Here is a 144,179-nt window from a genome sequence, read left to right on the forward strand (position 1 = left end):
AATGCTATACAAAGGCCTCGAACACTATGTTTGTAAACAGTCTGAATTGTGTGAAGCCTTCCATTAGCACAACAAACACATTTAGATAAACGTGTGTGGATAAGCAGGCGGCTAAATCGCAGACAAAGATCAAGATGTTCCCAATAAGGTCGTTGACTCGTTGCTTTGAACGTTATGCAATATAGGGCGTTCGACATGGGGGTGATTTGCACACAACGATCGTTAACTGCACTCAATCCAAAACCATAGATGGAAGTAACGTATGGGATATAGCTCGAGAAAATGTCAAAAATGACTACAGGAATCAACCAGTACAAGGCAGTTTATTTCAAAACCACACAAGCAAAAGCAATCAACTAGCTGTAAAGTTAAATATTTGTTAAGGCTGATTCCCACTGGCTAACGATAGGACAACGATTGGGAAATACACACGCCGTGCCCGATTTCGCATAGGACACTGCAAAACCGTGTGTACACAGAAATACAAAAATATTTGATAAAGTTCCAAGCACACAATCAATGCCAACACTTTAGAAATTCGTACAGTTTGTTAAAACAATTCCAAACATGCTGCTGTAATGTTCACTATTATTACTGTATCCTATAATATAATGTTTCTGTTGCTGCCAGGCATATAACGTCGCGTGATGTCACAAGCGGTCATGGATTTCAGAACATTTAAATTTTTGCCCGCCAAAAAGGCTGGTTGGCAATCGTGGCCTCCGGTCGCCATCGCAAGCGACAGCAACCAGGTGATAGTGGGTAGGTGAGATACGCCCGTCTTATCGCAGACAAGATGCCTGCAGGGTTCGTTCAACAACACGTGCCTTTGTTACAAAATTCTGGACCAGTCCGAAAAGTTCTTAGTAACCTGCGCGAAAATATTTTTCGCCTTAGATCTTTTAAATTACCTTTTCATGCATCGTAACAGAAGTCATCAGTATTTATATTTGCACGACTGTGGTTGACCTTGTTTTTACAAAAAATTGTCAAAGTTAACAGTCTTCAGATGAATCATCGATTCGAAGATTCCAAATTATGTTAATTCAAGTTTGACCATTTCGAATTAAAAGAACGTGCAGTAAGACGCTGTTTTTGACAAAAATACTTTACCACATACGTTACAGTTGAAGGTCTGTGCTACAATTTAAATATTTTTCACAAATTTTGCATTTAAATCGTTTCTCCAGTGTGAGTTCGAACGTGTGGCGTTAGATGGCTTGATTGACTGAAAGCTCGTTCACAAATCCTGCATTTAAATGGTTTCTTTCCAGTGTGAATTCGTTGATGGATTTTCAATTCTGAACAAGTTTTGAAACATTTTTCGCATACATTGCATCTGAAAGGTTTTTCTCCAGTGTGAAATCGAACGTGTGTCGTTAGATTGCTAGATTGATTGAAAGCTTTATCACAAATTTTACAATTAAACGGTTTCTCTCCTGTGTGAATTCGTTGATGGACTTTCAATTTTGATCCAGTTTTAAAACATTTTTCGCATACATCGCATCTGAAAGGTTTTTCTCCAGTGTGAATTCGAACGTGTGTCGCTAGATGGCTAGATTGATTGAAAGCTTTATCACATATGTTACATTTAAATGGTTTCTCTCCAGTATGAATTCGAAAGTGCTTCGTTCAAGAGCTTGATGTACTGAAAGCTTTATCACATATGTTACATTTAAATGGTTTCTCTCCAGTGTGAGTTCGTATGTGTCTTGTTCGTTGATCTGTATCAATGAAAGTCTTATCGCAGATGTTACAGTTGTAAGGTTTCTCTCCAGTATCAATTCGTTCGTGTACCATTCGATGACTTGATGTTCTGAAAGCCTTATCGCAAATCCTACACGCATATGGTTTCTCTCCAGTGTGATTCGTTGATGGATTTTGAATTCTGAGCAAGTTTATCACAAATGTTGCACTTGAACGGTTTCTCTCCAGTGTGAATTCGTAGATGTGGCTTTAGATAAGATTTCGGAGTGAAAACCTTAGAACATAACGTGCACTTGTAGGGATTCATTCTGTAAACTTTTTCAGAGCAATATTTCAGAACATTTCCCTCTTTAATTCTTCTTATATCTCAGATGTTGTTTGATTCGAAAAAGTTCTTCCACTGTGAAGCAACAGAATTGCCACTAACCATAATTGAAGGTATTAACACGATAAACAATTCTTCTACTTGATATAGCAATAAATATTCATGTGCGCAGAACAAAAATCTTGTAGTTAAATATACATTAATTGATTAACCACAACTCGTTGCTGTAATGTTGATTGACATCAGTGAAAATAATAAGTTTTGGTATTCATAGTTCCAAATCCAAGTATCGAATTATCAAAGGCTTGTTTCGAATTACCAAACCGACCACGTTTAAAGATGACTGTTTTCTGTCAATCTCCTGTTATAATTTCATATACCTCCACATGTTTATCACTTACTCTGCTAATGTTACTAGTCGTTCGTTCACACAGTTCCCTGCGCAATTTTCACATAGTTTCGTGTCTTGTTTGTCACGAACGCTGCAGCTTTGCTGGACAGGAAGTTATTGACACTTTACACTCATTTAGCACCACGGTTTGCATACAGTTGTCTTTGTGTTTTGTAGTAATAAATCAACCACACGTGTTGCACGGACAGCAATGTTGCACCGCTATAATTTGTACACATTTTATGTCAGTTGTTAGCAAACGTGCAAATTTATCATAATTATTTGTTATATATTTGTGTATATTGATGCATATAATTGGGTTCTCGTCACGTGTGTTTACAGCAAAAATATTTGTAACCTTTTTGAATTATTTGAAACACGGTTTTGAACGGCACAAACATATAGTAAGTTATATGGTATAATGGGAAACACTTGTAAGCACAACATATCACAGGAGTAATATTGACCAATTTTGATTTAATGCAGTAATTACCCAGAATCAAGTTTGATCGAATTATTGATGTTAACACTCAACACTCCGTTTAGAATGTATAACTGTGTTTATCAAAATCATCTCTACATCAATGTAGAAACAATTCCGTATAACTTAGTTGAAAATCATTCATGCATGTCAAGATAAATGAAGTCAAACTTAAAGTGTTTCCATGGCAAGCATTCTATAAGATTTTGTTCACAGCTTAATTGATACACACTGGAGATACAACATTACCCTGCAGTTTTCGCAGCTAAGTTTTAGTCATGATAGCAAATCCTTCTACACGATAACGGAAACATCCGGCCTGGAACGAAATGCACGCTTTATCCGTTCCAGTGCACATTCTAACAAGGCACATTCTAACTCATAATGTTGAGAAACCATTCAAGTGCGCAATTTGTTAAAACTTTCCTTTTCTTAACAAATTGCACAGTTGAACTGTTTCCCTCCAGTGTGAGTCAAAATGTGACTTGTTCGATCACTGGAACGGATAAAGCGTGCATTTCGTTCCAGGCCGGATGTTTCCGTTATCGTGTAGAAGGATTTCCTATCAAGACTAAAACTTAGCTGCGAGAACTGCAGAGTAAATTTGTACCAATCTGTTTTCGAAAGTTCTTAGGAAGTATCGTAAAAAATACTTTTAGTTTGGCTTCGTTTATCTTTCCATGCATTTTAATAAGCCTTACAAAAACGCGTTTAAATACATCGGAAACTATTGCAAACATATATTGCACGGATATTGAATTGGATGTTAGCATTTAGCTCTATCAGTTACCAAGCAGTTTCGTTTGGCCATAGTGCGCCTCACGCTGGTTCGTCTCGGTGGTTTTGTAGTATAGGGTAACCAGCTGATCAACGTGTACCGAAAGGTACCACAAAGCGGAAATCAGTGTGCACGCAATAGTAAAATCTAGCACAGTGCCAACAACTACACTGATGAGACCTTACAGGTCTGACCACTGCTGTCCTGGAGCATACTGATGAACGTGGTATAAGTTAAAATACCAAAATTATTTCGCCGAAATGACAGTCGCGTCGAAACAGTGCATGTATACCCTGTCTGCAGATCTCATAGATTACAAACATTTCTCTGTAAACAAACGTGAAAAGAATCCAATGATATGCATGAATAAGCACAAATATACGTCAGTTGGATTATGAGAAATTTGCCACGTGTGTTAACAACTGACATAAAATGTGCCAAATTGAAATTGTGCAACAATGTTGCGTTAGCAAAAAACAACACATTTGAATGTTGAACAATCACCCCATGCTTTTATATAATCCGCACAACACATGTGACTGATCTATTATTACAGAACACAAAGACAAATCTATGCAAGTCGTGGTGCTAAATGAGTGTAAAGTAATAATAACTTCCTGTCCAGCAAAGCTGTAGCGTTTGTGACCGACAAGCCACGAAACTATGTGATAATCGCGCAGGGAAGTAAAGTTTGCAGTTCAGATATGAAAGGCTTTGATAATTCGATGCCTAGAATTTGAAACCATTCAGTACCAAAACTAACAATTTTAACTGATGTAAATCAACAAATTATTGCATTATCTGACTTTGTAACTACCACGATGCACTGAGTTAACGTTTAAATTGGTCACACTAATGCATATGTTGACTGCAAGATTTTTTTCCAGTAAACAAGTATGTTTATTGGTATAACAAGTAGAAGCAAAGTTTATCGTGGTAATACAATCAATTGTGGTTCGTTGCAATTCTGTTGCTTCACAGCAGAAAGAACATTATCCGAATCATAAAACAAGAAATAAAGAGGGAAATGCAAACAAAACAATAAAGCTGTTCTGGCACAAGTCATCGAATGTTACACGAACGAATTCATACTGGGGAGAAACCTTACAAATACAACATTTGTGATAAAGCTTTCAGTACATCAAGCTCCCGAGCGATACACTTTGGAAATCATACCAGAGAGAAACCTTTCAGATACGATGTTTGCGAAAAATGTTCCAAAACTCGTCAACAATTGATGATCCATCATCGATTTCACACTGGAAAAAAACTTTTCGATGTAATATTTGTGAAAAGGTTTTTAAAACTTTTGGAGGATTGCGAAAACACCGACGAATTCATACTGGAGAGAAACGATTCTAGTGCAAGATTTGTGATAAGGCTTTCAGCCAATCGAGCCATTTAAAGAAACACGTTCGAACTTACATTGGAAAGACTAAAAAAGCAGTAGCTTTTTATACAGGATCAGCCTGGCTTATAAATCAGGAATATATATTTCGCCCCATGGGCATCTTCAGTTCCTTCAGTAAACACATTAAATGATATAAAAACGTCTGAAAAACAGCAACATTAGAGAAAGGGCTAGTGATAAAAAACAACAACAACTTCGACCTCTTGCAATGCTACTATGCGAAGGCAAAACACTGAGTTACCCGCCTTGCATTAGAAGGTAAGAGATTTGCGTACACTGTGGAGAAACCGCATCAGACGCGGGTGGAGATAAGGAACGCGGCGATAAGTCGAACGGCGTAAAACCACCTTAAAAACACACACGAAAAACACGAAAAAACATGTAGCCATTAAAACGATTAAAAGCAATGAAAACGAGAGAACGATTTTTAAGAAAACACATCAACGCACCCTAGGCAATATCATTTTTTGTATGTTAATGGTGGCACCTGTAAGGTGAAGCCACTTTGCCTCGCACATGTCTAAATCCCGAAAATGTGGTTGTTCCACAAAAATTACATAAAAACAATCCGCCATGTTCGGTTGATTTGCAAAAGTGGACTTGTGCTGGGTTGCGTAGTGCTTTAGCAGAGCTGGGTTGCGTATGTGTTTACTGAAGGAACTGAAGATGCCCATGGGGCGAAATATATATTCCTGATTTATAAGCCAGGCTGATCCTGTATAAAAAGCTACTGCTTTTTTAGTATTATAAAATAAGTTGCAGTGATCGCTAGGCCTGCATCTGCAGTTTTGGGTAGATCCCAATATTTCAATTTTTGAAGTACATTGGAAAGACCATTTAAATACAACATTTGTTAAGAATATTTCAAATATCTACATCAGAGTGACATCACATTGTAACACAAGGAGTGGAACTGTTTTAGATGTTCTATGGGACTGCAAAATATTTGTAAATTGAAATAGAGTATATTTTTGTGCTTTTCGGGAGAGGTATATCGTACGGAGAATGAAGTCCGCCTTTGTCTCATTGCCAGTTTTGACGGTGAACAAATTTCTAGTCGTTTGCAATAGCATTTATACTTTTGAAAGCTTGTCAGTCCACTTGTTGGCTACGTTTGCTCAGCCATTATATATCACAGAGTTCAATACAGTTCCGAGACAGCGCCACAATTTTCACAATATAATTTTTTTTTCACTAGTTGGTGATGGATGTCTGTAGCTGGTTTAAAACTCTCCTATAATGTTTGGAAGGCCAAAGTGAACACATTGTGCAGAAATTTCATGCACTTTTTAACAATTTTTACTTAAAGTGCATGTGAAATGGAAAAGTAAATTACAAAATAATTAAACTATGAAATGGTCATTGCTTTTATTCATTTTTGGCGGAAAAAAGTAGCTTGATACGGCAACAGGTTTCTGAGATACAGCTGATTAATGTTGCGTTTTTGCCGTTTCTATCGCAATCGTGCGAAATCGAGAATATTGTTGCGTGACGTCATACAAGGCGCTTCAGTCGTAAGGGAGCTGCCAGCGAGGCTTATGCGTTGGAATGACCAGCGAAGCTTATGCGTTGGAATGACCAGCGAGGCTTATACAGGAGCACAACTAGTGAACAAGTGCAACAAAGGGATTTTTATTGTTTATTTAAAATGCAAACGGAGGGCGGTTGTTTTGACCTATTAGGTCTTGTTTAGTTTCGTTGTAATGAAAACTGTTGCTGGGACAAGGTGCTTTTGTGGTCAAACCTTATGTGTTGTCATATATTTTAAGTCATAAAATCAAGGCATTGATGATTGCTAACATCAGACATAAACTTCTCAAAAACGATAATTAGTACTTATTGAAGCATTTTCGTTTTGTCCACTCCCGGCAGAAGATAAGTAATTTAATATTGGAGCTGGCAAACATCGCCGTGAAAAACAGAACAAACCTACTGAAACAATATGGTGCTTAATTAGTTGTAGTTTAAGTACAATATTGGTATAAAATCCGCTACAATCAACTACTAGTGTACAAATTTTAAAGATTTCAAATATTATGAAATCATCCGCTGAGATTAAAGTAATGACATGACACATCAGAGTAACATATTTTTGTATCATGTCACAGCTTGGCCTTTGTGGTACCCTTATTTATTGGTCGCCTTAAGTTTGAAACTATTCGATATCAACAACATAAGACTTTCTTCCTATGCAAACAATGCATTTTTTACATTGACGTAGAACCGAAATACTTTGAAAGTATGTTTATTGTGGATGTAACTTTAGTTTTACGCAAAGTTGCCATGGCCAAATACACGACCAAGGAAACATCCGGCCTAGAACGCAATGCATGCTTTATCCGTTCTGGTGATCAAACAAGGCTCATTCGGACTCCATTCAACTGCGCAATTTGTTCAAAAATACTTCTCTTTTTACTGCCAGGCATAGTAATTAATGGCAATTGCTCTTCTGGCACTCAAGTTTCTAAAGTGTTTATTTGTAACCGACGTTTCGTCTACCATCCGGCGAGACTTCCTCAGGGTTATGTCAACAATAATCCACCAAGCGCACAAACACTAAAAACGCAAGAAAAACACAAGAAAAAAAGCGAATGGATAACACTAGCGACGCTTGTATCGTCACGTGACCAAGTGTGTAGCTGGGCGTATCACTTACAACAAGTTGTTGTAAACCGCTGGAAAGTACACACATTGCTTCTTGTCATTCACGCAATGGTTGTTTTTTGGATATTGAGTGTTTCCAGGAATAGACGTTTTGTGTGGTACTTGGCAATAGCGGATGATGAGTGTATGGTCTCCTTTGGCGTGGTGTCTCTTTTCACCAATGTGCCAATATCAGCAGCTGTTACTACTTTCATGGCACGCTTAGAGGTTGACAGTAACCTTGAGCAGTGCACGTTGCTATCCTGTGAGGATATCGCAGAAGGGATGAAATTATGTTTAAACGCCACAGATTTTTCCTTTCGCGGTGTGTTTTACCAACAGGTGTTTGGTACGGCGATGGGTTCTCTTATCTCTGTGGTAGTGACAAATGTAGTAATGGAAACAATCGAGGATAAAGCACTCGCCACTTTTGCGCATTCTTCCCTTTACTGGAAGCGTTATGTCGACGACACCTTCGCCATCGTTGATGATGCACAGCTCCAGTTGTTCCTTACCCACATTAACCGTGTGGAAGATTCCATCAAATTTACTTTAGAAAGGGAAAGGGGTGGTACACTACCATTTTTGGATACAAAGGTTATCCGTGATGAGAATGGGTTGATTAGCACTCGTGTGTATCGCAAGCCGACGCACACCAATCGGTACCTATCGTTTAAGTCGGCACATCCGATATAGTACAAGACAGCGGTAGTGCGGTCGCTGATGGATAGAGACGAGGCTCTGGTTTCCAGAGAAGAAGACCGTGAAAAAGAGGTGAAGTTCATCAAGAATGCACTGCGGAAGAATATGTATCTGTCATGGATGTTTAGAAGAAAGCCCGCGGTCAATCCACAAGAAACAGCCTTATAATTTCAACAAACAAAGATCTCTCCATATTTTCTCTACAGACTGCAAGCAACAACATCGGCCAAGCTGTACGCACTTTTCGTTTTCTGTTGTTTGGCAACGTCAGTCAAACGCACTTTGCGTTTTCTTCAATGCCTGATATCAATTGCATGATAACTTTTTCAGTTGTTTTAGCAACGTCAGCCAAACGGCCGATCCATATATGAAGAAAAAACCTTATTGGGATTCGTGACTAGGATAACATATGTTGGGATTCCGTTGCGGACAAAAAATAAAAATATAACAAAAAAAGATTCAATTGTATACAAACAAATTCCAATGTGATAAATGGCCAAGAAGAATTTCTACTTAGGCATCACTGTTTGAATAGTTTGTTTATTCTGGTTAAGTTTATTTTTTATTCCAAATATATACCCTCGAATTTAAGTTTATGTGAGACATAAGTACTAAAATTCAGAAAAAATGATTTTCAGTCATGAAGTTTTTAATGTAGTTCCTAAGCCTGGAAAGGATTCGAAACTAACCTTCTCATTGATCAAACACTCCTTTAGCGATGCGAAATGACAAAAGTTGTTCGTTATCTTTTGTCAAAAGAAGGTGATTGCTTATCCCACGTATTAAGTCTACAGTTAATGCTATGCAAAGGCCTCGAACACTATGTTTGTGAACAGTCTGAATTGTGTGAAGCCTTCTATTAGCACAACTAAAACACATTTAGATAAACGTGTGTGGATAAGCAGGCGGCTAAGTCGCAGATAAAGATCAAGACGTTCCCAATAAGGTCGTTGATTCGTTGCTTTGAACGTGATGCAATATAGGGCGTTCGACATGTAGGTGATTTGCACACAACGATCGTTAACTGCACTCAATCCAAAACCATAGATGGAAGTAACGTATGGGATATAGCTAGAAAAAATGTCAAAAATGACTACAGGAATCAACCTGTACAGGTCGGTTTATTTCAAAACCACACAAGCAAAAGCAATCAACTAGCTTTAAAGTTAAATATTTGTTAGGGCTGATTCCCACTGGCTAACGATAGGAAAACGATTGGGAAATACCCACGCCGTGCCCGATTTCGCATAGGACACTGCAAAAGCGTATGTACACAGAAATATAAAAATATTTGATAAAGTTCCAAGCACACAATCAATGCCAACGCTTTAGAAATTCGTACAGTTTGTTACACAATCCCAAAAATGCTGCTGTAATGTTCACTATTATTACTGTATCCTATAATATAGTGTTTCTGTTGCTGCCAGACATACAACATCACGTGCTGTCACAAGCAGTCATGGATTTCAAAACATTTAATTTTTTTCCGGCTAAAACGGCTGGTGGCTACCGTGGCCTCCGGTCGCCATCGGAAGCGACAGCAACCAGGTGATAGTGGATAAGTGAGATACGCCCGTCTTATCGCAGACAAGATGCCTGCAGGGTTCGTTCAAACCGCATCGAATTGGGGTTCGAGGACATGCATTCAAGCAACAGATAATCTCTCCTCTGTCTGAAAAAGAGAAGAAAGCCAGGAACAAAATCCTCCGTCGCAAAAACACCAGAGAGCTGACTACCTAAAGGGAGCAGATGGGTAGCAAGTACAGTGGTTATATTCCGGCCGACAAAAAATCTGAGACGCATTAGAGGTAATTTTTCGAATTTGTCTCAATGCTGCAACCAAGCATGAAGTCCAACCACCTGTTTTTTTTTTCAATTTAGATCTTTACGTAATGTGCTGACATAAACGCAATGTTTCCTGCCTTTCCATCTAATAATTTATCAGTGTTTTAAAACTATATGGGGTTACTGCTATTTGATTCGTTGTACAAATCCAGTTGTTGTTATTGAGTGTAATTGGAAAAATAAAGCTTATGTCAACAACACATGCCTTTGTTACAAAATTCTGGATCAGTCCGAAAAGTTCTCAGTAACCTGAGAGAAAACATTTTTCACATTACATCTGTTAAATTAGCTTTTCATGCATCGTAACAGAAGTCATCAGTATTTATATTTCCAAGACTGTGTTCGACCTTGTTTTTGCAACAAAAAAAACTTCAAAGTTAACAGTCTTCAGATGAATCATCGACTCGAAGATTCCAAATTATGTTAATTCAAGTTCGTCCATTGTGAATTAAAAGAACGTGCAGTAAGATGTCGCATATGACAAAAATGCTTTACCACATACGTTACAGTTGAAGCTCTGTTCTATACAATTGAAATATTTTTCAGAATTTTTGCATTTAAATGTTTTCTCCAGTGTGAGTTCGTTGATGGATTTTCAATTTTGAGCGAGTCTTATAACATTTTTCGCATACATCGCATCTGAAAGGTTTTTCCCCAGTGTGAATTCGAATGTGTGTCGTTAGATGGCCTGATTGATTGAAAGCTTTATCACAAACCTTACACTTAAATGGTTTCTCTCCAGTATGAATTCGAAAGTGCTTCGTTCGAGAGCTTGATGTACTGAAACCTTTATCACAAATGTTGCATTTGTATGGTTTCTCTCCAGTGTGAGTTCGAACGTGCATTGATCGTTTATTTGCATCAATAAAGGGCTTATCACAGATGTTGCACTTGTAAGGTTTCTCTCCAGTATGAATTCGTTCGTGTACCATTCGATTACTTGATGTTCTGAAAGCCTTGTGACAAATCCTGCACTCAAACGGCTTCACTCCAGTGTGAATTCGTAGATGGATTTTCAATTCCGAGCGAGTTTTAAAACATTTTTCGCAAATATCGCATCTGAAAGGTTTCTTTCCAGAGTGAATTCGAAGATGTCTGTTTAGATAGGTTTTCTTAGTGAACACTTTAGAACATAACGTGCACTTGCAGGGCTTCATTCTGTAAACTTTATCAGAGTAACTATTCAGATTACTTGTATCCTAAATGTAAGTATGGTTTGTTACATATGCTAGAAAAGTCTTATTGTTTTGTTTGCATTTCCATCTTTATTTCTTGCCATCCCTCAGATGTAGTTTGACTCGTATAAAGTTCTTCTACTGTGAAGCAACAGAACTGCCACGAACTATGATGAAAGGTTTATATTGATAAACTTTGCTTCTGCTTGTTATAGCAATAAATTTACATGTACGCAGGACAAAAATCTTCTGGTCAAATAAACATTAAAATATTGACACCAACTCGCTGTTTTATTGTTGATTTATATCAGTTAAAATGGTCAGTATGGTATTTCATAGTTCCAAATACTAGGTATCGAATTATGAAAGGTTTGTTTCGAATCACCAAACCGACCACGTTTAAAGATGACTGTTTTCTGTCAATCTCCTGTTGTAATTTCATATACCTCTACATGCTTCCCACTTACTCTGCTACTCTTACTAGTCGTTCGTTCACACAGTTCCCTGTGCGATTTTCACATAGTTTCGTGTCTTGTTGGTCACAAACGCTGCAGCTTTGCTGGACAGGAAGTTATTATTTCTTTACACTCATTTAGCACCACGGCTTGCATACAGTTGGTATTGTGTTCTGTAGTAATAGATCAACCACATGTGTTGCAAGGACATCTAGGTTACACCGCTGTAATTTGTACACATTTTATATCAGTTGCTAACACACGTGGCAAATTTCTCATAATTTAACTGTTGTATATTTGTGTTCATTCATGCATATCATTGGATTGTCTTCACGTGTGTTAACAGTGAAATGTAATCTTTTTGCAATTGTTTGTTACACGTTTTTGAAAGGCCCAAGAAAATAGTAAGTTATATGGTATAATGGGGAAACACTTATAAGTCTAACATATCACAGGAGTAATATAGGCCAATTGTGATTTAATGCAGTAATCACTCAGAATCATGTTTGACCGAATTAATAATTTTAACAATCAATTTTTCGGTTCAGAATCTAGAATTGTGGTTATCAAAATCATATGCACATCAGTGTAGAAATAACTCCGTGTAACGCAATTCAAAATCATTCATGGATAACTAGATAAATAAAGTCAAATTTAATGTGTTTTATGGAAAGTTTTCTACAATTTTTTGTTCACAGCTTAATTGAGGACCTATACACACTAGAGATATACATAACCCTGCTGTTTTCACGACTAAGTTTTAGTTATGATGGGAAATTCAAATACACGATCACGCAAACTTCACGCTCAAAACGCAATGCACGCTTTATCCGTTCTGGTGATCGAACAAAGCACATTCGGAATCATACTGGAGAGCAACAATTCAAGTGCACAATTTGTTAAAAAAGGGGCCAAACTGGCAATCTAAATATACACGTCCTATTTCATATTTAGAGAGTTGCCATTCCGATGCGAAATTTATAAATAACTATTCCGACCCTCGTCGCAAGTCAAAATCCGCAGACAAAATCATACTGGGAAAAACCACTCAAGTGCAACACATGTAATAAAGCTTTAGAGCGAATCAAGACATCAAACAAATCATGTAATAACTCACACTGGAAAAAAAACATTAAGATGAAAACCTTGCGAAAATATTTGAGAAACGTCAAAAAGTTGTGTTGGAACATTTCTTCAGTATAACTAGACGTCGTCTTTTTTCAACTGCCTCGATTTAGCGATCTAGAAGTGTTCCACTCCATGTGTTCTTATGTGACTTGTGTAAGGCCCTGAATTGCAGAAAGCTTTATGACATGGGATACACATACAAGGTTTTTTTTACGCTCTGAGTTCGTTCGATTGCTTAAGGATGAAAACCTTATCACAAATATTGTACTGATATGTTTTTTCCCCTGTATGAATTCCATGTATTTTAGATTTTCAATTCTTGGTCAAGTTTCAATTCTTCTCAAAACGTACCTATTTAGATTGCCACTTTTTTAACAAATTGCGCAGTTGAATGTTTTCTCTCCACTATGATTCAGAATGTACCTTGTTCGATCACTGGAACGTCAACAACGTGCATTGCGTTCTAGACCTGATGTTTCCGTGATCGTGTATTTGGATTTCCTATCTAGATTAAAAGTTAGTTGCGAGAACTGCAGAGTAAAGTTGTATGAACCTGTTTTGGAAAGTTTATAGAAAGCATCGCAAAAAATACTTCTAGTTTGGCTTCATTCATCTTGCCATGCATTTTAATAAGCCTTTTGAAAACGCGTGTCTAAACATTGAAAACTATTGCAAACATATATTGCATATACATTGAATTAGGTTCTAGCCTTTAGCACTATCGGTTACCAAGCAGATCCGTTTGGCCAGAGTGCGCTGGTTCGTCTCTGTTGTTCGGTACTCAGTAGAGGGTACCCAACGGATCGACGTCTACTGAAAGGTACCACAAAGTGGTAATTAGTGTTCCCGCTAGTGTAAAATCTAGGACAGTGCCACAGTCAACAGTTGCACTGGTGAAAACAAAACACAAGATAATCAGCATTTTAGCTCTGGTTTTCCTTTTTAGGCCTGTCAACTCGAGATATTTCGCACCCAAAAACACAATTATATACACAGATTAGAACACAATGACTATCCAAATATATCAAATGTAAATTTAGCACCCCTATGCTATCATTCCTGACTATTTTTGTTCATACAAGGTACACGTTAAGGCAAAATAACTTGTATATTTCGATGCGATCATACATCAAGCTGATAGTGGTGTAGTCGCTTGATATAGGCGAACAATTCAAACCTTTCCGGTCCAGACGATTTGTTTAATTTTGCACGGAGCTTGCCTGCAACACACTGATGAAAGTGGTGTAAGTTAAAATACCAAAATTATTTCGCTAAAATGACAGTAGTGTCGTAACAGTGCGTGTACAACCTGTCAGCAGCTCTCGTAGACTATAAATACTTCTCGGTAAATACACGTGACGAGAATCTAATGATATGTATGAATGGACACAAATATACGACAGTTGAATATGAGAAATTTGCCACTGGAACGGATAAAGCGTGCATTTCGTTCCAGGCCGGATGTTTCCGCTATCGTGTATTTGATTTCCTATCATGTCTAAAACTTAGCTGCGAGAACTGCAGAGTAAATTTGTACCAATCTGTTTTCGAAAGTTCATGGGAAGTATCGTAAAAAATACTTCTAGTTTGGCTTCATTTGTCTTTCCATGCATTTTAACAAGCCTTAAAAAAACGCGTTTATATACATTGAAAACTATCGCAAACATATATTGCACTGATATTGAATTGGGTGTTAACATTTAGCTCTATCAGTTACCAAGCAGTTCCGTTTGGCCATAGTGCGCCTCACGCTGGTTCGTCTCTGTTGTTTGGTAGTATGGGGTAAACAGCGGATCAATGTGTACCGAAAGGTACCACAAAGCGGAAATCAGTGTGCACACAAGAGTAAAATCTAGCACAGTGCCAACAACTGCACTGATGGGACCTTACAGGTCTGACCACTGTTGTCCCGGAGCATGCTGATGAACGTGGTATAAGTTAAAGTACCAAAATTATTTCGCCGAAATGACAGTCGCGTCGAAACAATGCATGTATGCCCTGTCTGCAGATCTCATGGATTACAAACGTTTCTCTGTAAACACACGTGACAAGAACCCAATGATATGCATGAATGGACACAAGTATAGGCAGTTAGATTATGAGAAATTTGCCACATGTGTTAACCAACTGTGTAACAATGTTGTGTTGGCAAAAAAACGACACATTTGAATGTTGAACAATCAACCCATGCTTTTATATAATCCGCACAACACATGTGGCTGATCTATTACTACAGAACACAAAGACAAATCTATGCAAGCCGTGGTGTTAAATGAGTGTAAATAATAATAAATTCCAGTCCAGCAAAGCTGCAGCGTTTGTGATCGACAAGCCACGAAACTAAGTGATAATCGCGCAGGGAATTAAAATTTGCAGTTCAGATATGAAAGGCTTTGATAATTCGATGCCTAGAATTTGAAACCATTCAGTACCAAAACTAACAATTTTGACTGATGAAAATCAACAAATTATTGCATTACCTGACGTTGTAACTACCACGATGCAATGAGTTGATGTTTAAATTGGTCACACTAATGTATATGTTGACTACAAGATTTTTGTCCTGTAAACAAGTATGTTTATTGGTATAACAAGTAGAAGCAAAGTTTATCGTGGTAATACCATCAATTGTGGTTCGTGGTAATTCTGTTGCATCACATTAGAAAAAACATTATCCGAATCATAAAACAAGAAATAATGAGGGAAATGCAAACAAAACAATAAAGCTGTTCTGGCAAAAATCATCGAATGTTACACGAACGAATTCATACTGGGGAGAAACCTTGCAAATACAACATTTGTGATAAAGCTTTCAGTACATCAAGCTCCCGAACGATACACTTTCGAAATCATACCAGAGAGAAACCTTTCAGATACAATGTTTGCGAAAAAGTGTTCTAAAACTCGTTAACAATTGATAATCCATCAACGATTTCACACTGGAAAAAAAAACTTTTTTATGTAATATTTGTGAAAAGGTTTTTGAAACTTTCGAGGATTGAGAAAAGATTTGTCATAAAGCTTTCAGCTAATCAAGCCATTTAAAAAAACACATTCGAATTTACGTTGGAGAGACCATTTAAATACAACATTTGTTAAAAATATTTTAAATTTCTCCATCCATTAAAATTCAACCATAGAACGCATACAGGTAATAAACCACATTATTGTAAGATTTGTTATGAAACTCTCACTGAAATCAAACAATCAAGAGTACAAATTAACTCATATTGGAGAAAAAACATTCAAATGTAACGTATGTGATAAAGCTTTCTGCAGTTTTTTCTCTTACCAAAATCTTGTTGGAACCCAAGGAGTGGAACTGTTTTAGATGTTCTATGGGAATGCAAAATATTTGTAAATTGAAAAACAGTATATTTTTCATCATTTCGGGAGAAGTATATCGTACGTAGAATGAAGTCCGCCTTTGTCTCATTGCAAGTTTTGATGGTGAACGAATTTCTAGTCGTTTGCAATAGCATTTATACTTTTGAAAGCTTGTCAGTCCTTTTGTTGGCTACGTTTGCTCGGCCATTATATATCACAGAGTTTAATACAGTTCCGAGACAACGTTACAATTTTCACAATATAATGTTGTCACTAGTGGGCGTTGGATGTCTGGAGCTGGATTGAAAAACAACCTATCATGTTTGGAAGGCCAGAGTGAACACATTTCTCTACAAATTTGATGTACATTTTTACAATTTTTCCTTAAGGTGCATGTAAAAAAAATTAAATTAAAAAATAATTATACTATGAAATGGTCATTGCTTTATTCATTTTTGGCGGAAAAAGGTAGCTTGATACGACAACAGGTTTTTGAGATACAGCTGATCAATGTTGCGTTTTTGGCCGTTTCTATCGTAATCGTGCGAAATCGAGAATATTGTTGCGTGACGTCATACAAGGCGCTTCAGTCGTAAGGGAGCTGCCAGAGAGGCTTATACAGGACCACAACTAGTGAAGAAGTGCAACAAACGGATTTTGATTGTTTTTTTAAAATGCAAACGGAGGGCGGCTGGTTTGACCTATTAGGTCTTGTTTAGTTTCGTTGTAATGAAAACTGTTGCTGGGACAAGGTGCTTTTGTGGTCAAACCTTATGTGATGTCATATTTTTTGAGTCTTAAATTCAAGGCATTGATGATTGCTAACATCAGACATAGACTTTTCAAAAACGTCAATTAGTACTTATTGAAGCATTTTCATTTTGTCCACTCCCGGCAGAAGATAAGTAATTTAATATTGGGGCTGGCAAACATCGCCTTGAAAAACAGACCAAACCTACTGAAACGATATGGAGCTTAATTAGTTGTAGTTTAAGTACAATATTGGTATAAAATCCGCTACAATCAACTACTAGTTTACAAATTTTAGAGATAACAAATATTATGAAATCATGAAAAAGTAATGACATGACACATCAGAGTGACACATTTTTGTATCATGTTTGACATTTGTGGTACCCTTATTTAACAGTCGCCCTAAGTTTGAAACTATTCGATATCAACAATATAAGACGGTTTTCCTATGCAAACAAGGTATTTTTTTACTTTGACGGAGAACCGAAATACTTTGAAAATATATATATTGTGGATGTAACTTTAGTATTACGCAAAGTTGCCATGGCCAAATAGACGACCAAGCAAACATCCGGCCTAGAACGCAATGATTTTATCCGTTCTGGTGATCAAACAAGGCTCATTCGGACTCACACTGGAGAGAAACCATACAACTGCGCAATATGTTCAAAAATGCTTTTCTTTTTACTGCCAGGCATAGTAACTAATGAGGAATTGCTCTTCTGGTACTTAAGTTTCTAAAGTGTTTATTTGAAACCGACGTTTCGTCTTCCATCCGGCGAGACTTCCTCAGGGTTTTGTCAACATTAATCCACCAAGCGCACAAACACTAAAAACGCAAGAAAAACACAAGAAAAAAGGGAATGGATAACACTGGCGCCGCTTGTATCGTCACGTGACCAAGTGTGTAGCTGGGCGTATCACTTACAACAAGTTGTTGTAAACCGCTGGAAAGTACACACATTGCTCCTTATCATTCACGCAATGGTTGTTTTTTGGATGTTGAGTGTTTCCAGGAATATACGTTTTGTGTGGTCCTTGGCAATAGCGGATGATGAGTGTATGGTGTCCTTTGACGTGGTGTCTCTTTTCACCAATGTGCCAATATGGGTAGCTGTTACTAATGTCGTGGCACGCTTAGAGGTTGACAGTAATCTTGAGCAGTGCATGTTGCTATCCTGTGAGGATATCGCAGAAGGGAAGAAATTATGTTTAAACGCCCCTATTTTTCCTTTCGCGGTGTGTTTTACCAACAGGTGTTTGGTACGGCGATGGGATCTCTTATCTCTGTGGTAGTGGCGAATGTAGTAATGGAAACAATCGAGGATAAGGCACTCGCCACTTTTGCGCATCCTCCCTGTTACTGGAAGCGTTATGTCGACGACACCTTCGCCATCGTTGATGAAGCACAGCTCTAGTTGATCCTTAACCACATTAACCGTGTGGAAGATTCCATCAAATTTACTTCAAAAAGGGAAAGGGGTGGTACACTACCATTTTTAGATACGGAGGTTATCCGTGATGAGAATGGTTTGATCAGCACTCGTGTGTATCGCAAGCCGACGCACACCAATCGGTACCTATCGTTTAAGTCGGCACATCCGATATAGCACAAAACAGCGGTAGTGCGGTCGCTGATGGATAGAGACGAGGCTCAGGTTTGCAGAGAAGAAGACCGTGAAAAAGAGGTGAAGTTCATCAAGAATGCACTGCGGAAGAATCTGCATCTGTTATGGGTGTTTAGAAGAAAGCCCGCGGTCGAGCCACAAGAAACAGCGCCAACTACCGGTACGATCGTTTTGCCACACGTTCTTCTTGTAAAAACCTTATAATTTCAACAAAAAAAGATCTCTCCATACTTTCTCTACAGAGTGCAAGCAACAACATCGGCCAAGCTGTAGCACTTTGCGTTTTCTTCAAAGCCTGATATCAATTGCATGATAACTTTATCAGTTGTTTTAGCAAAGTCAGTCAAACACCCGATCCATATATCAAGAAAAAACCTTATTGGAATTTGTGAGTAGGGTAACCTGGGTTCGGATTCCGTTGCGGACAAAAAAATCAAAAAATATAATAAAAAAGTTGCAATTCTATACAAACAAATTCCAATGTGATAAATGGCCAAGAAGAATTTCTACTTAGGCATCACTGTTTGAATAGTTTTTTTTATCTAGTGAAGTTTATTTTTAATTTCCAATATATACACTCGAATTTAAATTTATGTGAGACATAAGTACTAAAATTCAGAAAAAACGATTTTCAGTCATGAAGTTTTTAATATAGTTCCTAAGCCTGGAAAGGATTCGAAACTAACCTTCTCATTGATTAAACACTCCTTTAGTGATTCGAAAGGACAAAAGTTGTTCGTTATCTTTTGTCAAAAGAAGGTAATTGCTTATCCCACGTATTAAGTCTACAGTTAATGCTATGCAAAGGCCTCGAACACTATGTTTGTAAACAGTCTGAATTGTGTGAAGCCTTCTATTAGCACAACTAAAACACATTTAGATAAACGTGTGTGGATAAGCAGGCGGCTAAGTCGCAGATAAAGATCAAGACGTTCCCAATAAGGTCGTTGATTCGTTGCTTTGAACGTGATGCAATATAGGGCGTTCGACATGAAGGTGATTTGCACACAACGATCGTTAACTGCACTCAATCCAAAACCATAGATGGAAGTAACGTATGGGATATAGCTCGAGAAAATGTCAAAAATGACTACAGGAATCAACCTGTACAGGTCGGTTTATTTCAAAACCACACAAGCAAAAGCAATCAACTAGCTGTAAAGTTAAATATTTTTTAGGGCTGATTCCCACTGGCCAACGATAGGACAACGATTGGGAAATACCCACGCCGTGCCCGATTTCACATAGGACACTGCAAAAGCGTATGTACACAGAAATACAATATTTGATAAAGTTCCAAGCACACAATCAATGCCAACACTTTAGAAATTCGTCCAGTTTGTTAAAACAATTCCAAAAGTGCTGCTGTAATGTTCACTATTATTACTGTATCCTATAATATAATGTTACTGTTGCGGCCAGGCATATAACATCACGTGATGTCACAAGCAGTCATGGATTTCAGAACATTTAATTTTTTGCCCGCTAAAAAGGCTGGTTGGCAACCGTGGCCTTCGGTCGCCATCGCAAGCGATAGCAACCAGGTGATAGTGGGTAGGTGAGATACGCCCGTCTTATCGCGGACAAGATGCCTGCAGGGTTCGTTCAAACCGCATTGAACTGGGGTTCGAGGACATGCATTCAAGCAAGAGATAAGCTCTCTGTCTGAAAAATTGAAGGAAGCCAGGAACAAAATCCTCCGTCGCAAAAACACCAGAGAACCGACTACCTATAGGGAGCAGATGGGTAGCAGGTACAGTGGTTTTAACCCCGGCCGACAACTTGGTTCGGATAATTGGTCGCGTATCAGAATCAGAGCCCTGTGTGGAGCCATAGCACACTCGGGTATGCAACACCTATTTAGTTTCAAAAATCTGAGACGCATTAGACGTAATGTTTCGAATTTTCTCTCAATGCTGCAACCAAGCATGAAGTCCAACCACCTGTTTTTGTTTAAGTTTATATCTTTACGTAATGTGCTGACATAAACACAATGTTTCCTTTCCATCTAATAATTTAACAGTGTTTTAAAACTATATGGGGTTACTGCTATTTGATTCGTTGTAGAAATTCAGTTGTTGTTAATTGGCGAAATTGGGAAAATAAAGCTTATGTCAACAACACATGCCTTTGTTACAAAATTTTGAATCAGTCCGAAAAGTTCTCAGTAACCTGCACGAAAATATTTTTCAACTTACATCTGTTAAATTTGCTTTTCATGCATCGTAACAGAAATCATCAGTATTTATATTTGCATGACTGTGATTGACCTTGTTTTTTACAAAAATAATTTCAAAACAGTCTTCAGATAAATCATCCACACGAAGATTCCAAATTGTGTTAATTCAAGTTTGTCCATTTCGAAATATCAGAACGTGCAGAAAGATGTCGCCTTTGACAAAAAAGATTTGTCACATAAGTTACAGTTGAGTTTTTTTACTAAAAATTAAAATATTTTTCACAAAATTTGCATTTAAATGGTCTGTCCAGTGTGAGTTCGAACGTGTGTCCTCAAATGGCTTGATTGACTGAAAGCTTTATCACAAATCCTGCATTTAAATGGTTTCTCTCCAGTGTGAATTCGCTGATGAATCTGCAATTGTTGACGAGTTTTGAAACATTTTTCGCAAATATCACATCTGAAAGGTTGTTCTCCTGTATGAATTCGAACGTGTGCCGTTCGAGAACTTGATTGATAAAAAGCTTTATCACAAATCTTACATTTAAATGGTTTCTCTCCGGTATGAATTCGAAAGTGCTTCGTTTGAGAGCTTGATGTAGTGAAAGCTTTATCACATATGTTACATTTAAATGGTTTCTCTCCAGTGTGAATTCGTTCGTGTACCATTCGATGACTTGATGTACTGAAAGCCTTATCGCAAATCCTACACTCAAATGGTTTCTCTCCAGTGTGAATTCGTCCGTGTACCATTCGATCACTTGATGTACTGAATGCTTTATCACAAATGTTGCACTTGAACGGTTTCTCTCCAGTGTGAATTCGTAGATGTGTCTTTAGATAAGATTTCTTAGTGAACAGTTTAAAACATAACGTGCACTTATAGGGCATCATTCTATAAACTTATTCAGAGCAATATTTCAGAACATTTCCCTCTTTAATTCTTCTTATATCTCAGATGTTGTTTGATTCGTAAAAAGTTCTTCCACTGTGAAGCAACAGAATTGCCACTAACCCTAATTGAAGGTTTAAATCGATAAACTTTGCTTCTACTTGCTATAGCAATAAATATTTATGCAGAACAAAATCCTGTAGTTAAATATACATTAATTAATTAATTAACAACAACTGGCTGCTTTATTGTTGATTTTCATCAGTTAAAATAATTAGTTTTGGTATTCATAGTTCCAAATACTAGGTATCGAATTATCTGTTTTCTGTCAATCTACTGCTATAATTTCATATACCTCCACATGCTTCCCACTTACTCTGCTAATCTTACTAGTCGTTCGTTCACACAGTTCCCTGTGCGATTTTCACATAGTTTCGTGTCTTATTTGTCACGAACGCTGCAGCTTTGCTCGACAGGAAGTTATTAACACTTTACACTCATTTAGCACCACGGCTTGCATAGAGTTGTCTTTGTGTTCTGTAGTAATAAATCAACCACACGTGTTGCACGGACAGCAATGTTGCACCGCTATAATTTGTACACATTTTGTACCAGTTGTTAACACACGTGCAAATTTATCATAAATTATCTGTTGTATATTTGTGTCCATTCATGCATATAATTGGATTCTCGTCACGTGTGTTTACAGTAAAATATTTGTAATCTTTTTTAATTATTTGAAACACGTTTTTAAACGGAACAAATATACCGAATTATTAATGTTAACACTCAACACTCCGTTTAGAATGTATAACTGTGGTTATCAAAATCATCTTTACATCAATGTAGAAACAATTCCGTATAACTTAGTTGAAAATCATTCAGGCATGCCAAGATAAATGAAGTTAAAGTGTTTCCATGGCAAGCTTTCTATAAGATTTTGTTCACAGCTTAATTGATATACACTGGAGATACAACATTACCCTGCAGTTCTCACAGCTAAGTTTTAGTCATGATAGGAAATCCTTCTACACGATAACGGAAATATCAGGCCTGGAACGAAATGCACGCTTTATCCGTTCCAGTGATGGAACAAGGCACATTCTGACTCACAATGATGAGAAACCATTCAAGTGCGCAATTTGTTAAAACTTTCCTTTTTTAACAAATTGCACAGTTGTGTTAAATGAGTGTAAATAATAATAACTTCCTGTCCAGCAAAGCTGCAGCGTTTGTGACCGGCAAGACACGAAACTATGTGAAAATCGCGCTGGGAAGTAAAGTTTGCAGTTCAGATATGAAAGGCTTTGATAATTCGATGCCTACAATTTGAAACCATTCAGTACCAAAACTAACAATTTTAACTGATGTAAATCAACAAATTATTGCATTACCTGACGTTGTAACTGCCACGATGAAATGAGTTTATGTTTAAATTGGTCACATTAATGTATATGTTGACTACAAGATTTTTGTCCTGAAAAGAAGTATGTTTATTGGTATAAAAAGTAGAAGCAAAGTTTATCGTGGTAATACCATCAATTTTGGTTCGTAGCAATTCTGTTGCTTCACAGTAGAAAGAACATTATCCGAATCATAAAACAAGAAATAAAGAGGGAAATGCAAACAAAACATGTAAAGCTGTTCTAGCACATGTCATCGAATGTTACACGAACGTATTCTTACTGGGGAGAAACCCTACAAATACAACATTTTTCATAAAGCTTTCAGTACATCAAGCTCCCGAACGATACACTTTCGAAATCATACCAGAGAAAAACCTTTCTGATACAATGTTTGCGAAAAATGTTCTAAAACTCGTCAACAATTGATAATCCATCAACGATTTCCCACTGAAAAAAAAAACTTTTGGGTGTGATATTTGTGAAAAGGTTTTTAAAACTTTTCGAGGATTGAGAAATGATTTGTGATAAAGCTTTCAGCCAATCAAGCTATTCAAAAAAAACACATTCGAATTTACGTTGGAGAGACCATTTAAATACAACATTTGTTAAAAATATTTTTAATATCTCCATCCATTAAAATTCCACAATCGAACGCATACAGGTAATAAACCATATTATTGTAAGATTTGTTATGAAACTCTCACTGAAATCAAACAATCAAGAGTACAAATTAACTCATATTGGAGAAAAAACAGATTTCTGAGATACAGCTGATCAAAGTTGCGTTTTTGCCGTTTTTATCGTAATCTGCGAAATCGAAAATATTGTTGCGTGACGTCATACAATGAGCTCCAGTCGTAAGGGAGCTGCCAACGAGGCTTATGCGTAGGAATGACCAGCGAGGTCAATGCCTGATTTCAATTGCATGATAACTTTATCAGTTGTTTTGGCAACGTCAGTCAAACGGCCGATATATATAACAAGAAAAAACCTTATTGGGATTCGTGACTACGGTAACCTGGGTTCGGATTCCGTTGCGGACAAAAAAAAAATAAGAAAAAATGGTGCCATTCTATACAAACAAATTCCTATGTGATAAATGGCTAAGAAGAATTTCTACTTAGGCATCACTGTTTGAATAGTTTTTTTTATCTAGTGAAGTTTATTTTTAATTTCAAATATATACACTCGAATTTAAATTTATGTGAGACATAAGTACTAAAATTCAGAAAAATATGATTTTCAGTCATGAAGTTTTTGATATAGTTCCTAAGGCCTGGAAAGGATTCGAAACTAACCTTCTCATTGATCAAACACTCCTTTAGCGATGCGAAATGACAAAAGTTGTTCGTTATCTTTTGTCAAAAGAAGGTGATTGCTTATCCCACGTATTAAGTTTACAGTTAATGCTATGCAAAGGCCTCGAACACTATGTTTGTGAACAGTCTGAATTGTGTGAAGCCTTCTATTAGCACTACTAAAACACATTCAGATAAACGTGTGTGGATAAGCAGGCGGCTAAGTCGCAGATAAAGATCAAGACGTTCCCAATAAGGTCGTTGATTCGTTGCTTTGAACGTGATGCAATATAGGGCGTTCGACATGAAGGTGATTTGCACACAGCGATCATTAACTGCACTCAATCCAAAACCATACATGGAAGTAACGTATGGGATATAGCTCGAGAAAATGTCAAAAATGACTACAGGAATCAACCTGTACAGGTCGGTTTATTTCAAAACCACACAAGCAAAAGCAATCAACTAGCTGTAAAGTTAAATATTTGTTAGGGCAGATTCCCACTGGTTAACGACTGGTTAACAAGCAACATTCTGACTCATACTGATGAGAAGGCTGTATGTTTCCGCTATCGTGTATTTGATTTCCTATCATGACTAAAAATTAGCTGCGAGAACTGCAGAGTACATTTGTACCATTCTGTTTTCGAAATTTCATGGGAAGTATCGTAAAAAATACTTCTAGTTTGGCTTCGTTTATCTTTCCATGCATTTTAATAAGCCTTACAAAAATGCGTTTATATACATTGAAAACTATTGCAAACATATAGTGCACTGATATTGAATTGGGAGTTAACATTTAGCTCTATCAGTTACCAAGCTGTTTCGTTTGGTCATAGTGCGCCTCACGGTGGTTCGTCTCTGTTGTTTGGTAGTATAGGGTAACCAGCTGATCAGCGTGTACCGAAAGGTACCACAGAGCGGAAATCAGTGTGCACACAAGAGTAAAATCTAGCACAGTGCCAACAACTGCACTGATGAGACCCTACAGGTCTGACCACTGTTGTCCTGGAGCATGCTGATCAACGAGGTATAAGTTAAAGTACCAAAATTATTTCGCCGAAATGACAGTCGCGTCGAAATGACAGTCGCGTGTGTTAACCAACTGTGTAACAATGTTGTGTTGGCAAAAAAACGACACATTTGAATGTTGAACAATCAACCCATGCTTTTATATAATCCGCACAACACATGTCGCTGATCTATTACTACAGAACACAAAGACAAATCTATGCAAGCCGTGGTGTTAAATGAGTGTAAATAATAATAACTTCCTGTCCAGCAAAGCTGCAGCGTTTGTGACCGACAAGCCACGAAACTAAGTGATAAACGCGCAGGGAGGTAAAGTTTGCAGTTCAGATATGAAAGGCTTTGATAATTCGATGCCTAGAATTTGAAACCATTCAGTACCAAAACTAACAATTTTAACTGATGTAAATCAACAAATTATTGCATTACCTGACGTGGTAACTACCACGATGCATTGAGTTGATGTTTAAATTAGTCACACTAATGTATATGTTGACTACAAGATTTTTGTCCTGTAAACAAGTATGTTTATTGGTATAACAAGTAGAAGCAAAGTTTATCGTGGTAGAACATTTTTCGCAAACATTGTTGGAACACAAGGTGTGGAACTGTTTTAGATGTTCTATGGGAATGCAAAATATTTGTAAATTGAAAAAGAGTATATTTTTCTGCATTTCGGGAGAAGTATATCGTACGGAGAATGAAGTCCGCCTTTGTCTCATTGCAAGTTTTGATGGTGAACGAATTTCTAGTCGTTTGCAATAGCATTAATACTTTCAAAAGCTTGCCAGTCCATTTGTTGGCTACGTTTGCTCAGCCATTATATATCACAGAGTTCAATACAGTTCCGAGACAGCGCTACAAGTTTCACAATATAATTTTTTTGACACTAGTTGGCGTTGGATGTCTGGAGCTGGTTTAAAACATTCCTATCATGGTTGGAACGCCAAAGTGTAAACATTTCTGAACAAATTTTATGTGCATTTTAAAATAAAAAATAATCAAACTATGAAATGGTCATTGCTTTTGAAAACTTTGGGCGAAAAAATGTAGCTTGATTCGGCAACAGGTTTCTGAGATACAGTTGATCAAAGTTGCATTTTTGCCGTTTCTATCGTAATCATGCGAAATCGAGAATATTGTTGCGTGACGTCATACAAGGAGCTTCAGTCGTAAGGGAGCTGCCAACGAGGCTTATGCATAGGAATGACCAGCGAGGTCAATGCCTGATATCAATTGCATGATAACTTTATCAGTTGTTTTGGCAAGGTCAGTCAAACGGCCGATCCATACCTCAAGAAAAAACCTTATTGGGATTCGTGACTAGGGTAACCTGGGTTCGGATTCCGTTGCGGACAAAAAAATAAAAAAATAAGAAAAAATGGTGCAATTCTATACAAACAAATTCCTATGTGATAAATGGCTAAGAAGAATTTCTACTTAGGCATCACTCTTTGAATAGTTTTTTTTATCTAGAGAAGTTTATTTTTAATTTCAAATGTATGCACTCGAATTTAAATTTATGTGAGACATAAGTACTAAAATTCAGAAAAAAATGATTTTCAGTCATGAAGTTTTTAATGTAGTTCCAAAGGCCTGGAAAGGATTCGAAACTAACCTTCTCATTGATCAAACACTCTTTTAGCGATGCGAAATGACAAAAGTTGTTCGTTATCTTTTGTCAAAAGAAGGTGATTGCTTATCCCACGTATTAAGTTTACAGTTAATGCTATGCAAAGGCCTCGAACACTATGTTTGTGAACAGTCTGAATTGTGTGAAGCCTTCTATTAGCACTACTAAAACACATTTAGATAAACGTGTGTGGATAAGCAGGCGGCTAAGTCGCAGATAAAGATCAAGACGTTCCCAATAAGGTCGTTGATTCGTTGCTTTGAACGTGATGCAATATAGGTCGTTCGACATGAAGGTGATTTGCACACAGCGATCATTAACTGCACTCAATCCAAAACCATACATGGAAGTAACGTATGGGATATAGCTCGAGAAAATGTCAAAAATGACTACAGGAATCAACCTGTACAGGTCGGTTTATTTCAAAACCACACAAGCAAAAGCAATCAACTAGCTGTAAAGTTAAATATTGTTTGACCTTGTTTTTACAAAAAAAATTTCAAAGTTAACAGTCTTCAGATGATCATCGACTCGAAGATTCCAAATTCTGTTAATTCAAGTTCGTCCATTTCGAATTAACAAAACGTGCAGTAAGATGTCGCATATGACAGAAAAGCTTTATCACATAAGTTAAAGTTTTATCATATAAGTTACAATTTTTTTGCTAAAAATTAGAATATTTTTCACAAAATTTGCATTTAAATTTTCTGTCCAGTGTGAGTTCGAACGTGTGTCCTCAGATTGCTTGATTGATTGAAAGCTTTATTACAAATCCTGCGTTTAAATGGTTTCTCTCCAGTGTGAATTCGTTGATTGATTTTTATTTCTGAACAAGTTTTGAAACATTTTTCGCAAATATCGCACCTGAAAGGTTTTTCTCCTGTATGAATTCGAACGTGTGTCGTTCGAGAGCTTGATTGACTGAAAGCTTTATTACAAATCCTGCATTTAAATGGTTTCTCTCCAGTGTGAATTCGTTGATGGATTTTTAATTTTGATCCAGTTTTAAAACATTTTTCGCATACATCGCATCTGAAAGGTTTTTCTCCAGTGTGCATTCGAACGTGTGTCGCTAGATGGCCAGATTGATTGAAAGCTTTTTCACAAATCTTACATTTAAATGGTTTCTCTCCAGTGTGAGATCGTATGTGTATTGTTCGAGAGCTTGATGTAGTGAAAGCTTTATCACAAATGTTACATTTAAATGGTTTCTCTCCAGTATGAATTCGAAAGTGCTTCTTTCGAGAGCTTGTTGTAGTGAAAGCTTTATCACAAATGTTACATTTAAATGGTTTCTCTCCAGTGTGAGATCGTATGTGCTTTGTTCGTTTATCTGTATCAATAAAAGTCTTATCGCACATGTTGCACTTGTAAGGTTTCTCTCCAGTATGAATTCGTTCGTGTACCATTCGATGACTTGATGTACTGAAAGCCTTATCGCAAATCCTACACTCAAATGGTTTCTCTCCAGTGTGAATTCGTTCGTGTACCATTCGATAACTTGATGTACTGAAAGCCTTATAGCAAACACTACACTTAAATGGCTTCTCTCCAGTGTGAATTCGTTGATGGATTTTCAATTCTGAGCGATTGTTGAAACATTTTTCGCAAACATCGCATCTGAAAGGTTTTTGTCCAGTATGAGTTTGAAAGTGCCTCGTCCGAGAGCTTGATGTACTGAATGCTTTATCACAAATATTGCACTTGAACGGTTTCTGTCCAGTGTGAATTCGTAGATGTGTCTTTAGATAAGACTTCTGAGTGAAAACCTTAGAACATAACGTGCACTTATAGGGATTCATTCTGTAAACTTTTTCAGAGCAATATTTTAGAACATTTCCCTCTTTAATTCTCCTTACGTCTCAGATGTTGTTTGATTCGTAAAAAGTTCTTCCACTGTGAGAAACAGAATTGCCACTAACCATAATTGAAGGTTTAAATCGATAAAATTTGCTTCTACTTGCTATAGCAATAAATATTCATGTGCGCAGAACAAAATCTTGTAGTTAAATATACATTAATTAATTAACAGCAACTCGCTGCTTTGTTGTTGATTTCCATCAGTTAAAATAAATAGTTTTGGTATTCATAGTTCCAAATACTAGGTATCGAATTATCAAAGGCTTGTTTCGAATTACCAAACCGACCACGTTTAAAGATGACTGTTTTCTGTCAATCTCCTGTTATAATTTCATATACCTCCACATGCTTCCCACTTACTCTGCTAATCTTACTAGTCGTTGGTTCACACAGTTCCCTGTGCGATTTTCACATAGTTTCGTGTCTTGTTTGTCACGAACGCTGCAGCTTTGCTGGACAGGAAGTTATTGACACTTTACACTCATTTAGCACCACGGCAGCATACAGTTGTCTTTGTGTTCTGTAGTAATAAATCAACCACACGTTTTGCACGGACAGCAATGTTGCACCGCTATAATTTGTACACATTTTATATCAGTTGTTAACACACGTGCAAATTTATCATAATTTATCTGTTGTATATTTGTGTCTATTCATGCATATAATTGGGTTCTCGTCACGTGTGTTTACAATAAAATATTTGTAATCTTTTTGAATTATTTGATACACGTTTCTAAACGGCACAAATATATATATATTAAATTATATGGTATAATGGAAAACACTTGTAAGCACAACATATCACAGGAGTAATATAGACCAATTGTGATTTAATGCAGTAATTACCCAGAATCATGTTTGACCGAATTATTAATGTTAACACTCAACACTCCGTTTAGAATGTATAACTGTGGTTATCAAAATCCTCTTTACATCAATGTAGAAACAATTCCGTATAACTTCGTTGAAAATTATTCATGCATGTCAAGATAAATGAAGTCAAACTTAAAGTGTTTCCATGGCAAGCTTTATATAAGAATTTTTTATACACTGGAGGTACAACATTACCCTGCAGTTCTCGCAGCTAAGTTTTAGTCATGATAGGAAACCCTTCTACACGATAACGGAAACATCCGGCCTGGAACGTAATGCAAGCTTTATCCGTTCCAGTGATCGAACAAGGCACATTCTGACTCATACTGATGAGAATCCATTCAAGTGCGCAATTTGTTAAAACTTTCCTTTTTTTAACAAATTGCACAGTTGAATTGTTTCCCTCCAGTGTGTGTCAGAATGTGACTTGTTCGATCACTGGAACGGATAAAGCTTGCATTACGTTCCAGGCCGGATGTTTCCGCTATCGTGTATTTGATTTCCTATCATGACTAAAAACTAAGCTGCGAGAACTGCAGAGTAAATTTGTACCAATCTGTTTTCGAAAGTTCCATGCATTTTAACAAGCCTTACAAAAACGCGTTTATATACATTGAAAACTATTGCAAATATATATTGCACTGGTATTGAATTGGGTGTTAACATTTAGCTCTATCAGTTACCAAACAGTTTCGTTTGGCCATAGTGCGCCTTACGGTGGTTCGTGTCTGTTGTTTGCTAGTATAGGGTAACCAGCTGATCAACGTGTACCGAAAGGTACCACAAAGCGGAAATCAGTGTGCACACAAGAGTAAAATCTAGCACAGTGCCAACAACTGCACTGATGAGACCCTACAGGTCTGACCACTGTTGTCCTGGAGCATGCTGATGATCGTGGTATAAGTTAAAATACCAAAATTATTTTGCCGAAATGACAGTCGCGTCGAAACAGTGCATGTATACCCTGTCTGCAGATCTCATAGACTACAAACATTTCACTGTAAACACACGTGACAAGAACCCAATGACATGCATGAATGAACACAAATATAGGCAGTTAGATTATGAGAAATTTGCCACGTGTGCTAACATCTGACATAAAATGTGCCAAATTAAAATTGTGTAACAATGTTGTGTTGGCAAAAAAACGACTCATTTGAATGTTGAACAATCACCCCATGCTTTTATATAATCCGCACAACACATGTGGCTGATCTATTACTACAGAACACAAAGACGCTATGCAAGCCGTGGTGATAAATGAGTGTAAAGTAATTATAACTTCCTGTCCAGCTAAGCTGCAGCGTTTGTGACCGGCATGACACGAAACTATGTGAAAATCGCGCAGCAAAATTATGTGAAAATCGCGCAGGGAAGTAAAGTTTACAGTTAAGATATGAAAGGCTTTGATAATTCGATGCCTAGAACTTGGAACCATTAGGTACCAAAACTAACAATTTAACTGATGTAAATCAACAAATTATTGCATACCTGACGTTGTTCCTACCATGAAGCAATGAGTTGATGTTTGAATTGGTCGGAATAATGTTTATTTTGACTACAAGATTTTTGTCCTTTGAACGTATATACTTATTGGTATAACAAGTAGATGCAAGTTTATCGTGGTAATACCTTCAATTGTGTTTCATGGTAATTCTGTTGCATCACAGTAGAAAAAACATTATCCGAATCATAAAACAAGAAATAATGAAGGAAATGCAAACAAAACATGTAAAGCTGTTCTGGCACAAGTCATCGAATGTTACACGAACGAATTCATACTGGGGAGAAACCTTACAAATACAACATTTGTGATAAAGCTTTCAGTACATCAAGCTCTCGAACGATACACTTTCGAAATCATACTAGAGAGAAACCTTTTAGATACGATGTTTGCGAAAAATATTCCAAAACTCGTCAACAATTGATGGTCCATCAACGATTTCACACTGGAAAAAAACTTTTCGATGTAATATTTGTGAAAAGGTTTTTAAAACTTTTGGAGGATTGCGAAAAGACGAATTCATACTGGAGAGAAACCATTCAAGTGCAAGATTTATGATAAAGCTTTCAGCCAATCGAGCCATTTAAAAAAACACGTTCGAACTTACATTGGAAAGACCATTTAAATACAACATTTGTTAAAAATATTTTAATTATCTCCATCCATTAAAATTCCACCACCGAATGCATACAGGTAATAAACCATATTATTGTAAGATTTGTTATGAAACTCTCACTGAAATCAAACAATCAAAGAATACACGAGCAAATTAACTCATATGGGAGAAAAAAACTTGAACTGTAGCGCATGTGATAAAGCTTTCTGCAGTTTAGTCTCTTACCCAAATCACATTGTAACACAAGGAGTGGAACTGTTTAAGATGTTCTGTGGGACTGCAAAATATTTGTATATTACAAAAGAGTATATTTTTCTGCATTTCGGGAGAGGTATAGGTATGTATAAGTTTTGACGGTGTACGAATTTCTAGTCGTTTGCAAAAGAATTTATACTTTTAAAAGGTTGCCAGTCCATTCGTTGGCTGCGTTTGCTCAGCAATTATATATCACAGAGTTCAATACAGTTCCGAGACAGCGCTACAAATTTCACAATATAATTTTGTCACTAGTTGGCGATGGATGTCTGGAGCTGGTTTAAAACTCTCCTATCATGTTTGGAAGGCCAAAGTGAACACATTTGTGCAGAAATTTCATGTAAATTTTTGACAATTTTTCCTTAAAGTGCATGTGAAATGGAAAATTTTATTAAAAAATAATTAAACTATGAAATGGTCATTGCTTTCAACAACTTTTGGCGGAAAAAGGTAGCTTTATACGGCAACAGGTTTCTGAGATACAGCTGAACAAAGTTGCATTTTTGCAGTTTCTATCGTAATCGTGCGAAATCTTCAGTCGTAAGGGAGCTGCCAGCGAGGCTTATACAGGTGCACAACTAGTGAACAAGTGCAACATACGGATTTTGATTGTTTATTTAAAATGCAAACAAAGGGCGGTTGTTTTGACCTATTAGGTCTTGTTTAGTTTCTTTGTAATGAAAACTGTTGCTGGGACAAGGTGCTTTTGTGGTCAAACCATATGTGATGTCATCTTTTTTAAGTCTTAAAATCAAGGCATTGATGATTGCTAATATCAGACATAAACTTTTCAAAAACGTCAATTAGTACTCATTGAAGCATTTTCGTTTTGTCCACTCCCGGCAGAAAATAAGTAATTTAATATTGGAGCTGGCAAACATCGCCGTGAAAAACAGAACAAACGTACTGAAACTATATGGTGCTTAATTAGTTGTAGTTTAAGTACAATATTGGTATAAAATCCGCTACAATCAACTACTAGTGTACAAATTTTAGAGATTACAAATATTATGAAATCATCCACTGAGGTTAAAGTAATGACATGACACATCAGAGTAACATATTTTTGTATCATGACACAGCTTGACCTTTGTGGTACCCTTATTTGAAGGTCGCCCTATGTTTGAAACTATTCGATATCAACAATATAAGACGATTTTCCTATGCAAACAATGCATTTTTTACATTGACGAAGAACCGAAATACTTTGAAAATATGTTTATTGTGGATGTAACTTTAGTTTTACGCAAAATTGCCATGGCCAAATACACCACCAAGGAAACATCCGGCCTAGAACGCAATGCATGCTTTATCCGTTCTGGTGATCAAACAAGGCTCATTCGGATGGAGACACAATGGAGAGAAACCATACAACTGCGCAATTTGTTCAAAAATACTTCTCTTTTTACTGCCAGGCATAGTAATTAATGGGAATTGGTCTTCTGGCACTTAAGTTTCTAAAGTGTTTATTTGAAACCGACTTTTCGTCTACCATTCGTCGAGATTTCTTCAGGGTTATGTCAACAATAATCCACCAAGCCCACAAACACCAAAAACGCAAGAACTACGTTAAAAAAACACAAGAAAAAGGGGGAATGGAAAACAGTGGCGCCGCTTGTATCGTCACGTGACCAAGTGTGTAGCTGGGCGTATCACTTACAACAAGTTGTTATAAACCCCTGGAAAGTACACACATTGCTCCTTGTCATTCACGCAATGGTTGTTCTTTGGATGTTGAGTGTTTCCAGGAATAGACGTTTTGTGTGGTCCTTGGCAATAGCGGATGATGAGTGTATGGTGTCCTTTGACGTGGTGTCTCTTTTCACCAATGTGCCAATATCGGTAGCTGTTACTAATGTCATGGCACGCTTAGAGGTTGACAATAACCTTGAGCAGTGCATGTTGCTATCCTGTGAGGATATCGCAGAAGGGAAGAAATTATGTTTAAATGCCACCTATTTTTCCTTTCACGGTGTGTTTTACCAACAGGTGTTTGGTACGGCAATGGGTTCTCTTATCTCTGTGGTAGTGGCGAATGTAGTAATGGAAACAATCGAGGATAAGGCACAGTTGTTCCTTACCCACATTAACCGTGTGGAAGATTCCATGAAATTTACTTTAGAAAAGGAAAGGGGTGGTACACTACCATTTATGGATGCAGAGGTTATCCGTGATAAGAATAGGTTGATTAGCACTCGAGTGTATCGCAAGCCGACGCACACCAATCAGTACCAGTCGTTTAAGTCGGCACATCCGATATAGCATAAGACAGCGGTAGTGCGGTCGCTGATAGAAGGAGACGAGGCTCTGGTTTCCAGATAAGAAGACCATGAAAAAGAGGTGAAGTTCATCAAGAATGCACTGCGGAAGAATCTGCATCTGTCATGGATGTTTGGAAGAAAGCCCGCGGTCTAGCCACAAGAAACAGCGCCAACTACCGGTACGATCGTTTTGCCATACGTTCTTATTTTAACCACCTGATAATTTCAACACAAAAAGATCTCTCCATACTTTCTCTAGAGCAACTACATCGGCCAAGTTGTAGCACTTTGCGTTTTCTTCAATGCCTGATATCAATTGCATGATAACTTTATCAGTTGTTTTGGCAACGTCAGTCAAACCGCCTATCCATATATCAAGAAAAAACCTTATTGAAATTCGTGACTAGTGTAACCTGGGTTCAGGTTCCGTTGCGGACAACAAAATAAAAATATAAGAAAAAAAGGTGCAATTCTATACAAACAAATTCCAATGTGATAAATGGCTAAAAAGAATTTCTACTTAGGCATCACTGTTTGAAAAGTTTTTTTTATTCTAGATAAGTTTATTTTTAATTCCAAATATATACCCTCGAATTTAAATTTATGTGGGACATAAGTACTAAAATTCAGAAAAAAATGATTTTCAGTCATGAAGTTTTTAATATAGTTCCTAAGCCTGGAAAGGATTCGAAACTAACCATTTCATTGATTAAACACTCCTTTAGCGATGCGAAAGGACAAAAGTTGTTCGTTATCTTTTGTCAAAAGAAGGTAATTGCTTATCCCTCGAATTAAGTCTACAGTTAATGCTACACAAAGGCCTCGAACACTATGTTTGTAAACAGTCTGAATTGTGTGAAGCCTTCCATTTGCACAACTAAAACACATGCAGATAAACGTGTGTCGATAAGCAGGCGGCTAAGTCGCAGATAAAGATCAAGACGTTCCCAATAAGGTCGTTGAAAAATAGAAAGAAGCCAGGAACAAAATCCTCTGTCGAAAAACACCAGAGACCCCACTACCTAAAGGGAGCAGATGGGTAGCAGGTACAGTGCTTATAATTCCGGTCGACAACTTGGTTCGGATAATTAGTCGCGTATCAGAATCAGAGCCCGGTGTGGAGTCATAGCATACTCGGGTATGCAACACCTATTTAGTTTAAAAAATCTGAGACGCATTAGACGTAATGTTTCCAATTTTGTCTCAATGCTGCAACCAAGCATGAAGTCTAACCACCTGTTTTTTTTTCAATTTAGATCTTTGCGTTATGTGCTGACATAAACGCAATGTTTCCTGCCTTTCCATCTAATAATTTATCAGTGTTTTGAAACTATATGGGGTTACTGATATTTGATTCGTTGTACAAATTCAGTTGTTGTTATTGAGTGAAATTGGAAAAATAAAGCTTATGTCAACAACACATGCCTTTTTCACAAAATTTTGGATCAGTCCTAAAAGTTCTCAGTAACCTGCGCGAAAATATTTTTCACCTTACGTCTGTTAAATTAGCTGTTCATGCAAATAAAAAAGAGGTCGCACAAAGCCTGACAAAACTCCAATTAATAGTTTAATTATTTTTCAATTTAATTTCCATGTCACGTGCACTTTAAGGGAAATTTCCAATGATTTATGTAGTAAAATGTACATGAAAACTAATGACAAAAAATTATATTGTGCAAATTGTAACGCTGTTGTGATGGAAACGAATACTTTTAGAATTTTTCCTGAATACGACATGTGGCTTTGAATATCGGCTTGGTGAGGTGATACATTGAACTCTGTGATATATAAGCAAGCGTAGCCAACAAGTGGCCTGGCAATTATTTAAAAGGATTAATTCCATTGCAACGGCTAGAAATTCGTTCACCAGCAAAACGTGCTTTGCGACAAAGGCGGATTTGGTCAATCATTCTATATACGTTATAACTCTCCCAAAAATGCAGAATAATATCCTTTTTCAGAATACAAACATTTAGCAGTCCCCTAGAACATCTAAAACAGTTCCACTTCTTGTGTTCCAACGTGATTTGTGTAAGAGACTAAACTGCAGAAAGCTTTATCACATAGGTTACAGTTGAAGGTTTTTATCTCCAATATGAGTTTGTTCGCCTTTTCTTTAATTGCTTAAATTCAGTGGAAGCTTTTTTACAAACCTTACAATCATATGGTTTGATACCTGCATGCGTTGATGGTGGAATTTCAATAGATGGAGATTTTTGAGATACATTTGACAAATGTTGCATTTAAATGGTCTTTCCAGTGTGAGTTTGATAGTGCTTCGTTAAATGGCTTGATTGACTGAAAGCTTTATGGTAAATATGATTCGTTACATATGCTAGCAAGCTTTAGAACAGTTTTGTTGCATTTGCCTCTGTATTTTTCTTGTTTGTGATTCAGATAAAGTTTTTTCTTCTGTGAAGCAATATAATTGTAAAGAACCCTAATTGAAGGTATTACCACGATAAACTTTCCTTCTACTTGTTATACTAATAATTATACTTGGGCACAGGACAAAAATCTTGTAGTAATTTCATATATCACCACATGCTTGTTACTCTTCTAGTCGTGCGTTCACACAGTTCCCTGCGCGATTTTCACATAGTTTCGCGCCTTGTCGGTCACAAACGCTGCAGCTTTGCTGGAAAGGAAGTTATTATTACTGCACACAGATATAGCACCACGGCTTGCATAGAGTTGTGTTTGTGTTCTATAGTAAAAGATCAGCTACATGTGTTGCACGGATTATCTGAATGCATGGGTTGATTGTTCAATATACAAATGTGTCGCTTTTTTGCCAACACACCAATGTTGCACAATTGTAATTTTACACATTTTATGTCAGTTGTTAACATACGTGGCAAATTTATCATATTCTAACTGTCGTATATTTGTGTCCATTCATACATATCATTAGGTTCTCGTCACGTGTGTTTACCGAGAAGTATTTGTAATCTATGAGAGCTGCAGACAGGTTGTACACGCACTGTTTCGACACTACTGTCATTTCTGCGAAAAAATTTTGGTATTTTAACTTATAACGCGTTCATCAGCATGCTCCAGGCAAGCTCTGTGCAAAATTAAAAAAATCGTCTGGATCGGAAAGGTTTGAAATGTTCGCCTGTATCAAGCGACTACACCACTATCAGCTTGATGTATGATCGCATCCAAATTTACAAGTTATGTTGTCTTAACGTGTACCTTGTATGAACAAAAATAGTCAGGAATGATAGCATAGAGATGATAAATTTACATTTGATATTTTTGGATAGTCATTGTGTTCTAATTTGTGTATATAACTGTGTTTTTGGGTGCGAAATATCTTTGAGTTGACAAGTTGTTGATTGCTAATTATCTTGTGTTTTGTTTCTGATAAATCCCTTGAAGTTGTGTAGAGTCTTGCGTGAAATATATTTAGTCAAAAAATATTATTTCGCCTAAATGACAGGAGTGTTACGACCTGCAAGGTCTCATCAGTGCAGCTGTTGACTGTGGCACTGTGCTAAATTTTACACTAGCGGGCACACATATTTTCACTGTGTGGTACCTGTCCGGTCAACGTCGATCTGTTGGGTACCCTATACTGAGTACCAAACAACAGAGACGAACCAACGCACTATGGCCAAACGGATCTGCTTGGTAACCGATAGTGCTAAAGGCTATAACCTAATTCAATATATGTGCAATATATGTTTGCAATAGTTTTCAATGTTTAGACACGCGTTTTTAAAAGGCTTATTAAAATGCATGGCAAGATAAATTAAGCCAAATTAGAAGTATTTTTTAAGATACTTTCTATAAACTTTCCAAAACAGATTCATACAACTTTGCTCTGCAGTTGTCGCAGCTAAGTTTTAGTCATGATAGGAAATCCAAATACACGATAACGGAACATCCGGCATGGAACGCAATGCACGCTTTAACCGTTCTGGTGATCGAACAAGGCACATTCTGACTCATACTGGAGAGAAACCATTCAACTGAGCAATTTATTGAAAAAGTGGCAATCCAAATAGATACGTTTGAGAAGAATTGAAACTTGGCCAAGAATTAAAAATCTAAAATACATGTAATTGATACAGGGGAAAAACCATATCAGTACAAGATTTGTGATAAGGTTTCCATCCTTAAGCAATCGAACGAAACACGAACGAACTCACAGCGTAAAAAACTCTTGTATGTGTATCCCATGTCATAAAGCTTTCTGCAATTCAGGGCCTTACACAAGTCACACAAGAACACATGGCATAAGAACACAACACTTCTAGATCGCTAAATCGAGGCAGTCGAAAAAAGACGACGTCTAGTTATACTGAAGAAATGTTCCAACACAACTTTTTGACGTTTCTCAAATATTTTCGCAAGGTTTTCATCTTAATGGTATTTTTCCAGTGTGAGTTATTACATGATTTGTTTGATTTCTTGATTCGCTTGAAGCTTTATTACATGTGTTGCACTTAAATGGTTTTTCCCAATATAATTTTGTCTGCAGATTTTGAATTACGACGAGGGTCGGAATAGATATTTATAAATTTCGCATCGGCATGGCAACTGTCTATTATGAAATCGGACGTATCTATTTAGATTGCCACTTTGGCTTTGTTTTAACAAATTGCGCGCTTGAATTGTTGCTCTCCAGTATCAGTTCGAATGAGCTTTGTTCGATCACCAGAACGGATAAAGCGTGCATTGCGTTTTGAGCCTGATGTTTCCGTGATCGTGTATTTGAATTTCCCATCATAAATAAAACTTAGCCGTGAGAACTGCAGGGTTATGTTATATCTCCAGTGTGTATATGCCCTCAATTAAGCGGTGAACAACAATTTGTAGAAAACTTTCCATAAAACACCTGAAGTTTGACTTAATTTATTTAGTCATGCATGAATGATTTTTGACTACGTTACACGGAATTATTTCTACATTGATGTGGAGATGATTTTGATAACAACAATTGTACATTCTGAACAGAATGTTGATTGTTAACATTAATAATTCGGTCTAACATGATTCTTAGTGATTACTGCAATAAATTACAATTGGCCTATATTACTCCTGTGATATGTTAGACTTACAAGTGTTTCCCACTGTACCACATAACTTAATATTTTTTTGGGCCTTTCAAAAACGTGTAAAAAATTATGACAAAAAGATTACAAACATTTCACTGTTAACACACGTGACGACAATCCAATGATATGCATGAATGAACACCAATATACAACAGTTAAATTATGAGAAATTTGCACGTGTGCTTACAACTGATATAAAATGTGTACAAATTATAGCGGTGCAACATTGCTGTCCGTGAAACACGTGTGATATATTACTACAGAACACAATACCAACTGTATGCAAGCCGTGGTGCTAAATGAGTGTAAAGTAATAATAACTTCCTGTCCAGCAAAGCTGCAGCCTTTGTGACCGGCAACACACGAAACTACGTGAAAATCGCACAGGGAACTGTGTGAACGAACGACCAGTAAGATTAGCAGAGTAAGTGGGAAGCATGTGGAGGTATATGAAATTATAACATGAGATTGACAGAAAACAGACATCTTTAAACACGATTGGCGTGGTAATTAGAAACAAGCCTTTGATAATTCGATACCTAGTATTTGGAACTATGAATACCTTAACTAATTATTTTAACTGATATTAATCAACAATAAAGCAGCGAGTTGCGGTTAATTAATTAATGCGTATTTAACTGCAAGATTTTTGTTCTGCGCACATGAATATTTATTGCTATATCAAGTAGAAGCATTGTTTATCGTGTTAATACCTTCAATTATGGTTAGTGGCAATTCTGTTGCTTCACAGTGGAAGAACGTTTTACGAATCAAACAACATCTGAGACGTAAGAAGAATTAAAGAGGGAAATGTTCTGAAATATTGCTCTGAAAAAGTTTACAGAATGAATCCCTATAAGTGCACGTTATGTTCTAAAGTGTTCACTCAGAAGTCTTATCTAAAGACACATCTACGAATTCACACTGGAGAGAAACCGTTCAAGTGCAACATTTGTGATAAAGCATTCAGTACATCAAGCTCTCGAACGAGGCACCTTCAAACTCATACTGGACAAAAACCTTTCAGATGCGATGTTTGCGAAAAAAGTTTTAAATCTTGCTCAGAATTGAAACTCCATCAACGAATTCACACTGGAGAGAAGCCGTTTAATTGTAAAATTTGTGATAAAGCTTTCAATCAATCTAGCAATCTAACGACACACGTTCGAATTCACACTGGAGAAAAACCTTTCAGATGCAATGTATGCGAAAAATGTTTCAAAACTTGTTCAGAATTGAAAATCCATCAACGAATTCATACCGGAGAGATGCCGTTTAATTGTAAAATTTGTGATAAAGCTTTCAATCAATCTGGCAATCTAACGACACACGTTCGAATTCACACTGGAGAAAAACCTTTCAGATGCAATGTATGTGAAAAATGTTTCAAAACTTGTTCAGAATTGAAAATCCATCAACGAATTCACACTGGAGAGAAACCATTTAAATGCAGGATTTGTGATCGAGCTTTCAGTCAATCAAGCCATCTAAGGCTACACGGTCGAACTCACACTAGAGAAACCATTTAAATGCAAAATGTGTGATAACTATTTAAATTGTAGAACAGACCTTCAACTGTAACGTATGTGGTAAAGTATTTTTGTCAATGGCAGCGTCTTACCGCACGTTCTTTTGATTCGAAATGGACAAACATGAATTAACAGAATTTGGAATCTTCGAGTCGATGATTCATCTGAAGACTGTTAACTTTGACAATTTTTTGTGAAAACAAGGTCAATCACAGTCGTGCAATATAAATACTGATGACTTCTGTTACGATGCATGAACAGCTAATTTAACAGATGTAAGTTGAAAAATATTTCCAGGCAGGTTACTGAGAACTTTTCGGACTGATCCAGAGTTTAGTAACAATGGCATGTGTTGTTGACATAGGCTTTATTTTCCCAATTTCACTCATTAACAACAACTGAATTTGTACAACGAATCAAATAGCAGTAACCCCATATAGTTTTAAAACACTGATAAATTATTAGATGGAAAGACAGGAAACATTGCGTTTATGTCAGCACTTTATGTCAGCACATTACGCAAAGATCCAAATTGAAAAAAAAACAGGTGGTTAGACTTCATGCTTGGTTGCAGCATTGAGACAAAATTCGAAACATTACGTCTAATGCGTCTCATATTTTTGAAACTAAATAGGTGTTGCATACCTTATATGCTATGGCTCCACACCGGGTTCTGATTCTGATACGCGACCAATTATCCGAACCAAGTTGTCGGCCGGAATTATAACCACTGTACTTGCTACCCATCTGCTCCCTTTAGGTAGTCGGGTCTCTGGTGTTTTTTGACGGAGGATTTTGTTCCTGGCTTCCTTCTATTTTTCAGACAGAGGAGAGCTTATCTCTTGCTTGAATGCATGTCCTCGAACCCTAGTCCGATGCGGTTTGAACGAACCCTGCAGGCATCTTGTCTGCGATAAGACGGGCGTATCTCACTTATCCACTATCACCTGGTTGCTGTCGCTTGCGATGGCGACCGGAGGCCACGGTTGCCAACCAGCCTTTTTGGCGGGCAAAAAATTAATTGTTCTGAAATCCATGACTGCTTGTGACATCACGTAATGTTATATGCCTGGCAGCAACAGAAAAATTATATTATATATTATGTATATATATTGATTGTGTGCTTCGAACTTTATCAAATATTTTTGTATTTCTGTGTACATAGGCTTTTGCAGTGTCCTATGCGAACTCGGGCACGGCGTGGGTATTTCCCAATCGTTGTCCTATCGTTAGCCAGTGGGAATCAGCCCTAACAAATATTTAACTTTACAGCTAGTTGATTGCTTTTGCTTGTGTGGTTTTGAAATAAACCGACCTGTACAGGTTGATTCCTGTAGTCATTTTTGACATTTCCTCGAGCTATATCCCATACGTTACTTTCATCTACGGATTTGGGTTGAGTGCTAACGATCGCTGTGTGCAAATCACCTTCATGTCGAACGCCCCTATATTGCAGAACGTCCAAAGCAACGAGTCAACGACCTTATTGGGAACGTCTTGATCTTTATCTGCGACTTAGCCGCCTGCTCATCCACATACGTTTATCTAAATGTGTTTTAGTTGTGCTAATGGCAGGCTTCACACAATTCAGACTGTTTACAAACATAGTGTTCGAGGCCTTTGTATAGCATTAACTGTAGACTTAATACGAGGGATAAGCAATTACCTTCTTTTGACAAAAAATAACGAACAACTTTTGTCCTTTCGCATCGCTAAAGGATTGTTTAATCAATGAGAAGGTTAGTTTCGAATCCTTTCCAGGCTTAGGAGCTATATTAAAAACTTCATGACTGAAAATCATTTTTTCTGAATTTTAGTACTTATGTCTCACATAAATTTATATTCGAAGGTATATATTTAGAATTAAAAATAAACTTATCTAGAATAAAAAAACTATTCAAACAGTGATGCCTAAGTAGAAATTCTTCTTAGCCATTTATCACATTGGAATTTGTTTGTATAGAATTGCACCTTTTTTCTTACATTTTTACTTTTTTGTCCGCAACGGAATCCGAACGCAGGTTACCCTAGTCACGAATCCCATTAAGGTTTTTTTCTTGATATATGGATAGGCCGTTTGACTGACGTTGCCAAAACAACTGATAAAGTTATCATGCAATTGATATCAGGCATTGAAGAAAACGCAAAGTGCTACTGCTTGGCCGATGTTGTTGCCTGCACTCTGTAGAGAAAGTATGGAGAGATCTTTTTTTTGTTAAAATTATAAGGTTGTTAAAACAAGAACGTATGGCAAAAATATCGTACCGGTAGCTGGCGCTGTTTCTTGTGGCTTCACCGCGGGCTTTCTTCTAAACATCCATGACATATACAGATTCTTCCACAGTGCATTCTTGATGAACTTCACCTCTTTTTTACGGTCTTCTTCTCTGGAAACCAGAGCCTCGTCTCCATCCATCAGCGACCGCACTACCGCTGTCTTATGCTGTATCGGATGTGCCGACTTAAACGATAAGTACCGATTGGTGTGCGTCGGCTTGCGATACACACGAGTGCTAATCAACCCATTCTCATCACGGATAACCTCCGTATCCATACGTGGAAGTGTACCACCCCTTTCCTTTTCTAAAGTAAATTTTATGGAATTTTCCACATGGTTAATGTGGGTAAGAAACAACTGGAGCTGTGCTTCATCAACGATGGCGAAGGTGTCGTCGACATAACGCTTCCAGTAACGTGGAGAATGCGCAAAAGTGGCGAGTGCCTTATCCTCGATTGTTTCATCACTACATTCGCTACCACAGAGATAAGAGAACCCATCGCCGTACCAAAAACCTGTTGGTAAAACACTGCTCAAGGTTACTGTCAACCTCTAAGCGTGCCATGACATTAGTAACAGCTACCGATATTGGCACATTGGTGAAAAGAGACACCACTTCAAAGGACACCATACACTCATCATCTGCTATTGCCAAGGACCACGCAAAATGTCTACTCTTGGGAACACTCAACATCCAAAAAACAACCATTGCGTGAATGACAAGGAGCAATGTGTGTACTTTCCAGCGGTTTACAACAACTTGTTGTAAGTGATACGCCCAGCTACACACTTGGTCACGTGACGATACAAGCGGCGCCAGTGTTATCCATTCCCTTTTTTTCTTGTGTTTTTCTTTTTTTTTTTTTCTTGTGCGTTTTTGCTGTTTGTGCGCTTGGTGGATTATTGTTGACAAAACCCTGAGGAAGTCTCACCGAATTGTAGACGAAACGTCGGTTTCAAATAAACACTTTAGTAACTTATGTGCCAGAAGAGCAATTTTCATTAATTACTATGCCTGGCAGTAAAAAGAGAAGTATTTTTGAACAAATTGCGCAGTTGAATGGTTTCTCGCCAGTGTGAGTCCGAATGAGCCTTGTTTGATCACCAGAACGGATAAAGCATGCATTGCGTTCTAGGCCGGATGTTTCCTTGGTCGTGTATTTGGCCATGGCAACTTTGCGTAAAACTAAAGTTACATCCACAATAAACATATTTTCAAAGTATTTCGGTTCTTCGTCAATGTAAAAAAATGCATTGTTTGCATTGGAAAACCGTCTTATATTGTTGATATCGTATAGTTTCAATCTTAGGGCGACCTTTAAATAAGGGTACCACAAAGTTCAAACATGACACAAAAATATGTCACTCTGATGTGTCATGTCATTACTTTAACCTCAGTGGATGATTTCATAATATTTGTAATCTCTAAAATTTGTACACTAGTAGTTGATTGTAGCAGATTTTATACCAATATTATACGTAAAACACAACTAATTAAGCTCCATATCGTTTCAGTAGGTTTGGTCTGTTTTTCACGGCGATGTTTGCCAGCTCCAATATTAAATTACTTATTTTCTGCCGGGAGTGGACAAAACGAAAATGCTTCAATAAGTACTAATTAACGTTTTTGAAAAGTTTATGTCTGATGTTAGCAATCATCAATGCCTTGATTTTAAGACTTAAAAAAGATGACATCACATATGGTTTGACCACAAAAGCACCCTGTCCCAGCAACAGTTTTCATTACAACGAAACTAAACAAGACCTAATAGGTCAAAACAACCGCCATCCGTTTGCATTTTAAATAAACAATCAAAATCCGTTTGTTGCACTTGTTCACTAGTTGTACTCCTGTATAAGCCTCGCTGGCCATTCCTACGCATAAGCCTCGCTGGCAGCTCCCATACGACTGAAGCGCCTTGTATGACGTCACGCAACAATATTCTCGATTTCGCACGATTACGATAGAAACGGCAAAAACGATCAGCTGTATCTCAGAAACCTGTTGCCGTATCAAGCTACCTTTTTCCGCCAAAAGTTGTTAAAAGCAATGACCATTTCATATTTTGATTATTTTTTAATTTAATTGTCCATATCACATGCACTTTAAGAAAAAAAATTAAAATGTACAGCAAATTTGTGGAGAAATGTGTTCACTCTGACCTTCCAAACATGATAGGTTGTTTTTCAATCCAGCTCCAGACATCCAACGCCCACTAGTGACAACATTATATCGTGAAATTTGTAACGTTGTCTCGGAACTGTATTAAACTCTGTGATATATAATGGCTGAGCAAACGTAGCCAGCAAATGGACTGGCAAGCTTTTTAAAGTATAAATGCTATTGCAAACGACTAGAAATTCGTTCACCGTCAAAACTTGCTATGGGACAAAGGCGGACTTGATCTATCATTCTGCTTACGATATACCTCTCCCTAAATGCAGAAAAAATATACTCTTTTCCAATTTACAAACATTTTGCATTCCCATAGAACATCTACTTCTTGTGTTCCAATTTGATTTGTGTAAGAGACCAAACTACAGAAAGCTTTATCAAAGGTTTTTTCTCCAATATGAGTTAATTTGTTCGTGTTTTCTTTGATTGTTTGATTTCAGTGAGAGTTTCGTAACAAATCTTGCAATAATACAATAACCTGTATGCGTTCGATGGTGGAATTTTAATGGTTGGAGATAATTAAAATACTTTTAACAAATGTTGTATTTAAATGGTCTCTCCAACGTAAATTCGAATGTGTTTTTTTTGAATGGCTTGTTTGACAAAAAGCTTTATCACAAATCTTGCACTTGAAAGTATGAACTCGTCGGTGTTTTCTCAATCCTCCGAAAGTTTTGAAAACCTTTTCACAAATAGCAAATCCAAAGTTTTTTTTCCAGTGTGAAATCGTTGATGGATCTTCAATTGTTGACGAATTTTGGAACATTTTTCGCAAACATCGTTTCTGAAAGGTTTCTCTCTATTATGATTCGAATGTGTATCGTTCGAGAGCTTGATGTAGTGATAGCGTTTTGCAAATATTGCATTTGTAAGTTTTCTCTCCGGTGTGAGTTCGAACGTGTCTTGGTCGATTATATGCATAAATAAAAGGCTTATCACAAATGTTCTATTTGTAAGGTTTCTCCCCAGTATGAATTCGTTCGTGTAACATTCGATGACTTGTGCCAGAACAGCTTTACATGTTTTGTTTGCATTTCCTTTTTATTTCTTGTTTATGATTCGGATAAAGTTCTTTCTACTGTGAAGCAACAGGATTGCCACGAACCGCAATTGTATGTATTACCACGAAACTTTGCATCTACTTGTTATAAAAACTTTGCATCTACTTGTTATACCAATAAACATACTTGTTCACAGGACAAAAATCTTGTAGTCAAAATATACATTATTCTGACCAATTTAAACATCAACTCATTGCTTTATGGTAGTTACAACGTCAGGTAATGCAATAAATTGTTGATTTACATCAGTTAAAATCGTTAGTTTGGGTATTTAAAGGTTTCAAATTCTAGGCATCGAATTATCAAAGCCTTTCATATCTTAACTGTAAACTTTACTTCCCTGCGCGATTTTCACATTATTTTGCTGCGCGACTTTTACATAGTTTCGTGTCTTGCCGGTTACAAACGCTGCAGCTTTGCTGGACCGGAAGTTATTATTACTGTACACTCATTTAGCACCACGGCTTGCATAGAGTCTTTGTGTTCTGTAGTAATAGATCAGCTACATGTGTTGTACAGATTATATAAAAGCATGGGTTGATCATTCAACATACTTGAATTTACAGAATTTGAAATCTTCACGTGGTTGATTCATCTGAAGACTGTTAACTTTGACAATTTTTTTGCTAAAACAAGGTCATTCACAGTCATGCAAATGCAAATACTGATGACTTCTGTTACAATGCATGAACAGTTAATTTAGCAGATTTAAGTTGAAAAATTGTGTACTTTCGGTTTGTGTCATTTTAGATATTTTCGCGCAGTTTGCTTAGAATTTTCGGGACTGATCCAGAATTTAGAACAGATGCATGTGTTGTAAGCTTTATTTTCCCAATTTCTCTCATTAACAACAACTGAATTTGAACAACGTATGAAATATCGGTAACCTCATTTAGTTTTAAAACACTAATAGATTATTAGTTCGAACGGCAGGAAACATTGCGTTTCAGCCAGCACATAGCGTAAAGATATGAATTGATAAAACCAGGTTGTGAAATTTCACGCTAGGTGGCAGCATTTAGACAAAAATCGAAACATTAAAACTTCACGCCAGGTGGCAGCATTTAGACGAAATTCGAAACGTCTAATACGTCTCAGATTTTTGAAACTAAATAGGTGTTGATACCCGAGTATGCTATGGATCCGCACCGGGCTCTGATTCTGATACGCGACCAATTATCCGAACCAAGATGTCGACCGGTATTATAACCACTGTACCTGTTCCTTATCTGCTCTCTTCAGTTAGTCGACTCTTTGATGTCTTTGTCACGGTGGGTTTTAGAAGTGGCTTCCTTCTATTTTTCAGCCAGTAAAGAGAGCTTATTTCTTGCTCGACTGCATGTCCTTGAACCCTTTTCTAATAAAATTCTTGAGCAATGGAAATCTCCATGTTTCGCACGATTTCAACAAACGTGTCAATTACCCATTTTGCTCAAAACACAAGTGGTTGGAATATGAAAAACGTCTACAAAAATAAAAACGAATTAAAGTTAAATATAATTAAAGTTATCATATTTGGTTCTTTACTACATTCAGGCAAGCAGTGTTACATCGCAACCGGCCATGTTTGTAGGATAATTTAAAACCCAAGAACAGGATAACCAACAAGTTGTAAAATAAATGTACGTCAAAACACGAAATAAAAGCAGAAAGTAGTTCTGCAATAAATGTAAGTGGTTCTCGCCTTTATGCCAGGATTGTTCGCACTCGTAAAATTCTGTACAACAGTTGCCTCCTAATGTTTATATTTCAAAGAATTTAGGAACTTAAACTAAAAACTATTGTGCAAAATTCGTCACTCCGAGATATACATTTGTCAGAAATGCTCCCCCGTCTTGTAGTTAATGCTTTTCACTACCTTTTGGTAATATTCGAATTTGTGTAAACTGCATACACATGACCACTATTTCGAGCAATAAGGTCTCATCAGTGCAGGTTTGTTGGGCACCAAACAAGGTGAAACCTTAAGGGGAAAACACTGCGGAAACACTGTAGCCAAGCAAAGCTCAACCAACAGTGTCGTCAGGCCCGTGTCACTACAATCATATGATAAAGTAGAAGTCTTTGCTTGGGTGTTTGGTCGGCAAAGTCGTTTGATAGTCACACCAGCTGCAGCTTACGCAATTCATATTATAGGCTCCACTTTGCTTGTCAAATACATTGTTTAGGAAAATGTAGCATATATCAACCAATCTCACCAGATTAATAAACGACAAAAAATTAAATGGGATTACAATTTGTAGATGGTTTCTATCAGCACATTTTACGAGAAATCCCTAAAATCGACGCAAATAACTTTACTAAAAAGAGTAAACGCAAATAAATGAGATACTTGCCCTGTTTAGATGGATGTATCAAGCGGGTTCGTGATATCTCTCAATTATGTCCTGAATGGAAAAAGTGAAACTGATTATAAACGAAATTGTGAATTTTGCAATACAATTGGCGTCTGTCAAACACTCCAAACACACCCATGGAATACGAGGTCAAGTTCTTATCAAACCAGCTTCCAGTTAAGGGTTTTCCCACATGCAGCTTCTTTATGCAATTGCGAGTTTATTTTCATTCCCTTCATACTAACATGAAAGACGGCTTGCATGACATGACCGCAATTCAAACGAACATATGTAAAATTGTTTATAACAGTTTGTTTTACAAGTATGCGGAGATTTGAGAGATTATTTAATGATTGACTTCGGTACGATCTTCGTTGTTGCGAGCAAACACTATTTTATGTTAAGTCTACAGTTAAAACCATACAAAGGTCTTAAATACTATGCTGGCAAACGTCTTGTTCCTTGTCTGAATTGTTAAAATCTTCCATTGCCAGAATAAACATCTTTAGACAAACGTGTGTGGATAAGCAGGAGACCTAAGTCGCAGACAAGGAACAAGACGTTCCCAATAAGGCCGTTCACTCGTTGATTTGAACGTAATGCAATGTGGAGACTTCGACATAAAAATACATGTGGCAGGACATTTTCGAGGAGCCAGCATGTCACTGCAGCGCAGCGGATCTTGATACTGCAGAGCAAATTTCTTTCATCGCCTTTTTTCTGCTTTACGCGTCACTTGTCATTTGTTTCACTTCATTACTTTTGTGTTGTTGTTTCTTCATTTTTTCATTTTTAAGGACAACGTCTGTACATATAATGTTTCTGTTGCTGCCAGGCATATTGTAATTCAATAGTCTGATCTTCTAGCACTGCGGAGTGTTGTATCTTTTTGTGTGACGGCCGATCTTCGACGAGATAATCAATAGGGATAAGAGTTTTTCCTCAGCGCGTTTCGGATGATGTCAATCTCTTCGTCAAGATCTTCCACAGCATCAGCTCTTTCCACTAGGGATCTGGCAACCGCCTTTTTGTGTTCTAATGGATGCGCCGACCGGAAGGAAAGGTAGCGGTTGGTGTGGGTCGGCCTGCGGTAAACACGAGTATCGATTTTGCCGTAAATGTTCAGGTATACTTCCACGTCCAAGAATGGTAGTTTTTTACCATATTCTTCCTCTAGAGTAAACTTTATGGAATCCTCAATGCCGTTCAGATGGGCAAGGAAGGACTGGAGGACCGAAACATCGATAAGGCAAAACGTATCATCAACGTAACGTCTCCAAAAACGTCGAGGATATGAAAATGTCCCTCGTGGATATCACGTCGAAGATCGGCCGTCACACAAAAAAACCCGACGCCAACCTGCGACACGTTGGTTCTACCCTATATCCCCACACTCACCGAGACTTTACAACGGATGCTGACCGACTATGGGATTAAGGTCTACATTAGACCCCATACAACACTCCGCAGTTTGGTATCGCACCCAATTGTCATGGAGATAACGGAACCAAATGGAGTGGTTTTTTTAATTCCATGTGGAGTGTGCGAGGGTGTCTACTTCATGGAAACCGTAAGAGCCCTGAAAACCAGAATTAAGGAGCACCTCCGCGACGTTGCATCATAAGACGCAAGTAAGACATCGTTTGCCAAGCATGCTGCCTTAAAAGGTCATCGGATTGCCTTTAACAATGCTAAGGATTTGGAAAAGGAGGTGGATCACACAAAGCGCCTTTTCCTAGAAGCGCTACATATCCATAAGAACAATCGCTGTGTCAATGATAGGGAACAGTGCGTGTATTTCCCGGTGCTTTATAATAACTTGCTGTAACTGTTGTTTTCCGCCCTTTTGATAACATCACGTGATTTCACACGCGGTGTTAGCGTTATATTTTTTCGTGGTGCAAGTTTTGTTGGGTGACAGACGAAACGTCGGCAATAAAGTTTACGTTTTTATTGTGCCAGAAGATGAGCTAGTGTAAAAGCTAGCACAGTGCCACTGCAACAGCTGCACTGATGATACCTCACAGGTCGAAACAGTGCGTGTACACACCCTGTCTGCAGCTTACCAATATTATTAAGGCTTTTTTTGCACATAGATTATGGCATTGCTGATTCAGTACTTGAGGTCATAATTGAAACCTCGATATTTCCCAAGGGATGCAAAAAACGCATTGCCAGACGTTAAAGGGCAACTTGGAAACAAATTTGTTTCCAAAACGAAATTCGTTTCAAAAGTCATTGCCATCCGCTAGACGGCAACTTGGAAACAAATTTTGCTTCGAAAGGCATTGCCAGCCGCTAGACTGCAACTTGGAAACAAAATTTGGTTCAGAAACGAATCGGAAACAAATTTTGTTTCCAAGTTGCCGTTTAACGCCAGGCAAAGTGTTTTAAACGAAATGCGTTTCGAAACGAAATTCGTCTCCAAGTTGCCGTCTAGCGGATGGCAATGCCTGTCGAAAAGAAATTCATTTTTTCACCTCTGGCAATGCGTTTCGAAACAAAATTCGTTTCGGAAACAAATTTGTTTTCAAATTGCCGTCAAGCGGATGGCAATACCTTTCGAAACAAAATTTGTTTCCAAGTCGCGGCCTAGCGGATGGCAATGCGTTTCGAATGAAATTCGTTTCGGAAACAAATTTTGTCTCCAAGTTGCCCATTAACGCCTGGCAATTCGTTTCGAAACCTAATTCGTTTCGGAAACAACTTTTGTTTCCAAGATGCCCTTTAACGCCTGGCAATGCGTTTCGGAAACAACTTTGGTTTCCAAGTTGTCCATTAACGCCTAGCAATGCGTTTCGAAACGAAATTCGTTTCGGAAACGAATTTTGTCTTCAAGTTGCCCTTAAACGTCTGGCAATGCGTTTCGAAACGAAATTCGTTTCGTACAAAAAATTTGTTTCCAAATTGCGGTCTAGCGGCTGGCAATACCTTTCGAAACAAAATTTGTTTCCAAGTCGCGGCCTAGCGGATGGCAATGCGTTTCGAAACGAAATTCCTTTCGGAGACAAATTTTGTTTCCAAATTGCCCTTTTACGCCTGGCAATGCGTTTCGAAACAAAATTTTTTTCTGAAACAAGTTTGGATTCCAAATTGCCCTCTTACACCTGGCAATGCTTTTCGAAACGAAATTCGTTTTTTCACGCCTGGCGATGCGTTTCGAAGCGAAATTCGTTTCGGAAACCAATTTTGTTTCCAAGTTGCCGTTTAACGCCTGGCAAAGTGTTTTTAACGAAATGCGTTTCGAAACGAATTTCGTTTCCAAGTTGCCGTCTAGCGGATAGCATTGTCTTTCGAAAAGAAATTCGTTTTTTTTCCTCTGGCAATGCGTTTCGAAACGAAGTTCGTTTCGGAAACAAATTTTGTCTCCAAGTTGCCCTTTAACGTATGGAAATGCGTTTCGAGAGAAAATTCGCTTCGGAAACAAATTTGTTTCCAAATTGTCGTCTAGCGGATGGCAATGCGTTTCGAATGAAATTCGTTTCGGAAACAAATTTTGTCTCCAAGTTGCCCATTAACGACTGACAATGCGCTTCGAAATGAAATTCGTTTCGGAAACAAATTTTGTCTTCAAGTTGCCCTTTAACGTATGGAAATGCGTTTCGAGAGAAAATTCGCTTCGGAAACAAATTTGTTTCCAAATTGTCGTCTAGCGGATGGCAATGCGTTTCGAATGAAATTCGTTTCGGAAACAAATTTTGTCTCCAAGTTGCCCATTAACGCCTGACAATGCGCTTCGAAATGAAATTCGCTTCGGAAACAAATTTTGTCTTCAAGTTGCCCTTTAACGTATGGAAATGCGTTTCGAGAGAAAATTCGCTTCGGAAACAAATTTGTTTCCAAATTGTCGTCTAGCGGATGGCAATGCGTTTCGAATGAAATTCGTTTCAGAAACAAATTTTGTCTCCAAGTTGCCCATTAACGCCTGGCAATGCGTTTCGAAACCTAATTCGTTTCGGAAACAAATTTTGTCTCCAAGTTGCCCTTTAACGCCTAGCAATGCGTTTCGAAACCTAATTCGTTTCGGAAACAAATTTTGTCTCGAAGTTGCCCATTAACGCCTAGCAATGCGTTTCGAAACGAAATTTGTTTCGGAAACAAATTTTGTCTCCAAGTTGCCCTTTAACGCCTAGCAATGCGTTTCGAAACCTAATTCGTTTCGGAAACAAATTTTGTCTCGAAGTTGCCCATTAACGCCTAGCAATGCGTTTCGAAACGAAATTTGTTTCGGAAACAAATTTTGTCTTCAAGTTGCCCTTTAACGTCTGGCAATGCGTTTCGAAAGAAAATTCGTTTCGGAAAAAAAATTGTTTCCAAATTGCCGTCTAGCGGATGGCAATGCGTTTCGAATGAAATTCGTTTCGGAAACAAATTTTGTCTTCAAGTTGCCCTTTAACGTCTGGCAATGCGTTTCGAAAGAAAATTCGTTTCGGAAGGAAATTTTCTCTCCAAGTTGCCCATTAACGCCTGGCAATGCGTTTCGAAACCTAATTCGTTTCGGAAGGAAATTTTCTCTCCAAGTTGCCCTTTAAAGCCTGGCAATGCGTTTCGAAACCTAATTCGTTTCGGAAACAAATTTTCTCTCCAAGTTGCCCATTAACGCCTGGCAATGCGTTTCGAAACCTAATTCGTTTCGGAAGGAAATTTTCTCTCCAAGTTGCCCTTTAAAGCCTGGCAATGCGTTTCGAAACCTAATTCGTTTCGGAAACAAATTTTGTCTCCAAGTTGCCCATTAACGCCTGGCAATGCGTTTCGAAACCTAATTCGTTTCGGAAGGAAATTTTCTCTCCAAGTTGCCCTTTAAAGCCTGGCAATGCGTTTCGAAACCTAATTCGTTTCGGAAGGAAATTTTCTCTCCAAGTTGCCCTTTAAAGCCTGGCAATGCGTTTCGAAACCTAATTCGTTTCGGAAGGAAATTTTCTCTCCAAGTTGCCCTTTAAAGCCTGGCAATGCGTTTCGAAACCTAATTCGTTTCGGAAGGAAATTTTCTCTCCAAGTTGCCCTTTAAGGCCTGGCAATGCGTTTCGAAACCTAATTCGTTTCGGAAGGAAATTTTCTCTCCAAGTTGCCCTTTAAAGCCTGGCAATGCGTTTCGAAACCTAATTCGTTTCGGAAGGAAATTTTCTCTCCAAGTTGCCCATTAACGCCTGGCAATGCGTTTCGAAACCTAATTCGTTTCGGAAGGAAATTTTCTCTCCAAGTTGCCCTTTATAGCCTGGCAATGCGTTTCGAAACCTAATTCGTTTCGGAAACAAATTTTGTCTCCAAGTTGCCCATTAACGCCTGGCAATGCGTTTCGAAACCTAATTCGTTTCGGAAGGAAATTTTCTCTCCAAGTTGCCCTTTAAAGCCTGGCAATGCGTTTCGAAACCTAATTCGTTTCGGAAGGAAATTTTCTCTCCAAGTTGCCCTTTAAAGCCTGGCAATGCGTTTCGAAACCTAATTCGTTTCGGAAGGAAATTTTCTCTCCAAGTTGCCCTTTAAAGCCTGGCAATGCGTTTCGAAACCTAATTCGTTTCGGAAGGAAATTTTCTCTCCAAGTTGCCCATCAACGCCTGGCAATGCGTTTCGAAACCTAATTCGTTTCGGAAACAAATTTTGTCTCCAAGTTGCCCATTAACGCCTGGCAATGCGTTTCGAAACCTAATTCGTTTCGGAAACAAATTTTGTCTCCAAGTTGCCCATTAACGCCTGGCAATGCGTTTCGAAACCTAATTCGTTTCGGAAACAAATTTTGTCTCCAAGTTGCCCTTTAAAGCCTGGCAATGCGTTTCGACACCTAATTCGTTTCGGAAACAAATTTTGTCTCCAAGTTGCCCATTAACGCCTGGCAATGCGTTTCGAAACCTAATTCGTTTCGGAAACAAATTTTGTCTCCAAGTTGCCCTTTAAAGCCTGGCAATGCGTTTCGACACCTAATTCGTTTCGGAAACAAATTTTGTCTCCAAGTTGCCCTTTAAAGCCTGGCAATGCGTTTCGACACCTAATTCGTTTCGGAAACAAATTTTGTCTCCAAGTTGCCCATTAACGCCTGGCAATGCGTTTCGAAACCTAATTCGTTTCGGAAACAAATTTTGTCTCCAAGTTGCCCTTTAAAGCCTGGCAATGCGTTTCGACACCTAATTCGTTTCGGAAACAAATTTTGTCTCCAAGTTGCCCATTAACGCCTGGCAATGCGTTTCGAAACCTAATTCGTTTCGGAAACAAATTTTGTCTCCAAGTTGTCCTTTAAAGCCTGGCAATGCGTTTCGAAACCTAATTCGTTTCGGAAACAAATTTTCTCTCCAAGTTGCCCATTAACGCCTGGCAATGCGTTTCGAAACCTAATTCGTTTCGGAAGAAAATTTTCTCTCCAAGTTGCCCTTTAAAGCCTGGCAATGCGTTTCGAAACCTAATTCGTTTCGGAAGGAAATTTTCTCTCCAAGTTGCCCTTTAAAGCCTGGCAATGCGTTTCGAAACCTAATTCGTTTCGGAAGGAAATTTTCTCTCCAAGTTGCCCTTTAAAGCCTGGCAATGCGTTTCGAAACCTAATTCGTTTCGGAAGGAAATTTTCTCTCCAAGTTGCCCTTTAAAGCCTGGCAATGCGTTTCGAAACCTAATTCGTTTCGGAAGGAAATTTTCTCTCCAAGTTGCCCTTTAAAGCCTGGCAATGCGTTTCGAAACCTAATTCGTTTCGGAAGGAAATTTTCTCTCCAAGTTGCCCTTTAAAGCCTGGCAATGCGTTTCGAAACCTAATTCGTTTCGGAAACAAATTTTGTCTCCAAGTTGCCCATTAACGCCTGGCAATGCGTTTCGAAACCTAATTCGTTTCGGAAGGAAATTTTCTCTCCAAGTTGCCCTTTAAAGCCTGGCAATGCGTTTCGAAACCTAATTCGTTTCGGAAGGAAATTTTCTCTCCAAGTTGCCCTTTAAAGCCTGGCAATGCGTTTCGAAACCTAATTCGTTTCGGAAGGAAATTTTCTCTCCAAGTTGCCCTTTAAAGCCTGGCAATGCGTTTCGAAACCTAATTCGTTTCGGAAGGAAATTTTCTCTCCAAGTTGCCCTTTAAAGCCTGGCAATGCGTTTCGAAACCTAATTCGTTTCGGAAGGAAATTTTCTCTCCAAGTTGCCCTTTAAAGCCTGGCAATGCGTTTCGAAACCTAATTCGTTTCGGAAGGAAATTTTCTCTCCAAGTTGCCCTTTAAAGCCTGGCAATGCGTTTCGAAACCTAATTCGTTTCGGAAGGAAATTTTCTCTCCAAGTTGCCCTTTAAAGCCTGGCAATGCGTTTCGAAACCTAATTCGTTTCGGAAACAAATTTTGTCTCCAAGTTGCCCATTAACGCCTGGCAATGCGTTTCGAAACCTAATTCGTTTCGGAAGGAAATTTTCTCTCCAAGTTGCCCTTTAAAGCCTGGCAATGCGTTTCGAAACCTAATTCGTTTCGGAAGGAAATTTTCTCTCCAAGTTGCCCTTTAAAGCCTGGCAATGCGTTTCGAACCCTAATTCGTTTCGGAAGGAAATTTTCTCTCCAAGTTGCCCTTTAAAGCCTGGCAATGCGTTTCGACACCTAATTCGTTTCGGAAACAAATTTTGTCTCCAAGTTGCCCTTTAAAGCCTGGCAATGCGTTTCGAAACCTAATTCGTTTCGGAAGGAAATTTTGTCTCCAAGTTGCCCATTAAAGCCTGGCAATGCGTTTCGAAACCTAATTCGTTTCGGAAGGAAATTTTCTCTCCAAGTTGCCCTTTAACGCCTGGCAATGCGTTTCGAAACCTAATTCGTTTGAGAAACAAATTTTGTCTCCAAGTTGCCCTTTAACGCCTGGCAATGCGTTTCGAAACCTAATTCGTTTGAGAAACAAATTTTATCTCCAAGTTGCCCTTTAAAGCCTGGCAATGCGTTTCGAAACCTAATTCGTTTGAGAAACAAATTTTGTCTCCAAGTTGCCCTTTAAAGCCTGGCAATGCGTTTCGAAACCTAATTCGTTTCGGAAGGAAATTTTCTCTCCAAGTTGCCCTTTAAAGCCTGGCAATGCGTTTCGACACCTAATTCGTTTCGGAAACAAATTTTGTCTCCAAGTTGCCCTTTAAAGCCTGGCAATGCGTTTCGAAACCTAATTCGTTTCGGAAGGAAATTTTGTCTCCAAGTTGCCCATTAAAGCCTGGCAATGCGTTTCGAAACCTAATTCGTTTCGGAAGGAAATTTTCTCTCCAAGTTGCCCTTTAACGCCTGGCAATGCGTTTCGAAACCTAATTCGTTTCGGAAACAAATTTTGTCTCCAAGTTGCCCTTTAAAGCCTGGCAATGCGTTTCGAAACCTAATTCGTTTCGGAAGGAAATTTTGTCTCCAAGTTGCCCATTAAAGCCTGGCAATGCGTTTCGAAACCTAATTCGTTTCGGAAGGAAATTTTCTCTCCAAGTTGCCCTTTAACGCCTGGCAATGCGTTTCGAAACCTAATTCGTTTGAGAAACAAATTTTGTCTCCAAGTTGCCCTTTAAAGCCTGGCAATGCGTTTCGACACCTAATTCGTTTCGGAAACAAATTTTGTCTCCAAGTTGCCCATTAACGCCTGGCAATGCGTTTCGAAACCTAATTCGTTTCGGAAACAAATTTTGTCTCCAAGTTGCCCTTTAAAGCCTGGCAATGCGTTTCGACACCTAATTCGTTTCGGAAACAAATTTTGTCTCCAAGTTGCCCATTAACGCCTGGCAATGCGTTTCGAAACCTAATTCGTTTCGGAAACAAATTTTGTCTCCAAGTTGCCCTTTAAAGCCTGGCAATGCGTTTCGAAACCTAATTCGTTTCGGAAACAAATTTTCTCTCCAAGTTGCCCTTCAAAGCCTGGCAATGCGTTTCGACACCTAACTCGTTTCGGAAACAAATTTTGTCTCCAAGTTGCCCATTAACGCCTGGCAATGCGTTTCGAAACCTAATTCGTTTCGGAAGGAAATTTTCTCTCCAAGTTGCCCTTTAAAGCCTGGCAATGCGTTTCGAAACCTAATTCGTTTCGGAAGGAAATTTTCTCTCCAAGTTGCCCTTTAAAGCCTGGCAATGCGTTTCGAAACCTAATTCGTTTCGGAAGGAAATTTTCTCTCCAAGTTGCCCTTTAAAGCCTGGCAATGCGTTTCGAAACCTAATTCGTTTCGGAAACAAATTTTGTCTCCAAGTTGCCCATTAACGCCTGGCAATGCGTTTCGAAACCTAATTCGTTTCGGAAGGAAATTTTCTCTCCAAGTTGCCCTTTAAAGCCTGGCAATGCGTTTCGAAACCTAATTCGTTTCGGAAGGAAATTTTCTCTCCAAGTTGCCCTTTAAAGCCTGGCAATGCGTTTCGAAACCTAATTCGTTTCGGAAGGAAATTTTCTCTCCAAGTTGCCCTTTAAAGCCTGGCAATGCGTTTCGAAACCTAATTCGTTTCGGAAGGAAATTTTCTCTCCAAGTTGCCCTTTAAACCCTGGCAATGCGTTTCGAAACCTAATTCGTTTCGGAAGGAAATTTTCTCTCCAAGTTGCCCTTTAAAGCCTGGCAATGCGTTTCGAAACCTAATTCGTTTCGGAAAGAAATTTTCTCTCCAAGTTGCCCTTTAAAGCCTGGCAATGCGTTTCGAAACCTAATTCGTTTCGGAAACAAATTTTGTCTCCAAGTTGCCCATTAACGCCTGGCAATGCGTTTCGAAACCTAATTCGTTTCGGAAGGAAATTTTCTCTCCAAGTTGCCCTTTAAAGCCTGGCAATGCGTTTCGAAACCTAATTCGTTTCGGAAGGAAATTTTCTCTCCAAGTTGCCCTTTAAAGCCTGGCAATGCGTTTCGAAACCTAATTCGTTTCGGAAGGAAATTTTCTCTCCAAGTTGCCCTTTAAAGCCTGGCAATGCGTTTCGACACCTAATTCGTTTCGGAAACAAATTTTGTCTCCAAGTTGCCCTTTAAAGCCTGGCAATGCGTTTCGAAACCTAATTCGTTTCGGAAGGAAATTTTGTCTCCAAGTTGCCCATTAAAGCCTGGCAATGCGTTTCGAAACCTAATTCGTTTCGGAAGGAAATTTTCTCTCCAAGTTGCCCTTTAACGCCTGGCAATGCGTTTCGAAACCTAATTCGTTTGAGAAACAAATTTTGTCTCCAAGTTGCCCTTTAACGCCTGGCAATGCGTTTCGAAACCTAATTCGTTTGAGAAACAAATTTTGTCTCCAAGTTGCCCTTTAAAGCCTGGCAATGCGTTTCGAAACCTAATTCGTTTGAGAAACAAATTTTGTCTCCAAGTTGCCCTTTAAAGCCTGGCAATGCGTTTCGAAACCTAATTCGTTTCGGAAGGAAATTTTCTCTCCAAGTTGCCCTTTAAAGCCTGGCAATGCGTTTCGACACCTAATTCGTTTCGGAAACAAATTTTGTCTCCAAGTTGCCCTTTAAAGCCTGGCAATGCGTTTCGAAACCTAATTCGTTTCGGAAGGAAATTTTGTCTCCAAGTTGCCCATTAAAGCCTGGCAATGCGTTTCGAAACCTAATTCGTTTCGGAAGGAAATTTTCTCTCCAAGTTGCCCTTTAACGCCTGGCAATGCGTTTCGAAACCTAATTCGTTTGAGAAACAAATTTTGTCTCCAAGTTGCCCTTTAAAGCCTGGCAATGCGTTTCGAAACCTAATTCGTTTCGGAAGGAAATTTTCTCTCCAAGTTGCCCTTTAACGCCTGGCAATGCGTTTCGAAACCTAATTCGTTTGAGAAACAAATTTTGTCTCCAAGTTGCCCTTTAAAGCCTGGCAATGCGTTTCGAAACCTAATTCGTTTCGGAAGGAAATTTTCTCTCCAAGTTGCCCTTTAAAGCCTGGCAATGCGTTTCGAAACCTAACTCGTTTCGGAAGGAAATTTTCTCTCCAAGTTGCCCTTTAAAGCCTGGCAATGCGTTTCGAAACCTAATTCGTTTCGGAAGGAAATTTTCTCTCCAAGTTGCCCATTAACGCCTGGCAATGCGTTTCGAAACCTAATTCGTTTCGGAAACAAATTTTGTCTCCAAGTTGCCCTTTAAAGCCTGGCAATGCGTTTCGACACCTAATTCGTTTCGGAAACAAATTTTGTCTCCAAGTTGCCCATTAACGCCTGGCAATGCGTTTCGACACCTAATTCGTTTTGGAAACAAATTTTGTCTCCAAGTTGCCCTTTAAAGCCTGGCAATGCGTTTCGAAACCTAATTCGTTTCGGAAACAAATTTTGTCTCCAAGTTGCCCTTTAAAGCCTGGCAATGCGTTTCGACACCTAATTCGTTTCGGAAACAAATTTTGTCTCCAAGTTGCCCATTAACGCCTGGCAATGCGTTTCGACACCTAATTCGTTTTGGAAACAAATTTTGTCTCCAAGTTGCCCTTTAAAGCCTGGCAATGCGTTTCGAAACCTAATTCGTTTCGGAAGGAAATTTTGTCTCCAAGTTGCCCTTTAAAGCCTGGCAATGCGTTTCGACACCTAATTCGTTTCGGAAACAAATTTTGTCTCCAAGTTGCTCTTTAAAGCCTGGCAATGCGTTTCGACACCTAATTCGTTTCGGAAACAAATTTTGTCTCCAAGTTGCCCTTTAAAGCCTGGCAATGCGTTTCGAAACCTAATTCGTTTCGGAAGGAAATTTTCTCTCCAAGTTGCCCTTTAAAGCCTGGCAATGCGTTTCGAAACCTAATTCGTTTCGGAAACAAATTTTGTCTCCAAGTTGCCCATTAACGCCTGGCAATGCGTTTCGAAACCTAATTCGTTTCGGAAGGAAATTTTCTCTCCAAGTTGCCCTTTAAAGCCTGGCAATGCGTTTCGAAACCTAATTCGTTTCGGAAGGAAATTTTCTCTCCAAGTTGCCCATTAACGCCTGGCAATGCGTTTCGAAACCTAATTCGTTTCGGAAACAAATTTTGTCTCCAAGTTGCCCTTTAACGCCTGGCAATGCGTTTCGAAACCTAATTCGTTTCGGAAACAAATTTTCTCTCCAAGTTGCCCTTTAAAGCCTGGCAATGCGTTTCGAAACCTAACTCGTTTCGGAAGGAAATTTTGTCTCCAAGTTGCCCTTTAAAGCCTGGCAATGCGTTTCGAAACCTAACTCGTTTCGGAAGGAAATTTTCTCTCCAAGTTTCCCATTAACGCCTGGCAATGCGTTTCGAAACCTAACTCGTTTCGGAAGGAAATTTTCTCTCCAAGTTGTCCTTTAAAGCCTGGCAATGCGTTTCGAAACCTAATTCGTTTCGGAAACAAATTTTGTCCCGAAGTTGCCCTTTAACGCCTGGCAATGCGTTTCGAAACCTAATTCGTTTCGGAAACAAATTTTGTTTCCAAGTTGCCCTTTTGACGCCTGGCAATGCGTTTCGACACCTAATTCGTTTCGGAAACAAATTTTGTCTCCAAGTTGCCCATTAATGCCTGGCAATGCGTTTCGAAACCTAATTCGTTTCGGAAACAAATTTTGTCCCGAAGTTGCCCTTTAACGCCTGGCAATGCGTTTCGAAACCTAATTCGTTTCGGAAACAAATTTTGTTTCCAAGTTGCCCTTTTGACGCCTGGCAATGCGTTTCGACACCTAATTCGTTTCGGAAACAAATTTTGTCTCCAAGTTGCCCATTAATGCCTGGCAATGCGTTTCGAAACCTAATTCGTTTCGGAAACAAATTTTGTCCCGAAGTTGCCCTTTAACGCCTGGCAATGCGTTTCGAAACCTAATTCGTTTCGGAAACAAATTTTGTTTCCAAGTTGCCCTTTTGACGCCTGGCAATGCGTTTCGACACCTAATTCGTTTCGGAAACAAATTTTGTCTCCAAGTTGCCCATTAATGCCTGGCAATGCGTTTCGAAACCTAATTCGTTTCGGAAACAAATTTTGTCCCGAAGTTGCCCTTTAACGCCTGGCAATGCGTTTCGAAACCTAATTCGTTTCGGAAACAAATTTTGTCTTCAAGTTGCCCTTCAACGTCTGGCAATGCGTTTCGAAACGAAATTCGTTTCGGAGACAAATTTTGTTTCCAATTTGCCCTTTTACGCCTAGCAATGCGTTTCGAAACAAAATTCGTTTCGGAAAGAAATTTGGATTCCGAATTGCCCTCTTACACCTGGCAATGCGTTTCGAAACGAAATTCGTTTTGGGGACAAATTTTGTTTCCAAGTTGCCCTTTTACGCCTGGCAAAGCGTTTCGAAACAAAATTCGTTTCTGAAACAAGTTTGCATTCCAAGTTGCCCACTTACACCTGGCAATGCGTTTCGAAACGAAGTTCGTTTCGGGGACAAAAACATATATAACAACATATTAGCTTTGTATAATATACACACAAATAATGAAACAATGTTGCAGTTTCACCGTCGGATTAAATATGAGAAACGCGACTTCACACACAATTGGTGATGTAGTGTTATATTTGCACTTTGCTTCGTAGTTTAAAGTGTTGTGGCCAAGTGTGTGATGTCCACTTAATGATGATGTATTTTCGGTGGAAAAAGTTGGCCGTTGCGAAAAAAAAGGTTCTTTTTTGGTTTAATTGGAACTTGATAATAAAAGTTTTCATAGAAATTACCAACTCCCATTAAACCAAAAAATGGATGGGTTTTCCTGCTTGACCAAACAGTGTCCCCTCCGCGCATCTACAATGAAATGATTAACGTACAAAGTTCTCAAGGTAAAAACAAACTCAATACGTGTAAGTTGTCTCGTAGTTGTAGTTGTAGTGGTCTACCCTTATGCAGTCAAACGAAGGGTCAATAGATTGGGTACCAATCAGCAAAAAAAGACGGTGTCAGCTAAAATATTTATTTTAATTAGTGATTCCCCAAGTTATTAAACTTAACAAAAGCATCAGACTTCCATGCCATGGGGGTCATATAATCCACTTCCATCATTGAATATACGATATGGATCACTTCCGTACGCATAAAAATAAAAATCCGAAATTGTGTTCGTTATTTCCGTTGCTCTTAAAGCAAGTTGGTCCCACATCGAATTTATGTTTGGATATGGAAATACAAATTGAGAAAGAAATAATAAGAATTATTTAAACAATATAATGAAACGTTACAAGCCAAACACCGAACACCAAACACTAGAAACAAAGAAAACAAAATGTTATTCACATTACTATCAGGTTAGTTTCAGAAAAAAAATAGGGCAGAAAAAAATGGTGTAAATATAAAACGTTATTAAACCAAAGCCTACCATCCACAGTGGTCAAAGGATAATCGTTGTTGAATATTTCATGAAGATTTCCTCCGTATTTGGTCATAAATCCACATTCAGTTTGATATTGTAGAAAAGTAAGATTTCCACTGACATCAAGAGGTATGTGATTGGGAACATGACGTATCATGACGTCATCTTCCTGATGTGGATTTTTGTTAAAAAGTAACAAAAATCTTTTCGATAGTTACTGACAACAACAACCATAGTCCAGCCATATCTGAAGTTAAATGTAGGCTTTGCTTTTGTGATCCCAACTTGTGCAAGTTTCTACCTTTGCGCTTGTGCACCAGTGTAAATTGGTTACTGCATTTGCTCCAACTCCTGCAGCCCAGTAGTAACACCACGAGAAAAGCATACATAGGTTTATGTTTTAATATATAGAGTATATATATACATAATTCAGTGCAAAAAAAGTAGATCAAAATAATGTAAAATATTTCGTAGACTAAAAGAAGGTCAATTCGACACGAGGTTTGTACATTTATTGGGTACCTTGAAATATTGTCTCATTCCCTTCTGTATCCAAAAACCAGTTGTTGTCAAACTTTGCACCGTAATCTAAAGTATTTCGGTTATTAGTTGCAGACAATCTATCCATCCCCTGCCGCCGTCATATCACAATAGACCTGATATGTACAAAATTGTTTGGAAACATTGAATCGAAACAAATACAATGCAATAAAAAAGGAAGCTGATTTTGCAAAATTTGTGTGATGATAACTGGCGGGATTTTTACCTCAATTGGTTGAATTATGTATGTTCCATCAGAATATCCAGTATCCACGAGTTTTATACAAGATTTTGCAGGATTAAGAAAAGTTCCTAATTGTGGATTATTTCCATCAAAGCTTGCGTTTGCCGTAATACCAATCGCCATGGTTATTAACATGTTTACTATCAGAATTAACGTTATTTGCATTTATAGTTATTAGGTCCAAGAACATCAGAAAAATCCAAGGTTTTGTCGACAACTTGCCCGTTGTGTTGTAGTTGGAGGTTGCCATAACAGCATATGTTTTATCGGTTATAGTTCGGTCTTCTGTCGCCAATGTTGTGGATTCGAGTGACGAAGTTGTCGTTAGGGTTGGATTACTTAGGAACACATTTAGTGTTACAAAATGTAAATAATGATAACAGCTGCTATTGAAATTACTTGCCTCTTCCGTTTTCTTCATTCTAAAACGAAAAAGGAAAAATCAACAACTGGTAAATGGCATAGATGCTACGAAAATACAAATTAATGGTACCTGTTCAAGTTTGGGAATTCCCAGATAAATGCACAAACCAATCAACACCATATGTAACGGACAGAACTGAGTATGATTTCTGTGGGTGCACTCATGCGCGGAAACTTATTTTGTGTTTGGGTTGTGCGCGTGCTTGTAATGTTGAGTTAGTGTATCCATTGCAATCTAGTTATTTCTACGTTATTTTAATGCCTTCTTGGCTGTGATAAGTTGCATTCTATTTGAATAAGGTGGAGCCGTGTAGGCATTTAGTTTTAAATCGTGTTTATTCTAGTTTTATTTATCTGTTTGCTGTGAAACTGCAAATTGGAATAAAAGGTTGAGAATTGCACGCATATAAAAAAGTACACGGCAATTAAGGATCTGTATCCTACATTGAATTTAAAACTGAAGTCAAAACTGCATTGTTTTGAGTTACGTCTGTGATCTGTTCACATTGTGACGTAATACGCAACGTGCATAGTTGATTGGAATGGATGAAGCAGGCGAGGAGCCCAATGTTTCTAAGGAACTGTTTAAAATACTGGACGTTGTGCGCTCGGGAAATGGTTCTGTAGGGAGATCAAACGCTTCAACAAACTGTGGTTCCTTTGGAAAAAGTTTGCGTTCCAACAGCTCGCGTGCACGTAGACTTGTTGATGAAAAATCACTGGCACTAAAGTATGCTCAGGAACAAGTTGCCATTGAGGAAGAAAAACTGCTTGTTGAAGCTGAACAACGTCGTTTAACGTTGGAAGATGAACAACGTCGTTTAACGTTGGAAGATGAACAACGTCGTTTAACTATGGAATCTATGCGTCGACGTATAGAACTTGAAGGTAAAATAAAGAGCTTTGAATTGAAAAAGCAAATGGCTAAAGCCAGGGAAGAGGTAGCACAGGCCACACTGGCTGCTGAACATGTCAGTGAGAGTTGCTCTTCATCAGAATCTTTGTCTGATATTGCGTTAGATGGTACACCAGCAAAAAGGTTGCCAATGAAACGTTTGACGTGCTTGACCAAGGCTTTCGATGAGCGGCGTGACGGAAAAGTTTCGGTTCATGATGTTTCGCCAACATCACCTTTTCTACTAGGAAGACCACATGTTAATGCTGCATCTATAAATGTTCGTGCTGATCACGAATCACCACTTGTTGCATCAAACTCGTTGGGTCCACTGTTAGAATTGGACGAGGCGCATAAAGATTTGCCACCGTCTCGGAGGGAAACTGGTATTTTGCCTCCAACCGATACTGATATTCCAGGCAAAGGAAGAAACGCTGACGTGGAATATGGGACTCTTGATCAAAGCCCTATGAACCAACCTCTTGGACCTGCAGTATCAGGTACTAGACCGACTTCAGATATGGTGTTTTTGCTGAAATGATCAAACAAAGTTTTAATTTGCCACGCTTGACCATAGAGAAGTTTGATGGTGACCCGTACAACTATCACAAATTCCTGAATGACTTTGATCGTCAGATCAATCAAACGAACCTAAGTAACTCTGAAAAACTTAGTTACCTTTGTGAATTTTGCACTGGACGTGCAAGGTCTAACATTGTGGAATGCAAAAGTTTGCCATCTGATATGGGCTATTCTGAAGCATTGAAAATACTACACCATCGTCATGGACGAATTGAATTGGTGGTTCGGGCACATATGGACAAACTGATTGGAAGGAACCAGCTGCGAGAAAATGACTTTCGAGGTTTGCAAATGTTTCGTGCACAGGCAGCCGAAAGTTACAAATTGTTTGGAAGATGGAGTTGCCGCTACACGCTGGACTTGCCACAGAATTTGGAGGCTGTGGCTCAGAGAATGCCACCGGATTATATTGCACAGTTTATTACAAAGTGTTCGAAACTTAGACTCAAAGGAATATCTCCAACGTTCCAGACTTTGCTTAATTTCTTGGAAGTTAAGTGTGAAGACATTCTGTCGCCGATGATGAAATACCTTGTGCGGGACACTCAAAAGACAAAGGTTAGGAACCAGTTTGGTAAACAATCTCAAAGTGTGTTTAATACGGTTGTAGCGAACACGGAGTCTGATGGACATCATTGTAAAGTGTTGGTGGAATGTCGAGATTGCGGTGGACGACATAGCTTAAAGGATTGCAAGTCATTTATAGGACGGTCCCTCAAGGAGAAATACCAGTTGGCCCGTCGTTGCAGACTGTGCTTTAAGTGCCTTGGGGCTGGACACTACATTGATGCATGTCCATCTGAAGAGACATGCCAAGTAAAAGGTTGTAGCAAGTCGCATCATACACTGCTACATTGGAGCAAGATTAACAATGCATTGGGACAGTCACAGAAGGGGCGAAGCTCCATTGACCCAGATACGGTAAATGGGGTCGGTGTTGTTGCTTCAACGTCTACTGCTCGATCATTTAATGTGCGATTGAAAGTTGTGCCCGTCAAGGTACGTACTGTTACATCGGATAAATGTGTACTTACATATGCATTTTTGGATAATGGTGCGAATACGACCCTGTGCTCTTCTCGCCTAATGGATAAGCTTGGGCTTAGTGGCAGGTTGAATCCTTTGTCTATTGAAACTATAGCAGGGACGCATAAGATTGATAGTTGTTGTGTGACTCTTTCTGTTCATGGTGTGGGACAACACGCTGATGTCGCCTATGACCTAACTGATGTTAGGGTTGTTCCGAAATTACCCAGCTTGGCTGGGAGCATTCCTGTTGGCGAAGACAGTTTAAGATACCCACATATTAGCCATTTAGACTTACCTGTGGTTCGAGATGGTGGGGTTGATTTATTGCTGGCAGCTGATCTGCCTGAAGTTCATGAATATACAGAGATTATCCATGGAGGTCATGGAGAACCTGATGCATTACATACACCACTGGGATGGTGTCTGTTTGGTACAGAACGCACCAGGGGAAAGCCTCAAGCATCAGTAAATTTTGTACAGACTAGCTGTAATCAGTGTGGTCAACTTGATGAAATATTTGGACGAGACTTCATGGATCAGGGAGGTCATAAGCCCACATACTCATTGGAGGACAAGCGGGCTCTTGCTGTGATGGAAAGCACGGCCACTTTGGTGGATGGACATTACCAAATGAGCCTGCCCTGGAAGTCTGATAACCTAAAGCTGCCGTACAATAGAAATATGGCAGAGAGGAGACTAAAGAACCTTATGCGTCGCTTACAGAATGACGAGAAGCTTTGTGAGCAATATAAGAAGAAGATTGCCAATTACATTGAAAACGGATTTGCTCGTCGGATTCCGGATGAATGTCTGAAGCGTACTGATAAAACGTGGTATATTCCTCATCATGCCACTGGGAAGAAGTTTCGCATTGTATTTGACTGTGCAGCAACGTTCAAAGGAACATCTCTTAATGACAATCTGTTTCACGGCCCTGATTTGACCAACTCTCTTGTTGGTGTGCTTTTACGCTTTCGCCAAGACCCTGTGGCAATTATAGCGGATATTAAAGCCATGTTTCATCAGGTTAGAGTCCTGCCTGTGGATTGTGACTCTTTGCGGTTTCTTTGGTGGCCTGCAGGTGATTTCACAAAGCCACCAGTTGATTATCAAATGATGGTCCACCTGTTTGGGGCAACAAGTTCTCCCAGCTGTGCAAGTTTTGCATTGAAAAAGACCGTGTCGGATAACAGCCATCTTGTTGGTGAAGATGCTGCAAAGAGTGTTTCAAACAATTTTTATGTGGATGATTGGCTGGTGTCAGTCACTTCTACGAAGCAAGCAATTACCTTGGTAAGGGACGTTACCACAATATTGGATATGGGGGGTTTTCATTTGACTAAATTTGTGAGCAATTCTTCAGAGGTTCTTGAGTCACTTCCTGGCTCAAACCACAATATTTCCTTCCTTGATTTAGACTTTGAACACCAGTTAGTTGGTCGTACACTGGGTGTCCGATGGGACATAGTTAAGGATTCTTTTGGGTTTAGAGTAAACATATCACCCAAGCCATATACCCGTAGGGGGGTTTTGTCAATGATGAGTCAAGTGTACGACCCCTTAGGTTTCATTCAGCCTTTTCTTCTGCCCATGCGGTGCCTTCTGCAGGGTCTTTGTAACTTAAGTTTAGGATGGGATGACCCCCTTCCTTCAGATGCATTAGTGCACTGGGAAGAGTGGCTTAGACAATTGCCTCTGTTGGAGCACCTGCACATTCCTCGTTGTTTAAGGCCACCTTTAGGGTTTACTTCTGTACAATTACATTGCTTTGGGGATGCTAGTAATTTAGGATATGGTGCAGTGTGCTACCTTCGATTTGTTGACTCGGTTGGTCATGTCAGTATTTCATTAGTTTGCGGCAAAAACCGAGTCACTCCCTTAAAGCCCGTTACCGTTCCGCGGCTTGAGTTGGTAGCCGCTGTTATTACGGCGAAGCTCGGTGCTATGGTGGTGCGCGAGTTGGATTACGTCATCGACAACGTGATGTTTTGGACCGATTCGTTGACCGTGTTGCACTATATCCACAACACTTCAACAAGGTTTCAGACATTTGTCGCCAACCGTCTTGCTGTGATTCATGAGTTGACGAAGCCTTCACAGTGGCATCACGTTGGTACCAAGGATAACCCGGCGGATATTGCTTCGCGTGGTGTAATGCCGAAAGAATACAGTAATGTACGGACGTGGTTTGAAGGACCGGAGTTCTTGCAGAAGGAGGCGAAATTTTGACCAAGCCGGCCGAATTTGGAAATTGGTTTATTGCAGGACGATTTGGAGATAAAGAGGCAGCGGCGTGTGTATGTCACGATTGCGTCTCCCGATGTGCTGCATCTTTTGCTGCTTCGCTATTCGTGTTTCAAAAGGCTACAGAGGGCGGTCGCGTGGTTGCTGCGTTTTAAACGGTGGATAATTTGGAAATTCTCTCGCCGAGAGGATAGAAGACCAACATTTGAAGTTGAGGGACTTACAACCCACGAGATAACAAATGCGACACTGAGCATTGTTCGACTTGTGCAACGAAAGTCATTTCCGGAGGATGTAAGATGTTTGTTGAACTATGAGAGTTTTGCAGAAGCTTTGCACCATACTACTACACCCAATTACAAATCTAATTTGTGTCCTCTCAACCCGTGTCGCGTTAAGGATGTACTGTATGTTGGAGGACGATTGCAACGAGCGAATTTGGACCAAGAACGTATGCATCAAATCATCATGCCGTATCGGCACCATGTCACCGAATTGCTAGTCATGGACTGCCACATTAGAGAAGGACATTGTGGGGTGCTACATGTTCTTGCTTCTCTAAGACTCAAGTACTGGATAATTAAAGGACATTCCGCGGTGAGAAGTGTTTTGCGGAAATGCCTTTTGTGCAAATTAAGGAGCGCCAAACCCGGGACGCAGATATTGGGGCAGGTGCCTCTGGAGCGAGTTACAATTGGAAAACCTCCGTTTTCAAGTACTGGTGTAGATTATATGGGGCCTCTCTTTGTGAAGCTTGGAAGAAGTCAAGTTAAACGCTACGTTTGTGTTTTTACGTGTTTATGCACAAGGGCAGTGCATTTGGAAGTGTCTCCGTTACTGGATACCTCGGCGTTTATTAACGCATATCGTCGTTTCACTTGTCGCCGTGGTGTCCCGACTGATATGTTTAGCGACAATGGAACAAATTTTGTCGGCGCAGAGCAGGAGCTTCGGGAAAGAATCAGTCAATGGAATCAACATCATGTCCATTCAAGTTTGCTGCAAGTTGGGACGAATTGGCATTTTAACCCACCAGCGGCCAGTCATCAGGGAGGAATATGGGAGAGAATCATCCGGTCAGTTCGACGGATTCTGTGCGCTTTGCTTGGGAGCACTTCTTTGACCGATGATACCTTAACGACCTTAATAAGTGAGGTAGAACGTATACTGAACAATCGTCCGCTAACATCAGTTAGTGACGATGCCAAGGATTTGAAGGCTCTCACACCAAATGGGTTGTTGATCAATTCGCTTCATCCTTCCCTCTCTCCTGGAGTTTTTTGCAAGGCAGATGGGTATCGTCGATCCTGGCGCATGGCGCAGATGTTGGCTGATCGGTTTTGGGAGCGCTGGATGCGCGAATATATGCCTTTGCTCCAGGTGCGTCAGAAGTGGATGCATCCTTCGCGAAACCTTGCTGTTGGAGATTTAGTTTTAATTGCTGATAACCAGACACCACGCGGTGATTGGCCAAAAGGAATGATTGAAGAGGTCTTCCCCGACAAGGAAGGATCTGTTCGCAGAGTGTGTGTTCGTACTGCGCGTGCTGTATTCAAACGCGATGTACGTAAGATTTGTCTCCTGGAGGTAGCATGACTTGTGTGTGGTGTTGTTTAGTGTTTGTTCTGCCGTTTTATTGATAAATAATTATGTGGTCATTATTTAGGGGTCGGAATGTAACGGACAGAACTGAGTATGATTTCTGTGGGTGCACTCATGCGCGGAAACTTATTTTGTGTTTGGGTTGTGCGCGTGCTTGTAATGTTGAGTTAGTGTATCCATTGCAATCTAGTTATTTCTACGTTATTTTAATGCCTTCTTGGCTGTGATAAGTTGCATTCTATTTGAATAAGGTGGAGCCGTGTAGGCATTTAGTTTTAAATCGTGTTTATTCTAGTTTTATTTATCTGTTTGCTGTGAAACTGCAAATTGGAACAAAAGGTTGAGAATTGCACGCATATAAAAAAGTACACGGCAATTAAGGATCTGTATCCTACACCATAACTGAGAGCACAAGAAGGGCAATTATAAGGAATAGAAGTGGATGCCAAACACTACGAGATGTTTTTTTTTTCTGACACTATTGTAAACACTTTGAATAAATTAAACCATTATGTTTTACATTATTACCACAAGGAATATGATTGGAGGTATTTCAAAGATTGTATCACAGCGCAGGTAGTTATTCAATTTTTAAAAATCAACTCGAAGCCGTTTAAATAAACATTAGAAATACCTGGTTTGACTTTGTTGGAAATTATTTGTTTCCATTTTTGCTTGGTGCAAATTTCCAACGATTCGTAAACTGCTGATTCGTCTTCGTGCATCACGGACGAATTATCTTCTTCTTTCTCATCAATAATCAAACCCATTTGTTGTTTCTGCTTTGCAACAGATTGTTCTGGCAAACTACATGTAAAGCCTGTACATAGATTTTGCAAAAGAGTTTTTTTTCTTGGAGGGAGAAAGGCAGGATGCTGTTAACCACATGTAGTGAAATTGCGAGTGGTAATATATTTTATGACTGGATTTTGATCTTCGTTCAGCTTGAAAGTCTTTGGTAAATACTCTAAAGAATTATAAGAGCTGATCGACTTTCACTTTAGGTGTGTCAACACTTTTCTTCTGCAGAGTTATTTTAAGTATCACTGTGGTTAATACGGCCCGAAAACCATAAAACTTTTACTGAATTTCTGTGTTGCCAACAAGATCAAAGCATTGAGTTGTTTGTCCAAGTTCTTCAAATATTATGTCTGATGAAACAATTCTGGGATTGCATAACGAATTGCGAAATATTTCTGAATGCATGAATGGAACAAATTATCCCATAGAATCTTTTCTTGCAAACCAAAAACATTTGTTTTTTACTCATAGTTATGTCTATTAGCCATGCTTTGGGTAATACTGTGATGTTTTATAACAGCTGGTGATATTTCACATCAAATGTGTCAGTTTTAACTGGTGGTACTTGTAACAGTTGTAATTTGCAACGTAAAATCCACACAGTCTGGGACGAGCCAACTGCCACATTAGATATTACCCAGAGGACAGTCAAGTCGTAAATGCCCAACACGACCACAGCCGTAGCATTTACGGCTCCTGGGATCGAATGGATGATCTAGGCGGCGCAGCTACGCGCGTTTTAGTTCGTTGAATTCGGCCTGTATTGCCGCGATTGTGGCTTCGGAATGTTGTTTGGTTCGCATCTAAATTTTTTCAATTGATGTAATACCGCCCCCATTCCAGGTTTTCGCGATGACCTCGAAAGCGGCTGGGCTATGCAAGTCTAAGACGACTTTAACGGCTGCAACACACCTTCGCTCGTACTCGATTGATGCCTGAATGGTATCGGCCAAACGTCGGGCCTATAGCTCTCATATTAGCGTGATAATACTTCATTTGTTAGGACAGCCTACTAATTGCTGCTGTTCGCAATATTACCGAGTTCTAGAAGGCGTAAACGAATGAGCTTCCAGTTTTTCTAGGCCTTTGCACGTGATTTATAAGTCTTAGGCGCTGTCATTCTGAGCATCCGAAACTGGTCTCATGGCGCAAGGCACGTTTCTATGTAGTCGATTTTATAGAAGTTTGCCCCCCCTTCCGATATTTCCCATTTCATACCGTCGTTAATGACTGCGGGATTGGGCGGCGACCCCTTACCACCAAACACAACCTTAGACATCAAAAATATCTTCCCCCTAACGCTTTCCCCCTAATGCGGAAAAGGCCCCCACCCTGCATAATGACTCACCACTGAAGCCAAAATACTTTACACTTGTTTCACTAAATGAGCATCTTGCTTTAATAAAACGCAAGAAAAACAAATCCCAAAACATACAAAACAAAACGCCTTCATGTACGTCAAGGGAAATCAGCAAAAACCGATCAAATGATCAACGACATTCAACTTGACATGTTCGCCAACATGTTGGGAGTGATGTTATGTTTGTTGGTTGTTGCTTATCACTATGTGGCGGTAAACAATGAGAAGCTTAAATCGGAATGACATTTTCTTTATATATTTTGATAATATAGATGAAGCTTTTCCATAAAAAAATTTTTGCAACTACAAGACTATCGAAAAATGCCTTTTTGAAATGATTACAAGTTGTGGGATAAATCCACGATGACCAGTCTTGTGCAATAATATTGCCTCGAGAAAATCATAAAAACACTAAATTTAATGTACCTTCTGCGAGGCACATGGGAGGTGTTTGGGAAAGGCAAATTCGGACAGTCAGAAGTGTTCTTGGGCCTACGTTAATGCTATTTTGAGATTAGAAAAACAAGAAGTGGAAAATATAGTCAATTCCCGACCACTGGAAGTTAAATTTGTCAGTGAAGCTGGGGTACTCGAACCTATTATTCCGAATCATATACGTGCTATAAAATAGAAGTAGCTACCACCACACCCATGTGTTTTTCAAAAACTGATCAGTCCTTTAAGCGACGCTGGAGAGTTCAGTTTATGCTCAACCAGTTCTGGTCTCGGTGGCGGAGAGAGTACATCCAGACTCTTCAAGTTCGTCCAAAGTGGCAACAGACAACTCCCAACTTGTGAATGCAGCGCACCGGATCTTGAGGCTGCAGTGCGACTTATTTTTTTCGCCATTTTTCTGTTTTACGCATCACTTGTTATTTGTTTCGCTTCATTACTTTCTTATTATTTCTTTGGTTTTCATTTTCAAGGGCAACATCTGTGCATATAAACGCGACCTTTTCCTCTTTATTTCGTTTCGTAAACGTTTGAAGGATATTGCTTCTGTATTTTTGTTATCAACTGCAGGTGACGTGTGTTTATTTTCTAATAATATCGTAAAGATATTTCATGTGTTTTATTTTCATTATTCAGTCACTTCATCTCTCAATAATAATACAAACAGTTTGGTGAAGAGATTTGTGCTTTAAGAAGCAGACTGCCGTTGATTGAAAGCAGTGATTTTTTATTCATCTCCTGTGGCAGGCTGCCTTTCGGTTGTGCTGCGCTGTTGCCATATAGACTTATGCATCTGCGCGAAATAGCCCGCTTCTTGCCAAACACTGTGGCATTCGAAATGCATTAATTTGGGTATGAAGTCCCCCAACATTGACATGCTCCTATGTTGTCGATTTGAAGTGTAAAACACATGCACTTTACACAAATGATTTTTGTAAGAAAACATTCCTGTCACTCGGTTGGCCAAAAAAGTAAACACCACGTACTTTCCATATAATCAGTCAAATTAAATTAGATTAACATCAATTTCCCATAATCGCACTTCAACAAAATAACAACCCGTAATTAATGCCATGTTCACCACTGGTAATTAAGTGTTAACTTCTGACAAATTAGCGATAGAAAATCATAATGGTTGAGTTGAGATCCCTCAAAGAATGGGCGAAATCAAGGGGAGATGTTTCGTCCAGAATAGTTCCAGGCAATCCATTCCAATCTACGTAAAATTTCATGTCACTGTTTTGTCTTTTGTAGAGTAGCAAAGCATTAAATGCTAACGACATGAACACGAAAGACGCCATATCACCCCGCAAGCAACGGGGTAGATAAACGCACCAACCGCAATTACGTCCAACGCGACAATAAACAATGGGACGAAGCGCTGTCGGCAGTTGTGGCTTCGTGCAACGCGAGCCGACATGAAAGCACGGGGGTATCCCCTCACTTGCTACTTACAGGACACGAACTGCGCCCACCCGCCGAACACAATAGACGACGGAATGTTAACGAAATCAAGGAAGGTGACATCGTTCTGTTGGAGAAACCGGTAGTTCCGCCAGGTGAGTGCCAAAAGTTCATAAGACCGAACAAAGGTTCTTTCAAAGTTATTAACCAACACGACTTGGTGAATTACCTTATCGAAGGCGAAAACGAAAACAGCGGGCACAGGCAAACCTGTCTTTTCATGAAACAGAACGCCGAAGCTCGGGCTGCACGACACAACTTTGTTATATAAACACCGCAAAGTGACACTTCCTGACGGTTTACTCGCAGTCGGTAAGCAATGTTAAAATTTAACTGAGGATACGATGGCGCAGAAACCTTTAAAAATTTTGAAATCAATTAAATCTATTACTTTTTATAACAATGACGAACCATCGTGTGAGATATGTTGTCAGATTTAAATCACTCAATGTCAAAAGTAATTAAGTGTTGTGTTTTATGTTCTTGGTGATGTTCTGGGAGGTGTTATAGGCGCGTTTGCAACAACTTCTCGTTGAACGGAACTTCTGTTTTACATCAGATCATTTCGCAGATCAGGCTGGTGAGTGTGTTATTTTTGGTCAGCTTAAAGGTGGTGGGAGTACATTGTGTTTTTGGTTTAATTAGAAACCGCGTCAGTTCCGGTGTCTCGCTGTAGCGTTCCGCTAGTCTGTTGAATGCAAGTGTTTGTTATGTTCTGTGTGCTGGGTAAAGGTATAAGTGGAATTATTGATTGCGTTTACAAGACTTTTTTCGATGAAAACACGGGAAGTACAGGTGTGACGTATGAGGTACCGATCAGCCAATAAACGTGTATAACACGTAACAATGTTGCCGTGTACAAACAGCAGCTATGATTTAATCATGCAATAGTTACTGCAACCAGATGAAATTCAATGTTTTGTTGAATAAATAATTATCTGTAAAATTAAGCTTATAGTTTTCTTTTCTGAGTGGTTGGATAAAATTCTATTGCGAAACGTATGCGAGGCAAAGTAACACATTATCACTTTGATGATATGGTTATTGGCTTTAAAATATTCACACAGAGACGGGATTCGTTTTTCTAAACGAAACTTGGTTTTGCTGTAAGTTTCTTGTTTACTTGTAGCGTATAGTCTGTTGTTGATTGTAGCAATGACGTTAAGGTGTTACTTGCAAGCTTTCCTCCTTTGTTATCTGCAGTGCACGGATCAATGCATTTCGTTGACAGGTAAGCTGCGTTCTAAATTTACTTTCCAAAATTTCATGTTCCTGCATACAAGTCTATTAAGCCTACGTTATCACTAAATATTATTAAACTTCTGTTATAAATATTTCGTTTCCACAGCAACGTGTGACACAAAGTTATCAGATTTAAATCACTCAATTTCAAAAGTAATCTGCCCACCTAACTGCTGGAAACAATATTCGGATTTGTGTGGAAGTGATGATTACGCCTCTGGTCCCCTTTGTCTGGCTGCAATGCATGCAGGACTGATGGATAGTAAGTTGCATTTACAGTATATTTAATGGATTCTATTTTATTTGATCTTTAACCAAATATTTGAGACAACGGAGGCTACTTTGAAGTATACAAAAGCGATCCAATACATGAATATAAAGGATTGGAGAGGAACGGAGTGAAAAGCAAGCGTTGTTCGTTTGCAAGATGGTCGTACACATTTGAAAGTAAGCTATGCTCCGGATGGCGTTTTTTATATTTACTATTGTTTTATTTATATAAAATAGTGAAATGCAGCACAACAGGAAACACCGAGTTTTCTGTAACTGATGTATTTTGTCCACCTGGTTGTTCGTCCAACTACGTCTGTGGAACAAATTCGTACAACAAGAATTCATCGGTTTGTGCCTCTGCCATTCACGCTGGAATGTTGTCGCGTAAGTTGTTGTAGTTAACACTTTGTGGTTTGTTCGAATCCACCATGAGTATTTTCAGGAAGTGGAGGATACGTGACGCTTTATTCAAGAAGTGGAAAACACTCATTTATTGGTTCGACCAAGGGTGGTGTAACCAGCAAATCGTGCGGTTTCTCAAATCGATACTTTTCGTTTTCTCGTAAGTAAACAAAAAGCCTTGTAGCAGTTAAATGAAGATTGATGCTGAAAAGTAGTAAACAATGAATTAACGCTTGCTTACCAATCAATATTTCAGATGAAGATTGTTTGAGAACTTGTTCTAACAACGGTGAATGTTTGTCTGGAGTTAACGATCAACATTGTTCTTGCAACCCCGGGTTGATCGGGTCAGACTGTGAAATAGGTAAGAAATTGCCCTCAAAACTGTCATACTATGTATAAAGAAAAATTTGCCCGGTAAATCGCAAAAGACTTGCATATGGAAGGCAAATTTAAGCATATACTACATCTCACACTGGTTCTGGCGCTATTTTATTCTTAGCTGGCGTAAACCAACAAGAAACGAATGTTTGCATTTTATGTAATAATGTATTTCATGTTAAGCAACGCAAACTACACCGGAGATGGTACTGAATGTTGTAAGTTTAACGTCGTTTTTACAATATTAAAATACAGGGATTTCAACCTCCGGTCCACGAACCGGTTTGAGTTTGTAACCGATCAGTAGAAAAAGAGAAAAATTGATGTCATTAGTTTGAGGATGCCACATGCTGCAAATGACGGCTAGATAAAGTTGCCTCGCGTTCGTACATGTAAATAACAACTAAATACAGACTAAATAAAACCCACTTTTAAACAACATATCCTCTGTGTGTCCTGCATGAGCCGTGAAGTCCTCTTCCCTGGAAGTAAGAATGCAAATTCATATCACGAAACTTGTTTCTTTTTAGATTCAGATTTCTGTGCTCAAAATCCTGGTATTTGCCAGAACAGAGGAACATGCATTGACACAAAAACCTCCTACAATTGTTCATGTACCTACGGGTACAGCGGATCACATTGCGAAAAAGGTAAGATTTTTTAGTTTTCGTGTTTTGTTTTTTTTGATGAAAAGCCTACAATTTATTAACACTGATCATTGTCTTTAAAACTTAGGCTCGTTTCCAACCTCCTGTAAGGACGCATTACAAAACGGCATTAACGAGAGCGGAGTCTACAATTTAACATCTCCTCAACCTTTCCAGGGGTTTTGCGACATGGATGGTGGAGGTTGGCTGGTAAGTTTGCCTCTCGAGGCTGGAAGTGCATCATAAATGCAATGGTTGACAAGCGTTCGATGTTTGTTAACATGACAAGTTATTGTCTGAACATCTTAGCTTGGCTATGATAATTACCAGGTGTTCCAGCGTCGTTATGATGGATCTGTTAGTTTCAATAGATATTGGGTGGATTACAAGAACGGGTTTGGGAATTTATCAACAGAATTCTGGATGGGTTTGTATTTATGCCTACCAAGCAAACATTTCAACACGCTACGAAACGACCTAAGTCATTATAACAGTATCAGTGAATCCTATGTAATTACAGAATGAAAAAAAACTAGATCGATTTAAAACCAAAAGCCTTTGGCATGCTGACGATTACGCAGCGTATCAATATGTTTATATGTTAAAATTGATGTAAACATCCACTATCTGTCCAGTCCGCAGATCGCTTTGTCAATTTTTAAATGTAAGCATATCAGTAAATCAAATTTAAATTCTAGCGTATTCAGCAATACTGTTACAAGACAACCAACAAATTTAATCAGGTTTGGAGAAACTGCATCAAATCACCAGTGCGTCCACTAGATGTCGCCTTCGAGTTGATCTTGGGAATATTTCCGGAGGTCAAGGTTTTGCCGAGTATAAGTAAGACTATGACGTGGTTAAGCTTTTTAACTAGATGTTATTGTTCAACGATAACTCACCTGATACTGCAAGGTCGCCGCAGCCAATAAAATCTTATTGCAAACGGCATCAATGGGATACCCCGTCAAATTCCGAAATTCGGGATACAAGTTTAAAGCAACACACAATATTCTTGTTGTGTTCCAATAACGCATTTATTTGTTTCAGAATAATTATAAAACAAAACGTTTAGATACCGAACACACATAGGGATGTTAATCAATTCGTAACCACCCCACATCTTCGCTCAGGTTTGCGCGATCGCTTGGTCGCGGATTGCCGGGACCAAGCTCATTGGGACTCGGATTGATTCAAACGCGACCTTTTTGCGCTTAGAGAGTGTGGCTGCAGAACTAAATTAAACATTATGACGTTGTTGTTTTCAGTAATTTCAGCATTGGCAATGAAGGAAGTTCCTACAGAATTACTATATCCGGATATTCGGGGAATATAGGAGATTCCATGGTTGACGCCAAATACAGTCTAAACGGGATGAGATTTACAACTCCTGACAGAGACAATGACAAGTGAGTAATAATGATAGGCTGCATTGTGTTTGATTATATTTCTGTTTTACTGGCTAATCGAATTGTTTGGAAAAAATGAAATGCATTTTCCCAAATAGTTGATTTTTTGTTGCTAATAGTTTGTTGCTAACGCTGCCAGGCATACTATTTGTGATTAAAAGCTCTTCTGGCAAAAGAAACACTTGTTTGTTCGACGTTTCGGTTGTTATACAACAAACCTTCATCAGGATAATGAAGTAAAAACGCCCACACGGTGATAAATATTCACGCGCACATAAAGCAAAAACAGGCAAAAAAGGCGAAAGAAACAACACAAGCTAGGAAGAGGGGAGGGGGGGGACACCAATAATAGAAAATGCGCGTCAACAGAAATGGTTACCCAATCTCCTTTCTGCGACAAAATCCTGCATCCCTGCCTAAGTGCAACAAAAGTCCCACCGCTGGTGTGGTTGTTCTCCTATATTTTCCAGGACTTTGAGAGACCTTAAAGAGACTGCTGGAGGACTTTTCCATCCTGGTGTACGAGCGTCCTGCGGTTACACTACGCTCCTTGGTATCGCATCCTAAAGATCGCGCTGGTGGTACGCTAGATGCTAGAGGGGTAATATACCGCATTCCATGTGGAGGGTGTGAGAAGGTGTACATTGGTGAGACGGGTCGCGCCCTACGAACACGTCTAAAGGAACATCAACGGGATGTTGGCAAGCCCAATAAGGTGGCAGGGACGGCATTGTCGCAACATGTTGCAGAAACAGGACACACGGTTAATTTTGAGAACACAATAATTCTGGACCGGGAAAAGGACAGGTACAAGAGGATGTTTATCGAGTCTGTTCATATAAACGCACATGGGTTCGCACTTAATGATAAGAGGGAAACCTTCTTTCCACCCGTTTATCGCAATTTGATAAACGGTCTGCACGACATGCCCCCTGGTTGAACGTGATGGTCTTGCGCACCTCGAGGCGCTATGCTTTAGACCTCGGTTTCGTCCTGTTGACGCGCATTTTCTATTATTGGTGTTCCCCCCCTCCCCTCTTCCTAGCTTGTGTTGTTTCTTTCGCCTTTTTTGCCTTTTTTTGCTTTATGCGCGCGTGAATATTTATCACCGTGTGGGCGTTTTTACTTCATTATCCTGATGAAGGTTTGTTGTATAACAACCGAAACGTCGAACAAACAAGTTTTTCTTTTGCCAGAAGAGCTTTTAATCACAAATAGTTGATTTTTGTTGAGAAAGTTAACCAGATAAATCAGCAATTGTAAAAATCCATTGTTCTAAAGCAGGGGGTTGCAAAAGTTTTATCTGAGTTTAATTAGGTTGTAATTCAGAGTTATTAACAACCGACTTATTTACAATTGCAGCTGGCCAGGAGGTAATTGTGCTCGTGGTGGAGCTTGGTGGCATCGTTTTTGTTCACGTGTCCGCCTCAATGGTCTGTGGTCGAAAAATTCTACTAAACGCAACGCTATGAGTTGGTATGAATGGAAAAAATCATATGGTGGAATTATCAGGTCAAAGATGAAAGTTAAATGCGAATAAATGTTGGGGAGTTTTAAAGTGTCGAAAATTAACATTGTGTCGTTTGTTACCATGGAGGCATTGTTTTGATTAGGATTTAGTGACAGGCATTGTAAATACTTTCACCTGTTTGAAAAATGCTTCAAGTCGTAATTGACACGAAAACCATTATATCAAACCGAACTGATTACACAAATCCTTACAATTTTTGTGTTAATAGCGAAAACTTCACATTTGCATGTATGTTATTATCATGTTATAATTACATTTTGTGTGATTCGGATGACACTACTTCTATTGAATTATGTCAACGTCTCTAATAATTATTAGCAACATATTCCGTTTTATCATCCCTTGTATATATTGTCGTTCTTGTAATATCGCATGCAACCGTTTCCATGCTTTATGTTGATAATCCATGAGTATTTGTAAATATAAGAACTTATTCATCAGATTTGACTATTGAAGAAAGAATGTTTTTCAGGTTGACACGTTGCAAGTTTTCAAAAACCCGTTTATTTTCCTTCTGTATCGCCCTGACATTACAACCCTTACTGATTTGCTAATATTCTTACGTTTATTAATTGCTTTCCATTCCTGGTAATCAGATTGTTAGTTGGGTTGGTCAAGTCGCACACTGAGCACGACTCTTGAAAAGGACATTTTATCGGTGATCGTAGAATGCGGGTGTCCAAAACGCGAGAAATTTCGCTTTATAACAGCCATTGTTGTTTGAAAGATAATTGCTTGGGTCCTCTTAATCCATGGTTACGCCGTACAGGCATCAATAACGACCAACCAGTTATAACCCATGAAATTTGTGACGCGGTCGACATGAACATGGTTCCATGGCTTCTCGGTCTGCATCCATGGATATACGGAAGCCTTCGTCATCATGTTTTTATGTTTGGCAGATAAAACACTCCTAAATGCAGAATATCGTAGTTTAGTTGGAACAAAGATGAGACCCGAAATAAAATCCTCCGGAATATTGAACTTAATTTTTTATATATTTTATTTGACACGATTGGACAAATTTGTCGGCCACTTCAGTGCAACGGAGGATTATATACTTGCAGTATTTACTAAACTTTTCGCTTACATGGAGAAAGATTTTCGTGTTCAATCTTTTAACCAAGAGATAGCTACAATTATCTTTCGCTAATGAATCAACTCGATATCGACTTCAAAAAGAAACAGCAGGGCAACAAACAGAAGCTTTTCCCTGGTTTTTGGAGTTTTGTGTCGTGACCTCAGTTGTGCTGCCAACGTTCTATAGGATGTTAATGATGATAAAATGGGGCTATTTTTGGTATCTGAATAGTTGCGTATGCAAGAGTTTGTGTGCAAGCAGAGGATTACGAGAAGAAGCAACTCATAAGTTCTCTAACATTCGCGATTCGTCATTCGCCCGTTTATTTTAAAGCGAGAAAATAAATTCACCTGACAACCAGGAGCAAGATACGAAAAGATTTGTGTGTAATATTTCATTTGAATATCACTGTACATGCGAAACTTGTATATTTTAGCGGCTTTTGCCCCCGTATTCAATTCAATTTAGAAGTTAGGTTTTCCACATATTTATTTCATCTCAATTCAGTGTCATCCATTGGTATTCAGATAAAACACACTTGCTTTAAATTGCATCGGGTTTAACTGCGTTATATTCCGTTACCAACCCGAACACACGGATCAATGTGAGCCAGAATTTAAAACCAGAATAAATGCAGGTTTTCACGAACTCTGGTAAACGAGCGCACCCACTAAAATATTTAAACCGACTTTCATTGAATAGATTTTGATTCGCCGTGTTTGCGTACAAACCCTGTTTACATGACCAAGTCGACTTCAGAATCAAGTCGACTCGTAACCGGGTCACGTGATTTTCAATTCGACGCGCGAAAACGACGAATTTACATGGGGCTTTCAAGTCAGTTTAAGTTAAGCTGTCTCGGCCTGACAGGCTGTTAATTCAGACTCTGCACTAAATAAATCATCAATATTTCTAATCTAAGCATGCAGAAAAAAGTTTTTGGCAGTTAGTTTACGCCTTTAAAGGCTTGCTGCAAAGTGGTCCTTGAATATAATGCGAGTTTACTTTATCAGATATGTAATAGATTTAACTAGAAAGCCTGCTTCAACCCATGCTTTTTTTAATTTCTGATTAAACTAAAAGGCTGTATTTCCCTGGAATGTTTTCACAACAACACCATGGTAAGAGTTTTCAATTGAAAACTGTATGTTTAGTTGTATTAATTGTCTCTGTTCTTCTTCACAGGATCCTTTTCAGAAGCTGTCTAATCCCATGTACAATTGGGTGTCAAAAAAGGCTGGATGGAATGTTTCAAAGCAGCCCAATGTTGATTAATTTGAAACAAATATACAGAAGATGTATATCTCAAGGAGTTTAAAGGCACAATCGAAATAATTCTAGACAACACCTCGTTGGCATCGCTTTACTCTTATGTGAAAGAAGGTGCAGTGCGGATTATTGCAACAGGAAAAAAAATGTGTCGAGATGAGCTTGAAATGTGGCATGGCAAGAGAATAGATTCGCGGGTCAAGAGCGCGAACAAAGAGTGGGCCACGAACATCTCAGACCACAAACTCGAACGCTATTGTCGCACGAGATCATTGCAGAAGAGCTTGACTTATGCCTAAACGCGACATATTTCTCTTTTCGAGGGATTTTTTACCAACAGGTATTTGGCACTGCGATTTGTGATTGCCAATGTGGTAATGAAGACAATTGAAAACAAGGCTCTTGCAACATTTTCACATCCTCCACGTTTTTGGAGACATTAAGTTGATGATACGTTTTGCATTATCGATATTTCGGTCCTCCAGTCCTTCCTTGCCCACCTGAACGCCATTGAGGACTCTATAAAGTTCACTTTAGAGAAATAATTTGGTAACAAACTACCATTTTTGGACGTGGAATTATACCGGAACGTGGACGGCAAAATTTGGCACTTGAATATCTCGCCGAAGATCGGCCGTCACACAAAAAGATACAACACTCCGCAGTGCCAGAAGATCAGACTATTGAACAACAAAATGCCTGGCATTAACAGAAACATTATATGTACAGACGTAGTCCTTAAAAATGAAAAACTAAAGAAATAATAACACAAAAGTAATGGAGTGAAACAAATGACAAATGACGCGTAAAACAGAAAAAAGGCGTTGAAAGAAAGTCGCACTGCAGCATTAAGATCCCTTGCTGCAGTGACATGGCTCCTCGAAAATGTCCTGTCACATGTATTTTTATGTCAAAGGCTCCACATTTGCATCACGTTCGAATCAACGAGTCAACGACCTTATTGGGAACGTCTTGTTCCTTGTCTACGACGTTTATCTAAATATTTTCATTCTGCTAATGGAAGGCTTTGCACAATTCAGACTATTTGCCAGCATAGTATTTGAGGACTTTCTACGGTATAACTGTAGACTTTGCTCGCAACAACGAAAATTGTACCGAAGTCAAACATTAAATAATCTCTCAAATCTCCGCATACTTGTAAAACAAACTGTTATAAACAATTTTTACTTAGATTCGTTTGAACTGCGGTCAACTCGCTATTGCATAACGAAGCTGCATGTGGGGAAAACCCTTTAATGGAAGCTGGTTTGATGAGAACTTGTCCTCGTATTCTATGGGTCGTGGAGTGTTTGACGGACGCCACTTCTATTGCAAAATTCACAATTTCGTTTATAATCAGTTTCACTTTTATCCTTTCAGGATATAATTGAGAGATATCACGAACCCGCTTCACACATCTATGTAAACAAGGCAAGTGTCTCATTGATTTGCCGTTTAGTCAATTTAGTCAATTTAGTGGAGTTATTTGCGTCGATTTTTGGGATTTCACGAAAATGTGCTGCTAGAAACCATCTACAAATTGTAATGAGATTGGTTGATATATGTTACATTTTACTAAACAATGTATTTGATAAGCAAAATGGAGACAATAATATAATTTGCGTAAGCTGCAGCTGGTGTGACTATCAAACGACTTTGCCGACCAAACGGCCAAGCAAAGACTTCCACTTTATCATATGATTATAGTGACACGGGTCTCACGACACTATTGGTTGAGCATTGCTTGGCTATTGTGTTTCCACCGTGTTTTCTCCTTAAGGTTTCACCTTGTTTGGTGCCCAACAAACCTGCACTGATGAGACCTTATTGGTCGAAATAGTGGTCATGTGTATGCAGCTTATACAAATTCGAATATTACCGAAAGGTAGTGAGAAGCATTAACTACAGGACGGTGTGCATTTCTGACAAATGTATATCGGAGTGACGAGTTTTGCACATTAGTTGTAAATTAAGTTCCTAAATTCTTTGAAATTTAAACATTAGAAGGCACCTGTTGTACAGAATTTTACGAGTGCGAACAATGCGTGAGAACCGCTTACATTTATTGCACAACTACTTTCTGTTTTCTCTTTGTGTTTTAACGTACATTCATTTTACAACTTGTTGGTAATCCTGTTCTCGGTATTTAAATTATCCTACAAACATGGCCGGTTGTGGTGTTACACTGCTTGCCTGAATGTAGAGAAGAACCAAATATAATAATTCATTATTTTTAACTTTAATTCGTATTAATTTTTGTAGACGTTCCCACATTCCAACCACTTGTGCGTCCAGCAAAATGGGTAACTGACACGTTTGTTGAAATTGGGCGAATCATAGAGATTTCCATTGCTCAAAAATTTTATTAGAAAAGCCAAAGCTTATGTGCTGCTATACATTATATGCAATCGTTTCGAACACGACTGAATCCATCATCAGTGCAATTTAAGAATGAGCTGCAAACCAAGAGAGTCTTCATTTCGCAAAAAAGTTTTAAGGAACACATTCAACTGCATCCTGGAAGACGAAAATTCAATTGGTGTATATTTTGTGTTGCCCGACTTGTCCATTTTCAGTTTTATGTCATTCACCATTTGTTTCGACAACTTGTACGCGTGATGGTGAATTTTTTGGGATGAGTAAATGTATTGTTTACAAGAACGCACCTGGCATCGTCAAAAAGCGATTACCTTCCTGTGATAATGCACAGATTCATATTTTTTGGGGAGTAAATAAGACTGTAATTGATCCTATAAATTTTATGGAAAATTGCCAGGAAAATGATCAGCTGGACAAAAAAGCAATTGAAAAGTTTATCCTTGTTAAATCATTCGAAGAACCCGTGGATTCATTACGACCATCAGCACCATAAAAATGCCATTGTGTAACTTTCACCACCACATTCAAACATCAAAAATAATAAAACGAACCAACATTCAGAGGCCTACCAGGAGTTTGGAATAGCGCCTTGTCGAAACAGTTTGACTTTAAATTGTCAAAAACAAACATGTTCTTTTAAAAAGTGCAGCTACGGCACACCTAGCACTGTCACGGCAAACCAGAGTTTGATTGCAGTGAGCATACCTTGCTTTATGTTATTCATAACAGATGATATAAAACAAAAACATGAACATTTATGGAATGTTTGGTATTACGTAACACAGAAACTGTACCACAAATCATAAATGATGATTGCCTCCTCTTGGCAAAACAATTTAAATTTAAATTATTAAAAAAATCGGTGATTTGGAACTAATATTGGTTTTGTGGTAATGTTCAAGAATTTAATTCCAATGAAAAATAACCTGGTTTATCGGTTTCACTTGGTTCAGTAAACAGAATTGTTGACTTTCCAACGGATCGTTGTTACACAGCGGGTGGCACAGACCATTGTGCAAAATGAACTTTCAGATTTTTATAGGGTAGGGACGTAAAAGTTTATAACGTGAATACAAAAGTGTTAAAAAAAACAAATGGTTTTCACCTTCTCTTTTTCTTCTTCCCAGGGCTGATATAAAATGATTTTGAGCTACCTTGACCTCAGAGGGGCAAAGTTGGCAACATTGTAAATTATAAAACCATTTATATGGATATACCTCAGTCTATTATCTGATTCTTTTTACATTTGGTGGTAAAGCAAGTATAAAACTACCTGTAACTAAGAGGAATTCTGTCAGATTTTAGATCGCCTTATTGGCTTTATTTGGCAAAGAATGCATTAAAATTTGATGACACTATTTAAATTTCGTTTATATGCACAGGGTGCGGATATCTGTTGGCGGTTTGTTAGCTTCGAGAAAGTGATAGTAATTAAAAATGTGCTTTGAAAAGGGCTTCAAATACTAAAACGCTAGTCAAGATTTTACCAGGCATATTTTGAACTGTGCTGTTAGAGGCGTTGTTAAGAATAAGGATGTTTAATTTTAAACGTATTGCTGCTATTTCGCCAATGTTTGTATCAGGTATTTAGCGTTTAAGGGGGGATAAGGGTAAAGTAGTCGCGACGTTTTGTGACACCATTTTTCACGGTGGTGTCAAAATTTCACTCATATGTTTATTTATTACAACGTCAACAATATGCCTACATATGCGTTGACTTTGATGCAATTGCAGAATATTTAAATGCTCATTCATTAATATTACCTCTCAAAATGGCCAATGCTTATGTTGAAGAAAATCCTTACGAAAGTTTTGATGAAGTGATGGCAAAGAATACAGGTAAATGTTTGTCAAAATCGCCTATTGCTGATGTTTAAAAGATATTTCGTGTTTATTCAAACAACAGCAAAGAATTTTACAACTTTGCAACCGAAAGCAAAGGAGAATGAATACATGACAAGTGTATCCCCGTATGTTAATCAAAATCAAAAGAAGAGTGTAAAGGCGAAAGGCAAGTAATGTCGCATAAGATCTCGAAAGCGTAGTCAGGACTAATAGCATGTGACGGAAATGCACATGTACTTGATTATATCTTCTGGTTGAAACGGGCTTTACTGGCGATCTCATATTGATTTCTGGGTTGTAGTAACATCGCATACCAATGCACTGTCGACAGGTGAAAGTGAATGTGACAATTATGTACAATCACCACGGACTGGCGGAACCAACTGTCGTACTCTTTACATATCAAACTTTAGCGGTCTGCGCAACGGCAACAAATTAAGTTTGTGATAAACGTGACTGCGTAATCTCTTTTTATATCAAACATAATTATCTCAGTTAATTCACGCTAGGCAACGAAGAAGCAGCACATTACATAAACAAATCTTAAAACTCAAACGTCCGCTTTATCTAATAAAATGGCGTAAGTGTGATACCATCGTAAAACAATCCGACAAAATCTAACAAATATCTGAAAGCGAAAATATCTTTGTCAATATCTTGTTGAATTATTCCTACGTGAGTGTAGTCTTCATTAAATATTCTGATTGCTAGTGGTAACGCATAGCAAGGACAGAATTCGCGTGTACACAGTTAAACATCTCAGAGTGTATACAATGATAATATACTCAAATATACTCAAATAAGACATATTTGCCTCACTTTATTTACCTTCCTGTAAAACTCGTCTTGCACTATGCAAGAGACATTGTTTATTTACAAAATATATTCGTCCAATTACATCAATCAAGAAATCAGGACATATAATGTAAAACAATTATTTTATCGCCAAATGCTCTTGTATTTCACCGGAATTGTTTGACTTTATTTGGAATTGTTTAAATTATTTTGCTGGAAATAGCAAGTTGAATTTGTAGCCTACAAGCACTTATATGTTTAAAGCTAGGCGTTACGCGTGTGTAGGTCAAACAACTAGTTAAACAACTCAAAATGAAAGTTGATGTATAATGTGTGTCGTACGCGTTGGCTTCGCGTGTAATATTTATCACCTACACTCATCGTAAAATAATATGTTTGCACAAACGCCGTGTTAAGAGGGAAAACACAGCGAAGACACAGTACATCAATTGTGAAGGTTTAGTGAAAGTAGTTGGGCAGATAAACCTTTGCATCGACACGTGGTTTGCAAAATCTTCCTATAATGGCAAACGTGTACGTCAACGAAGAAAATGCTTACGAAAGTACAGAAATTAACAGCAGTACACAAACACATGGAATTGTGGGAAAAGGTTAGTTGTTTCAAATTTCCTTGGACTCGTACCAATTCATTTGGACTGTTCAAAAACCTTGCGAAAACTTTTCAAATACATTTAATGATCGCGAACTTAATAATTTAAAACGGAACGTTTCAGAATTTTAAGGTCCTTTTCCCATCCTTTCAAAGTAGAATGACAATAGTCACTAAAAAGCTAGATTCTTGCAAAGTTACGGAAAAAGTTTCGCGAATCTCACCACTTTGTGACATTTTATTTGGTCCAGCATCTCCATAAAAATGCAAAGCTACTGTTTTGTGTAGAACACCCAATATTTCCACAACGTCCAGATTTTGTTGTTTCTTCACCACACGTTCAAAAATCACGAAATCTGTGCAAACCTTTGATCATGGCTTTGGGTTTCGCCGTCCTGCTTATATTGACAACATTGGGATTTGTGTTCGCGCTGCTAAATTTCACACGGAAACCGGTAAGTTAATATACGTATTGACATTAACATCGTTTAACGACTATTCCACAAAACCTCTGACATTCTTGCCGTCATCCAATATCCAGTTGGATTAAAAAACGCTCCACAAGTAGGGAACAGTTCGTGACAAATGATGTACCATACGGGCTTTTTGAACATTCATTTGTGATTTAATGATAGCCCAGTCTTTCTATGAGCTGCTGCTCAAAAATGGTTTCTCGACCATTCCTTGGCAAACTAAAATTAAGCTTGAATGGTAGGTGTTGGATAATTGCCATACGTTTATTGTCAAGTAATTTTTTCTGTACACATTTGTTTTTGTTGATTTTTTCGGTTTATTTTGTGGGAGAGTCGTATTTAGTTTCTAATCATATTCTGAACCTCAAAATTGTTTTGGGCAGCATGAAAATCTGCGTAATAGGTTCGTGATTTTTATTAAAACCTCTTCCGTGTTTAGGTTTCTGACGATATGGCACAAAAAAGTAGGTATTGAATAATTTTTTTGTTTTTCGAAAACAGATTTGGTTTATTTTATTTTTAGCGATATTTTACAATACCACCCCAACAACCATCTCTACAGAAACGCATCTGGGCACTTACTCCAATCCAGCGACCTCATGCATACAGCTTCAGACAGCAGGATTTGGTGATGGTACATATTTTACAAAAGTTCTAGATAATTCTTACGAGGTGATTCGCTGAGGCTTTAAATAATATGTATTAGTCAACTTTTTTAGGTTGTTTTTTAGACATATTGTGATATGACAACAGCTGGAGGTGGTTGGATGTTAGTTGCAACCGTCAATCAAATGACGTTTGATCAAACCCAAAATTACGACGATAATTGGTTTCTTCATTCTGATCTTGATAACGATATCGTAAAATGTTTGTTTAGTTGTTCTTTGTTTATAACGTAACTTAATAATAATTTCGATCATAAAACTTTTTTTATCATGTAATGTTCTGCATAACCTTTTTTTAATAAAGTACAACAAAATAGACTTTCAGAACTGGATGAACCGAAACACTTATGGAACAATTGACACATGCACCAATTCGGACTACAAAAACAATGCATATTTTGAATATCGGGTAAGTTTTGTTGATGCATTTTACACATTATAAAAACACTTGTTCTTCTAGAGTCGCAATATAATGCTTCGTCATGTTCCAAATCATACACCGGTGAATGACAGCGGACAGAACATGTTTTTGCAATATTACACTAACAACGGATTTTTGTCTTACTATGGAGGAAACTTTCAGAAACTTTTTTTTCATCATTATCCTTTAATTCCAAAAGACAGTTAGTTGTATTTTCAAAGTAACTGAGGTTCTGGTACAATAAAAACAATTATTTTAGTTTTTCCCGATCTTGATTCAATTTTGGATCGTCTTGCACAACGATCTGCAGAAATCACAAGTTTGATTTCCGACTTTTATTTTTATGATTACGGTTCAGACCCTACCAGGATTCACGATGGTGGAAACAATATGTATGATCCATCGGGCATGCAGGTTGATTAATAAAAACAAATTTAAATGAAGTTTCTAACATGAAAATTTTTAGATTTACTTTCAGTATGATTGGAGTTGTGGGACCTGTTCTAACCAATACGTACAATATGGGAATTCTTACAGGCATGGAACATTTTTGCATTATTTTTACCGTTATAAAAACTATCCTTTTCAGTTGTAAGACTGCAAATACAACTTGGTCGAGCAGGAAATCGTATCCTTTCTTTGTGTTGCTCGAAGTAGGAATTTCTAATGAATGTTTCGACAACTTTTTGCTCAGGGTAAAGAAGTGGCATTAGACAACACACAATAACATGAACAAAAGTTAATGAATTGATTTGTCTGGCAACAAGAAAAACCCCATGACTCTTTTGTGTTTTAGGTTTTTTCTTATCGACCAAACTCAGATCAGCAGACTAGCTTTGCAGACAATATTACATCAAACCAACAAACCACTTTATACTATGATGCAAAATGCCGATACGGAATGACGTCTCCGTCCATATGCGACATCATGTTTTACATCTCCAACAAAGCGGTAACATTTTTTACTTTTTAAAAGATTCCAATTGTAGCTTTTAGTGAAATGTTTTTCATGCAAATTTAGATCTGGAATTCGTTTGGCAATCTGGTGTTTACCACATATAACTCCTCCTATTATTATTACCTTTATATGCAGTCTGAATCACCATTGCAAAACATGATAATTGGATACACCATATTTTCGAGGTATACTAAAAGGCAATTTTTTACAGTCAGATTTAAAAATGTCTTCTTAGAAACAACGGAATTCTGATACAATCTCAAGAAATAAAAGAAGCGATGACAAAAATTTTGGAAATCATATCTGAAAGTTAGTTTGAGTAAAATTGTGTTTTGAACACGCGCTGTGCTGGGATATTTAGTTGTTTTGTAGATAATTTATATGATGATACACTGACGGTGCCCGTTCAATTTTCCGTGGGCGATGTATCGGAGATTGACCAAACGTTACCACCTAACGTAAAACCACTTCCTACTGGATATATTCAATTTCGAGCTTATGGAAGATCTGGAAGTGTCTATGCTATGTGTCCTGGTGTCAGGTAAATAACACAAAACAGATTTTTTTCAATATTTTAATAATTTATTTTTTTATCAGTGTAAACGATTGGAGAAGTGAATTTGTTTGCATCGGTGGAACAAAGAACACGAAAGAAGAAATTTGCTACGATTGCAACGACTTTACACGTAAATTGTTGTGATGTGAAAAATTAATATCTATTTAAACATACATCCCTCTGCATTTTCTGATGTAACTACTGGATTGTTGGAGTTGCAGTAACCAATTTACACTGGGGCACAAGAACAAAGCTTATGTAGGCTTTATATTTATGTAGCTGATCTGCATCACCCTACACAGACTGCGATGAAATTGTTCCCAGACAAAAGACTTGGCTACCTTATTTTTTTTCAGGCAATGTTCAGTTATAGGCTACCTTTACGCGACAAATCAAAAACTCGATCCAAATTATATATGCCAATATTTATGCCTATGAATCCAAAAGAAATTTAAAACCCTTGTAACCGAAGGAACACACGAAATGATATTGCTCTCGACTATAGTCCAGAGAAAATGGCATGTCTTTACTGCAAATATATTTAGACTGGAATGGATTGGAAGGGACCACCATCCAAGATGATGTAGCCGTTGATTTTGCTCATTCACATAGAGATCTTAATTCAACAATTATGATCTTTTATCGTTGATTATCGAATTGCAGACGAAATATCGATATGTCATTTCCAATTCTTCGTTCTCTGCACCACCAGCGTTTACTGTAGGCTGTTAATGTTAAGTATCCTTGTATATCTTGTAATTCTGTTTGCGTTTGGCAAACATAGTATTGTGTCACATCTGTTATCTTCAAATAAAAACACTAATATTTGTAGTATTTTCATAAAATAACACAGGAATCCCCGTGTGCTGCGAAGTGATACACATGTCTTCCAATGTGATTTTCTTTCGTGCGATAGTTTGATTTAAATTTGCGCTTCGCTTCAAATGAATACAAATAAAAATATCCATAGGACGATGCTTGGTATATTGACACAAACAATTATTATGTGAAAAAACCGTTTCTAGTCAAGAATTATTCGCAAATTTATCGGCAGTGGTCGAATTATGAGTGAAGAAACCCTGAAAATGGGGACAAGCGATAACAACTAACTGAAAAATCAACCATGAATATCAATTGAACAAAAACTGCACGCGATCAGCGGAAACTCCAAAAATGTGTTAATATTTCTTGCTATTGAAATAAATCTCACAAAAATCCTGGTACTCTAACAGGCTGCCTTGTACCATTGTTGTCTGAGCCGTCTATGATATAATTCATTTAAAACATTTAGGTATATTGCTTGGGCAAAAATCGAAAGGAGTATTGTTACATATTGAAATGCACATTTAGAAATAAGAAAATGCAAAATAAATGTATTAATCTCAAAGCATTGTTTTTTTTGCACGTGTACACCACTAAAAATTTTCCAAAATAATTATTTTGTTCTTCTTTCGGTGTATTCCATTGCTTATATTTATATGCAGTCAAACCACTGTTTTTGTGTAGTGTTGAACTTGAGTTTTACACAACAGAGGTTATGCGATATTAAGACATGCCACAAGATTTTCAATGAGTTAACATGCATGCTGTAAGTCCTTTCCTCATTTTTTGACAAATGTCCAAAAACTTATTATCAAACTAAATTTTCGCTATGTTTATCATTTGGTTGCTTTGATTAATTTTGAACGCAAAAAACGCGCTCACTTAACGCAGTAATGAGTCTCGAGGGGTTAAATAGAATACCCTGTTGCCTTAGTGGTGATTGTTGCACTTATACAACTAGGTGATAATAAATACGTTGAAGTGCTTTAAAGATTCGCCGGTTTTTGCCTTAAAGCTTATCGTCTTGCAAATAGTTCTCGTGATTGTGAATCTGTTGCTGACTAACCAGATGATTTCAGAAACGACCGACAACTGAGTATCCAGGCCATATTACCTAAATAAATTTAGTTATATTCCCCCATATACTTAGAACTAGGAAATTAAAATAGTTTGTCTTACTCATCCTTATTCATAAGAAACTGATGTCGTAGCATACGGAAATCGAAGCATTTAATGTTTGCGCAGAAATTGAGCCTACTTTCCATGATTTGTACAAAACTTTTGAGGTGGGTCTTGATAAGTAGATTCGCTGCTTTAAACTACGAAGCCAAGTGCAAATATAATACCATCAATTGTATGCGAAGTCGCGTTTTACATATCTAATCCGACGGCATAACTGCAACATTGTTTATTTATTTGTTTGTATATTAGACAAAGATAATATCTTGCTCTACGTTATGGGCATACGTTTCAAATACCACTGTGTCCATTGTGAGTGCACTAAGCAATAATGTTGTTTTGAAAGAAACTCTAAAACCCAAAAGCTTTAACAAGCTTATTTAAACTTGCTAGTGATTAGGCTTTTTGGTTACCAGGGTTGACGCTTTTTTATTCAAATATGATTGTGGCGTTCCCCCCAGTGGTAAAAGGAAATCACTCGTACCGCATTATGTTTCGTGTCGTACGTCAAAAAAACAGTAAACAAATAATAGGTTTAAAGAAATAGTTCGGCTGATATTAGATACCTTTGTTTTGCATAAATGCAGTGGAAATCACATGGCACACCTACATTAAAAGATTTTGGCTACTACTCGTTATCATTGTCAGCGCCTAATCGAGTTTCTAATATGCTGGTGGAAATCACAATGTTTGCCAGGAAAGATGATGTGAGACAAACAATTTTTTTGCGTTATTTTCTGGCTCCTACACACCACAGTGGGCATTAAACTATAAATAAGTTTTTATTTTCTGTGTGCAAAAACCGATGAAAACGATAACCAACAATATTACACAGAAAAAATGGAGTGCTAATACCAGAAACTGAAATATCAAAGCCAAATCTAGAATGCTGTTGATCATAATGCTGGTAAACGTTTCGAACTCATACACGGGTTTATCATCAGTACTCAAATGCTTGCAAACAGCTTGTAAAAAGCGTTAAGGTAGAGAGGGGAAACAACAATGACGTTAAGCAACAAGCCGGTGGCGTGTCACTTGATAACAGCACCGGCAACGCAGCAGTGAGGTGATCATAAGCGATGTGTCGAGCTGCTCTGCAGACCTAAATGTTAAACGGATACTGAGGTTTAGAGCTATCAACTATATTGAGTGACACAACTGCAACATCAAATCTTAGGCCGGGTCCACACTCACGCTTTGCGCCGGCGGATTCTTTGTTTATTTCATTGCCGCGGGCGTATACGCCGGCGTGCGGGCGTACGCTCTGGACAAAGCTTGGAAGCGTGAGCTTTCGCTCACAAGAGGTCGCGGGCTTGCGAGCGCTCGGCGTAATACGCCCGCGACTTGCCGCTGAGCGTATACGCCGGCGATATCATTTTGATTTAGCTCACGCCCGTAAACTTTGGAAGTAGGTTGTGGGTCGAAGGTATAGGTGTTGTAAGTGGAAGTTTGATGTGGTCTAGAGTATTTTTTGAGTTTAATTACTTTCGAAAATTAATCGCAAACTGTTTTTTTTAAAACTTGAATTAATAAGACATTTTACCTTTATTTTACCATTTACCATTAAACCAAAATAGAAATTTGTTAAATCATGTTAGCTTTATAAAGTTGTAAGCACAGTTTTAGTTGAATTAACGCTTCAAAAGAACATGTCTAGTATTATGTAGAAGGGCAAAATCAACTTATCAAGATAATTTACACGTTGATTATACCATGGCATGTTTTTTCTTCCAGCTTTTGCATAGTTTAGGTATTTCCATTTAGCTAGTGAAAAAGCTGTTTAAATAGAAAATGTAAATTGTGCTCTTGCTGGCCAATTCACCTAAAAACCAAACAGCTTTTTGTTGTACAATAAACTAACGGATATTTAGACATGATTTCAATATCTTTTGGAGCAGTATTTCATGTGGTTTTATTTGAAATGCTTCGAGCAAGCCTGCTTTCTGTTTTAAAGTGAAGTATCTTTCATTGGAATATGAACATGCATCCACTAACAATCAACATGTTTAAGAAAATGTTGCTGGTTTTGATCATACCATAACAAAGGTTGCTCATGTTTTCAAAATGTTGAGTTGTTATATTGGTTATAGATATCTTGTGCATCATCTACTGTTTAGCTTTAAAAATTGCATGTGATGTGATGCTTTAATAAAGTGATACATTGTATGGTTTCATGATACTGTATATTTGTCTAAAATATGTGCTCTTATTTCTTTGTGAGGCTCTCTTCAATGTTGTGTTTATACATTTTTCTGTTTTTATTCAGCACCCATTGCTAAAAATCAGCAGCTTTGTTCAGAAAAATTCAAAAAGGAACCCAATAAATTAAATAACATGAAAGAATACCAGTTCAACATGACAATCTATTCCAGTAGTTAAAGTGGTAATAAACATAATGATCATAACATCCGGCATTGATACAGAACCAGTAACTTCTTATTTGTTTTCTCTTATTGCCTGTTCATTTGTATTTTAGTCAATTCCACAAAATAAAAAGGTTTCATTTGGTGTTATTGTTCCTTCGTACATGCAGGAAAAATATTTTAAACAGGATCTTGTGAATGTGGTAATTGCAGGAGTTTTGCAAAACCAGATCAACATACTTTAGAAGTGGCTGATCCAGCTTGGCTGCGAAGCCTGTGAACCGTATGATCAGTTGTTCTAGGTAATGTTTTTGGCTAATGCGGTACTTTTTGGCATTTAGTACTTTCTCGTGGTTAACTCCATTCACCACGGCCGTATTGTCTTCGGTAATAAACAGCACAATTCTGCGTTTTCTGAATGCCATACAAAACAAAGGACCAAGTGTGATAACTGGCAGCGAAAATACGCCGGGCGTGAGTGAGGACGCCGATTTTTTCTTTCCGCCAGCGCGCGAGCTCGCAAGCCCAAGGTTTCTCTCTCTGTATGGACGCCAATGCGCCAGCGCGTAAGCGCGCGGGCATACGCTACGCTCGCGACAGTTTCTGTGTGTACCCGGCCTAAGCTGTTTATTCTTGAAACTTTATACATCCAGCACCATAAACCATCACTCAACATAGCATTTCAGATGCGAATTATGTTTCAAATTTTTTGACAAAAGTTTGAAAACGTTCAGGTTCTGCTTTAAATAGGTAACGTAATATTTTATTCCCAGCTTCAAAATAGCTTATGCCTCGTCTTGTCAAATTTTCAGATCTTGGAAGATAATCTGGATAATTATTGTATTCAAATATATCGATAGGCTTGGCATAACAGAACATAACGGTTACTCCTGTAGAATTGTAGACTGTTTCAAATAGAATTGTGATAGCAAAAAGGATAGAATTAAATGCAGTTGCAGGCACACATGAGTAATTTTGGTATCAATCTCTTTAAACGCAATAAATTGAAACAAAACATGTGCTGGATTTGATCTCATCCTACCATACAACCTTTTATTTGGCACATAAAGAATAACCTTGACTGCTGTGCCAACTGCTTAAAGTTAATTTTCATCAATAAAACGAACTCATCGTACAGTTTGAACAATGATTCTTATCTGTAGTAAACTTTTCGCATCAGCTTTGCATGCAGAAAAAAGTAAAAATTCGGCTGAAACCGAATAATTATAAAAATCTTAGTTTCGGCCTATCCTTACTTATTACAACTGAACACAAATAAAATAAAAGTTGTTCCATCGTCTTGCGTGTGGTTCCGACGAGCAGAGGTACAATTTGCTGAAGTTTGTCGAAGCAGGCGGACTGATTGATACTGACCGCATGGGAACGTTATCGCAAATCTCGAGAGTCAAAACTGGGTGATTGACCCAGAAACAAATCTGTGTGCAGTTTCTTTTTTTACCGACTTATTGGCAAAGGTACACGCCAATGCCAAACACAATGTGCTTCACAAAACTTGAGGTATCTGTTTATCGGTGGCTGCGGCGTCCACCAAATACGTTCAATTGCAGAAAATCTGAGACGTATTAGACGTAATGTTTCGACTTCTGTCTAAATACTGCCACCTAGCGTGAATTCTCACAATCTGTTTTTATTAATTTAGATCGTTACGTTATGTGCTGGCACGAAAGCAATGTTTCCTGCCGTTCCATCTAAGAATTTATCAGTGTTTTAGAACTAGATGAGGTTACTGCTATTCGATTCGTTCAGTTTGCAGCGTTTGTGATCGACAAGACACGATGTGAAAGTCGCGCAGAGAACTGTGTGAATGAACGACTAGTAAGAGTAACAGAGTGGGTGACAAACATGTGGTGGTATATAAAATTATAACAGGAGATTAACAGAAAACAGATATCTTTAAACAAGTTAGGTTGGTTTGGAAATTCGAAACAAGGCTTGGATAATTCGATACCTAGTATTCGGAACTATGCAATATCATAACTAACCATTTTATCAGCTATGAATTAAAAATAAAGCACCGAGTTTGTGTCAACTAATTATTGTATATTTAACTACAAGGTTTTTATCCTGTGCACATGTATATTCATTGCTATAACAAGTAGAAGCATTGTTTATCGTGTTAATACCTTCAATTTGGGTTCGTTGAAATTCTGTTGCTTCACAGTAGAAAGACCTTTATCCAAATCAAACAAAATCAAAATCAAAAAACAAAATAGTTTTCAGTTCTACTTCGTCGTACGTCATAAGCGCTTCGTTGCAAAATTGCTTGTTATAAAGTTGTATCTTTCACCGTAGTTCACAGTATTTCCCATGCAGAGGAAGGAATGACCGACAATAAACGTATATCTTAAATCAGAGAGAAAAATCTAGAAAAAGTATTTGTTCAATTGTTGCAATAGTAATACCTGCATTCGTAGGAATCAAATATTCAACTGCCATCATCGTATAGGTGATAAGAATACGTGCCATTGTCGTAAAAGTAAAAATCAGATATTAAACGTGTGATATCATTGGATCTGACGGCCAGTCTATCCAAATATGAATCTACGTCAGGATAAAAATCTAAAATGTAATCAAGTTCATGGTTCAGGTCGTGGCAACTTTGCGTAAACGTAAAGTTACATCCACAATAAACATATGTCCAAAGTATTTCGGTTGTACGTCAGCTACATATGTAAAAGCTGCACTAAAAGTATCAGCAACCAATAATCGTTAAAATTTCTCACTGTAGGTTCTCGCAAATGAGTATTTTGTTTCGTTATCTCAGGAGCAATTTTGCATATTAGTTCATCAAATAAATCTACCGTCATGCGAAAATAGGTAAAAAACCATGGCTGATGTAAGATTCGCATACTTTGCACGAGATTGTGGTATTCGCCTGATTAGGTAAAGTTAAAGGAGCGCCAACAAACACTAACTGATTCAAGACAACATACCTTTAGTTTTCCTTGCTTTAAGCAGTGGATGAATATGTACAGCCAAATAGCAGCAACCTTAATTTGTACCTATTATAACGCAGGCGGGGCCGAGAAATGCAAGGCAAGACTGACATTCTTAAAAATTATCAATGTGACTTGTCACTAGCACTTGTCGGTTTCGTGCTCATTACAGGAAAATACAGGAAAATAAATGCTATTGCAAACGAATCAAATTTCATTCACCATCAAAACTTGCTATGAGACAAACGCGGACTTGGACTTACAAGGTGTGCGCACGTGCGATGTTACAAAGACGGCAAGCATTGCACGTCGAAAAATTGTTCAACGTAAAAAGTATGCAATTATTCACCTCCCATTTACAGATCGTGCTCGCATCGCGTTATTGCATGTGGGTAAAGTCACAATACATTATTTGTCTTGATTTTCGTAACGAAATTTTGTTCTCAAAATTTTAAAATACGTTAAGCCCTCTATGGACAGAATTATTAAATTTAGAGAAAAAAAATAATTTTCTGTGGTAATGATTTAATGATAGACTAATAAACCTGCATAAGAAAAATTATTAATTTGGGGTGAGGGGTTAGGTTTTTTTTATCACGTAACAAATTTGTCACACCGGTCAATTGAGGGACAAATTTCAATGAAAAAAAAAATTCCTGCAGTTCTAAAATAGTAAAATGACCTTAGAAATCGAATAAAAATGATACAACACTTAGGGTACTTTATTTTATGATTATTATGTTTGTTTATTTGCATTATTTTTTTTTTTTGTCATAAGCAGTCATACATAACATTTCAAAATGCATTTATGAAACTTGCTTTTGCCGCAAGAAAATAATAGAACCCAAGGAAAGTTAATTGTTTATAATCCAATTGCCACAGCATCCTTTAGCAAAAAAAACATCTGGTGATTGCAATCATAAACAAAACTTTTAAGCTAATATTTTCGACCAAGTTATATTCTGCTCCGCCCAATGTGAAAGTCCAACCAATCGACTCCTCCCATGAATGGCTGTAATTTAGGATTGCTGATACAGCTGTAATGTAGCTTGGCGGAAATGAGTTTTTGCATCCCATGGCAAATATCGAGGTTTCAATTATGGCCTCAAGTACTGAATCAACAATGGCGTAATTATTTGAGTAATACTCAAATTAGTAAAACACTTTGTATTTGATCTAACTTACCAAACCCATCAATATAAACATAGAAACTGCCAAACTAAGCTCTGCTCATCATCAAAATTAGAATATTTTCCGACAAGTCATCATCATTTTTACCATTATCATTCCCCATAGACCTTCCACATTATTTGTTACCATCAATTTACCTTACATTTATTGTATATAATGGAAAATCTTCAGAATTTAAAAACAAAAACATTAACTTTTAATTTTCACAGCCATTACAAAATATCACCTAATCGACCGTGTGGACAAATTTGTTACGTTTACAAAAATTTCTGACCAAAAATCGTTGGTATTTACTTCAATTACATCTTCGCCCACATGCATGAGTGTTGAGATGCATGAGTTTAACTCACTAACTTAAAAGCAAAGCCTTCAAACTACAACCGCAAACAAACAACAAACCGCCATTTACCATAGCACAGTTTTCGAAAACTTCCGCCGTTTCCACTATCGCAGTTTACCATAACAATGTTTCCAATTGCGAAATTGTCGTTCTTTGAAACGTAACGAATGAGATATTCTTGACCAGCGCTCAAAAAACGTTCATTAAGGGTGTGTTTGTTGCATGTATTCTAAACGTTACCAATTTGCCACAAATGTCGATATAGGGTTGAGTGGACGCCTGACTTCATGTTTTTTCAATTTGAAACAAACTTCAATTGACGGAATTTGGAATCTTCGAGTGGTTGATTTATCTGTAGACTGTTAACTTTGACAAATTTTCGTTAAAACAAGGTCATCCACGGTCAAGCAAACATAAATACTGATGTTTCGGTTACGATGCATCAAAAGCTAATTCAGCAGAAAAAAGTTGAAATATTGTGCACTTTCAGTTTGTGTAATTTTATATATTTTAGCGAAGGTTGCTTAGAACTTTTCGGACTGATCCAGAATTTAGTAACAAATGTATGTGTTGTTGACACAAGCTTTATTTTCCTATTTTCACTCCTCAACAACAACTGAATTTGTACAACGAATCAAAGAGCAGTTACCTCATGTAGTTTTAAAACGCAAGAAATTATTAGATGGAAGATCATTGCTTTCAATCAACGACAGTCTGCTTCAAACGCACAAATCTCTTCACCAAACTGTTTGTATTATTCGTGAGAAATGGAGTAACTGAAAAATGAAAATAAAACACAGACCTTTACGATATTATTAGAAAATAAACGCACATCACCTGCAGTTGATAACAAAAATGCCTCGGTGATTATCCTTCAAGTACATACAGCGATACAGAAGGAATATCCTACAGACTTTTACGAAAAAAAATAATATGTACAGACGTTATTTTAATATCTTCTGGCGCAATAAAAAACGTAACTTTATTGGCCGACGTTTCGTCTGTCATCCAACAAAACGTACACCACGAAAAAATATATGAAGGGTACTGGTACTGTTAACACCGCTTGTGAAATCACATGTTGTTATCAAAAGGGCGGGAAACAACAGTTACAGCAAGTTATTATAAAGCACCAGGAAATAGACGCACTGTTCCCTATCATTGACGCAGCGATTGTTCTCATGGATATGTAGCGCTTCTAGGAAAAGGCGCTTTGTGTGATCCGCCCCCTTTTCCAAATCCTCAGCGTTGTTATAGGCAATCCGATGACCTTTTAAGGCAGCATGCTTGGCCAACGCTGTCTTACTTGCGTCTTATGATGCAACGTCGCGGCGGTGCTCCTTAATTCTGGTTGGCGTCGGGTCTTTTTGTGTGACGGCCGATCTTCGACGTGATATCCACGAGGGACATTTTCATATCCTCGACGTTTTTGGAGACGTTACGTTGATGATACGTTTTGCCTTATCGATATTTCGGTCCTCCAGTCCTTCCTTGGCCAACTGAACGGCATTGAGGACTCCATAAAATTTACTCTAGAGGTAAAAAACTACCATTGTTGGACGTGGAAATATACCGGAACGTGGACGGCAAAATCGGTACTCGTGTTTACCGCAAGCCGACTCACACCAACCGCTACCCTTCCTTCCGGTCGGCGCATCCATTAGAACACAAAAAGGCGGTTGTCAGGACCCTAATGGAAAGAGCGGATTCTTTGCTATCAAGCAAAGAAGATCTTGACGAAGAGATTAACATCATCCGAAACGCGCTGAGGAAAAATTCTTATCCCTATTGAATATCTCGTCAAAGATCGGCCGTCACACAAAAAGATTCAACCCTCCGCAGTGCCAGAAAATCAGAATATTAAATTACAATATGCCTGGCAGCAACAGAAACATTATATGTACAGACGCAGTCCTTAAAAACGAAAAACTAAAAAAACAATAACACAAAAGTAATGAAGTGAAACAAATGACAAGTGACGCGTAAAGCAGAAAAAAGGCGATGAAAGAAATTTGCTCTGCAGTATCAAGATCCGTTGCGCTGCAGTGACATGCTGGTTCCTTGAAAATGTCCTGCCACATGTATTTTTAATGTCGAAGGCTCCACATTGCATCACGTTCAAATCAACGAGTCTACGACCTTATTGGGAACGACTTGTTCCTTGCTTATCCACACACGTTTATCTAAATATGTTTATTCTGCTAATGGAAGGTTTGCACAATTCAGACAAGGAACGTCAACAACATGTCAACAACACATGTCTTTGTCACTAAATTTTGAATCAGTCCGAAAAGTTCTAAGTAACCTTCACGAAACTATTTTTCAACTTACATCTGTTAAATTAGCTTTTCATGCATCGTAACCGAAATCATAAGTATTTATATTTGCATGACTGTGATTGACCTTGTTTTTACAAAAATAATTTCAAAGCTAACAGTCTTCAGAGGAATCATCCACACGAAGATTCCAAATTCTGTTAATTCAAGTTTGTCCATTTCGAATTAACAGAACGTGCAGTAAGATGTCGCATTTGACAAAAAAGCTTTGTCACATAAGTTACAGTTGAATTTTTTTACTAAAAATTAAAATAATTTTCGCAAAATTTGCATTTAAATGGTTTGTCCAGTTTGAGTTCGAACGTGTGTCCTCAGATGGCTTGATTGACTGAAAGCTTTATCACAAATCCTGCATTTAAATGGTTTCTCTCCAGTGTGAATTCGTTGATGAATCTGCAATTTTTGACGAGTTTTGAAACATTTTTCGCAAATATCGCATCTGAAAGGTTTTTCTCCTGTATGAATTTGAACGTGTATCGTTAGATGGCTAGACTGATTGAAAGCTTTATCACAAATGTTACATTTAAATGGTTTCTCTCCAGTATGAATTCAAAAGTGTATTGTTCGAGAGCTTGATGTAGTGAAAGCTTTATCACATATGATACATTTAAATGGTTTCTCTCCAGTGTGAGTTCGTATGTGTATTGTTCGTTTATCTGCATCAATGAAAGTCTTATCGCAGATGTTGCACTTGTAAGGTTTCTTTCCAGTATGAATTCGTTCGTGTACCATTCGATGACTTGATGTACTGAAGCCTTGTCGCAAATCCTACACTGAAATGGTTTCTCTCCCGTATGAATTCGTTCGTGTACCATTTGTTGACTTGATGTACTGAAAGCCTTATCGCAAATCATACACTCAAATGGTTTCTCTCCAGTGTGAATTCGTAGATAGATTTGCAAGACGTGACGAGTCTTGAAACATTTTTCGCAAACATCGCATCTGAAAGGTTTTTGTCCAGTATGAGTTCGAAAGTGCCTCGTTCGAGAGCTTGATTGATTGAAAGCTTCATCACAAATCTTACATTTGAATGGTTTCTCTCCAGTGTGAATTCGTTGATGGATTTTGAAGTCTGAGCGATTGTTGAAGCGTTTTTTGCATCAGGAAGGTTTTTCTCCAGTATGAATTCGTTCGTGTGACATTCGATGACATGATCTACTGAAAGCCTTGTCACAAATCCTACACTTGAATGGTTTCTCTCCTGTGTGAATTCTTTGGTGGACTTCCAATTCGTGACGAATTTTAAATAATTTTTTGCAAATATCACATCTGAAAGGTTTCTCTCCAGTGTGAATATGAAGATGTGTGTTTAGATGGATTTTCTCAGTGAACGCTTTAGAACATAACGTGCACTTGTAGGGCTCCATTCTATAAATTATATATCTTCAGAGTAACTGTTTAAATCCCTTGTCTCCTAATTGTAAGTATGGTTCGTTACATATGTTGGAAGTGCCTTATTGCATTGTTTGCATTTCCCTCTTTGTTTCTTGTTATACCTCTGATGTTGTTTGATTCGTAAAAAGTTCTTCCACTGTGAAGCAACAGCATTGCAACGAACCATGATTGAAGGTTTAAATCGATAAACATTGCTTCTACTTGTTATAGCAATAAATATTCAAGGGAGCAAGACAAAAATCTTGAAGTTAAATATACATTAATTAATTAACAGCAACTCGCTGCTTTATTGTTGATTTACATTTGTTAAAATAACTAGTTTTGGTATTCATAGTTCCAAATACTAGGTATCGAATTATCAAAGGCTTGTTTCGAATGATCAAACCGACCGTGTTTAAAGATGTCTGTTTTCTGTCAATCTCCTGTTATAATTTCATATACCTCCACATGCTCCCCACTTACTCTGCTACTCTTACTAGTCGTTCGTTCACACAGTTTCTTGTGCGATTTTTACATAGTTTCGTGTCTTGTTGGTCACAAACGCTGCAGCTTTGACGGAAAGGAAATTATTATTACTTTACATCCAATTAGCACCACGGCTTGCATAGAGTTGTCTTTGTGTTCTGTAGTAATAGATCAGCCACACGTGTTGCACCGCTATAATTTGTACACATTTTATATCAGTTGCTAACACACGTGGAAATTTCTCATAATTTAACTGTTGTATATGTGTATCCATTCATGCACAACATTGAGTTTTCGTCACATGTTTTTACAGAGAAATGTTTATAATCTTTTTGAATGATTTCTTACACGTTTTTGAAAGGCACAAGAAAATAGTAAATTATGTGGTATAGTGGGAAACACTTACCTATCACAGAAGCAACATAGTTTAATTGTGATTTAATGCAGAATTCACTCAGAATCATGTTTGACCGAATTATTAATGTTAACATTCAACACTCCGTTCAGAATGTATAACTGTGGTTATCAAAATCGTCTCTACATCAATGAAGAAACAATTCCGTGTAACTTGTTTGAAAATCATTCATGCATGTCAAAATAAATGAAGTCAAACATAAAGTGTTTTCATGGAAAGCTTTCTATAAAATGTTGTTTACAGTTTAATTGAGGACTTACACACTCTGGCGATACACCATTACTTTTTTCTACTAGCTAAGTTTTAGTCATGATGAAAAATCCAAATTCACGATAACGGAAAAATCAGGCAACGAAAAATCAGGAAACCATTCAAGTTCGCTTTCTACAGAACACAAAGACAACTCTTTGCAAGCCGTGGTGCTAAATGAGTGTAAAGTAACAATAACTTCCTGTCCAGCACAGCTGTAGCGTCGTTTGTGACCGACAAGACACGAAACTATGTGAAAATCGCACAGGGAACTGTGTGAACGAACGACTAGTAAGAGTAACAGAGTGGGTGACATACATTTGGAGGTATAAGAAATTATGATTGGAGATTGACAGAAAACAGACATTTTGAGGCATGATATGTTGGAAGGTGACGTGGAGTTTGCAATTAAGGTATGAACGGCTTTGATAATTCGATATCTAGTATTTGGAACTATTAAATACCAAAACTAACCATTTTAACTGATATAAATCAACAAATTATTGCATTACCCGAAATTGTGATTAGCATAAAGCAACCAGTTAACTTTACTATGGTTCAGATTAATGTATATTTTGATTACCAGATTTTTGTCCTGTGCAGATCTATATTTGTTAGTATAACAAATGGAAGCAAAGTTTATCGTGTTAATACCTTTAATTGTGGTTCATGGCAATTCTGTTACTTCATAGTAGAAAGAACTTTATCCGAATCATAAAACAAGAAATAAAGAGGGAAATGCAAACAAAACAGTAAAGCTGTTCTAGCGAATGTAACGAACCATACTTACATTTAGGATACGAGTGATCTGAATAGTTACTCTGAAGAAGTTTACAAAATGAAGCCCTACAAGTGCACTTTATGTTCTAAAGCTTTCGCTAAGAAAACTAATCTAAACACACATCTTCGAATTCAAACTAAAGAGAAACCTTTCAGATACGATGTTTGCGAAAAATGTTTCAAAACTCATCAACAATTTAAAATCCATCAACGATTTCATACTGGAGAATAACCTTTTAGATGCGATATTTTTTGAAAAGTTTTTTCGAACTTGTGACGAATTGAGTAAACACCGAAGAATTCATACTGGAGAGAAACCATACAAGTGCAAGATTTTGGATAAAGCTTTCAGTCAATCAAGCCAGCTAACGAAACATGTTTGAACTCACATTGGAGAGACCAATTAAACGCAACGTTTGTTAAAAATATTTTAAATATCTCCATTGAAATTCCACCATCGAACGCACACAGAAGAAAACAATATGATTGTTAGGTTTGTAAAAATGCTTTCACTGAAATCAAGCAATCAAAGAAAACACGTACTAATAAATTCATATTGGAGAAAAAAACCTTCAACTGTAACGTATGTGATAAAGCTCTCTGCATTTTAATCTCTTACAGAAATAACATTGGAACACAAGGAGTGGAACTGTTTCAGATGTCTTATGCTACTGCAAAATGGTTTTAGACTAAAAAAAGTATAGTTTCTGTGTTTTGGGAGAGTTATATCGTACATAGAATGATGGATCAAGAACGAATTTCTATCCGTTTGTAATAGCATTTGTACTTTCAAATAATCCATTTGTTGGCTACGTTTGCTCAGCCATTACATATCACAGAGTTCAATACAGTTCCGAGACTGCTTTACAATTTTCACTATATAATTTTCGTCACTAGTAGGCGTTGGATATGTGGAGCTGTTTTGAAACACTTCAATCATTTTTGAAGGCCAAAGTAAACACTTTTCTGTAAAAATTTGACGTAGCTACCTTTTACAACATAAATCATTGGAATTTTCCCTTTGGAAATTTCTTTGGATTGAAAAAAATGTGCACGTGACATGGAAAATTAATTACAAAATAATTAAACTACGAAATGGTCATTACTTTCAAAATTTTCTGGCGAAAAACGTAGCTTGATACGCCCACTGGTTTCTGAGATGTAGCCATCTTTCTCCGAATTGTATGAAAAAAGTGGCTAATTCAGCTATGCTGCAATACCTGGGCTGCCAAGCCTGCATACCTCATTACCAAAAAGTAGTGAGAAGCATTAACTACTGGACGGGGAGCATTTCAGACAAATGTATATGTAAGTGACGCACTTTGCACAATAGTTTGTAGATTAATTTCCTGAATTCTTTGAAATTTAAACATTAGGAAGCAACTGCTGTACATAATTTTACGAATGCGAACAATGGTGTCATTAACGCGAGAACCGCTTAGATTTATTGCACAACTACTTTCTGTTTTCTCTTCGTGTTTTAACATACATTTGTTTTACAACTTGTTGGTAATCCTGTTCTTGGGTTTTAAATTATCCTACAATCATGGCCGGTTGCGATGTTACATTGCTTGCCTGAATGTGGTAAAGAACCAAATATGTTAACTTAATTAAATTTAACTTTAATTCATTTTACTTTTTGTAGACGTTTTTCATATTCCAACCACCTGTGCGTCGAGCAAAATGGGTGATGACACGTTTGTTGAAAATGTGCGAAACATGGAGATTTCCATTGCTCAATAAATTAAAAAAACTTAGCTTATGTGCTGTTATACATTAGATGAAAACGTTTCGAACACGTCCATCATTAGTGCAATTTGAGAATGAGCTGCAAACCAAGTGAGTCTTCATTTCGCAAAAAAGATGTAAGGAATACACTTAACTGCACCCCGGAAGACGAAAGTTCAATTGATGTATCTTTTGTGTTGCCCGACTCGTCCATTTTCAGTTTTATGTCATTCACCATTTGTTTCGACAACTTGTACGCGTGATGGTGAATTTTTGGGATGAGTAAATGTATTGTTTACAAGAACGCACCTGGCATCGTTGAAAAGCGATTACCTTCCTGTGAATGCATAAAATCATATTTTTTGGGAGTAAATAAGACTGTAATTGATCCTAAAAATTTTATGGAAAATTGCCAGGAAAATGATCAGCTGGACAAAAAAGGCAATGGAAAAGTTTATCCTTGTTAAATCATTCGAAGAACCCGTGGATTCATTGCGATCATCAGCACCATAAAAATGCCATTGTGTAAGTTTCAACACCACAGTTAAACATCGAAAATAATAAAACGAACCAACAATCAGAGGCCTAGCAGGAGTTTGGAATAGCGCCCTGTCGAAACAGTTTGACTTTAAATTGTCAAAAACAAACATGTTCTTTCAAATAGTGCAGCTACGGCACACCCAGCACTGTCACCGCAAACCAGAGTTTGATTGCAGTGGGCATACCTCGCTTTGTGTTATTCATAACAGAAGATACAAAACAAAAACAAGAACATTTATGGAAGTTTTGGTATTACGTAACACAGAAACTGTACCACAAATCATAAATGATGATTTCCTCCTCTTGGCAAAACAATTTAAATTTAAATTATTAAAAAAATCGGTGATTTGGAACTAATATTGGTTTTATGGTAATGTTCAAGAATTTAATTCCAATGGAACTCCTTCCAGGTTTATCGGTTTCACTTGGTTCAGTAAACAGAATTGTTGACTTTCCAACGGATCGTTGTTACACAGCTGGTGGCACAGACCATTGTGCAAAATAAACATTCAGATTTTTATAGGGTAGGAACGTAAATGTTTAAGAAGTGGATACAAAAGTGTTATAAAAACCAAATGGTTTTAACCTTCTCTTTTTCTTCTTCCCAGGGCTGATATAAAATTATGTTGAGCTACCTTGACCTCAGAGGGGCAAAGTTGGCAACATTGTACATTATAAAACCATTTCTATGGTTATATGGCACTATTTAAATTTCGTTTATATGCGCAGGGTGGGGATATCTGTTGGCGGTTTGTTAGCTTCGAGAAAGTGATAGTAATTAAAAATGTGCTTTAAAATGGCCTCAAATACTAAAACGCCAGTCAAGATTTTACCAGGTTTATTTTGAACTGTGCTGTTAGAGACGTTGTCAAGAACAAGGAGGTTTAATTTTAAACGTGTTGCTGTTATTTCGCCAATGTTTGTATCAGGTATTTAGCGTTTCAGGGGAAGATAAAAGTAAAGTAGTCGCGAAGTTTCGTGACATTATTTTTTACGGTGGTGTAAAATTTCGCTCATCTGGTTATTTACCACAACGTCAACAATATGCCTACATATGCGTTGTCTTTGGTGCAATTGCAGAATATTTAAATGCTCATGCATTGAAATAACCTCTCAAAATGGCCAATGCTTGTGTTGAAGAAAATCCTTACGAAAGTTTTGATGAAGTGATGGAAAAGAAAACAGGTAAATGTTTGTCAAAATAGGCTGTTCAAATTTTTAACTGATTTTTCGTGTTTATTCAAACAACAGCAAAGAATTTTACAACTTTGCAACCGAAAGCAGAGGAGAATGAATACATGACAAGTGTATCCCCGTAGGTTAATCAAAATCAAAAGAAGTGTGTAAAGGCGAAAGGCAAGTAATTTCGCAAAACAATAGCATATAACGAAAAATCACATTTACTTGAATATATCTTCTTGTTTAAACGGGCTTTACTGGCGATCTCATATTGATTTCTGGGTTGTAGTAACATCGCACGCCAATGCACTGTCGACAGGTGAAAGTGAATGTAACAATTATGTACAATCGCTACGGACTGGCGGAACCAACTGTCATACTCTTTACATATCAAACTTTAGCGGTCTGCGCAACGGCAACAAATTCAGTTTGTGAGAAACGTGACTGCGTAATCTCTTTTTATATCAAACATAATTATCTCAGTTAATTCACCCTCGGCAACGAAGAAGCAGCACATTACATCAACAAATCTTAAAACTGAAACGTCCGATTTATCTGATAAAATGGGTTGAGTGTGATACCATCGTAAATGATCCGACAAAATCTAAGAGAAATCTGAAAGCGAATATATCTTTTTTATATCTTCTAGAATTATTCTTACGTAAGTGTAGTCTTCATTAAATATTCTGATTGCTAGTGGTAACGCATAGCAAGGACAGAATTCTCGTGTACACAGTTGAACGTCTCAGAGTGTATACAATGATAATATACACAAATATATGAAAATAAGACATATTTGCCTCACTTTGTTTACCTTCCTGTAAAACTCGTCTTGCACTATGCAAGAGACATTGTTGATATCAAAACATATTCGTCCAACTACACCAATCAAGAAATCAGGACATATAATGTAAAACAATTATTTTATCGCCAAATGCTCTTGTATTTCACCGGAATTGTTTGACTTTATTTGGAATTGTTTGAATTATTTTGCTGGAAATAGTAAGTTGAATTTGTAGCCTACAAGCAGTTATATGTTTAAAGCTAGGCGTTACGCGTGTGTAGGTCAAACAACTAGTTAAACAATTTAAAATGAAAGTTGATGTATAATGTTTGTCGTACGCGTTGGCTTCGCGTGTAATATTTATCACCCACACTCATCGTAAAATAATATGTTTGCACAAACGCCATGTTAAGAGCGAAAACACAGGGAAGGCACAGTACATCAATAGTGAAGGCTTAGTGAAAGTAGTTGGGCAGATAAACCTTTGCATCGAAACGTGGTTTGCAAAATCTTCCTATAATGGCAAACGTATACGTCAACGAAGAAAATGCTTACGAAAGTACTGAAATTAACAGCAGTATACAAACACATGGAATTGTGGGAAAAGGTTAGTTGTTTCAAATTTCCTTGGACTGGTAGCAATTCATTTGGTCTGTTCGAAAACCTTTTCAAATACATTTAATGATCGCGAACTTAACAATCAAAAAAGGAACGTTTTGGAATTATTAGGTCCTTTTCCCATCTTTTCAAAGTAAAATGACAATAGTCATTAAAAAGCTAGATTCTTGTAAAGTTACGCAAAAAGTTTCGCGAATCTCTCAACTTTGTGACATTTTATTCGGTACAGCTTCTCAATAAAAATGCAAAGCTACTGTTTTGTGCAGAACACCCAATATTTCCACAACGTCCAAATTTTGTTGCTTCTTCTCCACACGTGCAAAAATCACGAAATCTGTGCAAACCTTTGATCATGGCTTTGGGTTTCGCCGTCCTGCTTATATTGACAACACTGGGGTTTGTGTTGACGCTGCTGAATTTCACACAAAAGCAGGTTAGTTAATATACGTGTTGACATAACAACGTTTTACAACTATTCCACAAAACCTCTAATTTTCTTTCCAATAACCAGTAGGGTTAGTTAGGTCTCTACACATAGTTGTTGGGAACAGTTCGTCACAAATGATGTACCATACACGCTTTAATTAAACATCCATTTGTGATTTAATGATAGCCCAGTATTTCTATGAGCTGCTGCTCAAAGGTTGTTTCTCGACTATTTCCTGGAAAACTAAAATTAAGTTTGAATGGTAGGTGTTGGATAATTGACCTCAGTTTATTGTCAAGTAATTATGTCTGTACATCTTTGTTGTTTGTTGATTTTTTCTGTTTATTTTTGGGGACAGTCGTATTTAGTTTCTGTTAATATTCTGCACCGTAAAATTGTTTTGGGCAGCATGAAAATCTGCGTAATGGTTTCGTGGTTTTTGTTAAAACCTCTTCTATGTTTAGGTTTCTGACGATATCGCGCAAGAAAGTAGGTATTGAATAATTTTTTTTTACGAAAAGAAATTTGGTTTATTTTATTTTTAGCAATATTTTACAATACCACCCAAACAACCATCTCTGCAGAAACACAACTCGGCACTTACTCCAATCCAGCGACCTCATGCATACAGCTTCAGGCAGCTGGATTTGGTGATGGTACATATTTTACAAAAATTCTTGATAATTCTTACGAGGTGATTCGCTGAGGCTTTAAATAATATGCAGTATTCAACTTTTCGAGGTTGGTTTTTAGACATATTGTGATATGACAACAGCTGGAGGTGCTTGGATGTTGGTTGCAACCGTCAACCAAATGACGTTTGAATCAACCAAAAATTACGACGATAATTGGTTTCTTCATTGCGATCTTGACAACGAATTAATAAAAGGTTTGTTTAATTGTTTTTTCACCAATATTTGGTGGTGGTTCCTCTATGTTAAATGATTTTTATCGCAGTGTTATTGTTTGGACGAGTCTCGTAGGTGAATTAAGTAAATTTTTCAAGTATTTGTAATATATCAAAATATTGATGCCGGACACCAATTCGTGTAGTAATTGCTTCAAGTCATGCTGTATTTCGGATGCATTCAAATGAAGAATAATTTTGATCGTGCAAATATTTTTATTAAGTAATGTTTGGCGTAACCTTTTTTTTAAAAAGAACAACAAAATTCAGACTTTCAGAACTGGATGAACCGAAACACTTATGGAACAATTGACACATGCACCAATTCGGACTACAAAACAATGCATATTTTGAATATACACCGGTGAATTCCAGCGGACAGAATTTGTTTTTGCAATATTACACTAACAACGGATTTTTGTCTTATTGTGGAGGAAACTTGCAGAAACTTTTTTATTATCATTATCCTTTAATTCCAAAAGACAGTTAGTTGTATTTGCGAAGTAACTGAGGTTCTGGTACGATAAAAACATTTATTTCAGTTTTTCCTGATCTTGATTCAATTTTGGATCGTCTTGAACAACGATCTGCAGAAATCACCAGTTTGATTTCCGACTTTTATTTATGATTACGGTTCAAACCCTACTGTTCTTTATGGTGGAAACAATATGTATGATCCATCGGGCATGCAGGTTGATTAACAAATAATTAAAATTTTTAGATTTACTTTCAGTTTGATGCAGCTTGTGGGACCCACTGTTACAATCGACTAATAGAATATGGAAATTCTTATAGGCATGGAACATTTTCATATTCTTTTTCAAATATTAAAAATATCTTTTTCAGTTGTCAGAATGCAAATACAACTTGGTCGAGCAGGAAATCTCATCCTTTCTTTGTGTTGCTCAAAGTAGGAATTTCTAATGGATGTTATAACAACTTTTTGCTAGGGGTAAAGAGGTGGTATCAGACATTACACAATAACACGAATAAAAGTTAATTAATTAATTTGTCCGGCAATAAGAATAACCCTAATTATTTTCGTTTTAGATTCGTTCTTATCGACCAAACTCTGATGAGCAAATTAGCTTTGCAGACAATATTACATCAAACCAACAAACAACTTTATATTATGATGCAAAATGCCGATACGGAATGACGTCACCGTCCATATGCGATATAATTTTTTACATCTCAAACAAAGCGGTAATATTTTTTCTTTTTAAAAAATTGCAATTGCAGCGTTTAGTGAAATGTTTTTCATGCAAATGTAGATCTGGAATTCGTTTGGCAATCTGGTGGTTACAACATATAACTACTCCTCTTTTTATCAACTTTACATGGAATCTGAATCAACATTGCAAAACATGATAATTGGATACACCATGTTTTCGAGGTAGACTAAATGGTTGTTTTTGGACCATCTGATTTAAAAATGCCTTTTTAGAAACAAAGGGATTCTGATACAATCTCAAGAAATAAAAGAAGCGATGACAAAAATATTGGAAATCATATCTGAAAGTTAGTTTGAGTAAAATTGTGTTTTAAACACGGGCGGTGCTGAGATATGTAGTTGTTTTGTAGATAATTTATATGATGACACTTTCGCGGTGCCCGTTCAATTTTCCGTTGGCGATATATCGGAGATTGACCAAATGTTACCACCTCACGTAAAACCACTTCCTACTGGATATATTCAATTTCGAGCTTATGGAAGATCTGGAAGTGTCTATGCTATGTGTCCTGGTGTCAGGTAAATGCCGCATAAAATGGTTTTGAAATGATTTAAATATTTTTTTTATCAGGGTAAACGATTGGAGAAGTGAATTTGTTTGCATCGGTGGAACAAAGAACACGAAAGAAGAAATTTGCTACGATTGCAACGACTTTACACGTAAATTTGTTGTGATGTAAAAAATTAATATATATTTAAACGTGCACCCCTCTGCATTTCCTGGTTAACTACTGGAATGCGGGAGTTGGAGCAAATTCAGTAACCAATTTACACTGCCGTATAAGCGCAAGGCTTATGTGGACATTTATGTAGATGATTCGCACCACCTACACAGGCTGCGCAAAAATTGAACCAAAACGAAAGACTTGGCTACATAATATTGGGCTACAGGCAATGTTTAGTAAAGCTACCTTTACGCGACAAGTCAAAATCTTGATCCAAATTATATATGCCAACATATATGCCATGCAATAAAAATGATACGCCCTTGTAACCAAAGGAACACACGAAATGATATTGCTTTCCACTATAGTCTAGAGAAAATGGCATGTCCTTACTGCAAATGTATTTAGACTGGAATGGATTGGAAGGGACCACCATCCAAGATGATGATGCCGTTGATTTTGCTCATTCACAAAGAGATCTTAATTCAACAATTATGATCTTTTATCGTTGATTATCTGATTGCTTACGAAATATCGTTAATGTCATTTTAAATTTTTTCGTTTTTGTACCACTAAAATTTACTGTATGCTATTAGTGTTAAGTATCCTTGTATATCTTGTAATTCGGTTTGCGATTGGCAAACATAGTATTTTGTCACATCTGTTATCTTCAAGTAAAAACACTAAAGATTTGTAGTATTTTCATAAAATAACACAGGAATCCCCGTGTACTGCGAAGTGATACACATGACTTGAAATGTGATTGCCGCTCGTGCGATAGTTTGATTTAAATATGCGCTTCGCTTCGAAGGAATACAAATAAAAATATCTATAGCACGACGCTTGGTATGTTAACAAAACCTATTCATATTAAAAAAAAGAAAACTGTTTACAGTTGGACAACTAACTGAGAGTCAACCATGAAAATCCCATGAAAAAGGCATCATCAGTTTCCACAAAGTGTACAAACAACGTAAAATAACTAAGAACAAGCGAAGGTCTGCCACATAAGGGAAAGTACCTTTATAAAAGTAAAAAATTCAAAAATACGAATACCTGGTTATGTAAGGAAAGGGCGATTACTAAAAGACGTTAAAGGACAGTTACACGGGGAAAACTTATTGACCAAACTAAACACGTTCAAAGTAGCCATCAAATCACTTGACAATACAAACTAGACATGTTTGGAAAAACATGTGGTTTGGAAACTAGACATGTTTTGATATTAATTTGACGCCAAAACGGCTGGGAAATAATCACACAGAAGGACGCGAAAAACACTATTTACGTACAACCGTGGCTATCGCTACACTTTGCAATGAAGCACACTTGACAAGACGGCGTAAAAATGGCCTATTTACCCGTAACCCAGTGAAAAGAAGATTCCGAACAATGACAGACTGGAAATGCAACCTAAGTCCATGAATGCAAACTTAAATATGTAGCGTAAAATTAAGCAACACCCCCAATGTGTTACAAAAAGGAAACAGGATAATCACGATCAGCTTACATCGCGCGCCACTGGGCTCTCCTGCAATGTCTCTTTCGGTGACGTTTGATGTTGGTAAGTAAAATAAACCTAAAAGCAATCCTGGATGGAAAATATTATTCACTGAATCAAGCTGAACAAATTAAACATCTTGCCACAATCCTCACAAACCGAACATCGGTTACATTCATTTGTATGTGATATGACGTCATTAGTTGTGGCAAAGTGCATGTCACAAAATCCGCAATGAAATCGTACACGCATATATATTGCCAGCTTTTAAGATATGCAATTTTATCATCACTTCATTCTTGCGGCTCCTAAAATCATGTCCCTAATCCATCAGCAATTTTCTGGCAAAAATTTGCAGCTGCATTGGACACCTGAATTACATGCCTCCTTTGAAAACGCAAAAATGGCTCTGCAACGTGCAACCATTTTGTGCCATTCGCAACCACGGGCTCCAACGGACTCCAGCTCTTCAAATTTGGACAGAGGTCCGAAATAGAGGTGCCGAAAGATGATCTTCAATCCTCCAGCGCTGAGCTGGTATATGGCGAACCGATCGCTGTACCGGGTGATTGCATTCCGCACACCACCACTGCCGTTGAACACTCGCAATTTCTTAAAACGCTTCGCAGTTCCGTTTCCCGTGTTCTACCTGTACCAATGTCCCGCATGTGTTTGTTCGGAAAGATGGATACCGTCCTCCTTTAAATTCACCATATCAGGGACCTTTTCATTTTGCAAAGCGCAACGACAAATATTTTGTGTTAGATTTTTCTGGAACTCGGCAAACAGTCTCCATTGATCGCCTTAAGCCGGCCTTTATTGATGCAACACAGCCAGTTCTTACACCAAAGGCTAAAAAGAGAGGCCGACCTCCAAAACGTGCAAAACTCGCTTCTAGGGGGGAGTAATGTAGCGACATAATATGTTGTAAAGATGTACCGTCGCGGGTTGTGTTAGTTTCAGTGCGTGTTGCCTTTTTCTTGCGATTCTCTCACGTGTCACGTGTCACGCCATGTTCGCATCATTCGATTTACTACGAATAAAGAGCAAGCACGCCACAGGTTACACTCATTTGCATGTGATATGACATCATCGATTTTGGTAAAATACATTTTCCACTCTCTCTTTTCAATTCTGCAAATGATTTCTTTGCAAAACTTTTTTAATTCATATATTTTTCAACCCGGTGTCGAAGTACGGAAATCGTCGGATTGTCAGCATTAACCTTGGTTCGAACGTTACAAATCAATTATTATATTTCCATTAAAATCAAACCACCAGCATGAAGATCTCTTGATAACACATCGTCTCATTATCTTGAACAAACAATGTAACAAACCTGGAATGTGATTTTCTCCTAACCTTCTTTGTCTGTTTAAGCAGTAACACTGAAAATGACCCCAATTCATGCTCAACATTCTCCTCAACCCTTCTCAATGAAAGCTGAGATTACGTCAGCATTCTAATTCAGACGTCTTTACTTTGAAGGAGAAGCAACAAAAAATCTCAACAAACTCAACACCGTCCTTAAACACGCGCTCTTGAACAAAACATTTGCGTCGTTTTGGTTTCGTTTCCTATGCATTTTGCCTCATTTTTCCCTCTATTCTCGCAGCCTTGCGAACTTCTTGCAAAGAACCGGCGTAAATCGCACGTAACTCAAAGAAGCGAATTTTCGAAAAAAATATTTTTGCTACAAATTTTCCAGCGCAAAAGGTTGTGTAATGTCGACCCTGATCGACAACACGCACGTGGTTAAACCCACAGTTTTCATGCCGGGTCAAATTTACTCGCAAAACGTGGTGACTTACTTTTTTTGATGTACTTAAAAACACACTTACCCCTCATCAATCGCTAAAGCACGCGTTGTAATTTCCCGTTCGCCCGATGCCCTGGGATGGGTTCCGATGAAAATAAACACGTTGTATCGATTGTGTTAAGGTCGCTGTAAAATTCTCGGTGTAAATACACGAACGTATCGCGCGATCACTTTGTGTTCGTTTCAAAACTTTCAAATGACTGAAGTAAATCAAAGAAACCGAGATCCTCTAGCGGGCATGGTTTGAATATGAGGTTGGACGGCATTGCACGAAATTGCATGAATATAGCCTTGTGTCGGTAGCGATCGTGTTTCGCAAAGCAGGCGGAGATTTTGGACTTCTGCGATAAATGCGATGAAAACATTCAAATACAGTTAATAAGGAAACTGTCTTAACCGAGGTCGCTCACGCTTAACGCATCCGCTAACGTGGTCCTGTTTCGCGTTTTTGGCTTTGACAAGCCTAGATTAGTCATTTCGTCAGTTTATCGCCCGGAAACATGTGACTTTCATTCGGTTCAAAGAAGTCCACAACGTAGCGAAGTGGGTCCTGAATCGTGTTGTCCGACGTCGAAGTCACGCTAAGTTAATGAAAAACTCGGGAGCTTTACCTCGTTTGGATTCGACTACTGATGTCGGTACCCGGTGTCGCACTGTCAGGCGTCAACGGGCAAACGCGAAATCGTTTCGCTGCGCCCACGCCCCCAATGTGTTACAAATAGGAAACAGGAAAATCACGATCAACTTACATCGCGCGCTTATGCGCTCAAGCGCGAACAAATTAAACGTACATCTTGCCACAGGCCTCGCAAATCGCACATCGGTTACACTCATTTGCATGTGATATGACGTCATCGGTTTCGCCAAAATGCAAATTAATTATTACTTCTTTGATTCGTGTTTTCAACGTTTTGTTTTTTGATATCACTTATCTGTGTTGTTATTCACACTTTGTTTAACATTGATATTATTTCATTCAGATGAAGACGCTTAACCTCTCCTACAACAATGTAGAAGATCGTGGTGCGGTTTACGTGGCCGACTGCATCCATAACATTGAACAAGTGGATCTGCGTCAATGCGGTCTGACAAGTGTTGGTGCCAAACATCTATTTGAGAAGATTAAACTATTGAAGAAACCGGTGAGTGATTTCATATCTTAGTCGGAATAAAAAAGTAAAGCATCGAAATTAATGCAACAAACTACGCCAGTTCAATGCTGCCAGTATTCATGTCTCCATGTAACTCCTAACTGTAGCATTTCCCCTTATACCGAGACTAATAATGGACATTATATGACTTCCAGGACACTTGATGTGATGTTTCTAAACTGAAACCTGAAGTTTCGTTAAAAATGGTCGAAAAATGTTGTTGACAATTTGGCGCAGCAGTAACCACAATCGGCGACTTTAAGTTTGAAATTCTTGAGGGTGAAATTTACATCAGTATTTTACAACATGTGAGACGTAATACCCACGTGGGTCGCTTTATGTATTTTCAGGGGTTACAATTGAGGGTGAATTTTTGCCCAAGATTTAGTCAAAAAACTATAAAATAAACTGGTTTTAACAAAGACGGTTCTACATAGGAAACAGGATAATCACGATCAACTAACATCGCGCGCCACTGGGCTCCCCTGCAATGTCTCTCTCGGTGTCGTTTGATGTTGTGAAGTGAAATAAACCTAAAAGCAATCATGGATGAAAAATATTATTCACTAAATCAAGCAGAATAAATTAAACATCTTGCCACAATCCTCACAAACCGCACATAGGTTACACTTGTTTGCACGTGATATGACATCATAAGTTTTGGCAAAGTGCATGTTACAAAATCCGCAATGAAATCGTATACGCATGTTTATTGCCAGCTTTTAAGATATGCAATGATCTGCTACGTACCCTGGCAGCCTCCGTGGTGAGACACTTGGAACTTTCAAATGGATTCGCCTTTATGGATTCTGTTTGTCAATCATTGGATTTCACCTTTGTTTACCCAGATGACATACTGGTTGCGAGTTCCTCGTTAAACCGCACATATCTCAAACAACTTTTCAACGACTTGCTTCCTTGTCATTAACGTGAATAAATGCTTTTTTGGAAAAGCGCAAATTGATTTTTTGGGACATCGAATTGATTGCAACGGTGTTCAGCCACTTCCTGACAAAGTTTTAGCCATTCAACGTTTTCCGCCCCCAACTACGATTAGGGGCCTACAAGAGTTTGCTGGTATGATTAATTTTTGTCATCAATTCATTCCTGCGGCTGCTAAAATCATGTACCTATTCTTTAAACAATTTTCTGGTAAAAATTTGCAGCTGCAGTGGACACCTGAATTAAATGCCTTCTTTAAAAACGCAAAAATGGCTCTGCAACGTGCAACCATTTTGTGCCATCCGCAACCACGGGCTCCAACGGCATTAACGATCGATGCGTCGGACAAAGCTATTGGCGCGGTATTGGAGCAGCAAATCAATGGAATTTGGAAACCGTTGGCTTTCTTTAGCAAGCATCTGCGACCCGCAGAAACAAAGCACTTTTGATCGTGAACTCTTGGCGTTGCATCTTTCTGTTCGCCACTTTGGATATTTTCTTGAAGGTCGAAAGTTCACCGCGTACACTGATCACAAGCCTTTAACATTCACACCGATGAAGCAGTCGTAACCGCATTCTGTTCGACAGCAACGCCATAAACAAAATGTTGTTGCAGATGCATTGTACCTGTCGTACATTTCCTTTGCAGGTCAAACATATATTGACCTTGATTACAACGCCCTCTCTGCTGCTCAACAAAGCCAATAAGTACAAGCATACCGCACAGCGCTTACCAAGTTAAAGCTTCAAGACATAAAGTTTGAACCCGGTTTAACGCCCTTATGTGACATGTCAACCGGTTTCCCTCGACCAATCATTCCACAACCATGGCAACGTCGTGTATTTGACGTGATTCACGGGTTGGCGCATCCTTCTGTTCGAACCACACAGAAGCTGGTATCAAGTAAATTTGTCTGGCATGGCATGAATAAGCAAGTTCGCACATGGGCTCAACAGTGCAATGCTTGTCAGAAGGCAAAAGTTGGCAGGCACACGCGTGCACCATTGAAGCATTATCCTACAGCTGCAAGCAGTTTTCAACACATCAACGTTGACATTGTTGGGCCTCTTCCACAATGCCAAGGTAACAAATACTTATTTACAATCGTTGATCGGTTTACTAGGTGGCCTGAGGCTATACCTATGCCCGATGCTACCACAGAAACTTGCGCACGTGCTCTTGTTCACCATTGGATAGCCCGATTTGGCGTTCCATCTCAAGTTACCTCCGATAAAGCTTCGCAATTTACATCGCATCTGTGGGCGACTTTTACCAATGTTATTGGTATTAAGCCCAACTGCACAACAGCTTTCCGTCCTCAGGCAAATGATCTTGTGGAACGTTTTCACCGACACTTAAAAAGTTCCTTAATGGCCAGACTCCACTCTTTAAATTGGATAGATGAGGTGCCAATGGTGTGGCCATGCCGAAAGATGATCTTAAATCCTCCAGCGCTGAGCTGGTATGTGGCGAACCGATCGCTGTACCGGGTGATTGCATTCCGCACACCACCACTGCCGTTGAACCCTCGCAATTTCTTAAAACGCTTCGCAGCTCCGTTTCCCGTGTTCTACCTGTACCAATGTCCCGCCATCGAACTTATCGTACTTTTGTTCCTGATTTGCTTTTTACTTGCGAGTATGTGTTTGTTCGGAAAGATGGATACCGTCCTTCTTTTAATTCACCATATCAGGGACCTTTTCATGTTGTAACGCGCAACGACAAATGTTTTATGTTAGATTTTTCTGGAACTCGGCAAACAGTCTCCATTGATCGCCTTAAGCCGGCCTTTATTGATGCAACACAGCCAGTTCTTACACCAAAGGCTAAAAAGAGAGGCCTAACTCCAAAAAATGAAAAACCCGCTTCTGGTGAGAAGTAATGAAGCGACATAATATGTTGTAAAGATGTACCGTCGCGGGTTGTGTTAGTTTCAGTGCGTGTTGCCTTTGTCTTGCGATTCTCTCACGTGTCATGTGTCACGCCATGTTCGCATCATTCGATTTACTGCGAACAAAGAGCAAGCACGCCACAGGTTACACTCATTTGCATGTGATATGACATCATCGGTTTTGGTAAAATACAGTTTAAGTTTTCATGCCGGGTCAAAATTCCTCACAAAACGTGGTGCCTTTCATTTGTTTCTTACTGATTTCATAACTACTGCAGCGTCAACAACGTTAATTTTCACAACTATTCACTTACAATCCACAGCTACGTCACGCTATTGTCACGTGATTGGTAAAAATCTGAGAATTCTCCACATTATTTTTTCCAAGTTTGACTCATTTTGCAAAAAAAGGTTTTCTATTTTTATTTGGTTCTCGACGTGTTTTTTCTTTGGTTCCGAAGATATTTGGGGATGGAATGTTTTGAGTTGCAAGGGTCAGTATTTACACCGCTAACATTCGTGAGAACAATTATTGTTAAGTTCTGGAGAAAAGCAGATGTAACGGATATTTTGCCTTTTTCTTAACGTTCTCTCGCGTTTTGAGCGATTTGTAGAATGAAGAGCAACTGGCCCCACTGTCACGAGGAAAGACACGTCACGAATATTCCAAGTTAATTGCTTGATGTTCTGAGTATACGTGGATTTTCTTTGTTTATTTAAACAACGAACATTATTATTCCCTTGCTTTCACGTTTTCGCTAAATTTCATCTGTTTTAAAGTTGTCGAATTTGTGTTTATGTATGTCTGCTTCCAACATTTTACTCCATCAAAAAGATTTACACGTTTTATAGATTTATGAAGTAAGGCAACTATTTCGTGAAACCAGTGCGAGGTATTTTGGAATAAAAACTTTCAGCTACGAGATGCGCTTAATGTTGGTTGCTACGCGACAAAATAAAAACAATGGAAGGTAAATATTTTACATTCCACGACTTCATGACAAATTTTCATCACGAAGCAAGCATAAAGATCATATGGACGATCAAAGCTGGACGATTTTACACAGATAAAAAAGCTCACAAAGTAACCCTAAATTTCGCTGTAACATGTCTACATGCTAACAACGTCAGTTGTTTTGAAACAATGAGAACTATTTACAAAATCATTGTGATTTTCGTCAAGACAAATATTTGGACCCATTGTTGTAAACAATGATATGTGGTCACTGACGTAATAATCTGATAAGAAAAAACTTGCTGTGTTGATTTTTGACTTTTTAGTTTATGTTATTACAAATCCACTCTGGTCATTTTACAACAACATAATTAGATATTTACAACCATAACATGATCCTAACCTCCAAGCTTAAGTTATTTTGTTGTTTAGATGGAGTTTCTTGATCTGACCGGAAACGATTTGACGGATGAAAGTACGAAGTCATTGGCTGCATGTGTTCACAACATTGAGAAGTTGGATGCTTATGGTTGTGGCTTCACACAAGCAGGGGAGAATCTCATCAGATCAAAGTCGCGAGGAAAAGTTAACTTGTAACTTTCAATTCTAGCTTGCAGTTCCTTAAGTTATTTCCGATGAAACATTTGATGTAGATTCAACATAATATCACCACGCTACGCTAATTCGGTGACGTAACACGTAATGAAATATTAACCAGGATTTGTTGAGTTTTGGTCATATAACATTGTACCGTATAATGAAACCTGATTCCATTAAACCTTTCTGTGATTTCTGTCAGTTTTTTTTTCTGTAAACTTAATTCGTCATTTCCATGTTTTTTTTTATTTCGGCGGTTGTCGAGAAAACATGATAAATAGAGGAAAGGAAAACAACATAGTGACAGAATGGCAATTATCATGTAGTTGTTAATTGACCCCCGATCTCCAATTATTCGTAATTTGTTTTTGTTGATTACAGCGTGTATGGATTGTAATCGTATAATCTGTTCCTTTGGTTGTCATGTTAACCCATGTAGCAGTACAGAATAATTATCTCAGTAATATTTTGTGCTGATTCTTTTACTGAATGAACAAAATTGAATTGTATTGTGTGATATGAAATATTATGGAATAAATACTTGTTAACGAACTATGATGTCATTATTACGATATCCGCTATATCCCGTCATTATTTTTTCGTTTACACACAAATGGATTCCTTCGTTTTTCAGTTCTTAGTCGCGCCACAAATTTGTTTATTGTTACGTCATAGTATGTTCTGCATGATAAACAGCACGTGTTTAGAGCATAGAGCGAGGCGCATCGGGCGCTTGATCGATGTTGCCTTAAACCACTTTTTATGTTTTTTTTGACACAAATACGCTACCTCCGTACAGGACACGATTCACACATAAGGAAAGGGAGCAAAGCGAAAAGATAAAACAAACATGACAAATTACTTTCACATTTCAGACAATAAACGACAATTTAGTTTTGTGCAAGTTCAGAAACATTGTTCAGAAAACTAACAATTTTTTCCGCGTACTTGCTCATGTAAATAACATATCTTGCACATAACATCGCACAATTTAAAAAATGTTTTCTTGGTATATCAAAAATGAATTCTAAATAGTTTTTCTGCATCTGTTAAATTTAGATTTCGTCGTAGTCTATCGCTTAAAAATGAAATAACATCTTCCCAGTACACAATGACGATGAGGCACGAATAAAAAAAGATGACACACAGTTTCCATCTGCTTCTTGCAAAAACGCACATGTTGCTATCTATTTTCCCAAACAGAATGTAATTGCTTGTTGGTTGTCACGGTATTAAGATTCAATTCGGAAGCTGCTTAATTTGGTTTCTATGGTCGATATATAGACATGATTATAAAAAAGGGGCCATGGGGTCTCGAAAACCTTTTGTCCCAAATATCTTGTGCTTTTGGTTTAATAGAGGCTTTATGTTTCAGAAGGGAATACGTGTCTCTTGTTTAGTTCCGGGCATGCAACGTCTGAATTATGGTTCCACGAAATTCGTGGGCGTTTGTATCGTATGCAAGATACTCTACGTTTGCGTTTAGTATGTCTGTCTGAAATAAAATCTCCGCTTTAATAAATGCATCCATGAACCCGGGTTTCGCGTGGTATTTTACTTGGGCATTGAACCATAATGGTCGATTGTTGGGTTGCAAGCAAAGCGTTTCAAAAAGGTTTTTGCAAGCTCCTACGGTGACTCGCAGGGATCGTATGGGTAAAATTCGCTTCAACCGTGAAGACTCAACTTTTACATTTCCATTTAAAATTACCTCCAACCAAATTTCGTTGCAAAAGGAGTTTCTATCACCTTTCACGTTTCATTAACCTTGTCATCGTGGAGTTTTCTAAACCATTTGAGTTTAGCGCAAGGAGGTAGTTATCAATATTAATCACGCCGAGGCCGCCTTCTTCTACATCCAAACATATTGTCTCTCTTTTAACTCTTTCCCACTTCGACCCCCAAACAAATTTAAATATTGGTCGCTTGATTTTTTAAATAAGATCGTTGGTTAAGATTGTCGGTAATAGATTCTATTTGAATAAGGTATCCAACGGAAACGTAGGTTACCATAAGCTTCAAAAAAAAAAAAATAAATAAATAAATGGCACCTCAATCTGTTGCCACCATATCTGCGAAAGTGGGCGAATGTTCGTATCAATATTTCTACCGGGTAGAAAGCCGTTTTGACAGGAAGAAATTAGTTGGTTCAAATCCGATTTTAATCGCGTGTTTATCACTTTGGAGGCAATTTTATAATCTACGTTCAGTAGTGTTATCGGCCTGTAACTTGCCGGCAGGGGAGAGTCTTTTCCAGGTTTTGGTATATATGTTACCACCCCCTGTGCTTGCGTGTTAGAGAGCACTCCAATTGCCGTTGTATATTTCCAAGCTGCAATAAACGTGTTTTTCAAGTTACTTCAAAATGTTAAATAAAATTCTGCAGGAAAACCATCTAATCCGGGAGATTTGATTTTTGCCATTTGCATAAGCGCCGTGTAAAACTCTTTTTTCGTAATTTCTGCAATTAATTCAATGGCTTGTTCATAATTTTGGTAGATCAAGGTTTGCTAATTTACGAGCGGTGGCATTAATATCCAGATTGTTTGCGTTTTGCTTGCACAGCCCTTCATAATAATTAACAAGATCAGACAAAATAAGCTTCTGGTCTGTTATGATCCCATTGTCCGACCTTAAATTTATCGATGGTTTCATTGGTTTTGTCGCTTCTCTAAGTTTAGTATTTTTCACCATCTTCGGTCCAACGTGATCTGCTTCTGACGATTGCTGTGTTAGTTTGGCGAACAAGATATTCGTTTAATTTGTTCTTAAGTTAAACTAATTCGATTGGCAAACATTTGTCTTCCTCCTTTTCAGCTAATGTATCTTGCGCTCTCTTTATCCGTTTTCGAATTCATGTAGGGCTGCTAATCTGTTTCTTTTAGCGTTTGAGGCGTGACGAATTGTTCCCCCCCTAATCACGGCTTGCAGTACGTGTGTCCCACCTTGTATGTGGATTTGTATCATTTGGGGGATTTTCGCGTTCGAAGTTGGTGACTACTTTAACTATTTTCTCTGTATAATTAGTATCGTTAATCAAATCATGCTTATTTTGCGAAAAAAGCAACTACGCAGATGAACAATATACAAGGAAATAAAATGGCACGGGCACCAACAATACTATGAAGGTTGTCGAGTCAGGCGATTCTATTTCCAACAACTTGACTTTGTTAACACTGCTATGCGTTTCCTGCAAGAAGGCAATGTTACATTTTCTAGTTCGAAAATATTGAAAACCGATTTACGTTTCGTTGTATTGCTTAAACCACTTACTTTTTGCGAAAAGATGTTGAGAGCCATGACTTGTGTTAAAAAAAAATTCTCCGTTGATATTCCTATGTTCGATTTACTCCGAGTTCCATGTCCCATTCGTATTCCATGCCACAATCGCAACGGTAGGGACGACTGGGGCTAATTTGGCGTGCCGATATCTTTTTACACGTACAACTAATTATTCTGCATTAATACATGCTATTTTTGCATGCAATCCCCAACGGGGACTTAGGCACAACATTTACGGTTTCACAAGCACACTTAAGAGAGTACCTTTGGCACTGCACGCATTCGAACATGTCTCCATCAAGACGATACTCGGGTGGAAATTCTCTGCAGCAGGGCATAAGTCTCATTGTGTTCTTGCAGGCTGGGCACTCACACACTTCCATTCCCTTTTCGGCCAAAAATACTTCACTGGTGCAGCATTCCAATCCTACAGCATATTCTGAACCACATGACCAGCATGTGAAGGTGGTTGCATTGACTGGAAATGCTGCTTCTTTTTTGCATTTCTTGCATGTAACTGTGTTCACACAAGCTAATTGATTTGCTTTTCGGAATCTCCTCCGGGCTTCTCTGACTTCTCTTTCTTCTATTAAAAGAGAAGTACTTGCTTGCAGTTCTCTTTTGTGTTGCTTGAAGTTACCTCCTGTGGAGTTCTCTGGAACCTTGTTGTCGGTTGCTGCGTGTTTTGCAACCGTCTTATCAGCTACGTCTCAGTTATAGGACCTTTTGGTTGTTGCGGCGTTTCGGTGAGGTGTTCGACTATTTTGTTTTTGTGCACCTAAATCTGAGAAATCCTGTTTTCTAGCTGGACAGTTGGCTTGTTTGTGTCCTTTTCCTCCACAATACTTGCAGGTAAAAATTTGGCCATGATAGGTTATATAAAATTCGAAATTGTCAATTCTAATGTAGCTTAGTATCGGGTTTTCTTCTATTTCGTTTAAATTCATTTGAACCACTCTCATTCCAGTCAAAAGCCCTCCTTATCATTTCAATGGGTAATTTTTTGGACCTTTCCATATTTCTTTGTTAGTTCGTCGAGTACCTACTCGTTAGGAAATGGAATAGGCACCCATCCGATCGCAAGGTCAATTGTGTCGCCTCCATACAGTCGGACATACGTAATATCTTCGTTATCAGCCAGTATGCCATAAAGCTCAATAACATTTTCTCTGCTTGTACATGTAATGTCTAGGTTGCTTCCTCGCATGTCAGCTATACCAACCAATTATTTAACCGAGTAGTTCACGCTCTTCAGGAAAGTAAGTAACTCATCTCTTTTATGGAATTTGTCAGAACGCATAGATAAACAGTTTGGCCTTTCAAAACTTGCCGCTTTCTTATTTACTGCCTGCTTGTCTGTCAATTTCGCTTTTGCTTTTTTTTAATCGCACCGGGATTTGAACTCAGCATATTCTGGGCACGAATCCCGATCAGGTTTTTTTCTTGGTATATGGGTCGGGCGCTTGACCAATGCTGCCAATCACCCGCCCTGCCTCAACCACCTTTTTTTTTTTTTTCCTGCCTCAACCACTTTGCCTTAACAAAGCAATTTATATGTGTTTGGCAACTACATGCGGAACGTGTTTGAAAAAAGCGAATCCGCATTGCGGCGCTAACACCTACGTCGTAGAAATAAGTGTGGAGAAATGAATTGCGAGAGTGCAAAGGTTTTGCATTCCTGGCTTCAAACTGGTAACGGGATCAACCCAATGCACAAGGTTCGTGTGTCTTTTGCAAAGATGCTGCGGAAACTGTTTTACATCTATTTGTAAATTGCCATATATTGCAACACATTACTGGGAAAATGTATGCGGTTGGCTCAGTGTTAAACTTCGTGTCCCATTTTATTTTTCTCCTTCGCAATTACTGTTCGAAATCCACCAAAATAACAATATTTTGATGCTTTTAAATAACTTTACTTCGTGTGCTGATTTCTCGCCATTCTGTTAAACCTTTTTTTGACCACACCGAGATTTGAACCCAGGATATCCAGGCCACTAATTGGATCTATGGGTATAGGGTGCGTTACAAATGTTACCAATCAACCTTTTTTATCTTCTTGCTTTACTTCAATTGTACGCCTCTGGGCGCCCTTTTTTCAATAAAAAAAATAAGTTGGCAGCAAAATTGACCAGACCAACTCCAAATATCAAAAGAGGAAAATTTTTGTGACTCATTTTTAATTTTGCTCCAAAGTCTTTTTGCTGCAATTTATCTCAATCCGTCAAACTCTTTGACTAAAAACCTCCAACATCATCCACAAACTGCGACGCATTGCTCAAAATCACCAAGGCAACAACCTGTCCACATGTGTTTATTCAACCGAACAATTGACATCAATCAAACATTTCTGAATGCTTTATTACGTGTTCTGTAAACTTGTGACAGAGGAGAACTTTTCGGCCGGATAATTTTTGATGGAAATAATGAAATGAGGTTTTTGTATAATGTTAAACCAACATGCGCAAATAAAATCCCTGGGTTCGAATCCCAGTCAAAGGGAAGAGCAGGAAAATTTATTCCTTATCATTTCTTCTAACCACGATTCGAACAACGATTGTTGATATTTTTGTTTGCACTTTTGAATTTCTAAACACAACAAGATGTTTGAATTTTATTTGAATCTTGTATGTTTGTGTGCACAATGTAAAGTTGTCGTTAAAGAAGGTGTTTAAGTATTTGTTATTTTCCACCAGTTTGCAAAAGAGTTCTGGATAGGTTGACAAAAGTTTTATTTCTCTCAGAATAAAAGATGTTTTTTTCTCAAAGTTATTTCTCAACTATGAGTTTTTCCTTGAATTTTTTTCTCATTGATTTTTTTGAGGTTTTATAAAAACTGCACAAATAATGTTAGTTGTTCCAATTCTTAAAAATTTAAATAAAACAATAATTTCCAACAAAAAAGTTTTTTTTTGTGTGTTATTGTAAAAGCTTGTTTGATCATAAAATATTTACAAAATCTTCCATGCAGATATTGACGGACCGACAAACTTTGAATTGTGGTTCAACAACGCAGATCAACAATTCCTATCATGGGGGCCTCCCCCATACTCAACTTTTTAACGGTTTCTTGTTATGATGTCGTCGGGGATGTCGCTGCTTCCAGTCTATTTGTCAGAGAAATATCTGTGGCTTCACTCAATCCTGCTACTCGATATTCTGTCAATGTGACGGCAGTCCTCAACTTTGGGGCCAAAGAAGTTACCTCAGTTCATGAGTTCGTCACTCGTAAGTAAAGAATTGAGTCAGATTTTCAACTCACAACAATAAATATTTTCCACTTTTGCATGATTTTTGTTTCAGTCAATAACTTTTTGTTCAGCTTGCAATTATATCTCATATAATTGTCTGTGAATATCTGTGTCTTACAAACATAAGGTAAGTGTCATGGTCAAAACAAAAGAGCATGGAATATCCTGCAATAGAGGTTGTTTGCTGAACGCCAGATATGAATAAATATCCTGGGTCATGTTCATTAAACATAATTTGCAAACACTTGTTGTCATGGTAACACAACATTCATATGTGCAGTGCCAGATGCCCCGACCAACTTAAGCGCATCACAAGTCAATACTAGTTCTGCACTGTTAACATGGGATTCACCTTCTGGACCAGAACTTACTGGTTATGTCATCACAATCAACAACACGGAAACAATCACGATACCTCTTCTTGTGGGAATTTACAGATTAACTAATTTATCATCGAATGCAATCATAGGAGTAAGAATTTCAGCTTATGTGGATGGTGACGTCACCCAAACTGGACTCAACACTTCGGAAATTGTCATATTCCTCCATAAGTTTCATGGATTTACTGCTTTAAGTTTAAATTTTCCAATTTAACAAAGTTTAAAGTTGAGGTTAACAATCTGTTTGAATGGTGATATTTTGTAAACACATGCACAATAATTTCCAGTAAATTTGTTGGAACAACTATTACTCATAATAGCATGGGTAATTATTGACCAATATTGTAAGTTTTTTTTCTGTGGCTATTTCGTGAATATTATGGCTTTGGACATCCTGTGGGATATTAGTGGTGTAATATGGGTTTATATTTAGTCAACTGAAGGTTGTGGTAGTCATGGTTACGAATATCATTGTTTTAGATCCCGAAGGATGTTTAATTGAACAAAATCAATCGATGTCGACTCCAACAAGCATTGGAATCAACCTTGTGTTGCAAGATGATGGTGATTCAGCTTCTGTTCTCTCTCACACTCTGTTTATGAACGGATCGCAAGCTAATGTGATAACAAGTAGTTTCGGAACACTTACCGGTCTCGTTCTGGCCACTTTATATGATGTCTATGTGGAGACCTTGTATGACAACGGACACAATGTTCAATCGAACTCTATCTTAGCCGTCACAGGTAATTATGGAACATTTTGATCAACCAAATGGATTTTATCATTGGTCTAGTATGCAGATCACATTAAACATTTGCATTTAATGAAAACCTTTGTGGTTTTGTCAGTGCTTCTGCCATTTTGTTTCTTGTGTGCATTGCAATACTATACTGTACAGAATACAAATAAAATATTTAATATTTTAGTTTTTTAATTACTTTTGGTCCACATTTAATTTTTACCGTAAATTCATGAACCGTTTTTTTTTTTCTGTTACAAGATGATTTTCTTTAAACAATCTACAAATAATATTTCCGACATCATGACTCCGTCTAATTCATTTGTAAACTTGTGTTCCTCCAGTACCTGGAACGTCGTAACCACCCACAGTGTTAAGTGTAGCTGCCACCTCCTTGCTTGTCAGCGTCACCAAACCAAACGGGGTGGGCGGATGTCAACGATAGAATATTGGATTGATGGGGTTTTATTTAAGATTTCCAACTACATTTTCCCTGTACCTTCTATCAATCTTACAAGTTTGGTCGGCAACACAGAGTATCTGCTATCAGTGAAGTTCTGTAACATCGCCTGCGGACAACTTTCAACTGAAACCACAACTCACACTAGTAAGAATACCCAGGGACTAATATTACGTCATAGAGATACTTGTGACGTGCAACGTGAATATTTTACGATTTGTCATCCCATGCTAAACACAAATATGCAACAAGTTCTTGCTCACTGTACCGCCATCTGGTGGCTGACTGTAATAACGTTATTTGAGTTACAAAGTTTTGGCAGTACCAATACCCCTCCGAAAGATGCCAGTGATTGCAACCAAGCTGGAGAAATTTACCTTAAAATATTGCCGTGGGCTGCAATGCCACTTTAACGTAAAAAACATTGATGCGTAATTTAAACCAGTCGCCTCCCATTTAACTTAAACAAAAACGCTTTTGTGTTCAGTGCCATACCCAGTGAACAGTTCGACAACAGACTCTGCTACCAACAGTTCAGTCACCGTATCATGGCCAGTCCCGCCACTAGGTGGCAATGCGCGGGACCTCCTTGTGTACCAGGTTGAGTTAGATGGAGTGCTGGGAGCGACTCAATCAGCTACAAGCGCAACTTTGGTCATTCCTGCAAGTACCCGGATGACCTACATTGTATTGGCGTGGTACCAAGTCGACACCGTCCCATCACAGACATTTGTCGCTGCCACAAGTAATTAAACAACCAGCGTATTGTTATCTTCGTACACAACCAACTATTTGATAATATTTGTTGCCAAAAGTAGCATCAGAGTAAAACCAAAGTTGGTTATCTCTGCTTCCAGTGGGGTTCGAACTCATGCCCTGTGAATCTATCAATTATTTGAACCGAACGAATTCGTTTGTTTCGCTTCAGAGCCAGCCATGATGACTGGATCGTTTACGGTGAGCAATGAAACGCAGACCAGTGTGGGTGTGACGTTTACCCCGCCACTAGGTGGCAGTGAGATCGATGGTTACGTATTCTTATATTCCTCCACAACAACAAGCGGATTGTACGTTCATCCTTCAACTGACTTTAGCTGTGTCATATCCCCGTTATCTCCCAATACAAACTACACGTTTGTCGGTTTCGCTTACAACCAAGCAGGGAATGCAACACATTCTCTTCCATTCCATGCAACCACAGGTAGGACAGAGCTTCCGTTGCCACCAATAAGTTCATCAACAATTCCACTTCTACCCTCACAGATCCAGGACCTCCAACCAAACTCGTTTATCAATCAAATTCCTCTAGTGACGTAACAGTCATGTGGGAATCCCCAGCAGGGGATGTTCAGTCAGTTGTTAATTACAAAATAGAGCTCTTAACATCGTTTGGTGAAGTTCTCAACCAGAGATTTGGGGTTGAACCAAACACAAACGCCATCACGTTAACCAATCATTGCGTTTGCCACGCAAGCATGAAGGCTCGGGTGTATAAAATCAAGAGAAATAAAACGTTTACACTGAACCTTGGCGGTGGTCAACAGACGGTGTCCGTTGACCGTTTAAAGCCTGCCTACGTCGACCTAACCCTAACCGGTCCAAACGTCGCAACCACCATTGTCACCCGACTCTATTCAACGCACGCACTTTGGTCGCATTGTTGTCCCCTTCTGGTGGAGGTTAGCGCTCTATTTACGGCACCGAAGCGGATTAATTGCCTTCTTTTGACGCGTTTCTCTTGGCACTTTCAAAGTTTAAAGAAGGGCGTCGATTTTTTTCTGTATGTCGAAAATCTTGAGAAAAATTGTCGTGCGTGTCGAATAGTAAAAATGTTGTATCTGGTGATTAACGTATGAGAACGAACAGGCATATTTCGAATACAGGATTCTTGTTCTTGCTTAAGTTTAGAATACACGTTGAAATAATGACAAAACAATTAAAAACCTTGCATGTTGCAGGCTTTTTTGTCCGTTTGCAAGAAAAATCGTACTTGTTTCGTAACAATGCAGCATGTTTGGTAACAATGCCACGTGTTCGGTAACAATGCTCCATGTTTGGAAACAATGGTTAGTTTTGGGTTTAACGCGCTTATTCATTGAACGTTAAAGCAAGTGTTGGCAGGTTTTCGCATGGATTTTGTCCCACAATTAATTGCGGTTGCGTTTATTTAGCCATCTAAACTAGTGATGTGCCAATGCGAACCCGAACCCGAATAGATTCGAGGAATATCAGCACAGATTTCATATTCGTGCGAACCCAAATGATGCGCAAGATTCGTATGCGAATATTTATTGAAGTATAATATGATTGTGTGACACAACCGCCAAGGTTTTTATCTTTTTCGCATGACCGATAACGGTACCACACCGCTTATAACGCCACGTGAACTGGTGTAGTCGTTTTTGCTATTGGTTTATCACCACGATTGAACAAAACGTGACGAAAATAGCGTTTCGGTTGTAGCAAAATCCCGGTGGACAAACATCGTGTTATAGTTCTGGGCGCTGCTCGTGCCACGGGTTTTCGTCACCAAAATACAGAAGCGCATTTGAAAACAAAAGAACGGAAGTCCTGTGTTTTTCAACATTATATTTGGTCAATCATGACATAACGGCGTTATTACGTTATGTCAAGTCAAAGTATCGTTTTTCTCAAACACTAGAGGTAGCAGCCACTGTTCGTCTGAGGAACTAGGTTGTTGGTTTCCAAAGTTTGCAGAAATCAACTGGATGCAATTTATTTGTCGTATGATAACAAAACAATAATTGATGAAGCAACATACTTGTCCATTCACCAACATCTTTGAACCACTTTTGCCACCAGCATGTGGGCAAAAAAAATGACCAATGCATGTCAAAAGGAAAATCAATTTATGGAATTTGGTAGATAACAATAGCGTTGGTCTGTTAGTGGTACTGTATATCGGTAACTTAACATTTATTCACGCCGCCCGTGTGAACAGTGGCGTCGCGTGCCGAACACTTAGAATGGCGAAAAAGGCATAGACATCGACACCCTGGTTAAAAGTAAACACTTTCTGTCAGTGTAAAATAATTGACGCTAGATGTCGCTCACGAATAGAAACAGTTAGCATCAGATGTCGGTGTTTGACGCCAACCACATCGCCCCACTGTGCGGGGAGCATCTTTGTGGCAAACATTTGGTTTGGGATCATGTATAAAAAAAACGCTCACGTAGCGACAAACATGAATGTTTGCCATCATTCGTTCCATGCCCTTATATGGTGTTAACTACCTCCCGCGTATTAGCAAGTAGGGGCGTTCTGTTGACAAAAGATAAGAATTGACTTTTGTCCCGTCATAAAGCCGACTTGTTGTTTGTTCTGTTACCAGGTTAGTTTACCGAGTAAGAAATGTTCTCCAACTGGTAGAACATCGAACCTTCGCCATCCTCATGTTAAACACAGGTCACATATTTAAAATTTTGTCTTTTCGATTGAATTCAAGTACCAGCCAATTCTTTCTACACAAAACTCTGTGATGTCAGTATGCGATATTTTTAAGTTTTAACAAAACAATTTACTTTTTTCACAATGGAAAATTCTCGCATCCACATAAAAGTATTTCTACACAACTTTGTGATATTCCATTACGTGAATGTAAAAGTTTTGAGACGTTTGACCGTAGGTTTGATGCATTGATGATTCCTACACGATTACTGCTTGCTTTGTCACAATTTGGACACCTGATATCTCCTACAAGTGTCGTAGTTGAAATAGGTTAAACAGAGAAAGTCGTGTGTGAAATTCCATCGAAGTTGAACGAAATAAGCGATTGGTCAACGTTGATGTCAGTTGTCAGTCTGACAACATCAAAACTAACTTCAATCGAGAAGAAGTTATCTGAAAGTTTTCTTTATTGAAACAATTGTATCTGAAAACGGTGATTTTATAGAAGTTTTAGTTTCCCAGGTTTGAGCGAAACAAAGCTTTTAAACTTGTCGCTGTGGAAGTTAATGTTTACCGGGAACCTCAGCTGCCAAATGTACGATCAACCCAGAAAGAGCAGGGTATTCACTGAAGCGTGACTTGTTTGGATAAATGTTGTTTAACGTTTGTTGTTGTGAATGCAAGGAATTGATTACATTATTATCATATGTGTGACGTCCAATTAAATGCATAGGTTTTTTTCATGCTATCAAAGGAACCTTTAGTTGTTACGAAAGTTAGGTTTTGTTTTGTAATGAATTAATGGAGCCAGCATTTAAATGTTGTATGTTTGATTTCGTGCAATGAAACCTGCAGGTTTAGGAGGTAGGTTTTATTATAGTGAAGGTATTTATTTTTTGTGGTCGAAAATTAATTGAACTTGGATCAAGTAATGATGAAAACCTAACCAAACCCAACCATCAGGTAAGTTATACGTTGCATCAAAAAAGCCGAATATCATTGCTACCATTCCTTAATAACAAATGTTTTTATAAATATTATATTTATTCCATTTTATTGAGAAACGTAAATACAATAAAGTTTGCCAGAAGAACAGTATTAGGCAATAAAATATGCCTGGCAGCATCAGTAACAATTTATTTATTCCATTTTGTTTCAAATCGATTCAAATATTTGCAGGCAAAGATGTCATATTATTCACCCCAAGAACAAGGTAACGTCAAATCAAATCCTATCAATGCATGAGTCTTTATAACATTGCTTCAGACACGTTGATAAATTTATTTGATGTGATAAAAATTCACATGTTCCATACAACACTAAAACATACATATATCAATCAAGCTGGGAGTTCAAGAGATCTCAATGACCTCTCACAAATGTCGGATGTTCTACCAACGACCAGCCAACATGAAACAGTTGATGTTCCAGGCACATCCACAGAACGTGTAGTGGTAAGCTTTGACACAGAAAAAAATTAAAACAAAAACTCTACTTCAATGTACTGTGTGATTTTGCTTAGTCATCACAAACGACGGATGACTTATCACAACATAGCTCCAGTCAGGAATCGAGTGATACAGATGGAGATGTGAATCAAACTGCTCCTAAAAGTGTAGAAAACCCTGAACAAATGTTGGATGTTCTACCAATGACCAGCCAACATAACGTAGTGGATGTTGCAGGAACATCTGGAGAACGTGAAATTGTAAGTCGGTGATTCCCCTGTGTGGTAAACGTTGCTGGGCCTGCTGGTATTTTCAATCAATGCATGACGAAGTTAGATTTTCTTTTTGAGGCCCAATCCATGTGTTGTTTATTTTTTTGAACTAATAACTTTTTGTTACAAAATATTCTGTCTGAGATTTGTGTAACTTGTCGATATTTTTGTTATATCAACTACACATCGGGTACACCTAACTGCCTGACTATTACACCATTTTACATGCAGAATATCCAAGGAGAAGGCCCTGTCCTTGGCGACCAACACATCCACACAACTGGACCAATCTGTACCGGACCAGTTACGATCAAACAACAGGTCAACGTTGTTCAACATACAGCACCACAACAGGTCAACGCTGTTGAACATACAACACCACAACAACACACCTTTCAATCACAAATACAGGAAAAATGTGAGTATACATTGGTAGAATATAGTGTTGCCTGCAAGCAAACTCTACAGGTTGTAGCTTCCAGCATAAAAACAGAAATTGAAATTACCAACATCCCGGTTTGCTTCAGAAATTTTTTTTGACTTTTTCCCAACTTTTGTTCTAGTTTTCTCAAAAATTCGACCATTTAAAAAGGTTTATCTAGCTTTAAACCTCATATTACGTCACACTGAAGATTATGTTAATGTGACGTCAGAAACGCACCTCTCCTCTATATTAACAGTTCTTGCGTGGATCAATTGATGGTGTTAAGCACAACAGCAATGAAATAAAACAACACACATTTTGATCATGGTTTAAACCGTGTTAGTGATTTGGTCGTTTACATTCTATCCGTGTTCATATCTGTGTTTGTGTTTAGCATAAATGCAGTTACATCAAAATATTTAAACACAATAGAAATATCTGCCAGACACAGAGTCGAAATCGGCTCAACGTTAAAGTCAGGGGTACAACAGCATATCAGGGTTACGGTTTATAATATTAACCACTTTACCCAACACCCATAAGTTTAGTCTCTGCTCAATTTGTATTAATAGTAATTCTGAAAGTGGAATAAAAGTTAGTAAAAGTCAGAAAATTTAGTTTTCTGCATGGCATATTTATCAACTAATATCGCGATATCATCAAAGTTTGTTGAGTAGAAATCGATGCGTTTGTAATTCTAGTGTTGAACGTTCTTTTTCTGACAGCGATTAAATTTACATCGGTGTCAAAGGAACATTTTCCATGCATTGTACATTACAAGTTGTACACAGTCAACACCATGTAACAGTTTGCAAACACGGTTACTTATGTACACATTACACTAGTCAACAGTGCTTACCTTCTGTTTCAACTAAAGTTGCCAACGCTTTATTCGGATTACGAACATAATATCGAGATTAGTGAAAACTCAAACACACACCGGTGGTGGAATGATTACTTGTGTTACCGAAGTTAGTTGGCAACCCTGAAATTCTGCCTAACTTTCAAGGGGCGAGATATCATAGGTTTAAACTTATAGCTTACCCAACCCAAACTACGATTTCAAACAACGTTTGCCAACCCTTACTTGGTGAACGTCCAGGTTAACATGCAGTCCTGCACTGAAGGTCTTTCGATAAAATCTGGGAACGCGCGCGGTCAAGATGAACTCCCATGTATGACAGGACCATCATGCACATGACGTATAAAAACTATACAACACAATTAGCGTGTCACAAATTTACCACGATACCAAAACTACAACCGATTCCTGGAGAAATTCCAAGCCAAACATCACACAGAAACGTTTCGCGTACGGTTAGGATAACAATATGTAAAATGCAATCAGAGGTGTTCCACAATCGTTGCACTTCTTGGCACACAAGTTTGATGTCTTTCTGGAATGTCTTCATATATTGTTGAGCAAAGGTTAGAAATTATTTAAAACACAAAAACCCAATGTTTATTATGGACTGGAACACATTAGTTTGGTGTTGGATAATTTAAGGATTTGCACATTCTACACTAAAATCCAGGTGCATCACAAAAAAATCGCATTTAATTTAAATAACAAACAGTCCTTATACACCACATCTCAGAGTAATTGTATGACCAAGAAAAAATGCATGCATGATTTGCCTTTTTTCCACGTAACTCCAATCTTCAGAATCAATTCTTTTTCCATTACACAAATTCATCAACACAACATATGTTGTGCTTCTACATTAGCCTTTTACCTAGCGTAGCCTTCGTACAATTATATCCCAAAAGCATTTAAATCACTTCACGACCATTGTATGCAAAAACTTACGTGAATGGCGGTCATTAGATTGTTGGCCGAGAATGCCTTGTCTGCAAATTCAATGCAACATCAATCCTTATATTAGCCACGTGGTCATCCCCAGGTATTGTGTTGGTTTTGATGAGGCATTTAGACTCCATGGCTAATTATGCCTCCTTCATTATCAGCACGCATATACGATTGCCTCACATGCAATTTGCATATTCATAAATTATCGATGACTGGATTATTTGATTACACAGATTATCTGCTTTCGGCTTTGTAGAAGAACGGATTGTTGTTATTATTATGCTTGTGCTCACATTGATTCGATGCAAATTGTGAAGTTGTTTTTATTAATTCACTGTTGTAATGTTGTCTTGTTGTTTGTTTTTATTTTTGTGCTGTTGTTTGCTGTTTGTTGCATTTTCTTTTGTTTATGTTGAAGACATCTGTGTACAGTTTAATAAAGTTTTGTGTCGCAGCTATTACAGTTTCACTTAAACCTTACCATAGTGGTGCTGGCTGATAATGACCTTATTGTCCTCCTGTCAGCATCAACCGACAAAACAATTAGTTCTTCTCACTCAAATCAGTTATATGATTATTCTTTGTTGTTTGCGGAATAAATTATTTTAAGATTATTCTGACACAAAACATTACAATACTCTACTTACACAACTTAGCGACCAAGTTTCCGTCAAGTCAACATCAACCTCTTTACGAGCCACCACAAATAAACACCCAGGTTATGTCACTGATTATTTCGCCCGCCAACATCCTGACCAATCAACGTGTCACAAATCTCCCTTAAAACTAAAACTACTCAAGCGTACAAAACTAATCGAGATATTCTAGGTGAAACAAATCATGACAAACACAAAAATGAGGTGAAAAAATATAAAGTTTACTTGAGTAATGACCAGAGGTGAAAATAAAGATAGGTAAACGAAATATGTGAAAAAACAAAGCTAACAACAAGTCGTTTAATCTGGTACTTACACCTACGTTCACTTGTACAGAATCCGACATAAATATGCAAACAAAAGTCATAATAATTGAAAGCTGCAAACAGGGTGTACACACTCTTTAGACCTGTAAGGTCTCATCAGTGCAGCTGTTAAGTGGCACTGTTATAGCTTTTACACTATAGCGGGCACACTAAATTCCACTTTGTGGTACCTTTTGGTCAGCGTCGATCTATATGGTACCCCATACTGAGAATTAGGTTTAGGCCTTTAGCACTATCGGTTACCAAGCAGTTCCGTTTGGTCATAGTGTGCTCCACGGTGGTTCATCTCTGTAGTTTGGTACACTCAATGTACATGCAAATTCGTTACGATATTTCGAAATCTTTACGAAAGAAATTTGGAAATTTATAAGTAAAAAACATTGTTATAGGCGAAGAACTGAAGTCAACTTTAAAAGATAAAGTGGAATCTATCGCCATTGAGGAATCATCACTTTCAGAATTTACCCAACGAAACATAACGCCAGTCAGCCTATCCATAGTCAGTAAACCACAACAAATTGATGACGAGTTTCAAGCAGAAGGGCATTACCATCGTAGAGAGGAGTTGGCTAAAGTTTACGATCGACCATCCGGTGACATCAGCCCTAAAGAAATGTTTACTCGTGCAAAGCAAACAGCACAAAACGAAGCAGAACAGAAATTTAAACCCGAACAAGTGGAAGCAAAACTCAAGTACGTGGAAAAGTATGGAAATACTGTCGGCGTTGTTGGTCAAACGGGCATCGGAAAAACTACTTCGTGCAAAAAATGGGCTTTACAAGCTTTGCATAGAGAGTTGTTTGGTAAAATATCCTTCATCTTCTACATTGTAATCCGAAATATAAATTTCGAAACAAGCATGACTTTCCTTCGGTTTCTCCTCCACGCCATGCTACTTAGCTGGGAATACAATCCAGAGGTAGCTCAAGGGATAATGCAAGCAATCAATGGTGATCCAGATGTTCTCTTGGTTTTCGACGGAGTCGATGAAGCAGCTTTTAAATCATTCTCAAGTAAAGCTCGTACACCCCTGTTGGATGAAAAGAATGAAGCAGAAGTTTATCTCAAGCATTTACTGAGTGGAAATTTGCTTTCACGTTCCCGGAAGATATTCACGTCACGACCAGCTCCATTCTACAAACTCCATCCTTCACATCGACCAATGTTTATTGTCCAGATACTCGGCTTAACTCCAAACTCACAGAGAGAACTTGGACAACAGATATGCGGTGCAAGATATGACTCTGTGCAGAACAAACTTGAACAAAACACCAACATGTTCTCTTACTGTTACGTTCCGGTTAATTTCATACTGACCGTCAACTATCTGCTGAGTCATGATGATGATAGTCAGCATGTTTCGCTTAGTCGTGTTCTGGCATCTACTTGTGTTCAATACTCACAAACTGAACACCTGAAGAATACAAATAGACAGTTAAACGAACTTTCAAAACTGGCCTGGGACGGATTTCGGAACAAAAAAGTTGTCTTCAAAGTGCAGGATTTCAAAAATGCAAAACTGAATGATTCAACAGTTCATGCTTTTTTGAATACCTCTATTACAAAGCAGGGAAACTTAAAGTTGACAATACTGGACGGACATAAACGTAGATATTTTTCACATCTCATTTGGCAAGAATTCTTCTCCGCGGTTTACCTGATGACGATCATGCCTTTAAAAGAATTCAAGAAACAATACACCCGACTTGCCAAGGACAGGTGGGAGGTTGTTGCCAAGTTCGCGTTCGGAATTTGCGATTCTTCAGTTTTCAACGATATTGAAGCCATAATTCCTGGATGTTCACGTGAAGATTGGAAAGCTAAGAAGAAGCTGCTGAAGAATCTCGCATCGTCGTATGTGGGAGAACCAACCAATCAAGTGATACTTCGATGTTGCTGCTGTGCTCGTGAAGCGAACTATGAGGAGATAAGGCCAGAACCAAACAACCAAGCGATACTTCGATGTTGTAGCTGGGCTCATGAAGCGAACGATGAGGAGATAACTTCATCCGTGTCCTCCTTAATCCCTGATGAGATCAACCTCAGTGACTCATCGCTCCTCCTGACCGACCTCGAGAATCTCACCTTCGTGATTCAAAGGAGAAGCAAACCGGTAAGATGTTGTTTATTCATTTCTGTACCCATGCCGCAAATCCTGGAGAAGGGGGCGCAGGGACTTTCCCTAATATTTGGATTGGTAGGGGATATAATATAATTGGTCCCCCAAAAAACTTGCAGTATTTAATGTTTGGTGTTTTAACTTCCTCCAATATAAAGTCTTCTTCGTCGGATAAATCAATTATTTACAGGAAGCGCGTCCATAGCAGCATCGTTTTGATCCAAGTTGTCATTTCGGTCGTAATATGACCTCACAGTCGCCAATTATTGCGCTTAATTTTAGCGGGAGATCTGTGTTGTTTCGTCTTTATATTTTGTTGTTACACGCCAGTATTTACTTGAATATTTGTGTTATTGTTATTCACACTTTGTTTAACATTGATATTATTTCATTCAGCTGAAGAAGCTCAACCTCACCCGCAACAATATAGAAGACCGTGGGGCGGTTTACGTGGCCGACTGCATCCGAAACATTGAACAAGTGGATCTGAGTAGATGCGGTATGACAGGTGTTGGTGCCAAACATCTATACGAGAAGATTAAACTGTTGAAGAACCCGGTAAGTGATTTCATGTCTGTCCAATGAACAATATTTATGTTTGTTTTGCAAAGAATGCGTCGCACGCAAGTGTCATCGTACTAGAGGTGTTGTGCGTTAGGTTCATTTGTTTCATAAGAGGAGCCCAGTGACGCAAAACAACATAACCAATAAAGCAGGGGCACATTTTAGTTAATTTTGGCAATTTAAGTTGATTTTCAATTGAAACATTCTGTGACGATGTAGGAATCATGCTCTACTAATTCGCTTTGTCTGCAATGTACCAAGGAAGCTAAGAAGAAGCTGCTGAAGAATCTCGCATCGTCGTATATGGGGGAACGAAACATCGAAGCGATACTTCGATGTTGCAGCTGGGCTCATGAAGTAAACGATGAGGAGATAACTTCATCCGTGTCCTCCTTACTCCCTGATGAGATCGATCTCAGTAACTCATCACTCCTCCCGACCGACCTCGAAAATCTCACCTTCGTCATTCAAAGGAGAAGCAAACCGGTAAGATGTTGTTTATGCAGTAAATTATTTTGTTTTGTACGCCGATCGCAAGCATGTTTTGCAAATCACGCAGAGATAACGTGGGTGTTTTTGGTATCAAGTCGGGGTTCGACAAGCCTAAATTAGTCATCGCGTCACTGTATTGCCCGGTAATGGATTCCATTTTCCCGCATGCAGGAAACATGTGACTATGATTCGGTTCAGAGAAATCCACAACGTAGCGATTGGGGTCCCGAATCGTGTTGTCCGACGTCGAAGCCACGCTAAGTTAATGAAAAGCATCTGTGTGCCGGGGTCATTATACAACTCGAGAGCTTTACCTCGGTGAAATTCGACTACTGATGTCGGTACTCAATGTCGCACTGTCAGGCGTCAACGGGCAAACGCGAAATCGTTTCGCTGCGCCCCCTCCTCCTGTTGCGACCTTTTTGTCAAATATGAGCCTCAAGCCGAGTCTTAACAATAATATTTATGACTGATAGGAAATTTATTTGATTAACGCATTTGACATAAGCTTGCACGTGAGTTTTGTTTCTTGTGTTTTCCCAACCTGACTTTACTTGAAAACCTGATGCAAACATTCCAACAATATTTATTTACCATGAACAATTTTGGATACGAAATTAACAAACGCCATTATACCAACGCCAAACCTAGTGAGTTTACGCCCAAACGCTCAGGGGGAGTTGAAGAATCATGCAATCCAAACAGAGCACAACTTGACAGCACCCATTATATGAAGCGGAGAACAAAGACAACTAACGGTCAGCGGAGATTACTAAAAGACGTTAAAGGACAGTTACACGGGGAAAACTTATTGACCAAACTAAACACTTTCAAAACAGCCATCAAATCACTTGACAACACTGTCGCGTCTGACACCAGACTATTTTACTTGTGCAACGCTGTCGGGTTAGTTTAATTGGCGAGTTTTGAAACTGGCTTTACTGCTGCAGAATAAGCTGTTGACAGTCTGCTCACTTTTTTAATGATGATTTCGTTACCACTGTACAGCATTTCACCCATCACAATCAAACTATGACGTCACAATACAACGTAACTTGACGTGTAACCACGTAATTTGTGACAAACACAAACTAGGAAAAACATGTTGTTTGGAAACTAGACATGTTTTGAGATTAATTTGACGCCAAAACGGCAGGGAAATAATCACACAGAAGGACGCGAAAAACACAATCTACGTGAATGTACAACCGTTGCTATCGCTACACTTTCAAATGAAGCACACTTGACAAGACGGCCCAAAATGGCCTATTTACCCGTAACCCAGTGGAAAGAAGATTCCGAACAATGACAGACTGGAAATGCAACCTAAGTCCATGAATGCAAACTTAAATATGTAGCGTAAAATTAAGCAACACCAATGTGTTACAAAAAGGAAACAGGATAATCACGATT

At 38.1% G+C, this 144,179-nt stretch overlaps 6 protein-coding genes across 6 annotated transcripts; 5 read left to right on the forward strand and 1 right to left on the reverse strand.

Annotated features, from left to right (window-relative positions):
• Nucleotides 1–27,884: 27,884 nt before the first annotated feature.
• On the reverse strand, nt 27,885–28,988 carry LOC145906965 (uncharacterized). Its single transcript, XM_082994411.1, has one exon. It carries the CDS (start codon nt 28,986–28,988, stop codon nt 27,885–27,887), a length of 1,104 nt encoding a protein of 367 aa, XP_082850537.1.
• Nucleotides 28,989–34,010: 5,022 nt separating this feature from the next.
• Nucleotides 34,011–34,556, forward strand: LOC145906966 (uncharacterized). The gene has a single exon (XM_082994412.1). The coding sequence runs from the start codon at nt 34,011–34,013 to the stop codon at nt 34,554–34,556; it is 546 nt and encodes a 181-aa protein (XP_082850538.1).
• Nucleotides 34,557–40,466: 5,910 nt separating this feature from the next.
• Nucleotides 40,467–106,426, forward strand: LOC145906967 (uncharacterized). The gene is made up of 2 exons (XM_082994414.1): nt 40,467–41,140; nt 106,255–106,426. The coding sequence occupies exons 1-2, from the start codon at nt 40,467–40,469 to the stop codon at nt 106,424–106,426; spliced, it is 846 nt and encodes a 281-aa protein (XP_082850540.1).
• LOC145906302 (uncharacterized) lies at nt 88,543–92,402 on the forward strand. Its single transcript, XM_082993718.1, is given in 14 exon segments — nt 88,543–88,630; nt 88,918–89,084; nt 89,542–89,566; nt 89,626–89,774; nt 89,834–89,959; nt 90,075–90,176; nt 90,228–90,580; nt 90,778–90,883; nt 90,985–91,140; nt 91,210–91,331; nt 91,382–91,455; nt 91,519–91,687; nt 91,744–91,832; nt 92,248–92,402. Coding segments are annotated over 14 exon segments (1,830 nt in total). The 3' UTR covers nt 92,352–92,402.
• Nucleotides 106,427–110,944: 4,518 nt separating the features above from the next.
• Nucleotides 110,945–114,788, forward strand: LOC145906968 (intelectin-1b-like). The gene is made up of 13 exons (XM_082994415.1): nt 110,945–111,032; nt 111,310–111,476; nt 111,935–111,959; nt 112,016–112,164; nt 112,224–112,359; nt 112,920–112,998; nt 113,224–113,287; nt 113,428–113,583; nt 113,652–113,773; nt 113,825–113,902; nt 113,951–114,130; nt 114,183–114,271; nt 114,685–114,788. Exons 1-13 carry the CDS (start codon nt 110,945–110,947, stop codon nt 114,786–114,788), a joined length of 1,437 nt encoding a protein of 478 aa, XP_082850541.1.
• A 6,325-nt stretch (nt 114,789–121,113) lies between these two features.
• Nucleotides 121,114–121,572, forward strand: LOC145906969 (uncharacterized). The gene has a single exon (XM_082994416.1). It carries the CDS (start codon nt 121,114–121,116, stop codon nt 121,570–121,572), a length of 459 nt encoding a protein of 152 aa, XP_082850542.1.
• The last annotated feature ends 22,607 nt before the right edge of the window (nt 121,573–144,179 follow it).

This window comes from Ascidia mentula, chromosome 6 (assembly GCF_947561715.1).
Source record: "Ascidia mentula chromosome 6, kaAscMent1.1, whole genome shotgun sequence".
NCBI lineage: Eukaryota > Metazoa > Chordata > Ascidiacea > Phlebobranchia > Ascidiidae > Ascidia > Ascidia mentula.

What these genes read in the sequence shown, in the direction of transcription:
- LOC145906965 (XM_082994411.1), bottom strand. Translation starts at nt 28,988, where the DNA reads ATGAATCCCTATAAGTGCACGTTATGTTCTAAGGTTTTCACTCAGAAG.
- LOC145906966 (XM_082994412.1), top strand. Translation starts at nt 34,011, where the DNA reads ATGGTTGTTCTTTGGATGTTGAGTGTTTCCAGGAATAGACGTTTTGTG.
- LOC145906967 (XM_082994414.1), top strand. Translation starts at nt 40,467, where the DNA reads ATGAATCCCTATAAGTGCACGTTATGTTCTAAAGTGTTCACTCAGAAG. An exon ending in GGTCGAACTCACACTAGAGA is followed by an intron (nt 41,141 to 106,254) that starts AACCATTTAAAT and finishes AGTTTACAAAAT; the next exon opens with GAAGCCCTACAAGTGCACTT.
- LOC145906968 (XM_082994415.1), top strand. Translation starts at nt 110,945, where the DNA reads ATGGCAAACGTATACGTCAACGAAGAAAATGCTTACGAAAGTACTGAA. An exon ending in AGTTTGATTTCCGACTTTTA is followed by an intron (nt 112,999 to 113,223) that starts TTTATGATTACG and finishes TATCTTTTTCAG; the next exon opens with TTGTCAGAATGCAAATACAA. An exon ending in CTTTCTTTGTGTTGCTCAAA is followed by an intron (nt 113,288 to 113,427) that starts GTAGGAATTTCT and finishes TTTTCGTTTTAG; the next exon opens with ATTCGTTCTTATCGACCAAA.
- LOC145906969 (XM_082994416.1), top strand. Translation starts at nt 121,114, where the DNA reads ATGCCGAAAGATGATCTTAAATCCTCCAGCGCTGAGCTGGTATGTGGC.